The 102,982-nt window shown below is 37.0% G+C and overlaps 2 protein-coding genes and 1 long non-coding RNA gene across 4 annotated transcripts; all 3 read left to right on the forward strand.

Moving 5' to 3' along the window:
* The first annotated feature begins 8,077 nt into the window (after positions 1-8,077).
* On the forward strand, positions 8,078-52,028 carry CLCA4 (chloride channel accessory 4). Of its 2 annotated transcripts, none has more exons than XM_036026380.1 (14): positions 8,078-8,261; positions 29,583-29,723; positions 29,865-30,012; positions 33,318-33,426; positions 34,841-35,018; positions 35,355-35,573; positions 37,521-37,745; positions 42,007-42,184; positions 43,623-43,729; positions 46,145-46,360; positions 46,960-47,227; positions 49,321-49,491; positions 50,629-50,862; positions 51,233-52,028. In XM_036026380.1, the coding sequence occupies exons 1-14, from the start codon at positions 8,103-8,105 to the stop codon at positions 51,604-51,606; spliced, it is 2,727 nt and encodes a 908-aa protein (XP_035882273.1). In that variant the 5' UTR covers positions 8,078-8,102; the 3' UTR covers positions 51,607-52,028. The 2 variants fall into 2 exon arrangements, with proteins under 2 accessions (XP_035882273.1, XP_028368974.1); XM_028513173.2 differs by lacking the exon at positions 8,078-8,261 and adding an exon at positions 18,307-18,527.
* Positions 52,029-68,892: 16,864 nt separating this feature from the next.
* LOC118500440 lies at positions 68,893-72,928 on the forward strand. Its single transcript, XR_004903000.1, has 3 exons — positions 68,893-69,183; positions 71,524-71,702; positions 72,831-72,928. It is a non-coding gene; the product is annotated as an uncharacterized LOC118500440 (long non-coding RNA).
* A 971-nt stretch (positions 72,929-73,899) lies between these two features.
* On the forward strand, positions 73,900-75,648 carry LOC118500942 (calcium-activated chloride channel regulator 1-like). The gene is made up of 3 exons (XM_036027491.1): positions 73,900-74,046; positions 74,611-74,779; positions 75,389-75,648. Exons 1-3 carry the CDS (start codon positions 74,038-74,040, stop codon positions 75,646-75,648), a joined length of 438 nt encoding a protein of 145 aa, XP_035883384.1. The 5' UTR covers positions 73,900-74,037.
* Positions 75,649-102,982: the final 27,334 nt, after the last annotated feature.

A 102,982-nucleotide genomic window follows, 5' to 3' on the forward strand; every position in this document is an offset into this window, starting at 1 on the left:
TGGAATCAGCCAATGTGCATATCGATAAACAAGTAGATAAAGAAGTGGTGGTGCATATATAGGATGGGAAACCAAAAATATTTATTTACAAAAATTTCTGTATTTCTACTTACATGTTTACACTTTAGTCACCTTCCAGTATTCTCTCTGATGCAATACAACCACAGAGACTTTTTTTTCTACTGCTGAGAACAGCCTTTGAACTCACTAATTTTGATATCTTTTAGTGTTTCTGCCATTTTTTTCACCTCTTTCACATTGGCAAGACACTTCTTTTTGGGAATATTTTTTCATCCAGTGTGAAGGGTACAAGGCTCAGAGTGACAAAGGGTGAATAGGGAGGATGTGGCACAGAGGTCATGCTGTTTTTGGTCAAAAACTGCTGAACACTCAGCACAATGTGGGCAGGTGTGCTCATAAATCATCCATCATGAATTGGGCAAATGTATTGCAAGTCTTTAAAAAAATTCACTGAATTTGAGCAGCCTGTCACAATAATGCCAACCAGTACACTGACAGAGAAGGGTTCCTAGAATACTCACCTGTACAACAAGAGGCCTGCCCTCAAGAAGATAATTCTACTTTTTAGGGGTCACCCCTCCTACTATGGAATATTACTTGGCCATTAAAAAGAGTACACTCTCACCATTTGCAACAGCATAGATGGTCCTAGAGGATATTGGGCTAGGTGAAATAAGTCAGTTAAAAAAAGAAAAATACCACATGATTTCACTTATATATGGAATCTAAAGAACAAAATTAATGAACCAAACAGAAACAGACTCATAGATGCAGAGAACAGACTGATGGTTGTCAGAGGAGGGTTGGATGAAAAAGGCAAAGTATTAAAAGTTCAAATTGGAAGTTACAAATTGGTAAAGTAAACAATAGGGAAAATAGTCAATAATATTGTACAAACTATGTATGGTGCCAGGTGGGTGCTTGAAATATTGGGGGAATCACTTTGTAAATTATATGATTGTCTAACCACTATGTTGTATATCTGAAGCTAATATAAAATTGTATTGACTGTCAACTTTAATTAAAAAAATGAAATTTTTAAAAAGACAGAGAAAAATGCAAACCTAGCAAAAGACAATAAATGCACAAAAGATATACACAGAAAAAAATGAGCATTTATATTTTCCATTATGCTGTTCTTAAATCTATTCAATACTATGTCTAGAATTTTATATCATGAAACATATTATATATACTTTTAAAATAAATTTTCTAAATAAATAAAACTCCTGATATCATCTTGGGTTTCTAGGAGCTATATAGTTCCAGAAATAGTGGAATATCACAGGCAGGACTGTTTAAGGATTTACTGAGGGGGAGGGTTGGGTGGGTGGGCTGGAATGGGAGTAGGGGGGAGAAAACTGTACTTGAACAATGATTAAAATTAAAAAAAAAAAAAAGGATTTACTGAATATGGTCACGAAAGTGCCGTAATCAGAGTGAGGCTGTTGCTGCTCAGCTGGGTTGTAGAGACATTCTGTCATAGTAGAAGATGTCATTGATTCATTGGGATGAGTAAAAAATCTGTTCTGTTGCTACTTTTTACTGTGACCAAAGATCATTTCATGTCTCCCTAAGGAAATAAGAATTTGTTATTGTCAAGAAAGATAGAAAATTTCAACTGTGTTTAGGACATGTTATGTTTGAGGTACTTATTAGTCACCCCAATAAAGATGTCAAGAAAAATATTAGGCTACATCAATCTGGAATTTCCAGTGCCTACACAGCAAGTCTAAGAGTCATCAGCCCATAAATGGCATTTATACCTACAAGACTGTATGAGCTCATGTTAGGCAGGGAATATAGCTAGACAGGGAGACCTGGGTAGGCAGTGCTTTCCAAACTTCCAAGATCAGGCAGAGTAGGAGGAAACAATAAAAGCGTTTGGGAAACATTGACCACAAAGTCTGAATAGATATACTAAATATTCTATAAGGTATTTATAGAAAATATTCAAGTAGTTAAAAGGGTAGAATTGAAGCAACTTACTTTTAAAAATTCTAAGTATTCAATTGCAACCTTATCTCAAAGAAAATGTTTATAAAATGAAATTTAATGATATTGAGTGTCCACTCCACATCTGGCATTAGATAGGCAATGGTAGAGTGACATGAGTAAGTAAGTTTCTTTCACAATGAAATTTTGTGTTTATCCTTCGATTCATTTTATCAAGAAATACTTAGCAAATGCCTTTAGGCACCTGACATATGCTTAATTAATAGAGATATAACCGTGAACAAGACAGACATACTCATGAAGTCTGATGGAAAAGATAGCATTGAACACACCACTTTAGTGTATACAGTGTTTTGGGTATTTAAATCAGACAGAATTAACCTGATCCAAAGGTCACAGAAAGTCTCTGGAGAAACTATAATTTCACCTAAGAGTTAAGCATTGAGTAGAAATCCACCATGAGAGTAGAAAGTAGTCTCCAAGGCAAAGAGATCATGTGTGCAAAATATTTGAGAAAAGGGGCTCAGATCATTGAGAAATACACTAGTCCAGTCAGCATGGGAGATGAGAGTAAAGAACTAAGAACTGGGTTTTAGTGTGGTGGGGACCTTACAAGTCTCACTAAGGATTTTGGATTTGATCACAAAGTAACTGGGAATAACATAATCAGAACTTGTTTACAGAAGCTCACTATCGTAGGAGATTTAATAAATTTATTAAAATTGTGGTGGGATCACAGTAAAGGGAAAAGTCAACTGACCTGGTAGCCTTCCCAGAGAAGAAACATTTGAATTGGGCTTTGAAGATTAGAAGAGATTCTACCAGGGAGCAAAGGAGAAAGGGAATTCCTAAAAGTGGGAACAATGGCAAAGGCATCAGCATATAAAAAAAAGCTAGGCATTCTGAGGAACAGGAAAAAAACAAGAAAACTGTGGCAGAAAGTGAAGAGAAGACAGTGGAAAATATGGCTAAGAGGCACATCCCTAATATTTATGTACAAATGGTACAATATAGAAAAAATACCATATGTTTAAATATTTAAAAGTTATAACTCATGCCAACAAACTATTATATAAAATTTGTTCTCAAGAAGAAGCGAAGGCTATGCAAAGTGAAATAAAAGAAAAGGTACAGGGAACCAACAGTGATGGGAAGGAAACCAGGACTCAAATCAATGACTTGGACCAGAAGAGGGAAATAAACCTTCAACCAGAACATAACGAAGACACAAGAATTCAAAAAAATGAGAAGCTTAGGAACCTCTGGGACAACTTTAAACATTCCAATATCCAAAGCATAGGGGTTCCAGAAGGAGAAGAGAAAGGGCATGAAATGGAACTTATTTGAAAAAGTAATGGAGAATTTCCCCAAGCTGGTGAAGGAAATAGATTTCCAGGAAGTCCAGGAAGTTCAGAGGGTCCCAAACAAGTTGGACCCAAGGAAGCATACACCAAGGCACATCATAATTGTTACCCAATATTAAAGATAAAGAGAGAATCTTAAAAGCAGCCAGAGAAAAGTAGAGAGTTACCCTCAAAGGAGTGTCCATAAGACTATAAGCTGATTTCTCAAAAGAGATCTTACAGGCAAGAAAGGGCTGGAAAGAAGTAGACCAAGTCATGAAAGGCAAGGACCTACATTCAAGATTGCCCTATCCAGCAAAGTTATCATTTAGAATGGAAGGGCAGATAAAGTGCTTCCCAGATAAAATCAAGTTAAGGGAGTTCATCATCACCAAGCCTTTATTATATGAAATGTAAAAGGGACTCATCTAAGAAAAAGATTATCAAAAATATGAACCATAAAATGACAACAAACTCACAACTATCACCGACTGAACCTAAAAACAACCTAAGCAAACAACTAGAACAGGAACAGAATCACAGAAATGGGGATCACATGATGAAGGGTTATCAATGGGGAAGGGGAAGAGGGAGAATGGGGGAAAATGTACAGGAAATAGGTCACATAAACAGTCGCATAAATAGACAGGAGGAGGTTAAGAATAGTATAAGAAATGTAGAAGCCAAAGAACTTGTATGTATGACTCATGAACTAAAGGGGGGGTGGGAATGTGAATGGGTTAGGGTGTACAGGGTGGAGGGAAATAAAGGGAGGGGGAATGGGACAACTGTAATAGAATAATCAATAAAATATATTTAAAAATATAATAATTACTAGTGTCTGGGACTCCCACTAGATCAGAAGCAATTTGAAAAAGGTAGTGATCCAAACCTAATATTATATGTACTCCAGCCTAACAGTGTGCCTGATAAATCACAAGTATCCAGTCACTAAGTTTGTTAAATAAGTGAATAAATAAATGAACAGATTAATAAGTTAGAAAAATGAGGAGAATATTCACAAATTCAGAGCATGAATACAGAATGACACTCCAAAAGTGATAGTGTCAAGAAGCAAAGAAAGGAGAACTCTGAGAGAGCATCTACACAGAAATGAACCTACCAGTTCACTGTATCCTTGAATTTCAAGACTATGTAACAGTTGGTTAATTCCAGCATAATCTCTATAGGTATTAACTATGACACCTAAGAATGATTGCTCTGGAACTTCAGTGGGTGTGTGGGGTTGTAATTGTTCATAAATCTCTGAATCAATGCACCATATCCATAGGTGAGTTCCTAGCATCTCCTCCTTTATATCTCACATTGCAAAGAATGACATTTGTTTTTAGTTCATTTTAGTTCATTTTATGTAACTCTATGAAAGGCAGTGTAACTATATAGAAACTGATTTGCTATTACCTCATCACTTGTACACTTCCAATACCTTTTGCGAGGAAGAGGCAGCGGGAAAATAACCAAATCACTTTCAGTAAAGATTATTTAAAGAAAGTTGGTTAGAGATTAAGACTTTGGAATGATATGACTATCATTTTTACTCTTGTTGTCCATTTCAGTTTCAGATACAACTTAAGAATGGTTTATTGAAAGGTTTTCTGTCCTTATAATTATCAAAAATAAATTAATTAAATTCTGAAAGACCTGTTTGGTACTGAACTAATTTTTCACAGCAAAACAGCCACACGAAAATTTCATTATTCATAGTAATTTCTTATAATTATTTGTATTTCTGTGGTGTCAGTTGTAATTTCCCTTTCATTTCTGATTTTATTTATTTGGGTCCTCTCTCTTTTTTTCTTGATGAGTCTGGTTAAAGGTTGTCAATTTTGTTTATATTTGCAAAGAATCAGCTCCTGGAGTTATTCATCTTTTGAATTCTTCTTTTAGTCTCAATATCATGTAATTCTGTCCTAATCTTGATTATTTTCTTCCTTCTACTTGCTCTGGGCTTTGTTGTTGTTCCTCTCAGGGATAGGGTTAGGTTGTTTATTTGAATTTTTTTTTTTATCTTCTTTAGGTAGGCTTGTATTGCTATGAACTTCCCTCTCAAGACTGCCTTCACTATGTCCCATAGGTTTTGGGTTGTTTTGTGTTCATTTTCATTTGATTCCAGACACTTTTTGATTTCTTCCTTGATCTTGTTGTTGACCCATTCATTATTTAATGACATGTTATTCAGTCTCCATATATTTGAATGTTTTTGAGTTTTTTCCTTGAGGTTGGTTTCTCGTTTCAATCCATTGAAATCTGAGCACAGAATTGATATGATTTTAATTTTCCTGAATTTGTTGAGGTTTGTTTTGTGTCCTATCGTGTGGTCAATCTTCAAAAATGTTCCACATGCATTTGAAAAGAATGTGTATATTTTGCTGCTTTGGGGTGAAATGTTCTGTATATATATCAATTAAGTCCATTTGATTAGAGGGGAGAGTGAAGAGGGATAATGGTGGAAGGAAGAGGAGGGGACTATATGAAGAACATGTATGAATGACCTGTAGTCATGGGCAACAGTGTGGGAATTGACTGTGGAAGCAGAGGGTGGGATGGGTGAAGGAGGGCAAAGGGGGAAAGTTGGGACAACTGTAATAGAATAACAATAAAAAATGATTTTAAAAAAGAAAATGTCTTTATTCAATCTAAAATTGAAACAAGATTTAGAAATTACATTGATTCATACAAATTTATCATAGCAATCCACAGTCTTGGATATTCTGCCAACTAGTAGTCTAAAATAGGTACTAAAATAAACTACTTTCACAATAATTTTCAGGAATGACACTGATTACCTTTTAAGCAATAGTGTACATTGCATGTACTTTAAAAGATAGACTCTGAAACTGGATGACTTAAGCTCAAATCCTGAAAGTGTGATAGAACACAAATTAATTAATTTCATGCCTCAATTACCTGAAGAATGGTCTTCTTCTAAACCTCTTCTGGTTCCCTCCATCATATAGAATCTATTCCCCAGCTTTGGGCTCCCTAGCATTGTATTTGTCACTCTCTTTTAGAACTTTTCTTTACCTTGTATTTCTCTCTCTTTTTTATAATTCGTATCTAATTCATGCAATGAGTCTGCAAGTTCTTGAAAGGCAGTGGTTGTGTTTTACTCATTTCTATTCTTTAAAGAGCAGAACCTGGCACATAGAAACACTCATCTGTTTTTTCATATGAATTAAAATGCATAAGGAAAAGCAAGGAATAAACATTATCTGAGGGCCTACTTTGTACCAGGCACTTACAGTAAGTACTTCCACACATGTTAATTTATTTAACCTTCATAACATTCCTCCCAAATAGGTATTACTGTCTACATATGAGGAAACTAAGGTCAAAAAATTTAGACTCAGAAAAAATAATCTCTTCCTCTAAGATGTTTATGGTCTAGCAAGGAAGTTATATATTAATAACAAATAAGCTTATTACAAGTGCAATTAGTATGCACTCATTACAAGTAGCATATAATACGTGGTTCAAAAGAATTCAAAAGAAAGATTAATTCTGGCATGGAAATTTGAGATTTTTATGGGTGAGCCACACCTAAACTAGACTGGCAAGAAGAGGATACTGTCAATTGATGGAAATAATCAAAGAGCATTCAAAGAATTTATAGTTTCACTTCCTCCTCTAGTCTTTTCTGGGCAGGCTCATAGATCCCTCATTCCTTAATTGAACCCTGGAAGACTATATTTAAAGTTGCATAAAGGAAACTGATGAAAGTGTAGGATATAACAAGCAAAAATTACAATGAACTTTGTATTCATAATACATAATGCTTAATAATATTGGATATTTAGTGAGTGTTTATTAGGTGCCAGGAGTCTTGTATGAAGTGCTTTCCATCCATTATCTCGTTTAAACATCCTTTATTATCCCAATATCACAGAAGAAAAACTAGACCTAAAAACAGCCACACAGCTCTTACTAAGAATCACGTGACTGTGAAGAGACCAAGGCAAGGGTCAGGTTTAGATTCATCTGATTCCAAAGCCAGTTCACAATGCGATGTGTACTACTATTTCAAGTAAGAAATATTGGCAGATTTTGTTCAATCCAAAAGAGAATTTTTTTTTCTTTTTTTTTATTATATTTTAATCATTGTTCAAATACAGTTTTCCAAAAGAGAATTTTTAATTGCAGCATATTTTTCCAAGTTTCACAAGGACTTAAAACATCCAATGCTATTTGAAAACTAGAATACACAAGTAGTCCTCACAAAAGGTAACCAGAAAAGCCATTTTCCCCCTGACCCATAGCTGACCCTGAACACTGGGCTTGTACTGCTTCTCTCTAAAGGAAGACCAGAAACTGTATAATGCACTGCCACTCCCATTCCATTTCCTTTATTCATTTTGTTTTGTTTTTTCAACAGGCCCTTTTCATCTGCTCTTTCTTGGTGCTTTTCATTTCAATTCTTCATTCTCCCCTAGAGGGCTTTTCTGTAAACAGATTGAGGAGGAAGAGGAAGTTGAGGGGTCTCTGCAATGAGGATAATGACTACATAGTCTGAAAAGAGCTGCTCCATTCAATGAGTACTTGACACCTAAGTTGTTTTAGAAAGTATGACGTGTGTTCATCATAATCCCCATGGTTATTTAACAACTAAATCTTCAGAATGAGTAAGATAAGGAAGTTCATCAAGATATTTTAGTAATTTATTATATTTATGCAAATATTTTAATCTAGATTCAAATTCCCAAGTTAAGCCGATACATAAATACTCTCCTTACATTTCCAAAAGGTTTATTGTAATGTGCAAAAATGGTGCACAATCTGACTGTTATTCTGTTCCTAGCTTTATATCTCTTGCCTGGAGTGAAAAGTTCAAAGGTAACTTTGAATAATAATGGATATGATGGCATTGTCATCGCAATTAACCCCAGTGTATCAGAAGATGGAAAACTCATTCAAAACATAAAGGTAAGAAAGAAAATTTTATTATCTACTTATTTTTATTTCAATATGTATTTTCAACTCACATTGATTGTCTAGTCATTTATACACACTCACAGTTACAACTTTCCAAAATTGCTTTGACAGTATTTATAATTTACAGAGTATGTTTCTAAACTGTCAAGGTTAATAGTTGCTTAGTTTAAGCATGATTTATTATATATTAACAGTATTAGTCATTCCTCTAATTAATTATTTAAAGGCTGAATTACTAATAGTTTTTTCAACTTGCTAAACTAACAGAAAGACCTTAGAGCTAGTGGAGTATATTTTCAAATTTTATCTTGATAAAGTTACTTTCATAATGTTCAAATAACTTGTCTGCCATCATAAGTGTGGAATGTCTTTGCATTTATTTACGTCTTCTTCAATTTATTTCATAACTGACTTAACAGTTTTCAATGTACAGGTTTTTCACATCTTTGGTTAAATTTACTTCTAGGTATTTTATTCTTTTGATGCAATAATAGTAGTTTTTTCTATTTCTATTTTTTATAGTTTGTTATTAGTGTATAGCAACACCACAGATTTCTGCTTATTGATTTTTGTATCCTGCAACTTTATTGAATTCATTTATTGTTTATTAGTTCTAACAGTTTTTTGGGCTAATGTTTTTTGTGACTCTGACTCCAAATACAAAGAAAACAAAAGCAAAAATAAACAAATGGGACTATATTAAAACACTTCTGCTTAATGAAGGAAACCATCATCAAAGCAAAAAGGCAACCCAATGACCCTGGCCAGTGTGGCTCAGGTGGTTGGAATATTGTACCCTAAAGTGAAATGTTTGGGGTTTGATTCCCAGTCAGGACACATACCTGGGTTGTGGGTTCAGTCCCTCATCAGGGCACATTTGAGAGGCAATCTATCAATGTTTCTGTCTCACACAGATGTTGTTCCTTCTCCCTCTCTCACTTTCCCCCTGTCTCTCTGAAATCAATAAGCATGTCTTTGGTGAAGATTAAAAAAAAGGCAACTTACTGAATAGGAAAAGATATTTGCAAATCATACATTGGATAATGGGTTAATATCTAAAATATATTAAAAACTCATACAACTCAACAAGAGAAACTAAACAGACAACTCACTTAAAAATGGACAGAGAGACTAAATAGACATTTTTCCAAAGAAGACCTACAGATGACCAAGAGGCACATGGAAATATGTTCAATATCATAAATTATTAGGGAAATGCAAATGAAAACCACAATGAGATATCACTTCACACCTGTCAGAATGGCTATTATCAGAAAGACAAGAAATAAAGAGTGTTGGAGAGGATGTGGGAAAAAGGGAACACTTATAAACTGCTGGTGGGACTGTAAATTGTTTCAGCCACTATAGAAAACACTATGGGGATTCCTTAAAACATTGAGAATAGAACTGCCATATGATCCATCTATTCTACTTCTGGGTATTTATCAGAAAAAAAAAACACTAACTTGAAAAGACACTGGCATGCTTATGTTCACTGCAGCATATATACATTGGCCCAGTATGGAAGCAGCAGCCTAAGTGTGCACTGATGGGTGAGTGGATACAGAAGATACAATACAGGTATGGAACACTACTAAGCATTAGTAGGAATAAAAGCTTACCTTGACTGCTGTGGCTCAGCTGGGCAGCCTTTTAAAAGTGAAAAGCAACTGGTTCAATTCCTGGTCAGGCCACAGGCCTGGGTTGTAGATTCGTTCCCCGTTTGGGATGTGTGCAAAAAAGGCAGCCAATCAATGTTTCTCTCTCACATCGATGTTTTTCTCTCTATCTTTCTCCCTCCCTTCCCTTCTCTCTACAAATAAATCACAAAAATCATTTTAAAAACTTTTTAAAGGAATAAAATCTTGCCTTTTGTGGCAGCATGGATGGATCTTGAGAGAATAATGCTAAGTGAAATATGAAAGAGAAAGGAAAACACTATATATTTTTGCTCATATGTAAAATCTAAAAAAAACAAGAAATGAACAAAACAAAACAAAAATAAACTCATAAATATAGTGAATAGATACAGAGAATAGATCAGTGGATACTGGAGGGAAGGGATTGAAGGGTGGGCTAAGGGAGGAAGGGCCAATTGTCTGGTCATGTACAGTAATTAAGACTTTTGGGGTGGCCACTTTGTTGTGTACACATATGTTCAATTATAATGTAAACCTAAAACTTATATAATAATTTATGCATACATATATGTATATATCAGCTCTCCCTAATCATTATAGGCATATATCTATTCATACATATGTTTTTAATGTGTATATATATATATATGGATTATATATATTGGATAATATATATTATGCTATGGACAGGAAGATCAAAAAGAGAAAGAAGAAGAAATTAAGTCTCACAAAATGAGTTTCAACCTATTCATACCCCAGGTGTTGTGTTAATAATGGATTATAGAGATAACTGTGCAGAGATGAATCTGTAAGTCCTTGCTTACATCCAGGGAGAAGCAACAACCAGGGAGAGGAAAGGGGCTGGCTCAGTGTTCGTGAGGGAGAACCCATGAGAAGTAGTCAAACAGAACTACAAGTCAGATGTCTCTGGTTCAAGATTTGCCACTATCTCACTTACATTCCTAAGACACGTGTTCTCATCTAAAACCTCAGTGGTCGAACTAGATGGTCTCTCAGGTACCTTCTAGCACTAAAATTCTATTGTGTGGATATTTGAAACCTCAGCTCCTAAATCCTGAAGTCCGGAGGATTTCCTGTACAGAATTTCCTGTTATGGGACAAAGGGAACAGAATTTTAGACAAGAGAAATAACAGGCTAAGTTCATCAGAAAAACATTCATGAAGGAGTAAAATTTAAGTTGGTATTGAAGAATTAGCAGGAATTTGAAAAATGAGTATGGTCAAAGGCATAAGAGTCAAAAGTTAAAATACTTTTTCACAAAATATGGGTAGACTTCACTGATTAGAGGGGAAGATTTATTATAGGTAGTATTGGGAGAGAAAACTGGAAATGATAAATTGACTAGATTACGATGTATTCTGAAAAGTAAGTAAAGGATGATGTCAATCTGAATCTCTCAGAAAACTAGAAAAGGGAAAGGTGGTGTTGTGTATAAGATAACATGGTGATGTGCAAGATGAATTGGAGCCAGAACTGTTGCCTAACAAATCTGTAAGAGGATTGACAAATGGCCTGTTTATGGGATTTTTAAAAATGTAATCTTTACTGTATTTTTTCCAAAACCATTTAGTCCCCTTACACCCCCTCCCTCCAGCAATCCCCATCCTGTTGTCCATGTCCATGAGTTCTTTTTCTTTTTGTTCAATCCCTCCACTCCAAAACCTCACCCCCTTAGCTGTCATGCTGCTCCTTAAAAATTGAGGGTTTATAATGTACAGAGATTGAACAGGGCACAGTTCCTCCTTTGGGGTGAAAGAAACTGAATTGCCTTCACCTGCCCATCCCCATGTGGGAAACCTATAAAAAGGTAGCTTTCCTTTATTTATGTAAGACTATATAGCTCTTTCTAATCATAAATCCCTCTTCCTGATGGGTTTGAATGTGCAAGTTTAGAAGTAGAAGCAGGAGAGAGCTGAAGTACTTCATAGAATAAAGAGAACCTGTTTGGAGTTCCAGGAATTCAACCATCCTGGAAGAAAGGGGTGAGAAGCAGAGAATGAGGGTGGGGTGGGAAAGTGGGGCACTAAGTAGAAAGGAGTGCCAGTAAGAGCCCCTTAATGGTGGGATGTCCCATGAACATACAAAAATGTGATTTTACATTGTTCCCTACTTAATGTATTGAGTTTCCAAGTGACAAAACAACCATTTCCCTTTCAGACTTTGGATTGATTTGGAAATAGAGAGAAGGGTCAAACAGATCATCAAAATATTGGCTATGTCAGTAGTGAAGTTGGACTAATAAAATCACTTGACCTGAAGCCACAACTGGGATTTCTAATGCTTCTCTCCCAGTCTAGAACTCAAAAAGATACTCCCTCCACCACACCCCCCAAACATAGTCTGCAAAGCAGACACTTATCTGAGTAGGTACAGAGGGAATCACAACCTCATGCAAATTGGGAACTAGTCACTAGTAGTAAGGAAAGAGAAACTAGTTTCCAGATCTACCTCCATAAGGCAGGACAGGAGGAACCTTACACATGTGTGCTTAACACAAGGAATCTAGAACAGAATAAACATGCCATGGACAGGGAGATCAAAAAGAGAAAGAAGAAGAAACTAAGTCTCACACAATGAATTTCAACCCATTCATACCCCAGGTTCTGTGTTAATCATAAATAACTCATAATAGAAATCCAGTGTTCCTTTGCAATTTGAAAAGAAGCTCTTTTCATTTTTTTAAATGAAAATATTCCAGATATCATTCCTTCTGTAAAATCATAGACCATGTTCCCATCTCAATAATAATAACCCACATCTTCTTCTCATAAGAAAAGAAACCAGCTGTTATTCTTCTCTTAGCATGTTACTGATCCATGACTTAAAGGTCGCATGACTTAAAGGTCCCATGACAGAGGCCTGGCCAAGTGCCTTAGTTAGTTAGAGTGTCACCCCAACACACCAAGGTTGTGGCTTCAAGCCCTGGTCACAGCACTTACAAGAATCAACCAATGAATGCATAAGTAAGTGGAACAACAAATCCATGTCTCTCTCTTTTCCCCCTCACCCCACATCTCTACCTCTCTCTGTTTCTCTGTCTCTAAAATCAATTAATTTTTTAAAACTCTTTTTAAGCCCCATGACAAGGGACCACTGTGTTGTCATAGTAATCAGAAATCTGACTCTCCCTGGAGAAGTCAGTGTTGTTCAGTTACATTCTCAGAGAAGAGAAGAATTAGGGATGGAATCCTAAAAAGGAAAAAGAACATAAAATTAATATCCCATTTTATTGACTTGGTGTATTCATTCTCCCTGTGAAAAATACAAGGTACATCTCCTCTCATTGATAAATTAATGTGGGAAAGTGAGGCAGGACAGTGAGAAACAAGGAAATTCCTAGGCAAGTGGAATGAGGAAACTGGGAGAAAAAAAATTAAACATGGCCCAGTAATTGGAACAACTAACAGTGGATCACAAGGTCTTATCTCCCCTAACTAAGGACACTTGAGTGAAAATGATTTATACCTCTCCTCCCTAACCAGAGAATGAATAGCTTAAATCACCCTGGTTGGGGAAAATAGAGAACAGAGACCTAATTAATGCCATTTGTGCCAGCTAAACCCAAGGACAGATGACGTTAGAGGAACAAGTGACTAAAACCCCATTAGAGCCAGGCAGACCCAAGATTAAAGTAAAACAGTAAAGCTACCAAAGAATAATCCCAAGCTACCCCCATATGCCCATTTTAATGCATCAGCATATTAAAAATGCAGGTGGAAATCTGATGAACATTCTGCTGAAACCCTGCCCTAATATTCTCACCCACAGAAGAAAGACAAACCCTCAAAACAAAGGATATCTGTGCATGCCCATGCCCCTCATCAAGCATGAACTTTTTACTTCCTTCTCAACTCTAAGAGTCCTTGTGAGATTTGCAACCAGGGGAGCAGCAAGCACTGGCAGCTCATTCCAGGTTTACCTCAGATTCTGTCTCCAAGGCTCCCTTTCCTCTCACTTCCCAGTGAGCTAACAGCAGCCCCACCTCGGCTCACTTCCTTCCAATAACGTTTCTAGGGAGTCAAAGCAGAGTACTGCCTAGCCTCTCCCTGTTGCTTCTTCTACCCCAAGTCCTTCCTTTTTTTCACTGTCCCCAGCTTTAATAAATTTTCTCTCTTAATCACCTGGACTCATGTTGTGAAGCCTTTGCTCTACGAAGCCAAGAACCCACACACTTCAGGCTGGTCTGAGACAGACACAATCTGAGCTGGTCCCTGTCTGGTAACAATCAGAACAATCTGTTTCTTTTATGCCTCTTGGAAAAGAGTGTTGTTTGTTACTCATTCAGCTGTGTACACCACCATTCCTTATCACAGCAGTAAGATGCCTGTTTGAGACAGAAAGAGATTAGGATGGGAAATTATTAATACAGTAAAGGGAAATTCTCCTAAGATCCTAAATGCTCACCCTAACTATTAATACTCTCTAATGGAAACTGTCACCCACTAGAATCAATTATCAAATGAACTGTATCAACTATTTTCCTTTTGGGATTATGATCTGATAACTACACCTAGCAGAAACTGTATTTTAAAATTGAATAAAGAGTTTTATACATAATAAAAGTTTCATACAAAACCAATTCACAGTAATTATATTTATCAATTTAAATTATATTTATCAATTTATCAATATTGCATATATCAACCTAGACATTTTATTAAAAAGTAAAGTAAAAATTAATCCAACCAAACATGAAATTATTGTATGATATTTAAGGACACTGGGAGGACTGAACAAAATAGCCTTAGTATTAAATGTTCCAAATTTCCCCAATCTGATATACAATTAGAAAGGAAATCAAAATTAAAATTAAAATACTAAACTGTGTAGCAATAAATGTCAAGTACATCAGTGGAGCAAAATAAATTGTCTAAAGTGGAATGCAATGTATTTAAAACTCGTTGACACATGTTGAAGAATCTAATCAATGTACTTGTTTTAGTATTTATTCCTAAATAACAATAAAATAAATAACAATAAACTAGCTAGCAATCAATTTGAGAAGCTAGAAAAAAGAACTACATTATAAACCTAAAAGTAGTCAAAGCAATGACTGACAGAAGATCTTAATGAAATGAGTACTACTAACAATAGTAATCAAAAGCAGCAAAAACAATTTTAGATGCGTAATTTATGGGGCTAGTGAAGGTATCAGAAGAAAACTTTTTCCCACATTATAATCCCCAAACTGGAAACTAAATACTTATAAATGTTCAACAATAAGGAAATGCTTATGTTATAACTATTCTATATTATAAAAATTGTATTCACTATTTGAATAAATGAGATAATTTTATACAAACTACCCTATATTACATTTCCTAACCTCATGCCTTTATAAACCAGCTTAAGGGTTCTTGCTGTGTTCATGTACCCATTCTATGATTTTCTTAATCTTTAAATCAGTTCACATGAAAAAATGTGGTATTTTTATAACAGCAGTATCTTTCAAATCACAGGTTGGATATATTTTGTATAATGACCATGTTTTTTCAAAGGTCCTTCTTGTCCCAGTTCTAGATAAGGAAGCACAACCCTTTTAAGTACCTTGAGTGAGCCTCTTAGCCCAAGCAGAATTCAGTTCCGGCACTCTTAGCACAGCCCTTCCTAATTTGTGAGCAGCCAGCCTCCACCCAGAATGTCTACCTGAGGTTGGCTTGATGGAAATGGTGGCCCTTGTAGCTGAGCCAACCAACTGGGAATTGTCAAGAGACAAGCTAGTTACAGATGGCAATGGCTGAGGGCACCAGAGAGGCTGCCCACTCCCCTCTTTATAAAGTGGATTCAAAACACACCAAGAAAAAGAGATGAAATTGAGTCAAGGGCAGACATTTGTCTTTAATTCTGAGAAGGAACTTTCTCACACAAGTTCATGAAGCATCACTCCTTTCTGTGCCACCAGGACAAAGCACAGGACAAATGTGATAAATATTTGTCTTTTTTCAGGGAGCTGCATGTGCCCCCTGCTTGAAGGGAGCTTTCCCTAAGTCCTCTGGCAACATGGAAGGATCTCCCTTCCAACCTTAAAATCAAGAGTTTCCCAATAATATTGAAGGACTAATAGCATCCCCTCAAAATATTTTAGGCACTGCCCCAAATGCTAGAGAAGATCTAAGTCCCCCACTTCTCTCCAACATTTCAAAGGTCTTGGACAAGCTTGTTTCAGGATTGTGATATGTTGTTATTTTAGATTAAAATGATAATCACTCACTGATTCATCCATGTGTCAATAATAATTTCCTGAGCACCAACTCTATGGTATAGGAGCATGCCTAAAGCCCCACTCCAGAGCTCAGGGAGAGGAAGAGATAAATGGAAGAGAGGTCAGTGAGAGAACCAGAACAAGACTGCCCAGGAGGGGTTTCTTAAATACACAGTCCCCTCTCCCCTCCAGAAAATCATGGTTTCCCTGGGGTTGCTAGGGCCAACAGCTCCACCCTATATCTTGTACAACATATTAATTCTGTGCATGTACAATTGTTGCCAGTGGAAATCAGGGTCTTCCATGGATTGCGAGGAAAACATTCCAATTACCCATGCACAGGAGATCATGGTATGGCAAGGTTTTTTTGAGTAGAAATCTTCCCTTATTTCCAATGTATCATCTCCCTCCATCTTAACTTGGAGAAGCATCCAACTGTGTCTTGGCCAAAACAAGGCCAAAAGAAAAGCCAGTGTCCAGAGTTTCTGGTTCATATTAAAGCTTAATCCTTCAGAGCCCACATCATCTGCTGCGGGCCCACATGGCCATGTGCTCCCTGGTGACAGAGAACGTGTGCATGAACACAGTGAGTGCAGGTCACAAGAAAGAGAGAGAGTTTCTTTGTTCACCTGGTATTATGTTAGCTTGGATTTGGCACAGACCAGATCCTTTTGCAAAATAACCAATAAAATTCCCAAGTTTCTGCAAGCCTTTGATAGGTTCACAACCCCTGGTTACACTGACAGGCCTCCCTGGTCAAGCTCCTGCCATTGCACTGCCCCCAACAGTCTCAGACCAGAGGGGAGGTGGGAGGAGTGTAAATCCCCTTGGTGGAGAAATGCTGGAATCCCCTGGGATGTGAAGCTTTTGCTTTCTGGGGAAGCAAACAGGCTTATGCTTCCCAGTTTATTAAACTCAATGTGTAACTCCGTTTGTTCTTTTTTTTTTAATTAATAATTAGCTAACTATCCATGGTGATATAATTATCACATAATATCCCTGAAGCAATGGAAGGAGGGTGTGCGGGATGCTGCCTCAAAGGGCAGAGTCTGGGTACATATGACAAAGCCTCTATGTTGGGGATGTTCCTGGCTCAAAATGCAACACAACTCTCTTCCTATCTAAACTTTTAACTTAAAGACATTTTCTGCTATTATACTTTCAGTTCTCTTTGGAGTTTCTGATGAGTACTGGCTATTTTTGTTTTAGGACTAGACATGCTTAATTCATCATCACAACTCCTAAACTGACCCCTTTCCTCCTTTAAAAAAAAATCTTGTTATAGTATTTGCCTTGCAGAACAATATTACCTTGTTATAAAGTAATTAAATCCATGCATTCTGAGGTAGGAATGCTTGGCACAGACCCTGACTCTCATTTCCTATTTATGTGATCTTGGCCAGTTACTGAAAGTCTGTGTGTCTCAGTTCTGCATACTTGATTAAGATAATATTCACGTTTAACCTTGGAGAGCTGTGGTGAGGATTAAGTGAGAGAATCTCTGTGCTGGTTAGCACTAAATAAATATTAACTATTAATGTTATTCACTCTGCTTTAATAGGAACCAGCACACTATCAGCCTCTTTTCTTAAAAATTATAGTTATCATTCTACCAGACTCTTTTCATATGCTTATGTTAGAGCAGATTCTATTCATTCTTTACTGGGAAGGAGTTTTAAAAATTTTATTCTAAGAACTGCCAAGTTTTCCTTAATTTATCAAAGTATTTAAACTTTTTAGTTTATATTTCAAAGACATTTTACTTAATTTGATGTTATTTACATTTAATAATCTTATATTCTCTTCCATTATTTATACCCTTGATAATCTAAACAATCATTAAATTGCTTTGTAAAACTGAAAAAACAACATTAGCATTACTGTTTGTATTCATTGAATCATAAAATTTTATTAATTTTCACATTGCACTCTACAGAAAATACAAAGTATATGTCCATATTTAGGAAATTAACCAAAATTAGAAAGTACAGAAAAATCTTCCCAAGTCAAAAATGTGTATTTTATAACAAGTTCTGATCATTTTTATTTTTCTGATCACTTTTACAGTACAACAAAATGACTATGTAACTCTTAACCTTTATGCAATCTTATCCCATAAGCAGCCACACCTATTGAGTTAAGAGTGCGGATATATATACATAGAGAGAGAGAAGGTGATATACTAGCCTCTTGAACAAACCAGCACTGGGGCCAGGAACACCTTGAGAGGAACAATGGTGTTATTCAGAAGCTCTGTCCTCCTCTTAGTCCTATGCCTGCTGCAGGGGTCCAATGCTTCCCTTGTTCAGCTGAATAACAATGGCTATGAAGACATGGTTATTGCTATACACCCTGGTGTGCCAGAAAATGAAATACTGATTGAACAAATAAAGGTGAGAAAAATTGGGATTTTCTTCTCTTTGAATTATAGAGAAGGAGAAAGTTACTAGTTAATAATTACTATGGAAATTTCTGAATGCTCCAGAACATTTACAAGCAGACAGTGCAGTGAGGACAATGCTGGCATGGACAGTGAGACCTGGAGGCTTTATAGGAGATTCTCCCCTTTTTGATGTAAAATCAAATACAAGGCACAGGGGTTCCCTGATCCCAAGTTTGTTCGTCTATAAATGAGCAATTGAACTTGCCTTTCTTTTTTTTAAAATTTATTAACTTTGGGGATTGTGGGAGAGAGAGAAGTTTGTTGTTCCACTTATTTATGCATTCATTGGTTATTCTTGTATGCGCCCTGACAGGGGATCAAACCCACAATTTTGACATACTGGGACAATGCTCTAACCATCTGAGCTACCTGGCCAGGGCTTGGACTTACCTGTTGTTTGAACAACTGTTGACTGCTTATAGCAAGACAACAGGGAATGAAAAGATTCTTCCCTCATGCAATGTACATTCTTTTCAGATACAGATAATAAAAACATGTAAGTGTATAGCAGGACAGTGGGTAGTAAGTTGCTATGGAGTCAAATAAATCAGCAAAAGGGGGTACATAGTGTTGTTGGGCTGGGCTAGGAGTAGGGTGGTCAGTGAAAGCCTTACTGGTAATGTGTCCTCTAAGCAGAGACCTAAGATGAGTGAGGGAAGAGCCCACTGAAAATCTGGGGGAAGGAATAGAGGGTGCAGCAGCAGGAGGCGAAAGCTTTCTTGTTGGAACCAGGGTAATGGCTGTAAATGAGAAGGTGGAAGGATGGGAGAGCTGAAGTTGGAGAGGTAGCAGAAGCCCAGGTCAATGGAAAGGCTTAGGCTCGTACCCTGAGTCAGACAGGAATCTATGGAAGGATTCTCAGCAGAGGAGAGGTGTGCTCTCTCATGCCTGTTCTAGAATCACATTGACTGTAGAGGTGAGGAAACTCAGTAGAGGGCTTCCACTTGTCGCCCATCCTGTGTCAGTTCTGCACACCACACAGGTGTAGAGGGATACCTGCTAGGAAGCTGTTGTTGATGAGAAGTGATGGTAACTAGGAAGACGGATATTCCAGTAGAGATCATCCCCTGAGATTCTGAACATATTCTGAAGCTATCACAGACAAATTTGTTGATGGTTTAGATGTATGTGGAGTAGGTGAAAGTAGCAGGGAAAGATAGGCATCAAAGAAGACTCCAAGGGTTTTGGCCTCTCCACTTGGAAAGAGGGAATTATCATCAACTGGGAAGGGGAAGACTTAAGTGATTATTTGGCAGCTGAGATATCAGGAGTAAGGTTGGGACATTTTGAATTTGAGATACTTATTAGATATCCTTGCAAATGGAGATAGAAATCAGAATTCAGAAGGCAAATCTGGGTAGGGATAAACACTGGGGAGTCATCAGTGTGTAGATGAGATTTAACACCATGAGAACAAATGAGTTCTTCAGGTAGTGCAGACAGTGGAGAGAGAGGCTCCAGAACTGAACCAAGGACTGCATTTCTAAAGTTTCTTTCAACTGTAACATTCCTGGTAATAAAGATTGGTGTTACAATCTTTGTTTCCCCTGGCCCTGTCATCAACATCTATTATGTCCATACATTCAGTTCCTCCACTATTGTGTCCTTAGGCTCACTGTTTTAGCCTTCTGTATGGGCACTGTTATCTAGCAGAAGCAGATAGGCATGACCTGAATTGTGAGCAGTGATTATGGGGTTGCCATTTATCACTCATTCTGTGTAAACTCCTGCAGCATAGCGATGTTCACTTATTGATTCCTTTTGAATGCTAAAGGAAGGTAAAGATCCCTTTTCTAAAGAACAAATCTTGAACAGCAGCTAATATACCTGATTCTGAATGACAGTTTATCAGTGTCCAGGGACGGTTGATTAGTTTCAAATATGCTGAACTTCAGAAATGAATATTTGGAAGAATTAACCATAGAGGTAAAAAAATTGCTAAAATGGTCCTCTACTGAAAGTGTAACTACAAGTTCAATTGTTAGTAGACATTCCCAGCTTACACAAGATTCCCTGACATTCTCTCAGCCTGCTAGAAAGTCCTTCCATTTACAATATCAGACAACCATGTAAAATACTATCATCCACATTATCTAGAAAAGAAAACTGAGATTTGGAGAAATTAAATGAGTTTTCAAAGGTTCCCTAAGTAGCACAGTCAGAGTGGAGCTAGCACATGGGCTTTGAACACTTACTTACAGGCCAGAGTTTGAGTTATGACTTGTGCAAGGTGACAAAGATCACTCTCTTTTTTTGTAACTGGTGAACCGCCATGTGGACAAAACTTTACTCCTGGGATAATATCTGACCACAAAAATATTATTATGATAAATCGATTCATAATTTATGGTCTGAGATGTCAATTTTATTCTCTCTCTCTTTTTTTTAGTTTAACAGACATTTATTCCTTTAGTTGGACATCTTCTACACACAAATTAGATGGTTTAAGATTTTTGAGTGGAAAGGAATTTAGATCTTAAGAGGTTTTATGACTGCAGCCTGGAGCAAAGGAAGAACCTTTCTCCCACTGGCAACTGTCTTTATTTCTGTATTCATGTGTCTTTTTAATTTGAGAGTACTTACTTTTAGAAACATTCATATTTTAATCTTCTTTGCCCCAACTGGAATGTTATGGGAATTCTTAGAAATAATTTAGAATGAATATTATAGGACTTCTGCTTGAAAAACCTGCAGGAACAATTATTAGCCAAGTTAGTATGCCCCAAGAGATCACAGTCATCTGCTACAGGGTTGATGAAATAGCTCCATGACCAAGAACATACCACCACCCAAGACTGTCCAAAGGGACATGGAGACTCCAAAATAAATAAAGTACCTTGGAGTTATACAATGTATAACCCACACAACTGTATATGGCAACCCTACATTTCCAGTTGGTACCATAATTCAAGCCACCATATATACCTTTTGAAATTTTTTAGATATAATTGACATATTATATTAGTTTCATGTGTACAGTGTAATGATTCAACATTCGTGAATATTAGAAAACAATAAATAAAATAAGTCTAGTTAATGTCCATCACCATAATATAGTTTTTGTTGTTTTTTTTCTTTTTCTTTATTTTTGGTTCCATATATAAGTGAGATTGTACAGTATTTCTCCTTCTCCATTTCAGCTTTTTAACTTAGCAGAATGCCTTCAAGGTCCACCCATGTTGTTAGAAATGGCAGGATGTCCTTCTTTTTATGGCTCAATAACATTCCACTGTTTAAACATAACACTTCTCATCATCTAGTTATCCATCTATGGACTCTTAAGTTGCTTCCATATCTTGGTCATTGTAAATAATGCTGCAATGAACATGAGGGTACATGTATCTTTCCAAATTAGTGTTTTCATTTCCTTTGAATAAATACCTGGTACTGGAATTGCTATATCAAATGCTAGTTCTATTTTTAACTTTTCAGGAACCTCCGTACTGGTTTCCATAGTGACTGCACCAATTTACATTCCCACCAAATGTGTACAAGGGTTTCCTTTTCTCCATATCCTTGTCAACATTTATTATTTCTTGATAATAGTCATCCTAACGGGTGTGAAATGATAACTCTTTGTGGTCCTGTTTTCCATTTCCCTGAAGGCTAGTGATGTTATGCACCTTTTTATGTACCTGTTGGCCATTTCTATGTCTTCTTTGGAAAAAAAAGTCTTTTCAGATCCTCTGCCCACTTTTTAATCAGTTTGTTGTTGTTGTTGTTGTTGTTGTTGTTGTTTTGCTATCATCTTTGCTTTTGGTGTCAAATCTCCCCCAAAATCACTGCCAAGACCAAATCAGGGAACTTATGTTTTATTCCAGGAGTTTTATAGTTTCAGGTGTTACATTCAAGTCTGTAACACATTTGAGTTAGTTTTTGTATACAGTGTAAGAAAGCGTCCAGTATCGTTCTTCTGCATGGGTCCGTCTAGTTTTCCCAACACTGTTTATTGAAGAGATGGTTCTTGCCCAACTTTGTCATAAATTACTTGATGACATATGTGTAGGTTTATTTCTGGACTTTTATTTCTGTTCCATTGAACTATGTGGCTGTTTTTATGCCAGTACCATACTCCTTTGATTACTACTGATGTGTAGTATATTTTGAAATTAGGGAGCATAATGTCTCCTGTTTTGTTCTTCTTCCTTGAAATTGCTTTGACCACCCAGGATCATACAAATTTTAGGATTGTTTGTTTATTCTGTTTCTGTGCAAAAGGCGATTGACATTTTGATGGGAATTGAATTGAATCTGTAGATTATCTTGGCTAATATAAACATTTTTAAAAACTATTTTATTGATTATGCTATTACAGATGTCCCAGTTTTTTCCCTTTGCCCTCCTCTGCTCAGCACCCTCCTTCTCTCCAGCAACACACACCCACCTTTATTTCATGTCTATGGGTCATGCATACAAGTTTCCTGGCTTCCCCATTTCCTATTCTATTCTTAACATCCCTGTCTACTTTGTGCCGACCAATTATGCTTCTTAATCCCTGCATCTTTCCCCCCACTCTCCTCTTCCCCCTCCCAGCTGATAACCCTCCATGTGATATCCACATCTATGATTCTGTTCCTGTTCTTCTTGTTTGCTTTGTTTTTTAGGTACAGTTCTTGATAATTGTGAATTTGTTGCCATTTTAATGTTTATAGTTTTGATCTCCTTTTTCTTAAATAAGTCCCTTTAACATTTCATATAATAATGGCTCGATGAGGAACTCCTTTAACTTTATCTTGTCTGGGAAGCACTTTATCTGTCCATCTATTCTAAATGATAGCTTTGCTAGATAGAGTAATCTACATTGTAGTTCCTTGCTTTTCATCACTTTGAATACTTTTTGCCAGTCACTGCCCACCTGCAAAGTTTCTTTTCAGAAATCAGCTGATAAACTTGTGGGAACTCCTATTCAGGTAACTCTCTGTGTTTCTCTTGCTGCTTTTAAGATTCTCTTTATCTTTCTTTGGCATTTTTATTTTGATTTGGCATTTGTATTTTGGCATTTTTATTATGATTATCTTGGTGTGGTCCTCTTTGGATCCAACTTGTTTGGGACTCATTTTGTTTGTTCAACTTGTATAACTATTTCCTTTCCCAAATTAGGAAAGTTTTCTGTTGTTAGTTTTTCAAATAAGTTTTCAATTTCTTGCTCTTCTTCTTCTCCTTCTGGCATCCCTATGATTCAGATGTTGGCATGTTTGGAGATGTCCCTGAAGCCCTATATACTGTCCTTGGGTGTTTTTGAATTGTTGTTTCTTCTTGCTGTTCTGGTTGAATGTGTATTCCTTCCTTAGATTCCAAATCATTGATTTGAGTCCTGGCTTCATCCCCTCCACTCTTAGTTCCCTGTAGATTTTTCTTTATTTCACTTAGTGTAGCCTTCATTTCTTCCTGTGTTTTTCTTATGTTGTTGCCTTACTTAATGAGTTTCTGAGCATCCTGATCACCAGTGTTTTGAATCCTGCATCTGATAGGTTGGTTATCTCTATTTCATTTAGTCCTTTTTCTAGGGTTTTGTACTGTTCTTTCATTTGTGCCACATTTGTCTCCCCAATTTGGCAGCCTCCCTGTGTTTGTTTCTGTGTATTAGGTAGAGCTGCTTTGACTCCCTGTCTTAGTAGCATGGCCTACTGTGGAAAAGGCACTTATAAGTTGTGTGGGGCAGGGCCTTAGGTAGTCACCAGGATGGGGAAACCCACTTCACCACTTTGTGGCTCTGTGTGGGGGCAGGGCTTGAACAGGGGATGATGCCACTGCCTGGCTTCTGGACGTTTGCCCTCCACTTGCTCTATTTCTAGTCACTTCACTTACTCCCTGTATGCAACTAGTGCCCTCCCAGCTGTTGCCCTGGTGCTGAATCCTGGGGTAGGGTTGGGGGGACAACATAGCTTCTAAGTCCATGCAGGCCCTTTAGGCAGAATCTCCTGAAAACCTGCAGGTTCTTCTGCTGTCCCAACACCCCACCCTAGTTCTTATTCCCAGAAGTTATGGGGATTAATCTTCCTGGCACCAGACCCCTGGACTGTATGGTATCACCTAGGGCTAGGATTCCTCATTCCCGAGGTATCCCTCCCCATTTTTATCCACCACACATGAATGTGGGACCTCCTGTTCTGCTACCCCTGCCCCCTGTGCCACACGGCATCTCCATGCCTCTCCACCTATCTATGAATCTCCCCAACTCTTACCCATCTGGAAACATGTGGCTTCTTTAAATCCTTGGTTGTTGGACTTCCATACAGCTTGATTTTTTCATGGTTCTGGTTGTTATTTGTTTTGAGGTCTCATTGTAGTTCTTTATGTGGTTTGGTAAGGACACAAAATGTATTTATATACACCTCCTTCTTGACCAGAAGTCTGAACATTTCAACATTGATTCTTTAATCCATGAATACGAAATATCTTTCCATTCATTTCTATCTTCTTTAATTTCTTTCATTAATGTCCTATGTATTTTAAAAAATATATTTTATTGATTATGCTATTACAGTTGTCCCATTTCCCTCCTTCATTCCCCCCACTCTGCCCACCCCCTCCCACCCATATTCCCCTCCTTTAGTTCATGTCCATGTGTCATAAATTCTTTAGCTTCTACATTTCCCACACTATTCTTGCCCTCCCCCTGTCTATTTTCTACCTACCGTCTATGCTACTTATTCTCTGTACCTTTTCCCCCTCTCTCCTGCTCCCACTCCCCTGTTGCTAACCCTCCATGTAATCTTCATTTCTGTGGTTCTGTTCCTGTTCTAGTTGTTTGCTTAGTTTCTTTTAGTTTTGCTTTAGGTGTGGTTGTTAATAATTGTGAGTTTGCTGTCCTTTTACTATACATGTTTTTTTTAATCTTCTTTTCTTAGATAAGTCCCTTTAACATTTCATATAATAAGGGCTTGGTGATGATGAACTCCTTTAACTTGACCTTATCTGAGAAACACTTTATCTGCCCTTCCATTCTAAATGAAAGCTTTCCCGGATAGAGCAATCTTGGATGTAGGTCCTTGCCTTTCATGACTTGGAATATTTCTTTCCAGCCCCTTCTTGCCTGTAAGGTCTCTTTTGAGAAATCAGCTGACAGTCTGATGGGAACTCCTTTGTAGGTGACTGTCTCCTTATCTCTTGCTGCTTCTAGGATTCTCTCCTTCATTTTAATTTTGGGTAATGTAATTATAATGTGCCTTGGTGTGTTCCTTCTTGGGTCCAACTTCTTTGACACTCTCTGAGCTTCCTGGACTTCCTGGAAGTCTATTTCCTTTGCCAGAATGGGGAAGTTCTTCTTTTATTATTTGTTCAAATAAGTTTTCAATTTCTGACTCTTCCTCTTCTCCTTCTGGTACCCCTATAATTTGGATGTTGGAATGTTTAAAGATGTCCTGGAGGTTCCTAAGCTTCTCCTCATTTTTTCGAATTCTTATTTCCCCATTCTTTTCTGTTTGGTTGTTTCTTTCTTCCTTCTGGTCCACTCTCTTTTTTTGAGTCCCAGTTTCCTTCCCATCACTATTGGTTTCCTGTGCATTTTCCTTCATTTCTCTTATTATTGCCTGCATATGTTCATCTAATTTGCAACCAAAATCAACCAATTCTGTGAGCATCCTGATCACCAGTGTTTTGAACTGTGCATCTGATAGGTTATCTGTCTCTCAGTCCCTTAAAAGGATGGGTTTTGGGGCTTTATTTTGTTCTTCTGTTTGAGCCGTCTTTTTTTTTTTTTTTTTTTTGGTCTGGTCACACCTGTTACAGTAAGGGGCGGAGTCTTAGGTGTTTACCAGGACAGGGCACCCCAGCCACTGGGTTGTGACGTTGTATGTGGGGGCAGGGTTGAGAGGGAACAATGGTGCTTGCTCCATTCTCCATGGGACCTCAGTCCCCTCTGCTGCTTCCCCCAAGCAAACTGGGCCCCTCTGGTGCCAATTCCCATGTGGGTGGGCTGGTGCATGCTGTGGGACCCTCCAAGGACCTCCCTCGTGAGGATGGGTGTCTCTCCCTGCGCCTCATTTCCCACAGATGTCCTCAGTCAGTGTCCCGAGGCTCTATTTCCCAGCACTGTGATCCTGGGTTGTGCACCCTGCCTTGCTTTACTATCGTCACCTCACTGGGTCTGCCAGTTGCCAGTTGCCACCCCTGGGCCGGGTTCTGCCAGCTGCCACCTGCACATTCAGGGTCCTTCATACCCCGGAAGGCTGACTCATCCCCAGATATGTTATGCACCAGTCCCACTGCTCTCTGCTCTCTGCTCGCACTGTGACCGAGCCTGGCTGCTCGTCTCTGCCCCTCCTACTGGTCTGGATGCACGGGTCTAATTCAACTTCTTGGTTGTCTGACTTCCATTCAGATCAATTTTCTGTCATTTCTGGATGTTATTTTGTTTCTAAATTGTTGTTGTCCCTATCTTGGTTGTGTGTGGAGGTACACTGCATCCACCTATGCCTCCATCTTGGCCGGAAGTCCAATGTTCTATGTTTTAAGTGTACAGTAGTTTTACCTCCTTACTTAAAAATATTCCTAAATATTTTATTTGTTTTGAATTGTAAATGGGATTGTTGTCTGATTTCCTCTTTCTGACAGTTTGCTACTATCAGAAATATACCATATATAATACTGCTTTTGTACCCTGCAACTTCACTGAATTCCTTTATAAGCTCCAACAGTTTTGGGGGTGGGATTCTTTAGGGTTTTCATATATAATATCATGTCATCTTCCAATAGTGACAGTTTTACTTCTGCCTTTGTGATTTCAATGCCTTTTATTTTTATTCTGGACTAGTTGCTCTGGCTTGGACTTCCAATACTATGCTGAATAAAAGTGTCAAGAGTCGGCATCCTTGTCTTGATCCTGACCATAGAGAAAAAGTTTTCATGTTTTTATCACTGAGTATGATGAGTCAGGAAAAGGGTGTTGAGAGCTTGCTTGATATTAGCAGTGGGCTTTTCATAAATGGCCTTAAATTATTGAGGTATGATCCTTCTATATCCACTTTTGTTGAGAGTTTTATTATAAAAGAGTGCTGAATTTTATCAAATGCTTTTTCTGCTTCTAATGAGATGATCATATGATTTTTAGCCTTTATTTTGCTAATGCGATGTATCATGTTGTTTGATTTGCAAATGGTAAACTATTCTTGCACCTGTGCAATAAATCCCACTTGATCATGGTGTATCATCATTTTAAAGTATCATTGAATTCAATTTGCTAATAGTTTCTCTAGAATTTTTGCATCTATGTTCATTAGGGATTTTGGACTGTAATTTTATTTTCTTGGGGCATCCTTATCTGTTTGGTATCAAGATACTGTTGTCCTTCATAAAATGAGTTTAGAAGTGTTCCTTCCTCTTCTATTTTGGGAAAGTTTGAAAAGAACTGATATTAATTCTTCTTTGAATGTTTGGTATAATTCACCAGTGAAGCTACCTGGTCCTGGACTTTTTTTGCAGGGGAGGGGTTGATTACTGATTCAATCTCCTTACTAGTGATTGGTCACTTCAGATTTTCTATTACTTCATTATTCAGTCTTGGCATATTGTATGTTTTTAGGGATTGTTTCCATTTCTTCCAGGTTTTCCAATTTGTTGGCATATAATTCTTCACAATAGTCTCATAATCCTTTGTTTTCTCTGGTATCACTTGTAACATTTCCTGTTTCACTTCTGATTTTATTTCATTCCTCTCCCTTTTCTTCTTGGTGAGTTCAACCAGCACATACATTTTTAGCTCATAGGCACAGAGAGAGCCATCACTTCAGGCAGAAGGAAACAACTCATTAAGACTTGAACTTACCAAAACAAAAAGGAAAGGGAAAACATCCTTAGGGAACACATGAAAATTCTTTCATCTGCTTTAGGCCAGTGATGAAGTAATCTGCAACAAACCATGAATGCTCTCAAAGCCCATTTCCTGGCTCTCAGCTGGTCATCCGGGTCTTCAGTTCTCTGAATTAATGGCTCTGTTCTCTTCAGTACATATGAGTCAGCACACTGGCCTGCCTTCAGAAGAAAAGAAAAGAGAGTCCTGGAATTCCTGAAGAAGGAGAGTCCTATTCTGGGCTTATGCTAGGCCAGGAAGTATCATGGATGATAAGAGCCTGCCTTAAAGAAAACAGCAATATAGACTGGGATGTTGCCAGCAAGAGGAACAGGTTGACAACATCTTCTAGCTCCTAGGATGTCTCAATTATTCACTGGGTTTGATCATACAGATTAAATTACCATCAAACCCATTCCTCCATTTATTTCTCCCATTAGATAGTAAGACCTAGGGTGGAACTATTTCTCTTATTAATCATTGTATTTTGGAGTTCAGAATACAGAACAATATGGGATAACATTGTTTTCACCTTGAAAAGAAAGCAACAAGTTCTGTCCATGATCAAAAACCTCTACCTTTACTACAGATTTTTTCCTCATCCTACTCCCAGGCTCCAATCCGACACAGCTGCTTCCACTGGGGGAATGGGTATGTAATGACCCATGACTACAGAGTGTTCTAAGCGTGCATCACTTAAGACTATTCTCTACTAGATTTATGATTTATGAAGAGTAATGCTATCAATATGTTTTATGACTGTCTATGTATAGAGCACTTTATAACTCATTTCCAGTTCACATCAACTTTAAAGATAGGCAGCAATAGTTCGTTTAAGAGATGAGGAAACTAAGCTTCAGGGTGTTGTATAAATTGGCCAAGATCTATCGGCCAGAAAGTGCTAATGCCACCATTGGACCAACTAGGTGATTTTCAAGCCTGTGCTCTTTATCATATTATGCAATTTCTCTTGACATCAAATAGAAACATTTGCCTTTTGATGAAGAATTATATTCAAAACCTTTAAATGTGCAAGACTAAGCTATAATTTTGGATTGAAAGGTGGTAGAGTTAGAATTCTGAAGCAGAGACTTTGCTCACTAGTCAGTTACTTGTTCTGTCCACTCTCAATCTGGTAAATGGCTGTGATGAACCTCTGCACATTTAGCTCACTCTAACTTGACCATCCTCATGTATGTTTTCATTTTGAACCAGGACATGGTGACCACAGCTTCCACTTACCTGTTTGAAGCCACAGGGAAAAGACTTCATTTCAAACATGTATCAATATTAATTCCTGACACTTGGAAGGAAAACTCTCTGTACAAGATACCAAAATATGAAAGCTATGAACATGTAAGAGTCAAAAAAACTTTTCTTAAAATGTTATATTTTCTGGTTCTTCTCCACTGTGCTACAAATTGTTTCAGAGTTTTCCAATCTAAATGTTATCTTTTATACTCCTAATGTTTTAAACATCTTTTTAAACATTCTCAGGCTGATGTTTTAGTTGCACCACCTATCCTACCAGGTAGAGATGAACCATACACCAAGCAGTTCACAGCTTGTGGAGAAAAAGGAAAAAATATTCATCTCACCCCTGACTTTGTACTTGGGAAAAAACAAAGTGAATATGGACCAACAGGTAGGAATTTAGGTCAACATATAGTTTGCAATGATTCCAAAAAGCAGCTGTGTACCCAGGTTAAGTGTACAAGCCTTAGAGCTCCCCTGCTTACTGGCTTTGTGTGACCTTCAACAAGTGAGCTAGCCTCTTTGCCCTTATTTCCTGTGAAATGTTGAATAGAGGAGTTACCACTTATAGAATCATTGTCAATGTTAAATTAGATAATCCATGTAACTGTACTCAGTAGAGTATCTACAGAGATTTGAACACAGAACAACAATAATAAGTCTTTTTCTTACAAACCATACTTTTCAGATCTTAATTTTCCACTTCTCCACAGCTGGATGTTAATCAATCACATGCCACCTTGATGGAAGGTAAATGCATGAAAAGCTGAAAAAAGGCCTAGATGACAGTTGCCTGCCAAGAGAAAAGACTCCTGGGCTGTAGTTGCTGATATTATCATTTAACTTCTTTGGTTGAACCAGATGTGCTCATCTATTAGTGATCACTTGCACCTATAAAAAATGGCAATTTCATCTAGTTCAATCCAAAAGTTAAGATCATTGGTTCAAATGAACAAAAGCACATTATTTCACATGTTGCTAAACAGGAAAACATGCCTGAATCCACAAACCCCAAGATTATCTCTCCTTCTTCCATTGTCCATTCAATGAGCATTCACTAAGTCTCTCATTTCTGCCACTCAGTTAGCTCTGGCTCTCATCATTACCTGAACCTGTTCCCCGCCCCCCACCCCAGTCTTGAAAGCTCCATCATCTCATCCCATCCCAATCTTGATGCTCCCCCATATGTTAGTCTGACCATGTTTCTTCTCCTTGGCACCTCTAATCTTTTGCTCCCTTATAGCTTTAATTTTGTCCCTACCTAGCATGTCCAGCAAAGTATAAATAGCTCAAGTCCCTCACCATTTGTATCCTTATGTTTCACTCAACTTGCCATATCATCTCTGATGAATTTCCAGGTAGTTTCCATTTGTCCCTGTTAATGTTTCCAAGACTGTGAAAGAAAATTACAAAATTAATTGGTATCATTACAAAAGCACATTTTTAAAACTAGTGAAGCCCCCAAAGCTACTCAGCAAGGTTGTACTTGCCTCTTCCCAATTCCCTATCTCGTTCCTCAGCAACTGTTTTAAAACTTCTACCATATTTTTCAAGATCTCCAGTCACTTCATTCAATATCATCAATCAACAGACGCCTTCATTAAGAAAACAGAACCACTACCTTTTTCTTCTCTACTTCTAAACTCATGCCAGCCTTCACCTAATCTGGAGAAGGATTTTCTCCAGTTTTTAAAGATAACATCCCCACTTGAGCTCTTGCTCTTTGCTCATAACCCTCCCCTTAGCCCTATTCCATAACTGACGGTTTTCCCCTCACTCTTAGACAGAGGTTTCTCCTGTAATGTTAAACATGTGTTTGTGAAAAACTCACATTCTAAAAAAACAGTGTTTTAACAACAACATGGCTCTTGAAAAGTAAGATTGAGAACATAGTCCTCAAAATATATGCAAGAAGTAATAAAATGATAACAACAACAATAATTACTTGGAAGTATATTTGAACCATCCTGGCATTAGCTTGGTTTACTGGGGACTGCCATCATAGTGGATAGGAAAAATAGACACACAAAGAGTGGAATGTTGTCAGAATGAGCACAGGCTAGCTGGAACTGAGACAATGACATACCTCGTATTTCCAACTTCCCCTTCTCCATGTCTATTTCCTCGAAGCTTTGCTAATACTAATAAAACAAAATTCCACTTGGTTTTTCTTCCATCAAGCTGTGGATTTACCTTTATTTTTCCGTTTACCCTGAAATTTGTAGAAAAAAAATGTTTTCATTTTGACTCCCTGTAAGTTCATCCTAATAAAAGAATATATCCTATTCATTTTATATTTCCTAGTACCTAATATAGTGTTAAGTATATAATTTATAATTATTTTCATATAATTAATGCTTGTATATCCTAAGTGTTACAAATTAACCACTTCGTTTAGGTATCCTCAACATTATATATGATCTATACCAACGTTTCCTTTTTTTCATTATTTATTCCCCTAGGGAATATTAATAGACATTTTTAACATTTAGTTGAAATTTTAGTACTACAAATTTTACATATCTGTTCATGTTGTTAGTAGGAATTGTGGGTGGATGGCAGATGATCCTCAGGGAATCCCCATCCACCACAGATGAGATTAAGTCCACCAAGACATGATCTGCTTAAGGAGGAGAGAGGTGGCCAGTCTCTCAAAGGAGAAGGGCCAGGAGCCTGTTCCTCAATGGGCTTTTATTGGGTTCAATTTGCATAGGAATACAGGTAAAGCTCATAGATCATTGTCAGGCAGTAATGATCAAACAATAGGTAAGTACAAAGAACTATGAGGGTTTATTCTGAGTCAGGGTCAGTTAGCTAAAGGGCTATGACACTTTGGGAAACAAACTCATTTCATGCTTGAACCCTTATGAGAAAATTGAGGACATTTTAAACAAAGCAGGTTTCACAGGATTTTAGGCATTCTTTCTTAGGCCTGATTCCTACCAACTGCCTATTCCTGCCCAGGGCTACACCACCTTCCAGCATTGTTTCAGGCTTAAATCAGGCAGGGGAAGTAAGGCAGCCAAGAGATTAGGAGACTTCTTGCAGACAGAATGAAGACTCAGGCTGTGTCAAAGCTGAGGGGTGAGGGTCCATCACCCCCTTTTTCTATAGCCCCCCAAGTCCTTCCCTGAGGGCCCCTTCATGACCATACCTGTCTTAGGTCATCCCTCCTTTGAGGAATCTTACCCATCTTTGGCTAATCAGTCATCTGCCCAGGGCCAAGCAGGGTGAAGTAAAAGGGGGCAGAGGCAGCACCCCTGCCAAGGAGATAAGCTTTGTCTCCTTAGTGGCTTGAGTCCCAAGGTCTCTCACTCAACTTTAGCCACGGGGGGTTACAGCTTCTGAAACCAGGCAGGGTGGTTCCCAAACAGGAGTAAACTTTGTAGAACCAAAAACTATTGTAATATCTAAGACATTTTGTCCCCTGCCCCCAAGAACCAAGCCCAGTCTATTTCATCCATAGAACATACATACACACATAATAAATGTTTTGTTGATTTCACATGTTGAAGTAAAAGATGATATACTATATACAATATTATAATTTAAGATAATGCTATATGTTTTTACAAAAATAAATAAATATTGTCACTTACTTAAAACCCAAATATAACTAGGACATTTCTTAAAATATGTGAAGGATGAATTTTGTCACTTGAATTTTGATCATGTGTTTGGAATATTTTCCCACAGGTAGACTGTTTGTCCATGAGTGGGCCCATCTCCGCTGGGGAGTGTTTGATGAGTACAATGAAGAGAAACCTTACTACAGTGCTTCATCAAAAAAAATTGAAGCAACAAGGCACGACCATTTCAATTTTCTTAAATTACTTCAGCCTGTTAACTTCCTCTTTTCCTTACTTTGATTTATTTGAAATACCATTTATTTTGTCCCAATGTAGATAACAGATGCCATATTACAAAACAGTGCTTTTCTGTTTTGTTTTGTTTTGTTTTGTTTTGTTTTCAGAAAATGTATCTCCAAGGACTACTTGCCCATTTAAAATACAGATAACTCCAGGAACATTTGGAAGCCAAGGTGGCATACCTCTCCACTATGGCTGCCAGAACTCATTTACGCTGAAGTTGTAAATGAAATCAACCAGCTTCAAGGACTCAACAGGGATTTCTTAGGATTTATAAAATTTACTTTAAAATACCAATCCAACATCACAGTTAATAAAAGGCAATCCTTGCAGTTCTGAGGTCAAGAGAACTGAATGGGTGGAAGAAATCTATCTAAAATTGTGTGCCATCAATTTAATCAATCTTAGATGCCCCACTGGAGCTGGGGACTTATTAAAAATGCACAAGCTCAAAGATACAGGATTTCAATGAAGGCCTTTTATCAGCTCATAGCACCAGTTTCAGGACACAGATTCTAAAGAGTGTTACATTGATTACATTTGTTTACATCACATTCCCCCTAAATGTCTAGTTTCTACTGCAGAAAATTCATCATGATTGTTAATATAGATGACATAATATTCACTGAGTTTTGGGGTAGTAGGAGCATACATATATGTAGCAGACTCCCTAAATGACTGTATAAAAGCTAGTCACTGTTTCTTAAATATCAACTGGAAACACATGGAAAAGATGGGATATATTCACATCCCAGCATGTTTGTTATATCCATGCAACGTGGACATAATTTTAGTTCCATGCAATAAAACATATGTCTAAAATGCCTCCACCATTCTGTCCTGTCCTAGGCAGTACCTCAGTCTTTCCCTCAGGCCGTATTTCACTTTGGATAAAAATGCTTCTTGACTAATCAAAACACTTGTAGTGATGTCACATCACATTCTTTTGGAGATATCTTCTATGACAACAACCTATGAAGAAGAAGCTAAGGTGGTACCAAGAGTAAATGGTTTCACAAGTTGCCTTGCCTAGATGCCTGTGAGGCATTTACTACCACAAGGCCACCAGGAAAGCTGTTGGGAAAAGGGGAGCCTCCAGCCATTTGTGTAAGCAGGGCAGCAGCAACTTTAATCTCAGCAGATAACTCAGCCATTGGGTATGCTGGAGATACCACTTAAAATTTCCCTCTGAAACTTCTTGGAAAACAACTCTGGTAGAAATCCTTAAATTTTGCGGGCAAATAAAAATAAAAATCCTCATGTAAGGATCCTTGTGAATAGAGAAACACAAGATTTTCAAAAATGTTAATGGTTAGATTGCCTCAAAGACTAACTGTTACCTATTTGCAGGTGTTCCACAGGTATTACTGGTATGAATAGAGTTGATAAGTGTCAAGGAAACAGTTGTACACTTAATAGATGCAGAATTGATTCTAAGACAAAACTGTTTGAAAAAGATTGTCAATTCTTCCCTGATAAATATCAGACTGAAAAGACATCCATAATGTTTATGCAAGGTATTGATTCTGTAAGTATGTCATCCTTCATATTGTATATTTATAATCCAAGTACATGTTACCCTGTTTGCAAAATATCTGTGCAGGTGACCTGAACAATTAGATGTATTGATACAGAATTCTTTGAACATTGACTGGCACATAGTAAGCACTCATTTAGTGTTACTTATTATTACTATTATTGAAAATCCACCTCACTATTTATTATGTGATTCCTCAATGAATTATATTGCATTAAATAAAAAGCATATTTGCAGATCAGATGTTTTTATTTTCATCAAATTTTTAGTCAAATTTTAAATGCATTCTATATAAAACTTATTATTCTCATTTTATTAACCTTCAAGGTTGTTGAATTCTGTAATGAAAAAAACCACAACCGAGAAGCTCCAAGCCTACAAAATGAAAAGTGTGATTACAGAAGCACCTGGGAGGTAATCAGCAATTCTGAGGACATAAAGAACTCCACACCTATGGCAGGATCACCCTCTCCACCTGTCTTCTCACTGCTGCGGGCCAGAGAAAGAATTGTATGCCTAGTTCTTGATAAATCTGGAAGCATGGGGGTAGGTTCATGCAGTAAGTCATGGGCCCATTTTTCCTAGATATAGTAACTAGTGGGTGGGGGGTGGGGGAGTGAATGCCTAAGAACACCCAGAACAGCGCCTTCACCTGGGTTGTTAAACTGCATGGTGGCATAAGTCCCATCATGTCCTGGGACCAGGACCTCAGAATGGCCAGTGACTATTGTAATGAAAAAAGGATGGCAATGGAGTTTAAAAGTCCAAACCTGAGGGTCTTTTTCTTTTTCCAGAAAATGGAGAGTTTACACAGGACGACTTTTAGGTCCATTAGTAAAGATTTAGTTAGAAGCTTGGAACATAGATTGAAATATTGAAGTGTTTTCTCCTCTGCCCCCTTTACCTGCTGGAAATACTTGACAGACATGAGGACAAAGTGGATTGCTGAACTCCTTTCAGAGTCAGTCTGCTTCATCATCTATTAAAGGACCTCTTAATGATCAGAGATACAACAAAAAGCATCACCATAAGGAAAACATGGTCAGATTTAGCCACTCATTCCTTCCACTATCATTTAGTAAATGGCACGGTTCTAGGCTCTAGCAATAGAGATCCATACCCTTGAAGTGTTCACAGTTGCATTGCGAAAACTTTCCCTTCCACATTACTTGGTTCACTCACACTCCTCCCTCAAGATTTGGTACAGGCACCCAGCTCCTCCAGGAGAGGGACTGGCCTTCCAGGCTGGGCTGAAGGCCCTCTGCTGGTCTCCCACAATGAACTGTGCAAACCTCTATTACTGTACATATAGTGAAATTACACATTTGTCTGCCACTAGATGAGGCACCCCTCTAGGACTTGGAACCATATCCTCTACGAACCAGTCCTCTACTACCTGAAACCATGCCTTTCTCATCATTGTCTCCCTTTGCCTCAAGTGAGATCTACCACATATACATAATATATAATTATTGAAATAAATGGCCTACAAAAGAGCAGACATAATGTGATAAGGCATCCAGAAGGATGGCACATTTGAGATAGAACTGAGCATGCTGAAGATCAGAAACAATATATGCGACAAACGGGGGACTGTGTGGTTACTGAAAAGGGCAGAGAATAATCCACAATAGCACAGGGTTTCAGAAGAGCATAAGTGCTAAACACCAGCACATAGAAATATCGTTGGGGAGAGATGACAAGGGCACATTCAAAGGTAAAACAAAGTGACAGGGAGCCCTCAAAGATGGGGATGTAGAAGTCTCTCACTATGATCTGGGTCTAGGGAGTTCAGAAGGGAATTTGGGCATGTGTTAAGGGGAGGTACTACAGATAAATTGGTGCTGAGGGACTGGAAAAAGACAAATGTATGAAGAGACTTACATCTGGGCATTCACCTAGGTAAGAGGGATGTGAGTCTTAGTGGGTTATCAGAGAACCAATTCCAATTAATCCATTAGAGGAGAAATGGCAGGGAGAGGTTAGGAGCAGAAGAGGTAGGAAGGGGGCCTCTCAGAATTTAGCTGCAGCTCAAGAAGGTTTTAACTTTCAAATTGTTTAGTCTCCAATGGATGGGAAATTTCAGTCTCTAGCTGGAATCCTGATAGTCTGGTTTGATACCTGGGACCTAGGAAGTGGTTTCATCTTCATACTGCAGCAGTACTTAGGAAGTCTCCAAGGTGTGAATTATCACCCTGAAATTCCAACCCAGCCCCTGAACCTGCACCTGCAGTTTGGGAGCCAAGTAGCCAAGAATCACTGCTAATTAAAAGCCTGTGTTCCTTAATATACTATATGTGTTCATAATGCACATAACTATATTTTTTTAAGTTGTCAATTTAAAAATTGTTTTATTTAATAATACCAATTACTAATAAGAGAAATTGCTAATAACATGAAATTCTTAACAGCTTCTGTTTACTCACTTTATGTAAACTGCTACCATTTTTCTGTCAAAACCACTTGATTGTTTTTCTTGCCTTGTTTATTCAGGGTTCTGATCGCCTAAATCGAATGAATCAAGCTGCAAAGTTCCTGCTGCAGATTATTGGAAATGGAACCTGGGTGGGGATGGTGCACTTTGATAGTAGTGCCTACATTGAAAGTGAGCTAATCCAAATAATAAGCACCAAGGAAAGAGAAATGCTCTCAAATCTCTTGCCTACAGCAGCTGATGGGGGAACTTCCATCTGCTCTGGAATTCAATCAGCATTTCAGGTGAAATTCATACTGCTTCTATAGTTTGTTTGGATTTTTAAAAAGATTTTATTTATTTTTAATGAGGTGGAATGAAGGGAGAAAGAAAGGAAGAGAAACATCGATGTGAGAGAAAACATCACTTGCCTCTCCTATGCATCCCAACCTATCTCTGACCCACATCCCAGGCCTGTGTGCTGACCAGGAATTGGAACAGCCACCTTTCATTTTGCAGTGCAACACCCCACAAACTAAGTGACATCAGCCCCAGCTGGGTTTTTTTTAATTATTGGGACATTTTTCTATTAGTGCTACTGCACATACTTGCTCACTAATTTTAGCATAACTAATTTACTTGATTTTCTTAATGGGTCAGTGACTCAGTGAATAAACTGATGGGTAAATATAGTACTATAAAAATGCCACTGAGTGTAAGTCCAATGAAGTCAAGGACATTGTTTTTTTGTTTCTTTCTTTCTTTGTTTTTGTGTGGGGGGGTTGTTTGTTTGCTTTGCTTTTTTTTTTTTTTTACCTTGCAAAAGTCAGTACTCAATAAATCTTAGTTAAATAAGTAATTGTGATTGGGCAGCAAAAGTCATCAACTTTTAAGGCAATGAAACAAGTTATATGGTATAATTCCAGCTGGGGCCAATCCCCATTTTACTTTCTGTGACATTCAGTTAGGACAATAGATGCTTACCTATTAAAGCAGATGTAGCAGGGACTGTTAGTCATGGAGTAAGGAACAGGGGTGAGAACATGAGTTCTGACGTCACACTACTGACTGCTATTTCCCAGCTATGTGATCTTAGGCAACGTTTTTAGCACCTCGATGCCTTATCTATAGAATATGGTCACATAAGAATGTGTACCTCATAGGAAATTATGGGAATTAAATGGAATATATTCAGATATGAAAACAATTTTATTATATAGTAAATATATAATTGACATCTATTATCATAAATCTTATTTTTTCCAAATTTTCATCTTGAGCTTATAATTAATGTTAATGTGTCATTTTCCTGCTCAGAAATCTTCACTCTCCCCTCACAGTCAATAAAGTTAAGTCTGAATTCTTCAGTCTGATGTTACTCAAAAGTCTCTTACCCCCTCAGTAAAACTGCTCTCATCTCTCTTTCCAGCCTTTTTTCTCATTGCTCCCTTTCTGGTGCTCTATGCTGTAACCAATTTGCCATGCACATTGTTGTCCGAGCCCACCACGTACTAACAGCCTCCATGCCCTTAACCAGGCAATTCCTCTGTCTAAGATGTTTCTTCTTTCCATCTTCACAAGCTAAGATTCTACCAATTCTTCAAATTCCTCGCTGCTTCTTGTAGCATTTCCTGCTGTTCCCGAAACTTTTAAATCTCTCTCACTTATAAATTGTATAACATTTTAGTGTAGCTTTCTAGCATGAAGTCCTAGGTGAAAATTCCAATGATCACTTCCTAGCCTTGCGGCACTAACCATGACTCGTCATCTCTGAAGTCATCAATTACCTCATTGGTCAAATGGAGTAATAAAAGCTAGCACATAGGGTTTTTCATGTTTTAATTTTTTCAAGATATATTTATTGTAGGAAGTAAGGGGCAAACATATAATTTATTCAACATATACTTATGTGCCAAGCAAAGCCTCTCTGTTCTTGTGGTGCATGTGATTTCAGTAAGGATCTGAAAATACATAAATAAATAAGCGACTAAACACAATAATGGTAGGTTGTGAAGACAGTGTTGTAAGGAAACCAAAGAGAATGATGAGACAGAGTAACTGGGGAAGCAGGGGCACTGCCTCCTTTAGGTGGAGAGGCCACTGAGACCTTCTCTGAAGGGTAACCGTTAGCTATGATTTGAAGGGTGAGAAAGGGCAGTCAGTTCAGGCAGAGAGGCAAGTGCAAAGTCCCTTAAGAAAAGAACTGGATTATTCTAGAAATTTATAAAGCTAATGGCACTGGAGTTTGACAAATGAGGGGGTGCAAAATGTAGTTGGCAGGTAGATAATGGCTAGATATTTCAAAGCTTAAAAAATATAAGAGGTTTTTATTTTATTTTAAGCACAACAGAAAGTTACTGAAGGGTTTTAAGTATCAGAGACTGATCATCAATTCATGTTTTAAGAAGATGACTCTGGTTGCCCAGTATAAAATAAACTGTAGGGAGTAAGAACAGTAGTAGGATAGTGGTCTAGGGACAGACTGGGAGCTTGAACTTGAATTACACATTGTATAAAATACATTTAACACTTAGCAAGTACTTCAGAATAGCAGTATAGCACTATATAGCACTATAACACTGTGTTGTTACTCTTAAATGACAGAATATATTCTCTTTGCCACTAATCTTTTCTCTCCTCAGTCTGTCACCTCTATCTCCATAAATATTTTAATGTAATCTTTACTGTATTTTTTATATTACCCTTTAGTCCTCTTACATTCCACTTCCCTCAGCAATCACCCCACTGTTGTCCATGTCCATGATTCCTTTTTCTTTTTTGCTCCCTCCCTCCACCCTCTAACCTCCCCCTCCCCACTAGCTGTCATCCTGCTCTCCATCTATGAGTCTGTCGCTATTTCGCTGGTTAGTTCAGTTTGTTCATTAGATTCCACATATGAGTGAAATCATATGGTATTTGTCTTTCTCTGACTTTCTCTATTTCACTTAGCATACGTTCTCCAGGTTCATCCATACTGTCACAAAAGGTAAAATTTTCTTCTCTTTTATGGTGGACTGGTATTCCCTTGTGCAAATGTCCTATAGTTATTTTGTCCAGTCATCTATTGATGGACACTTGGGCTGTTTCCATGTCTTGACAATTGTAAATAATGCTGCAATGAACACAGGGGTACTTATATTTTTTGAATCAGCATTTTGGGTTCCTTTGGATATATTTCTATAAGTGGGACTGCTGGGTCAAAAGGCAAATCCATTTTTAGTTTTTTGGGGTATCTCCATACTGCTTTCCACAGTGGCTGCATCAGTCTGCATTCCCCGCAATAGCACAAAAGGGTTCCCCTTTGTCCACATCCTCACCATCGCTTGTTGTTTGATTTATTAATGATAGCCATTCTGACAGGTGTGAGATGGTATCTCATTGTGGCTTTAATTTTCATTTCTCTGATGATTCAGAAAATATTTTTAAATTTCATTCCATCCTTGCCAGGAATGCAGGAACCATGTAGTCCTGTTGAATCCCCAGCAGCCAAAACAGTGACTAACACACATTAAGTGCTTAATGAATAACTAATACAAGAAAGGCAAAGGTGAAGAAAAGAGAAATCTGCTTAATCTTTGGGTCTTCATTTTGCAATGAAATGTGTAGGGAGAATGTGATGGTGATGCAGAAAATATATAAAAGCATTTCCCATTTCTCAGTTGCAGTTTGTTAGGGATTTTCACACAGCAAACCCTTTTTTGCAAATCCACACACCTCCATTTCAACCCCATGGAAGTTACTGATAAATCCATCAGTTTTTCCACTTGGCCTGCACTGAATTTCTCCAACTGGTATGCCAAGAAGCCACTACCAATTAAACCTGTCAGAGAAGATAAAATGTAATTGCTATCCTGTGACAAATTCTCTTTATCCTTTTTTCACAGGAGCCTAGATTCAGAAATATGAGTGTAAACTGTTTGGCTTTGTAGGAAAGTGGTTCAAGCCACAAATAGAATTCCATCTCAATAACATAATCCACGTATCCTCTGAGTACCACCAATATACCTAGTTTTGTGCTTGTTACTTTTAGATATAAAATAAAAGTTACATAACAAGATCCCTAATCTTGACCTGTTTAGAACTTTCTATATCCTTTTTCTATAAGCATACTGAGATCCCTAATTTGAAATCTTTAAGATATTTTTAATATTCAAGTGGTTTCATAATACATTTAGCTATCTGTGCAACAGATTTTATATACTGAAGGCTTGTCACACGAGGTCTGGTCAAAGAAATGAGAAATATTTAACGCTACTCTGCAATCAATTAGTGCCTGGTGACCTGACTTCCCCAGACTGAGATGTCATTGTTATTTAACCCAAGTAGGATGTTCCAAAGCCCTGCTCCCATGTAACTTCACTTGAGCAAATATTCTCTATAGCAGATGGACAGAAAATACAGTCATGTTTAACTTCCCGTAGGGGTTATTGATTGCAGATTCCATAATTTGAAAATAGAAGCTATCTCTTTTTCTGCACATTTTTATTTATTTTCTCTGTACATCTTTTTCTAATTTCCTGTAAGTCTACTTCACCTAGGAATATTTTGTTTTTATACTCTGATTAGGTAATTGAAAAAAAGTACTCCCAAACAGATGGATCTGAAATAGTGCTGCTGACCGACGGGGAGGATAACACTGCAAAAAGTTGTGTTGACGAAGTGTCAAAAAGTGGAGCCATCATTCATTTGATTGCTTTGGGACCAGATGCTGATCCAGCAGTCACACAGATGAGCGGCATAACAGGTAAAATATGGCCTGTATATGCCAGTCCTTTAATAGCAATGTGTAAGTGTAGAGACTGACAACTTAACTTCTTTTGAGCTCTGAAGGCACTGTGCCAGGAGCTACGGACCAGAATTAAACCAGACCTGATCTCTGTTTGCAAGGTGCTCAGAGTCCAGCTGACTAGAGTGACAAATAAATCTGCTAATCAGATAGCATAATCAGATAACATTCCTGCATAACAGGGGGACTATCTATGAGACAAGCCCTATGTGAGCAGAGGAAGCCATTAATTCTCCCAGGGTTGTATAAGTCAGGGAAAGATGGCATGAGAGGCCAGGTGACCTCTGAGCTGGGCCTTGAACAAGACGTTGAATTCCTCTGGAGAAAAGGGGTAGAACAGATGATCAGGTCATGAGCAGAAAAGTCATGTTGCAATGACGATGCAGGGCACATGAAGGGGTAGTAAGAAATTCAGGAGACCAAAGTTTACTTAGGCTGCAGGTGTAGGGGGGAAATAAGATTAACAGAGGCTTAGGCTGAACAGATCTAAATAACAAAGAAGATTCTAGATAAACATTTACTCTGGCAGCTATTATCTTAGATACAGAGACTAATGATAAAAATGGATTACATGTTTTCAGTGCCTTCTTAAATATAGTAGAGAATACACAATATAAAACTTTAGGATATCAATTATTACAGGATGGGGCAAAAGTAGTTTACAATTGGGAGTATGTGAAACACAGAATTTATTTCTATATTATTATTAATTACTGTATTATTTTCCATATGGACAACTGTAAACCTACATTTGCCCCACCCTGTATATTGAGTTGGTTTCTAATGTTACCAAACACACACTTGCTTTTTAAATGCTTAGTTGTACAAACTCCCATAGATTCAAAGTGCTTTCATGGCCTTTGTAAACTTTACTTCTATCCCAATTAGCCCTCCAAAGTACTACTTTTGGAGACTTGTCTCCATTGCTTACTGTGTTTCTCTCCCCTCATTACCAGTTGTTGTCAGGCTACCTCGAATAGCAGCTCTTTAACCATCCAAGTTTTCAGATTCTGACCCACTGTGGCTGGAAAATCTCAAAGCCAGCACTGTTTAGAACTGTATCATAAAGTAAAAATGAGGAATTCTTCAAAGGGACTGTGTGAAGTCTGAGAGCTTTAATATATGGAATTATAACACCTTTTCTTTAGATTCTATGATTATTTAATGCATTTCAACCAGCTGAGATTTCTATAAGTGAAGTATAAAGGTAGCTTACACTTGCTGGTTATCATACTTTCAAGTTAATATTTTAGAGTTATTCTTTACCTCTATCTGGTTTGGTTATATTTTAATAATATATACTAAAACTATTGTTTTATTTACCGTTACCTTAAACTTACTAAGTTGTGGTAAGTACTTATTAGAAAGCAGCCTAGTTAATGTATTTACATTTTAGGAGGAAGACATTTTCTTGCCTCAGATAATGATGTGAACAATGGCCTCATTGATGCTTTTGGGACCCTTGCATCTGGAAACACCGCCACTTCCCAGAAGTCTATTCAGGTCTGAGTTCCTATTCCTCAGGTTTTTTGTTTGCATTTAGTCATAAACAAGAAAATTACCTTGGTTGTTACAAGTTTTGAGTTCTGTATATTTTACAAAGTAAATTGTTAATTAAATCAAAACTTAAGTATGAAATAGAAATTATTCTTTAGATATGGCCAAACTAAATAGTAAAATAGTGAAGTAAGTAGTAATATAACAGACATTTTTCTTTTTCCTTTCACATAGTGTTGGGTTGCAGGATAACATCAAAATGTTAATTTTTTCCACTAAAAAAATAGACTGGCCCATAATATAGTACCCACTTTTCTGTGAATGCTTAAAAAATACCATACTTCTAAGATTTCTCACACCCTACATTGCTGTGAAATAAATTTAAACTGAATGAATTAATTCAAGAACTTGGTTTGCAATTGGAAGAAAAATACCTTGGAAAGAGATTTACCTGAAGAAATAGAATGAATAATCATTACATATCTAAAAATTTAGGGTTTCCTTAAATGTCTTTGACCACTCTTTTCACTGGCTTTCTATTTTATTCACCTCTCCTCTGAACTCAACTTCTGTTTTCCTCCATATTTAAATAAACCCTCATTTTCTGTTACTTAGACTCAAAATTTTTTACTAAACTTCAATTCTTTATTCATGGCCCATGTGAAATGTCAACACAGTCTATTTCCTTGACAGTGTTTTTTTCCAAAATTCTGTTTTTACCCATATCAATTCCCACCAAGTCTGTCATGTCACCATATGTGAAGACTCACCTTCCATCTTCACATTTATTAGATCACTGCCTACATTAAAACTTGACATGATCACCTAAAAAAACCTATTTTCCACTAGTCTCCAACAATGAAGAGCACATAGATTATAGGATGCAGGATTAGGATTCTATGAGAAGATTGATATAGAGCTCTGGTTTGTAGCTTTACATGGCAAACAGAGTAAAGAGTGGTCTGGGATCCAGCTTGGCAGTGTATGGAGAATAAACTGAAGGAGAATAAAACTAATTTCCGAGGGTTTCAATCTGGTTGTCTTATAAAACAATGCTACTACTGTCTAAAATTGACAAGTAAAGAGGAAAAATTGATTTTGAAGGTATTATTTTGTGTTCTGTTTAGAATTTAGTCATTTTTAGTGGATAGTGGGACATTAAAATGGAATATTCCAAAGAAATTTTAAATATAAGAGCAGGATGTGGAAACGCAGCCATAAAAGAGACATTTGCAAAGAGGAAGTGCCCAAAGCTTTATAGATATGCTTCATAAGCTGTAGGGAAGGGGCAGAAAGGTTTTGTTTCCCTCACTTAAAATGGCAGCCAGAATACACAGGAGAGGGTGCGTCTCACTCTTTACTCAGCTATTTTCCCTACTACTATGTAGCCAAAGGCTTCTAACGTTCCTACACTTTCCTGATGGAGAGTCTAAAAAAGTCACTCACTTTCAGATTTAACTGGACAATAACACTTTGTCCACTCAAAGACATGTCTACCTAACACAGGACTGGGATTTTTGTCACTGCAATGATGTTTCAATGGTAGAATTCACTCTCTTCTCTCAGCACTGATATGGAGGTATATTTGATTGAAGACTGGGTTGGAGCAGAACTGGAATTCCCCATCATTTTCTGAAATGACATATCTATGGAAAGCACCTTCTTGGTCAGTAGATAAAGTCTGCTGTGCTTGACTAAGAGCCATCCACAAAGACATGAGAAACTTTCTTTGAGGCTCCTCTCAGAGAAAGGTTCTAACGTTTGCTTCTCAAGATTCCAACCTTCATAAACATCATTTTGCCCTCTTTGCACTCCTCTTGGACTTGTTTACTGTCAAGGGTTACTCACTCTTAAATGTATGAAAAATTATTTGAAGATTTCACACCAGAAAAAATATCCTTGAGCGCTGGACCAAGGATTTGCTAGTCCTGGCCTTCCTGGGTCTCTACTCAAATATTGTAGCCACCATCAATAAGTCTTTTCCTTTAGGTCATCAAGAAGTTGGGTAAACTGAGGGCAATTCATACACACACACACACACACACACACACACACATTCACATCCTACAGCTAATACTTCTTTGACTTTTAGCACCCTTTAATTCTAAAGGCTCAGGTGGGTGTTTACAAAACATTTGAGAAAAAATAATATGGCCATGTCTCCAACTGCAAAACACATTCTCCTGTCCTAATGCTTTTATTATCCTCTGTCCTTTCCTCAGACCCTATGTTTCCATACCTTCTACCTAACAACTGTCATAGCCCAGTCAGCTTTCAGACAGATCACAAGCCTAAGGAGGTATGGCCTATATAAGCTTGTTCTCACACCAGGCCAAAAATTAAAAACTATGTTCTAAAAACAATAAAGAATAAAATTACTCTTCTCTCCAGTCATTAATTTTTAAATATATATTTATACAGCTTGAAAGTAAGGGATTAACACTCAGCAATGATATTTGGATGAATGGAACTGTAATAATTGATAGCACTGTGGGAAAGGACACGTTTTTCCTCATCACGTGGAAAGGACAGTATCCCATTATTTCTCTCTGGGATCCCACTGGAACATCAATAGGAAATTTCACAGTGGACCAAGGCTCCAAAATGGCCTATCTCACTATTCCAGGAACTGCAAAGGTAAGCAATGAGCTTTTTGATTCCCACACAAATCTGTTTCATAGCTTAAAATATATTGTTTAATATCATACATATGAATAGCAATACTTGTGTCATCTTCAAAAATAAGAGAAAATATAATGTACTTTCTATGCTGGTATGGTCCTGAAAATTATGGGGCAAGAAGAGGAGGAAAGCAACTTATACATTAGAAGGAAGGAACAAGGGAAAAATGTAGGTAGACTAATAATAACCTTGAGGAGGCAATGCAGGGAGTCTGTGAAACTTGGTGTGCACATAGTCATTCCTTATTAGCCCTATCATAGAATCTGTGAACTCTGAGGTTAAAGAATAAAACCAAAACCACCGCAAACTTTCTGAAACTTACTTTCCCCACCTAAGATTTCACAAGGTTTGGACACCATGCATGACAATAGCCAGGATGCCCTGTCCATATCACCTCAACTCTCATCTTTTTACCTCAAAAAAACCTCAAAAAAAAATCTCAAAACCCTGTTTATTCTGTATCACATTTCTAACATTTATTTTAGAGTTGAATCATGGAAAAGCAGAAAATAGTTTGATCTTGGATACTTACTATATTTCCATTGAATTTTTAGGTGGGTGTTTGGACTTACAGCATTCAAGCCAAAACAAACCCAGAAACATTAACTATAACAGTTAATTCTCGGGCAGCAAATTCTTCTGTGCCTCCAATCACAGTGAATGCTAAAATGAATAAAGACTCAAACAGCTTCCCCAGCCCAATGATTGTTTATGCGGAAATTCTACAAGGGAATATACCCATTCTTGGAGCCAATGTGACGGCATTCATCGAATCAAATAGTGGAAAAACAGAAGTTTTAGAACTTTTGGATAATGGTGCAGGTAACTTACAGGGTTTTTTTTAAAGAATAAGCTTATATTTTCATAACTCAAAATATGCTATGGGTCCAGTGGCAGTGTGGGGGAGTGAGAGACACCAAGAGAAATGATGCAGGTTATAGATGAACAGCAGAACCAGCAGGAAATTCTACCTGGGTAAAACCTACAAAGTGATTAGCAAATTTCTTGTACATAATAACACTCAATAAATGTTATTTGTCAGCATTATTGTTTATCATCGAGACTATCAATGTCTATCACCAAATAGAAAGGTTTCATTCAAGCAACTGAGGACAGCATCAAGAATTCTGAACAAGTGTTTCTTTTTTTTTCTTTTTATTTTTTATTTTAATCATTGTTCAAGTACAGTTTTCTCCCCCCTACTCCCATTCCAGCCCACCCACCCAACCCTCCCCCCTTTCCCCCATTACCCCCCACCCCTAGTTTTTGTCCATGTGTCCTCCAAATTTGTTCCTGTAAACCCTACCCATTTCCCCCTGAAATTCCCTCTGAACAAGTGTTTCTTAGGGGCACATCATCAAGTCTGGCCAGAGAGAGTGAAACTCAGCAGCCATAAGTGGTTAAGTGGTAGAACCTGGGTCCCCAGCAAAGAAGGAAGGACAGGCAAGAGTAATTCCAAACTGCACATATAATCCTGGAAACTGAGGCCCAAGGGCAGGGAGAACTGCCACAAAGGAAGAGGGGACACCACAAGGGCATCAGATACCCTTTCCTGCCAGGTATGACTGGCAAGAAACAAGACACAGCACTGGCCATGCTGTCTCCATGGTCTCTATGGATGAGTGGTGCTTGAACACCTTTTCCATAGACTCTGGTTTATTCTGGCAACTGAACCATCTTTTGAGAGGTCAGTGAGTAAGGGAAAAACCAGTCTGATAGACATCTAAATTATCACAGAATTTCTATCAGTGTCATGCACAATGTAATTAATTCAGTCAATTAATAATCCTATCATCAGCAAGAGTTGGCCCTTTGAAAAACTTAGAAGGTAAAATTATTCTTTGGTTCACCTCAGTGACTTCACCTGATATGACAGTATTTTCCTCAACTCTCCTCTAATTCCTCCTTTTCCCCCACCCCTTCCATGCTACTTAAAACTTACAGGTATCTTGTGATTTCTCAAGGTTTTACCAGGTGGTTACTCAGCCTATTTGGAATGCCTTTACCTAAGGATATATTGGTCATCGTCAATGACTTAAAGCAGGGCTTTTAAACTTCAGCTAACAAAGGAACCACCTGGAGAATTGTTATAACACATCATGCTGGGCCTTTTTCTAGAAAGTCTAACAAATTTGCATTTCTAATACAATCCATGGAGATGCAGATGCTGTGGGTCCAGAGCTTTTTAAGAACCTCTGTCTTAGAATGTTAAATGCCCTGAGGACTGTGTTTGCAATTTAATGAATAAATTCAGTACTTGTAATACCAAAGAAATATACTTGTGATACATACAGTTCTCCTAAAGTCCCCCATAGTTTTTTCTAATAAAAGATGGGTCTTTCCACTATCAGGAACCAGGAAGTTCATGGATCAAAGAGCAAGAAGCGAGGATTAAAAAAAAGGAGTAGTAGAAGATTATGTCAAAACAAGTCATTTATAGGTGATTATAGTGAGAATTAAGTCTTATGCTAATATACTTTCTCTCTAGTGGAGAGCCTTCTGATTTGAACAGAGATGGCATAATTGTGTTTAGATAAAGTAAGAGCTGCAAACCAACCACTTGGCTGAGAAACCCTAAGAGTACTACAATAATCTGCATATAAGTTGATAAAGTGAAGGTATTTATTATGCACACATCAGTATCAGTGTGTATATTTGTATAGTATGTATATTACAAAATAATATATAATATTATGCATGTGTTATATGTAAATCTATAGATCATAACTCAAGGATATCAATTTAACAATATACTGGTTGATAGAGCATAATGGAAATATTCCCCAAGGGGTCAATCACAAAATGGGGAGCCCAGTCTAGGCAATAGGCTTACAAAGGCTGTGTGCTTAACTCTAAAAATGAATACATATCTCTTTCTTTACACTAATAATTTACTCCTTAATTTCTATAACAAGGTGCTGATACTTTCAAGAATGATGGCGTCTACTCCAGATATTTTACAGCTTATTCAGTAAATGGCAGATATAGCTTAAAAGTACGGGCTCATGGAGGAGCAAACGCCGTCACACGAAGCTTAAGGCATCCGCCAAACAGAGCTGCATATATACCAGGCTGGGTAGTGGATGGTGAGTAACTCATGATCTCTGAAGCCCAGTGCTGGCTGGAATATCGTGATATGATTAAGACTTCAAACATTTTACAACTCAAAGTATAGCTTTTCCCATTTCTGGAATGAAGGTCTCAGTCATACTGAGATTTGCCTTCAAATTAACCTATGCTATGGTACAATGTCTGTCATCTAGTAAGCTTTCAATAAATGTCAGCCATTGTATTCATTTGGAGCTCCTGACCTCTAGCAATAATAACATGCCAGATTTCCAACTAAGGGTAAAGAAGATAGGCTAATTTGTTATGTACCTAAGCATATACCAGTGGTGGAATTTATCCTTCAGATTACATAAAAAATACATAAATGGGTAAACATTTATTTTGAATATTTTTACTAAGTCAAAAGAAAATACGTATTGAGCAAAGTGGTGATAACAATTAAGAAAGGAATTCTTGTTAATTTTCCCTTGTCTTTTCTCTTATCTTGTGACTTTTAGGGGTTTTCTATTAACAATTGGAATATAACCTGAAGTATTTGTTCCTTAGCACTTGCAATAGGGAGGAAGGAAGAACCTGGCACATGTGTTTAGAAGCGAGTGGGTAGTAATTTCCCCAGGCTTATTCCCAGCTTAAAGAGAAGTTGAGAAATAAAGAAACTCCTCTTAAAAAAAAAAAGCACATATTGAATTGTATAACATTGTTCCCATTCAGGGAAGCCTGGTCCTTATCCATTTATATTCTATAATATCCTAGGCAGGATGCTAAAGAAAACAAATTCTCCAACCAAAGGGATGCTTATAACTTTGTTACCAGGCTTAGTAAAATGTTATGTGAATATATATATGGAAGGACTAAAGTAGGGTTACAGTTCTTCATATGGGAAATAATATAATAATTAATACTGCAAGAATAAATTTGTTTCACATACTCATAACTGTAAACTTACATTTGCCCCATTCTTTATATATATTATATATACTATATTTAATATATATAATACCATATATATATATAGTATACACCATACACTACATATTATATGTAGTATATATACTATACACACATATATAAAAGCAGAGGACAAGTGGGATGAGAATTAATTTGAAAATACTAATAGGTTGTGCTCGTTGTAACCAAGGAAACTTTTAATGCAGGGGAAATTGAAAAGAATCCACCAAGACCTGAAATTAATGAGGATACTCAAACAAACTTGGAGAGTTTCACCAGAACAGCATCTGGAGGTGCATTTGTGGTTTCAAATGTTTCAGCAACTCCTGTGCCTGACATATACCCACCAAGTCAAATCACAGACCTGGAGGCCACACTTGATGGGGCTGTGATCAGGCTGACATGGACAGCACCAGGAGACGATTTCGATGTTGGAAAAGGTAAGGATGAAGTGTTTGTTATGTGGCATTGACTAAGTGGAAGATGCCCATGCAAAAGCAGCGGTAAAAGGGTGGATGGGAGGAGAACAATTTTTGATTGATAATTCAGTCATCTATTAATTTTATAATCATATATTTTTCAATCAATCAAATATGACACATTTTAACTGGTCCCACTTTCAAACAAAGAAGGTAGCAATGGCAAAGTTTAAAAATGATAATTCTGCTTATATTGAAACATTAGTAAGCCTTTGGATATGAGTACAGACTTGGCCTCACTAAACAATATTTTGAGGAAAGTGAATAAAAAAGGAATTTATCATGGTGTGCTCTAGTTTCTAAACTTCATTTACACGTTTTTTTTTCTCAGTTCAACAGTATATCATAAGAATAAGTGGAGATATCCTGGAACTAAGAGACAATTTTGATGATGCCCTGCAAGTAAACACTACTGAGCTGTCACCAAATGAGGCCAACTCCCAGGAAAACTTTGCATTTAAACCAGGAAATATCTCAGAAGAAAATGCAACCCACATATTCATTGCCATTCAAAGTGTGGATAAGAGCAATTTGACATCAAAAGTATCCAACATTGCACAAGTAGCTTTGTTTATTCCTCAGGCAAACCCTGATGACATTCCTCCAAATCCAGGCCCCGATGGAAATCATCCTAATTCTGGAATTAACATTTCTTCTTTGGTGTTGTTAGTGGTTGGGTCTGTAGTAATTGTTAGTATTATTTGAAGTGTCACCATTTGTATCTCAAACAAGAAAAAAAATTCAAGCAGACCTAGAACAAGGTTTTACAACACATCAACAACAGAAGTGAAGAATATTTCTGAAATGTTAAATTTATCCTGTGTGATCATGAAGTCATACAAATAATTGTAGGAGTTCTAGAAGGGATACTGTAAGTACAAACATCCAGGGGTATTTGAAAAATTGTAAGTCAGTACTAAAATTTAATCAGCTTATTTACTCATTGTTTTGTTTATCAGAAAAAGTGATGAATAAAAACCTTTTTTACATTAATATCAGGTTGTGTATTATCTGGTAGAACAGGTGTCTACAGTAGTACTTCAAATTTCATAAAAATGTTAAAAATTATCTACGTGAATAGTCAAATACAAGTGTAAGAAAGCAAATAAACTCTACTTGAATAAAAATGAATTTGGTCTTAGAAGTTTTAGGTGTAATTTAATGTTACTGTATTCATCCAAAGTTTCCAGTTATGCACTACTATGTGTAATATAAACAAGGTCAAGTTCACTGCAATTCATTGACATGGAACTACTAGCAAAAAAATCAGCTACCACCTGTCAAACCTATCTCTCTTACTCCAGTTCAGTATAATCACATATATGTCAGATAAAAAAGAAAACTAAAATTTTAAAAATATTTAATTATCACTGAGTCATAGTCTACAAGTCACAACCATAGTTATGAATGAGATCAATTAAAGAGAGAAAGTAGGTTGGGAAGAGCAGGTTCACATGGTCAGCCAGGGCCAGGCCTACAGAGACCCTAAAGATGCAAACAAAATGAAACACAGAGCATGGCGCCCAGAGAATTTTGATTCATGCAGTGGGTGGACTTAGGAGTCCAAGATTACCAGCATATGGTTACCTGCTCTTCCAATTAGTGGTCATCTCACTTTGCACAGAGAGTTTCACCACCATAATTCAAATCCCTGAGGAACCTGAGAGGCACAAGATCAGCATCCATCATTTGCTTCCTTATCTATTATAACCTTAGCAGGAATTATTTAAAGGTTTGAAAGCCATATAAACCAAGTCCTGGGGTCACTTTTACCACCTAAACACACAACAGACTTTTTGACCTGACATAATTAATTTTGTATGATTAGCAGGATTGACAAAAAGGGCCCTGTGTTTGAAATTGGAAGTAGTAAAGAAGCAAGGGAAGAGGAAATAAGTAGGAGACCCCCAACTACTGGTGTGGTTGAGTATTCTCATAGCACTCTTTGGAAAACAAGCTGTGCAGTAGGGCATTTGGACACAGTGCTGTAGAAGGTCTCTTTGCACATGAGTTCCTTTAGTGGGCTGGCACCTTCTCAGCCACTGCTAGTAGCTATGAATGTACAGATGAACATGGGGAAAATGTAGAAAAGGGGTAAGTGCAGGACACCTGGCCTTTTACTGAGAGGGAAATAAATGCCTGAAATTGGGTGTTGGCAATAGAAATAATTCACAACGACTAGATTTTCCTTGTGTCCTTCCCACCCCACCCCCAACCCCAGCTCTACTGAAGCCTACCAGCCTGGTTATAATTACCCTCCCAGATACTTTACTGCAATGCTCAGGTGGGTCTCAGTAATGGGCTCTCCCCTCCAGGTCAGGCATTGGTTTAGATCTATTTCTAGGACTGCATCTAGTAGTTAATAGTGAATTAGTAAGATTCAGAAAAATTACTGAATGATTATCATTGTTATAGTCAGTGTTGAAATGACACTCCATGTTCAAAATTAATAAGAATTTCAAGATGGCAACAGCCAAGTATTAATCCAAGTATAGGGACCCTCTAAGCATGGGGTTCTGTACAAACCCATAGATCTCATGCCCACTAAGCCAGCCTCTCTCACTATGACACAGGATGTCTCATTCTTAGGCTGTGAGGTGCTCTTCATTTCCAGGAAAGCCTCTTGCCACCAACCCTCCACTTTCAAGTCCTGCAGTCACATGGATGATTCATGCTCATCCCTCAGCTCTTAGAAGAGGTGTCATTTCCCTGAGAAGTATTTCTTAACTCTCCCAGTCGCCCTCTGACGGGATTAAATTCCTTGCACTATGCTGCTGGTGGAAAAGGGGTGCTTTAAGGGGGTAACAGGGAATGCATTTTGGGAGACTAACATGTGGGAGGTTGAGGTTATATGGTAAGACTCATTGTAGAAGCAAAATCAAAGGACTGCCCACGGGTTCCCACTATTCCATCTCCATCCACCCCACCATGGAAAAAGTTCAGACCTGTCTTCATCAGTCTGAGAAATAGGGCCTCTGTCTATGTCTCTGTCCTCATGCAGGTAGCTGTCTGTGCTCCCAGCTATACTCTGGCTGGCTGTGTGCCCAAGGTAGTCGGACCTGGGCTCCAGGGCCACATGGCTGCTATGGAGAGAAAACACAGAAGCAAATGGGAGGAGTGTGGTAAGCGTGTGTAAGACAGAGAAAGACAGAAGAGAGCTTTGTTAAGCTTGGGTTGTATTATCTTGGGATTGGGAAGAAGCAAGTGTCATTTCAAGCTAACCAGTCAACTTCCCAATCTTTCATGGGCTTCTGACATAGTCACCCTTAACCAATCTATTTCCCTGACCTTCTGGGGTTCTGTGTCCCTTATCCAATCCAATCCTTTCCCCAGGCTAGATGGACAGGCTTCTGTAGTTGCCATCTTAGTTCCTACTGCTCATGCCTGAAAGTAAAATTACCTCCCCCGGCACTGTCTTGACTTCCACTTGGCATGTGCCCAGCAGAGGAGTGTCCCCTGCTGTTTTTATTCCTCCCTGGAATGATCCTTCCTGCCTGCCTTGGGTAATTAGGTCCTAAGGATGGAGGATGCCCTGGGAAATGTGCGAAGCTGTAACTTTCTAGTGAAGCAAGCTTACTATCTAATTCAGGCCCCAAGTTTATTATGTTTAATAATGTCTGACCCCCTTTGCTCCCTTCCTTTATTAATATCCAGCTACCTATACTAACAACATCACCTCATTCTTACCTCTGGGGTAACACAAACTTCTGCATTTCAATTGACAACTTATTCTACTTATCTCCCTCCAGATAGTGAGCTTCCTGAGGGCAGGAGACAATCTCCTACCATCATATTACCAATGCCTATCATATTGCTCAGTGAATATTTGTTAAATGAAAGCATGAATTGTGTCTTCCCCAGAGTATCAGTCCTAAGGTATCAACCCCAGAGCTGACAAAAGGACCACCAAAAAAGTACCAGTAACAACCTTACTTTATGAGTTTAAATCACAGGAATATAATAATATACCTCTTGATAAGAATGCTGAGTTATCCCATCTAGTGAGGAAAAAGCATCTTGAACTATATCCTCATTTTTATTGCAATAACAAAGTTTGGCTTAACATGTCCTCTTAATTAGACTCCCAATTAGCCTTCAGCCTCTATTTAGGTTGATTCAAATTTTATATGAATTTACTTCCACCTAGCATACTTCTCCAATCCCATTTTCCTCTATGACCCTGTTTACACCTGCACAGGCTTTACTTTTATCCTTCAAATCAGTTTCAAAACTATCAAGGCCTGACTCATTCAAAAGCAGCTAAAAACTTATTTCCCACTTGAGAAATGCAGCCCCTCCCTGCCCTGCTCTGTCAGCCTGCCACTCTTCCTGCTCTCCTACACAAACAGCAACACTGACCCACCCAGCTGCCTGCTTTCAAAGCCAGAAGTCATTTTTTTTTATTTGGCATTTCTGTCTCCTCTACCTGATTTTTCATGGCTGACTCTTTTTCAGATCTGTTTAAATATCACTTCAGCTATCCCTGTCAACCCAGCCTTAAGCAGCAACTCACTCTCACCATATCTTTCTTTACAAAATTCTCTTATAGCTTTTAACACTACCTGATACATTTTAATTTTTAATGGACAGTTAGGATGTTTGTTGTTTATTTTCCCTGTGGAATATAAGTTCCGTGACAGCAGTGACCTGCTGGTTTTCTCACTTTATGAACTAAAACTCGTCCTGCTACATAGTAAATTCTCAATTATTGACTGTTGAATGAAGAGATAAGGGATAATAAACTGGTTATTTTATGTATTTTCTCTAGTATGAGAACATAAAATCAGGCCAAGGAGAGTTATTTAAAGTATTTATATTATGTAACACCTTATTTATATCTTTTCCTGTCCCTCCCTAGAGCATAGCACAGGGAAACCTTGGCTCTGTCATGTGCTAGATGTTTTCACCAATATATTCATGTAATCAGAACCATTATCAGGACAAACACATTACCAGCCTCCCAGATATCCCCTTTCTGCTCTCTCAGTCACTATCTCCGCAAAAGATAAACATTATATTGACTTCTCACAGAATAGATTGTTTTAGCTATTTAGGTACTCTATATGAATACAATCATATATGACATATTTTTGTAACTGACTGCATTTACTCAGATATGTATGTGAGATTCATCCATATTGGGGGTAGTTGTATTTTGTTGATTCCATGACATACAAGCTATTTGAATTTAACATTCTATCATTAACATTGAAATGTGAATGGATATATACATGCATCATACATGAATGTAACAGAACTTACATAAAGAAATGTAGAATCTTTCCAATTTTGCACCCTTTTAAAAAATGTTCTCTGAGATGGACATTCTTATAGCTAAGTCTTAATTTATATTTTTAACTAATTCATTACTCTAAAAATAAATTCTCAGAGCTTCTGGTCAATATGGTAATGTAAGCAGACATGGCTCACCTCTTCACACAGTGACATCAAAATTCAACTAAAATATAGAACCACCATCACTCAGGAACATCAGAAATCTAGTTGAATGGAAGTCTGACAACTACAAACTCCAGTAGAATGAAAGTCTGACAACTTTGGAATTGAAGAAACCACATCCATCCAGACTGGTAAGAGGGGTGCTGACACAAAATGGGCTGACCCCACATCACATGGATAAAAATTTAGGAGGGATATCCCAGGAGCAAGGAGTCCCAGACCCACAGCAGCCCCCACAGACCAGGATTCTAGTGCCAGGAAGATAAGTCCCCACAACTTCTGGCTGCAAAAATAAGCAGGGATTTAGTGGGTGGAGGAAGCTGCTGCAGTCCTAAAGAGTTCCTCTATTAGGAAATGCGCACATGGATTTACCTACTCAGACTGGCTCCCGCTGAGCTCCAGCACCAGAATGGTAGCTTGAAGGGCACCAGTGGTATACAGGGAGAGACTGAAGTGTCTGGCATCAAGGTGAGCAGAGGCCATTGTCCCTTTGCTGACCCTTACATACCAGAGAGCTAGTAGGCTGGTGCCATATCTGAGACTCCATCAACCTGCCTAACATTGTGTGACCCACCTTGGACATCCAAGGAGACTCCACCCCACCCAATTTACAGGCCCAACTCAAGCTGGCTTCTCTTAGCTCCTAAATCCTATCAAGCAAGCAACAGCTGGCTTCACTAAGCCCTAGTGGCCGCCAAATTAGAGTCACAGCTTAGCTTCACCTGGGAATCTCTAAACCCAGCACAAGTAGCAGCCATTCCAGATTGCTTTATAGCTCAGGCAGTGTGCCCCAGGCAAAACACAGGTGGGGGCTGAACTTGACCTGTACCATCCTGGAAACCCCAGGGCCAGCACACCCAGTGGACAGCTACAGACCATGTCAGAGCACCACCACAATGCCCCTGCACAGCTGATCTTCCACAGAGGGCAGAGGTTTGTGATGAGTGGTCACAGTCAGTCCTTGCAGCTGACTGGCCTGGGTAAATCCCTCCCATTGATCTGCCAACAGCAACCAAGGCTCAATACAAAAGGAGGCTATACTCAGCTCACAAGAAGGACACACCTCATGTACCCAGCTTGGGTGATAGGGGAAGCATGCCACTGGACCCTACAAGACACCTACTACATTAGCCCACACTTCTAACATGCAGAGTCAAAGTAGCTCTGTGTAATACATAGAAACAAACACAGGGAAGCTGCCAAAATGAGGAAACAACGAAACATGGCCCAAATGAAAGAACAGGTCAAAACTCCAGAAAAAGGGCTAAATGATGTGGAGATAAGCAATCTATCAGATGTAGAGTTCAAACCACTGGTTATAAGTATGCTCAAGGAACATAGTGAGGACCTCAGTAGCATAAAAAACAAAAAACCCAGTCAGAAATGAAAGACACACTAGATGAAATAAAGAGGAATTTACAGGGAAACAACAGTAGTTTGGTTGAAGCCAAGAATCAAATCAATGGTTTGGAACATAAGGAAGAAAAAAACAACCATGCAGAACAACAAGAAGAAACAAGAATCCAAAAAAAAATGAGGATAGTCTAAACAGCCTCTGTGACAACTTTAAGTCGTCCAACATTCACCTCTTTCTTTTCTTCACAAGAAAAGAGCAAGATATTGGAAATCTATCTGGAAGAATAATGAAAGAAAACTTCCCTAATTTGGTGAAGGAAATACACATGCAAGTCCAGGAAGCACAAAGAGTCCCAGACAAAATGGATGCAAAGAGACCCACTCCAAGACACATCATAATTAAAATGCCAATGGTTAAAGATAAAGAGAGATTCTTAAAAGCATCTAGAGAAAAGAAGTTAGTTACCAGATGGTTGCCAGATGGGAGGCGGCAGGGGGAGAATGGGTGAAGAGGTGAGGGGATTAAGAAGTACAAACAGGTAGTTACAGAATAGCCATGGGGATGTAAAGTACAGTATAGGAAATGGAGTAGCCAAAGACCTTATATGCATGACCCATGGACATGAACAATGGTGGGGGACTGCCTGAGGAAGTGGGAGAAGGGTGGAGTTGGGCAAAGAGGGGAAAATCAGGACAATTGTAATAGCATAATCAATAAAATATATACATTTTGAAATGGAACTGCCTCATGACCCAGCAATTCTACTTCTGTGTATATATGCAAAGAAACCCAAAACACTAATTCAAAAGAATATATGCACCCCTATGTTCACTGCAGCATTATTTATAAGTCAATATATGGAATCAGCCAATGTGCATATCGATAAACAAGTGGATAAAGAAGTGGTGGTGCATATATAGGATGCGGAACCAAAAAAATTTATTTACAAAAATTTCTGTATTTCTACTTACATGTTTACACTTTAGTCACCTTCTAGTACTGTCTTTGATGCAATACAACTATAGAGACTTTTTTTTCTACTCCTGAGAACAGTCTTTGAACTCACCAATTTTGATATCTTTTAGTGTTTCTGCCATTTTTTTTCACCTCTTCCACACTGGCAAAACACTTCTTTTTGGGAATTTTTTTCATCAAGTGTGGGGAGTGAAAGACTCAGGGCAACAAAAGGTGAATAGGGAGGATGGGACAGAGGAGTCATGCTGTTTTGTGTCAAAAACTGCTGAACACTCAGCACAATGTGGGCAGGTGTGCTCCTAAATCACCCATCATGAATTGGGCAAATATATTGCAAGTCTTTAAAAAAATTCACTGAATAGGGGCTAAGATGGTGTCGGAGTAGGAAGGAGCAGATCCGGCGTCCCTCTGCTCAGGGGAGAAAATCCTGGCTGATCTATGGAATGGAGAAGCAAACAACCAACATATTTCAGCATATGTGAAAATAGGGGACCAAGGATTGTGGTGGAACCGAAAAACCAGACCCTAAGAAGAATGCTGCAACACGGTAGGGTCTCAGGAACCAGCATGGGGTCGGGAGGCTGCAGCCCCAGGCCCAGTGCCCACTGCTGGGTTTGCCACAGACTCCTTGGGAGAGAGCCGGGACAACTGTTCCCTCCCCAGCCAAACAAGGTCTGAGCAGCACTGGGAGGAATCCAGGTGCTAGCAAACACACAAGGGCTGTGAGCACCTTTGGAAGCTGTGGACACCAGAGGGGCTGGGTTGCGCAGCAGGCCCTGATCCCCACAGTCACCAGTCTGGCTGGAGAGTTTGGCTGCAGGAGAAGCCAGGCCATTGTGTACAGCCATTGTGTGCAGGCTTGAACTGGAGGAATTTCTCAAGAGGAAGGAGGGAAAAGACAGACACTGTTTGGGGAATTCTCCTAAAGCGATCAATCGCTCCAGCCTCCCTGCCACCCAGTTGAGGGCACACTCAGAGGGGTGGGGGAGAGCATCCCCACACCCCAGTCCACAGCAGTAACCCTGGGGAAAGGCCTAATTCCCACACCCAGGGCACAAGGCTGAAGAGCCACATTAGCTTCCCAGACAGTGCGGGAGCCAGTGCACACACTGCTGACCAAGGAAGAAAAGTCATACCAATCACCCCTCAACCTGGCACAGCCAGCAAGAGCAGAAAAACTGGTTTGGCCACTTTGAATCCAAGAGACTTTTAAATTTTATTCTATTTTTTAACAATTCTTACTTTTTTAATTTTTATTGTTTTTATTCTCTTTTAATTTCTTTTTCTTCTCATTCCTGCTTTCTTGTTTTATTCCTTCCTCCTTCCTTTCCTCCAATTTTATGTTTTCTTCCTTCCTTCATCTGCCTTTTTTATTTTTTAAAATTTTTTCTAAATACCTACAAGTGAGACAAAATCCTGGATCTGTGAAAAGACCAATGTTGAACCCAAAGAAGGGGCATCACAACAGCTGGGACAGTGAGACAAATTTTACTCCACTAGTACAGAGAACCTGCAAGTTATTGCATATTTGTATTATTATTATTTTCCCAGTATTCTTACATCTTTTTTTAATAGTATTTTTGTATCCCTCTTCTTTTTGTATAGTCTGCTTTGCTAGGCTGGTTATATTCTATGACCTGACAGCTTTCCCCTGGTATCTCTTTCATAGTGTATTGCTAATTTACTGTCCTTTAATTCACCTGTGTCCCATTAGCACACTACTCGAGGTTCTGTACTCCCTATTCTTGTTACCTAGATCTCATAGATTCTGTCATATGATTGTTGCCCTAATATTACTATAAATAATTGCTGTTCCATACAATTATAATTACTTCACAACACACCTCCCAGATCTTAGCCCATTTCAAAGTTTCCTGAACTCTATTACTGTAGTGATTATTCTCTCACACGCTACACCTATTTACTATCCTTTACTCTTACCTTACCTCAGAATCTGAACTCCCACAACCTCACTTCTTTATAGATCCAACTCACAATCCTTCCTTCCCCAACAAGAGTCTTATCTTCTTTGCATCCTTTCTAAAAATCAGCTAGCTGGGTGGAAGATCACAGTTAACATTATACATAGTCAAAGGATCTCCTATCTCCTCTCTACTAGCTGCTACTGTAAATATCATAGAATACTCTCTTGCTGTCTTAAACCATTTTGCCTTCCCCCTCCAACCAATCACAAAAAAAAAGTAGGTGGAGGTGGTGAACACCAGGATACCCACTGGAAGAGGAAACCCAACAACAAAGGAACCACTAACAGATAACAACAGAAGAAGGTGAAGGAGGGAGTGGTAACCACACAAACCTCAATCCAGGACCTATCTGGAAATACAACTAAACAGTAGAGACAGTATCCAGTACAAACAACTGAACAAGAGCAAGAGAGAATTCTTAAAACCTTATACACACAGAAGAACCAGCTTCAACACAACCTGCCCTCACCAGCACAACAAAATTTAAGAGGTGGTGGAGAGAGTGACCCTCATTTAACCAGCTGGTGGGAAGGAACCACCAAAGAAAGACCCAACAACAATCAAAACCCAAAGGCAAACACAAAGCCAACTTAAATAACAGCCCAAGACCAGTGAGCTTGGGAGATCAAGGAAACTGCACCACTGAAACTCACTGCTATTCTACTACAGAAGTTCACACCACAAACCCAGGGAGCCAGAACTGATCAATTTAAGAAGCTGATGCTAACAAGAAGAGTCTCACAAACAATGGGAAGACAAAGAAACAATCCCCAAGTGAAAGGAAAGAAGGAAACCTCAGAAAGAATGCTAAATGAAATAGAGGCAATTCAACTATCAGATATTGAGTTCAAAGCAATGATCATCAGGAAGCTCAATGAGCTCACAATGAGCTACCAGAAACTACAGGGAAGCTACAATGAACTCACTGAAAACTACATCAACATGAAAAAGGAAATAGAGACTCTCAACAAGGGCCAAGAGGAAATGAAGAATACAATTTCTGAACTGAAGAACACAGTAGAAGGAATGAAAATCAGGATTGATGAAGCAAAAGATCGGGATCAGCGAGTTAGAGGACAAAGTAGAAGAAAACACCCAGAAAGAGCAAGAAAAGGAAAAGAGGCTCAGAAACAATGAAGAGAGATTAAGAGAAATGCAAGACAATATGAAATATGTATATGTAATAATATCCTTAAAATAGAGATACCAGAAGGAGAAGAAGAGCAAGGGATAGAACACCTATTTGAGAAAGTAATGATGGAAAACTTCCCTAATTTGAGAGAAAAAGTCACACAAATCCAGGAAACACAGAGAGTTCCAATCAAGAGGAACCCAAAGAGGGTCGTGTCAAGACATATCATAATTAAAATGGCAAAATACCAAGACAAAGAGAGAATCTTAAAAGCAGCAAGGGAGAAACAGGAAGTAACATACAAGGGAGCCCCAATAAGGTTAGCAGCTGACTTCTCAATGGAAATACTCCAAGCCAGAAGAGATTGGCAAGAAATATTCCAAGTAATGAGAACCAGAAGTCTGCAACCAAGGCTACTTTACCCAGCAAGGCTCTCAATCAAGATAGAAGGTCAAATAAGAAGCTTCTCAGACAAAAGAAGTCTAAAAGAATACACCTCCACTAAACCAGCTCTGCAAGAGATGCTAAAGGGAGTGCTTTAAGGAAAGAAAGGAAAAGAGAGAGTGAGAGAGGAACACATGTACATAAAAGGCTATGAATAAGTACCTATCAGTAATAACCTTAAATGTAAATGGATTAAATGCTCCAATCAAAAGACATAGAATAGCTGAATGGATAAGAAAGCATGACCCACACATATATTGCCTACAAGAGACCCACCTCAGGACAAAAGATCTACACAGACTAAAAGTGAAGAGCTGAAAACAAATTTTCCAAGCAAATGGACAGGAAAAAGAAGCTGGGGTAGCAATACTCATATCAGACAAAACAGACTTCCAAAAAAAGGGCCATAGAAAGAGACCCAGAAGGTCACTTCGTAATACTCAAGGGAAGAATCCACCAAAAAGACATAAACATTGTAAATATATATGCACCCAATATAGGAGCATCCAAATACATAAAGAAAATCTTAGAGGAATTTAAGAAGGATATTGACAGCAACACAATTATAGTAGGGGATTTTAACACCCCACTGTCAAAAGTGGACAGATCTTCCAAACAAAACATCAACAAAGATATTGTGACATTGAACAATGCCCTAAAGGAAATGGACTTAACTGATTTATATAAAGCCCTTCATCCCAAAGAAGCAAAATACACATTATTTTCAAACGCACATGAAACATTTTCAATGATAGACCACATGATAGGACACAAAGCAAGCCTCAACAAATTTAAGAAAATTGAAATTATACCAAGCATTTTCTCTGACAAGTGACTGAAACTAGAAAACAACCCCAAAGGAAGAAACCCGAAACACTCAAAATCATGGAGATTGAACAGTGTGCTATTAAACCATGAATGGGTCAGGAATGAAATAAGGAAAGAAATCAAAAAGTTTCTGGAAACAAACAAAAATGAACTCACAACAACCCAAAATTTATGGGACACAGCCAAGGCAGTCCTGAGAGGGAAGTTCATAGCGATACAGCCCTACCTAAAAAAGATAGAAATATTTCAATCAAACAACCTAACCCTACATCTACAAGAACTTGAAGAAAAGGAACAAAGACAGCCCAGAGCAAGCAGAAGGAAGGAAATAACAAAGATCAGAGCAGAATTAAATGACATAGAGACCAAAAGCACAATTCTAAGGTTCAATGAATCCAGGAGCTGGTTCTTTAAAAAGATAAACAAAATTCACAAGCCTTTAAGCAGACTCATCAAGAAAAAAAGAGAAAGGATCCAAATAAACACAATCAGAAATGAAAGAGGAAAGATTACAACTGACACCACAGAAATACAAAGGATTGTAAGAAATTACTATGAAGAACTGTATGCCAAGAAATTTGAAAACCTAGGTGAAATGGACAAATTTCTAGAAAAATATAATCTCCCAAAACTCAATAAAAAAGCAGAAAACCTGAACAGACCAATAACAGCAGATGAAATTGAAGCAGTAATCAAAAAACTCCCAACACACAAAAGCCCTGGACCAGATGGTTTCACAGGTGAATTCTACAAAGCATTTAAGGAAGAGCTAATTCCTATCCTTCACAGACTATTCCAAAAAATCCAGAATGATGGAAGACTCCCAAACTCTTTTTATGAAACCAGCATCATCCTAATCCCAAAGCCAGATAAAGACACAACAAAGAAAGAAAACTTCAGGCCAATATTGCTGATCAACATTGATGCTAAAATCCTCAACAAAATATTGGCAAACTGCATCCAACAATACATTAAAAAGATCATGCACGATGACCAAGTGGGATTCATCCCAGGGATGCAAGGACAGTTCAATATTCACAAATCAATAAATGTAATACATCACATAAACAAAAGCAAAGACAAAAATCACATGATCATATCAATAGATGCAGAAAAAGCATTTGATAAGCTACAGCACCCATTTTTGATAAAAACACTCAGCAAAGTGGGAATAGAGGGAGCATTCCTCAACTTAATAAAGGCCATATGTGAGAGACCTACAGCCAACATCATACTCAACAGGCAAAAACTAAAACCTTTTCCACTGAGATCAGGAACAGGACAAGGTTGTCCACTTTCACCACTTCTATTCAATATAGTATTGGAAGTTTTAGCCGCAGTGATCAGACAAGAAAAGGAAATAAAAGGCATCCAAATTGGAAAGGCGGAAACAAAACTGTCACTGTTTGCAGATGACATGATAGTGTACATAGAAAATCCTATAGACTCTGCTAAAAAACTGCTTCACCTAATAAACAAATTTGGAAAACTGCAGGATACAAAGTCAATATCCAGAAATCAAAGGCATTTTCGTATACCAACAATGAAACAGCAGAAACAGAAATCAGGAAAAAAAATCCCATTTGACATAGCAAAAAGAAAAATAAAATACCTAGGAATAAATCTAACCAAGGAAGTAAAAAACCTGTATAAAGAAAACTACACAACATTGAAGAAAGAAATTAAGGAAGACACAAACAAATGGAAACATATACCATGTTTATGGATTGGAAGAATTAACATCATCAAAATGTCCATACTACCCAAAGCAATTTACAGATTCAATGCAATACCTATTAAAGTACCAATGGCATATTTCACAGACATAGAACAAACACTTCAAAAATTTATATGGAACCATAAATGACCCTGAATAGCTGCTGCAATTTTGAGAAAGAAAAGCAAAGTAGGAGGGATCACAATAGCTGATACCAAACTGTATTACAAGGCCACTGTAATCAAAACAGCCTGGTACTGGCATAAAAACAGGCACATGGACCAATGGAACAGAACAGAGAGCCCAGAAATAAGCCCAAATCTCTACAGTTAATTGATCTTTGACAAAGGGGGCAGCAACATAAAATGGAGTAAAAACAGTCTCTTCAACAAATGGTGTTGGGAAAACTGGACAGCTACATGCAAAAAACAAATGAAACTCAAGCACCAACTTACACCATACACAAAAATAAATTCAAGGTGGATAAAAGACTTAAATATAAGCCATGCCACCATTAAAGTCCTAGAGGAAAACATAGGCAGGAAAATCTCAGATATTTCACGCAGCAACATTTTTACTGATACATCCCCCAGAGCAAGGAACAAAAAGGAAAGAATAAACAAATGGGATCTCATCAAAATAAAAAGCTTCTGCACAGCTAAAGAAAACAGTATTAAAATAAAAAAAGAACCAACTGTATGGGAAAACATATTTGCCAATGATACTTCAGACAAGGGTTTAACCTCCAAAATATATAAAGAACTTACATGACTCCACTCTAAGAAGACAAGCAACCCAATTAAAAAATGGGCAAAGGACTTGAACAGACACTTCTCCAAGGAGGACATACAGAGGATCCAGACACACATGAAAAGATGCTCAATATCACTAGCTATCAGAAAGATTCAAATTAAAACCATAATGAGATACCACTTTACACCAGTCAGAATGGCCATCATAAACAAAGCAACAAACAACAAGTGTTGGAGAGGTTGTGGTAAAAAGGGGACCCTTGTACACTGTTGGTGGGATTGCAGGCTGGTACAACCACTGTGGAAAACAGTATGGAATTTACTCAGAAAACTAAAAATGGATCTGCCTTTTGACCCAGCAATTCCACTTCTGGGACTATACCCCAATAATCCTGAGACACCAATTCAAAAGAACCTAGGCACCCCAATGTTCATAGCAGCACAATTTACAATAGCCAAGTGTTGGAAGCAACATAGATTCCCATCAGTAAATGAATGGATCAAAAAACTATGGTACATTTACACAATGGAATTCTATGCAGCAGAGAGAAAGAAGGAGCTCCTACCCTTTGCAACAGCATGGATGCAACTGGAAAGTATTATGCTAAGCGAAATAAGTCAGGCAGTGAAAGACAAATACCATATGATCTCACCTCTGACAGGAACCTAAACAACAAAAAAAAGAAACAAGCAAAATATAACCAAAGACACTGAAATAAAGAACAGACTGACAGTTCAGAGGGGAGAAAAGAGGGAATTTCGGGGGAATTTCAGGGGAAAAGGGGAAGGGTTTACAGGAACGAGTATAAGAACACATGGATAAAAACTAGGGGCGGGTGGAAATGGGAGGGAGGAGAGGTGGGTTGGGTGGATGGGTTGGGATGGGAGTAAAAGATAGAAAATTGTACTGCAACAATTTAAATGAAATTTTAAAAAATATATGATTTCATTTAATATACTGTTTTATAATATGAAATTTTTATTTACTATACCTTAAACACTTTCTATGGGAAAAAATACTCCATGACATAATTTTTAATGATTATATCATATGCACATACCACAATTTAGTCAAATAACTCCTTGTTATGGAACATTTTGGAAATTTTCAAATTATTACTGAATATTATGTTGCAGTGAACAGTTTTGTATATATTTTTTAAATATTTCCTTAGCAGAAATTCCTGAATATAAAACTGTCACATAAAAAGGTATAGATTTTGACTTCTGGCCAAGATGGAGGCATAGGTAGACACACTGTGCCTCCTCACAGAACCAAAAGTAAGGACAACAAAAATTTAGAAAAAAAAAACCTACCAGAACAGAGAGAAATGAACTGTACGGGAATCTGACAACCATTCATCCAGACTGGTAAGAGGGGCAGAGTTGGAGGCCTACGAAGAGAGGTCAAGGGGTCCCAGCAGGGAAAAAGTGGTGGCTGGCAGACGTGGGTGTACAGGGCGCAGGCGGCAGTTGGCAGACCCCAAACACGCAGGGGAAGCTGATGGACCAGTGGCAGACCCTGTGCACGGAAGGCAATGAGCAGACCAAGTGAGGGGGCTGGCTGTCCACAGTCACACATTTGCACTCAGATAAACTAGGCAAAACCAGGCAGCTACATGGACTGCACAACCCAGGGACCCAGCCCCAGGAAATAAAGCCTAAAAGCACCAATTGAAAACACCTGTGGGGGTTGAGGTGCCAGGACAATCTCCCAGCCTCACAGGAGAGCTCCTTGGGGAGATGGACAGGGCCCTAGAATGTCCACAAGCCCGCCCGCCCAGGAGCAAGCACCAGAAGGGCCCAATCTGCTTGTGGCAGAGGGGACTGAAGTCCTAGAGAGAGTGGAGCAGGAGCCATTGTTCCCTCTCCGAACCCTTCCCGACATACACCATCACAACCCAGTGACTGGGTTGCCCCGCCCTGGTGAACACCTAAGGCTCTGCCCCTCAATATGTAACAGGCATGACCAGACAAAAAAAATAACTTAAACAGTACAAATCAAAGCCCCACAGCCAATACTTTTAAGCAACCAAGAAATAGCCAACATATCAGATGCACAGTTCAAAGCACTGGTGATCAGGGTGCTCACAGAATTGGCTGAATTTGGTTGCAAATTAGATGAACGAATGAAGGCTACAATAAGTGAAATGAAGAAAATGCACAGGGAACCAATAGTGATGGAAAGAAAACTGGGTTCCAAATCAATGGAATGGACCAGAAGGAAGAAAGAAACATCCAATCAGAGAAGAATGAAGAAATAAGAATTTAAAAAAATGAGGAGAGGCTTAGGAACCTCCAGGACATCTTTAAACATCCCAACATCCGACTTATAGGGGTACCAGAAGGAGAAGAGGAAAAGCAACAAGTGGGAAACTTATTTGAACAAATAATAAAGGAGAACTTCCCCAATCTGGCAAAGGAAATAGACTTCCAGGAAGTCCAGGAAGCTCAGAGAATCCCAAAGAAGTTGGACCCAAGGAGGAACACTCCAAGCACATCATAATTACATTATCCAAGGTAAAAATGAAGGAGGGAATTCTAGAAGCAGCAAGAGATAAGGAGACAGTCACCTACAAAGGAATTCCCATCAGACTGTCAGCTGATTTCTCAACAGAGACCTTGCCAGCAAAAAGGGGCTGGAAAGAAGTATTCCAAGTCATGAAAGGCACGGACCTACATTTAAGATTGCTGTATCCAGCTAAGCTTTCATTTGGAATGGAAGGGCAGATCAAGTGCTTCTCAGATAAGGCCAAGTTAAAGGAGTTCATCATCACCAAGCCCTTATTTTATGAAATGTTAAAGGGACTTATCTAAGAAAAAGAAGATTAAAAATATGGACAGTAAAAAAAGACATCAAACTCACAGTTATTAACAACCACATCTAAAACAAAAGCAAACTAAGCAAACAACTAGAACAGGAACAGAACCACAGAAATGGAGATCACATGGAGGGTTAGCAACAGGGGAGTAGGAGGAGGAGAGAAGGGGAAAAGGTATGGAGAATAAGTAGCATAGACGGTAGGTAGAAAATAGACAGGGGGAGGGCAAGAATAATATGGGAAATGTAGAAGCTAAAGAACTTATGACACATGGACATAAACTAAAGGGGGGGAATGTGGGTGGAAGGGGGTGGGCAGAGCGGAGGGGAGTGAAGGGAGAAAATGGGACAACTGTAATAGCATAATCAATAAAATGTTTTTTAAAAAGGTGTATATTTTTAAGGCTTTTCCAAGTAGAACATGCCTGACTTCTAAATTTTTTTTACTGTTACTCATTTCTAGTAAAATGAAAACATTAAAGTCTAAAGTACAGTAATCAATTATTATCATGATCTCTGGCCCATAAACAATATTCTTTCACCAATATGTCAAGGTTTGAGAAGACTCAGGAATTGTTCAAACATCTTTTTCTTACAGAGAGACTGTCTCTTACTAATGAATCAAGCAGGAGAACTATACCTGATTCAATTCATTGAAATGGGATCATTGGTTAGGATGGTCACATTTGATAGTTTGGCTACAATCCAAAATAATCTTATAAAAATAGCTGATAAGAATGCTTACCAAAATATCACTGCAAATTTGCCTCAAGCAGCTGATGGTGGAACTTCAGTTTGCAAAGGACTCAACCAGGTAAAATTTTAAAAATGTTTTTCTAAATGTCATTTGTCATGTAACATTACTTTTAAGTTTGTCCAACCACCTTTGAACAAGGGTCACCAGCTTACAGGTCTTTCATTTAAATAACTTTTTAAAAATTTATCTTAATTGTTGTTCAAGTATAGTTTTCTACCTTTTACTCCCATCCCAGCCCACCCACCCATCCCTCCCCACCTCCCTCCCATTTCTACCCCCCCCCTTTTTTAGATTGTAAATAATATTTTTTAAAAAGACTCTCCTACATCTGTTGTTTAAAGCTGGAGCCTCTCTGTGTTGCATTGGGAAGTGGTTGAGTAAGGGAGGAAAAATCCAGTATCTGTATAATCATCATGATTTTATTGAGGAGCTCCCTATTTCTTTACCTCTCCCACAGTCTGAATTTCTATGAGTAGAAATAATGCTATTCAGGGGATTAGTAAAGAAAAATTAGTAATATTTATTTATTATGGGATAAAGAAAACCCAGTTCATCAAGTTGTATTGATATTTAACAATCTCAAAGACAGAGGTATTTCCTCAAGCAGTACAGTATCAAACCCAAAACACACAGGTGGAAGTTTAACAAAATAAAATTGTGAAATCAAAAACAGGGAGAGACTTTAGAGCCTCTGGTCTCATCTAATGACTCTTCCAATCTAAAATTAGCTTATATTTAAGCCTACTTATTGTTAATCTTTAAGTCATAAAAATAGTAAACTGCTTTCCTTTACTGATCACTTCATTGCCTCAGCTAAACTACAGAGATTGTTACTCTTATCCAGAACACTAATTAATACCATTTCTTAGCTTTCTCCATGATGTCTTTTTGTTGTAAAGCATATTAATTCAAGCAGGCACACAAGCTCTGGACTTGGGCAAACCTGGGATTCTGGCTCTGTTATTTATTAGCTACATAACCTTGTGTAAATTGCTCAACACAGAAACTCTCAGCTTCTTAACCAAGGAAATATGGAAAATAATAGTACTTATCTCATTTAATTGTGAGAATTACAGCTGAGGAAGTGGAGATGGTGGAGGGATTGAGCAAAAAAGGAAAAAATTTTTTAAAATGATGAGAATTGTGTAAGGTAAGTGCTCAAGAAAGAATTGCTATTATAATAACTATAATTCTTATTACATATATACTATGTTTATTCACTTCTAAAATATGATAATACTGTATATTGGAAATGTGTCATGATTTTTGCACATCTTGGTTCACACATGTTTTTCCTCATATATTTTGATATATATCTAATATTTTGACCACAGAGTCTATTGCTGAATAGATTTTGTCAAATCATATTCAAAGCTATAAATATCTCTCAATTACTTATATAATGAAATCATATAAATATATAAGCACTTTACTTATATAGTCATTATAATAATAACTAAAATTTATTGAGCATACACATTATTAACTATGTTAAATGACTTACATGCATGATCTTATCCTTCCCATTCCTTTTTTAGTTGGGTACCATTACTATGCTCACTTTGCACATATGGAAATTAAGGTTCAGGGTAGTTAAACATCATTCTCAAGATCATATAGTCAGTAATTGGCAAGCCTAGGATTCAAAACCTGGTCTTTCTCACTCCAAAGTCCAAAAAGTTAATCACTACACAGAGCTATTTCTAGAACTCAATTATGTATCAGACAGAGAAAGACTGACTAAATACTAGCTATATTCCATTCAGCAAATGGCCAAGCTGGAATTTACCCTCAATTTGTTTGACTAAAGATCTTAGTTAATACTGTTTGTAGAAGTCAGGAAAAGACAATAAAAAAGCAATACTTGAAAAATTTATGAACTTCCTTCTTTCTAGCAGGTCAATGTTTTTTCCAGCAAATAAAGAGATTCCTCAATGGTCAACTAAAATGCTTAAAAGGAACACTTCACATCACTTAACCTTGCACATCTTGCACATTTGCAAATGCCATCGAGTTGGCAGCCTTCTTATACTGCCTGGGGCATACACCTCTGCTCCAAGAATCTCCTGGGATGATAATAGCTAACATCCACTGAATACTTACTACATGCTAGCCATTTTTCTAAGCATTTTATTCTCCCTTGCTTCAGTAGTTTGAGTATACTTGAGAGGAATAGAACTGTTAATACCCTATCTTTGAAAGTCTACAAGACTGTTGTACATTACACTCATTTCCATGCCAACTCAACCTGGAATGACAATGCAAAAAAGTTTCTCATTGCCTACTCTGATGCATTGGTCTAAAGACTTCTCTAAGACTAAAGAACAAGCTTATTCTTAGTTTGAATTTATTTAGATGTGATAATCTATAATAAATAATTTGGTTTTTCAGTATCAGGCAATTATCCAAAGTAACCAGAGCACTTCTGGTTCTGAAAATCATATTACTAACAGATGGGGAAGATAATGAAATAAGCTCATGCTTTGAAGAGGTGAAGTAAAGTGGGACGATCATCCACACCATTGCTCTGGTACCTTCTGCTGCCAAAGAACTGGAGACCCTGTCAAGAATGACAGGTATGCCTTTGGAACATAGTTTGAATAGACAAGACAATACATTTCAGTCTCTTCCATTCCACAGGCTCTTTCTCCTTAAACAATACAACTATTCGAATTTTTCCTATCCCACAATTTAACCTTTATTACTTCCTTGTCCTTGTTTTTCAAATTAATATCTTTCCTTTTCAACCCCTCACTTCTCTCTGTTTCTACCTATACTGACTTCTAATATTAGTCAACGTTTGTTATCTTTATTCACTTCTCACCACTTTCTACCAATACTTCCAAACTGAAACTTCTTTCCAAATGGTTCCTGATGACTTACTCAACTGCAGTTCCCAAATTCTTCCTCAATATCTATCCTGCTCCATCCTACAGCAAAGATTCAGATAGCCCTATTTCATAGAGGAAGAAATGGAAACTTAGAGGATACAAGGTTATGGTTCGAGTCCTGATTACCAGTTCTTGCCCTCTGCAGCCCATTCTTTTCCATCTCCTCACACCTGAGTAATGTCCCTCTGCATTAACTCCTATATTATTTATGTTCTGTACTTAATTATTACTTGAGTTTAATTTGTCATTCTCTAATGGTTTTGGTATATCTTAGACACAACTGAAAAATAAGCTACTGGTTCAAAAAATTGTCATAAATTTCATCCTTACAATATTTTTCAGTGATTAGATCGGCTTTACCAATGTGGAAGGCACTTTTATCTAATGATTGATTAAAAACAATATTTTTCCAGCAAAAGAGAAAAAGAACTCACAGACATGGACAACAGTGTGGTGATTGCGGGAGGGAAGAGGGTGGTGGAGGTGGAAGAAGGTAAAGGGGGAGAAATGGAATAGAAAAAAGTATAATAAAAAATAAACTATTGAAATAAATAAATAAATAAATAAATAAATAAAATTTGGCCCATCCCTTAAATTTTCTTCATTCTAACTTATTTTAAGCAAGGTTTTATTTCTTATAGGATTATATCATGGTCACTGATATGCTAAAAGTTCCTAATGTTCTGGGAAATTAATTTTTTATGTTTAGAATGAAATTTTAAAATATATTTAAAGTATATTAATAAGAGCACAATAAGAATATGATTTGCCATTTTTGATTAGCATACAAAATTAAATACAATTTCATTTTAGGAGGACTTCAGTTGCTTGCCCATGAAAAAGACATAAATGGCCTTATTGATGTTTTTAGTAGAATTTCATCAAGAACTGGCAACATCACTCATCAGGCTATTTAGGGTGGTATGTCAGAAATATTTCTTGCCTTTTCACTTTGTAATAAATGCCTATTGTACTAAAAGGTAATTTCTTCCTCTGATAAGTAACTCTTTTGCCTGAAAACATTTTAGGTATGAAGAAGGAACACATCCTTAATGAATTTACTTTTCTGCAAATTCAGCCACTTTTTCTTTTGATTCTTCCACTCTTTATAATTATAAATGCCTTTTATTTGCAAACTTTTTAAAAATAATCCTTAGTTATTTTCATTGAAACCTTCAAAATTAATTTAGAATTCCTCTGAACTGACCAAACTTTGAAATTCTATTAACTATAATAACAAATCAGTTTTGTGTGTTGTTTCTATGTAACAGTTGGAAAGCAAAGCCTTGACTGTTATAGGAAAGGAATGGATAAATGGTACAGTGCCTGTGGATAGTACAATTGGAAATGACACTTTCTTTGTTGTCACTTGGACAATACAAAACCCAAACATTGTTCTCTGAGACCCAAAAGGAAAGAAATATAAAACCCCAGTTTTCAAAGAAGATAAACTAAATATTCGATCTGCCCATCTTTGAATACCAGGTATTGCAGAGGTAAGAATATTCTTTCATTTTTTTCATGATTTTTCAATCATTTTTGAGAAAAATACAGATAACATTTTATACATTGTCAATATTAAAACAGTGACAGATCATCTGTCATAAAAAGGAAGCCAATAAAATAATTAGGGATTCATATTCATACTATTTACTACCTTATAAAATCATGTATTAAAATGATTACTATTACTTTGCTAAATTTCTAAAGAATTTTGTATTTCAAATTGAGTAGGAAAATATTACAAAATCTCTCAAATAGAGGGTTTTTTTTGGACAGGTACTTGGATGTACAACCTTCTAAACAATCGTGTCACTCTCTGTGACTACTCAAGCAAGAAGCCCTACCACACTCCCAGTAATTGCAACTGCTTGTGTGAGTAGAACAACATCACAGCAGCCTCGTGCAATAATTGTTTATGCATGAGTCAGTCAAGGGTTTCTGCCTGTTCGGGGAGCCAATGTAACAGCCATTATAGAATCTGAAGGTGGGCATCAGGTAATTTTGGAACTCTGAGACAATGGTGCAGGTAATAAGAATCTGCATCAACTTCCACTGAGCTTAAAATTCTACTTGAGTCACATGCCTTAGAACTCAATGTTTCCTGTGTATGCTAATGAATTGTATGTTCAAGTGAATTAAATTTAATTTTAATGATTTTAAGATGTTTTACTCAGTTACTATGACTAGGCATAGATATAAGCACATTTATCTTCTTTAAATTTTATGTATCGTTTTACTTTTCCAGTGGAATTTAATAGTAGAATTTTTCTCTATTTTAATTAGTGTCATTGTTTTGCATATTCTTTCTCCAGTTTAGTTATATTTTCCTTATTTTGTTAAGATTTCTTTATGAAATAGTAATAGCTAATATTAATTGAATACTTACTATGAATTGTTCTTTTACAAAGTCAAGGGTCAGCAAGTGGCCAAACCAGGCTTTAAACCCAAGCAGTGTGATTCCAAGGTTCAGGTACTTTGAACACTGCTCTGTACTTACTCCTAAACTGGTTGCTACCACTAATACTCGTGAACAGTTGGGATTGTCATTTTTACTCTTTTGAATGGCTAATTATTGCATTTCAATATCAAGGTACTGATACTATCAAAAATGATGGCATCTACTCAAGATATTTTACAGAATACCATGAAAATGGTAGATACAGCTTATAAGTATGTGTGCCGAGCAAGAAAAAACACAGCGAGGATAAGTTTAAGACAACAGAACCAAGCTCTGTATATACCAGGCTACACAGAAAATGGTAAGTGACCTTAAAATAGAAATGTATCCTTTGTTAAGGTAAATTATATGTGTCAAATATTGAAAATATAATGTACTATGGGAAACCTAAGTAATAGTTATAAAGTCATCTGTATGTTTTAAAACCATATTTGTATAGTAGACCTAGCATTGGGATATGCTTCCAACATGTTCTGTTTACATAACCCTCAGTTCCTTTCATTTACATTGAAAAAAATTTGCTGAGCACCTCCTATGTGGGAAGCATTATGCCAGATGCTAGGGCTACAAAAGTAGTACATAAGGCACTGTCCTTGTCCTCAAAGAATTTACTCCCAAGTAGTAAAGACAAGTTTAAAGATAGTCCTCATTGCTTAATGTCTCTCACCAACTTTAACATGACATCAGTAAAACAAGCTTTTTCTCACTGAAAGCTATTACTTTTTCAATGTCTGCTATCAATCAATATTAATCCTCTACAACTCCAAGGGAGATTACAAGATAAAAATATATATGGCAGTATGACAATTCTGTGACCATCTTATACATTGTCAATATTAAAACAGCAACAGATCATATGGCAGTATGACACAGAATATGGCAGTATGTCACAGAATTTCTTTTTTGTTAGGTCAAATCATACTGAACCCACCCAGACCTGAAGTCAAAGAGGACACAGCAGAAGCTGAAGTAGAAGACTTCAGCAGACAAACCTCTGGAGAGTCATTTACTATATCAGGAGTTCCTCCTGCTGATAATCACACTCAGGTGTTCCCACCCAGTAAAATTATAGACCTCGAGGCTAACCTGGAAGAAGATCATATTCAACTCTCATGGACTGCCCCTGGCAATGTCCTTGATAAAAGAAGGAAGTTTGATATTACATTTTAAAAATATTAAAAGAGATTCTCAAAGCGCAGTCCTCAGATTGGCAGCATTAGTACCTCCTGGGAAATTCTTACAAATGAAAATTCCTGGGCTCCATCTTAGATTTTCTTAGACACCCTGGGACAGGCCCCATAAATTGTGATCTGAAAAACCTCTGAGTGATACTGATGCACACTCAAGTTTAACTTGACCCCAGCTGTAGGACAATTTACCTACACAAAAAATAAAGCATATAATTATTAAAAAATAAAATAAAATAAAAATACTAAAAGAAATTCCTTTGGCTTTCATTAGCTAAGAATTTTCTAATGTCCTATTTATAAATAACATGTGTGGAGGGTCTACTAAGGACCATTATTCATCTATTTTTCAGGTAAAAACTGAAGCTCTAAGAGATTATTAATTGTTCCAAATTATTTCTATATTTAATAATTTATAAGTCTAACCCACTCTTGTCAGATTCTATTGGGTCCAACTGCTTCTCAGTATATGAAACATCCTAGAAATTACTTTGAGAAGATTGTCAATAGCTTTCTGTTGTATTCTTTTTTCCCTAACAAGGAAACTTTTTTCTAAGTATTTCTGTACTTGCACAATTTCATTCATTCATTGACTTTGAATTTTCAAACATAGTAGGTTACTAAGAAACAATCCCTACTTCCAGCATTAAGTTGAGTACAGAAGACAATTTATGCAAGTAAACAGATGATTTTACAGAATGTGATAAGAGATATGCTATTATAAGCACAGGATGAAATGGTAACACATTGGAAGGCCACAAATTCCTGTTTGTGAGTGAGAACCACAGGCTTCCCTGGCTAATAAAATGTAAGTTAAGCTATTAATATAGTAATGGAGTGATTTTTTTCTGAGAGAGACCAAGACAGAAGAACAGAGGATGACAGTCATATTAGAGGAAAATCCTTTGTTTATAAGCAGCAAGATTTCAGAAACTCTTTGAATGTCTGAAAGGAGGACCCTATATATCTGGAAAAATCAGAAACAAAATCATACAACATTAGCAAATTAAATCCAGAATATATAAAAATATACTATATTTTGTCAAGTTGTATTTATCCCAGAAATCCAAAGATGGTTTAATATTAGAAAATCAATGTAATTCACATTAATAGATTAAAAAGAAAAATTATATTACCACCTCAATACATGTGTGAAAGTATATAATAATTTAACCACCATTCTTCATTGAAAATGAAACCTTTGAAAACTACCTGATATTATTAACCTTAGTGACCTAACACTATCATTTAAAATGAAAAGAGGCATTAAATCTTCAGGTAGGGATGAGAAATTAGACACCAGAGAAGGAAAATCCTAAATTCCTAAGAAGATAAATCACTTAAGAGTCTATAAATGATTTTTAAACTATTGATTTTGAACATCTCAAAAGGTGAGAAGATAACTTATTCTCATCTATATCACCACTATACTGAGAAGTGAGTTATAGAACTTGAGCAGTCCTAAAGAAAGATTCTTATGCAATAAGAAAAAAAAGGAATAGAAGATACAATAATTAGAAAAAATGAAACGAAACTGCAACTATTTGCAGGTAACATAGAAAATGCCATAGAATTAACAAATAATTAAAACTTAAATAAAAAGGTTTATGACAAAGTTACCAGACAAAAGATCAATTTATAAAAATCAACAGTGCCAGTCTGATACGTAAAGAGCTTCAAAATCATCACTCCTTTCCTCACAACAAAGAAAAAAGCTGAATAATTGAAAATTGACAGTTCTTTTTAGATGCATCAGAGACTTAAGGTCACATCACAACCTGCTGCCCCAAATTAGAGGAACAGGCAAATACAAAGAATCACAACTTACCAGGAGCTGAACTCTGCCAGTGAAGCTCAAGCTGTAAATAATGATTTGCCAGAGGCTCAGTGTGGTTAAGCTTGAGAGTTTAAAACTCCAGGAATGAGAAGAATTTCAGCAAATCTCAGAAACCATACAAGCAAGAAGAGGGTGGAGTAACATATTTAAAGTGTTGAGAGAAGAACCACCAATTCCTCTGGACTTACATAGATCGAAATTAAGAACTTCTGTTCACATAGAAAATCACAGGCAAATTAACAGTAACAGATCAATGGAGATATTTGCAATGTTTAAAACATGCTAAGAAATTAATATATGGCATGTATAAAGAACGGCTGCAGATGAATGAGAAAAAGACAGGAAACCTCAATAGAAAAATAGGCAAAGGATATAAGCAGGCAGGTCATTTAAAGGGAAACCCACTGACATGTAAATGTAGAAATCAGAGAAGTGCACCAGAATCAGAGAAATGACCATTGCAACAACATTGAGATACATCTTAACATCAATCAGATTAATAAAAATTAAATATCAGATAACATCAATTATAGATAAGAAAATAGAGAAATAGCATTTCTACCCTCTAGTGACAGGAGTATAACTGAAGCAGTATTATGGAAAATAATTTGAGGGTACATAATTAATTCAATATACTCATTATCCCATACTCCAACAATTACCTGTGGATAAACATCAAGGAAACCAGCACACAACTCAAAAGCAACTTATAAGAAGATATTCATCACAGTGTTATTTTTTAGTTGCAGAAAGCTAAAATGTACTTTAAGTCTCCATAGCTACAGAAATAGATGAGTAAATGAAAGGCTGTACCATCTGAAATACTATACTACACTTAGAAACAATAAGGGCCATCAAGGAACATGTATAAAGGACACATGGACAAAGCCAAAGGGGGTAGGTTTGCGGGTGGGAGGCAGGGATGTGGGGCTGGGGGATGTGGTAGGGGGAAAATGGAGACAACTGTACTTGAACAAGAATTTTAAAAATTATAAAAAAATAAATGTTTTATACCAAAAAAGAGAAATAATACAATAGATACATATATAGCAATAAACTAGATCTTAAACATGTATGGTTGAGTGGAAAAGGTTGAAACAAAGTAAGATCTGTAAGACAACAACATTTATATAAATTAATACATAGTCACAAAAAGTAATACTTTATTTTACCAAGATACATAACAAACACATTAAAGTAAGAGCCTTTGAGGGCAGGAGAAGTGGAACAGGGTTCTGGGTAATGAAAATTAAAATGATACAATAGAGGAGCCATGGATCAATGACAATAGTGTACAATCAATTGAGGAAAATTATTAATAGAATTCTATACCTTAGTTTCAAAAGAAATGAACAAACTACTAATAATAAAAACCTAAAACTAACAAAAAAGAAACCCTATCAATACAACTCACTGTGTTAACAAATTAAAGGAGAAAAATAAGTATCCCAACAGATGCAGAAAAGGCACTTGATACATTCAAGTATGTATTCATGATTTTTTTAAAAAAAGAAACATGTAGGGAACTGGGATTTGAACAGAACTTTCAGGAGCACCTGGACAATTCTATACCAAGCATCATATTTTATAGGAAATATTAGAAACATTTCCATTAAAGTCAGGAATGCATCAAGATACCTGCTAGCATTGATAATAACCAATATCATGCTGGAGGCCCTAACCAGTGCAAAGAGACAAAATAATGAGTAAGTATGAGTGATATAAAGTGACAAAACTGTCATTATTTGAAAACCATAATTATCTTCATAGAAAATCCTGAGACATGTGAACAAAATAATGCAAATATGAAAATCAATGTATGAAATTCAATAATGTTTCTATTTATAAGCAAATGAATTAGAAATAGTAATTTTTAAAATATTCACTCACAACAAAAATAAAACTACAAAATACCTAAACAATGTGGTGATTACTGAGGAAAGGGGGTATAAGGGGACTAAATGGTAATGGAAAAAAATTAAGATTTTAAAAATAAAATGAAATACCTAACCAAAAATGCAGGAAACTATAAAATATTATGAAAGAACATTTTAAGAGATTGAACTAAATGAAGAAATTCATCACATTCATATATTTAAATACTCAATATCAAGACTTCAATTCTTTGAATTTTGATAGCATGTAAATCAAGATAGCTTAATGAAAAAACTATTTAAAGACACTAAAAGTTCATGACAAATAGAAAGCAGATATTTTCAGATTCAATAAAAACAAGGGAGGGAGAAATAAAAATACCAACAACTCAACCTCCAATGTACAGAGAAAAAAAAATTGAAAGGCCAATCACATTAAGAGACGATTCTTAATCTTGAAAGTAGCCAGAAAAAAATAATTTTATATAAATATATATAAAATTGTATGTATAGATACACATGCATACTGTTTTTACCCAATAATAATATCTATCAAGTTTGGGTGAAATGGAGGGAAATAGGGACTTTCTGTTGAAAGTAATTTGGTTGTATTTAGTAAAATAAAAAATATGCATGCAGTTTTAGGTAGATCCCTTAGAGAAATTCTTATATTTGTATTCTGGGATATATGAAGACATTCACCACAACATGGTTATTAAGAGTGAAAACAGGAAATAATGTAAGTGTCCAGACGTAGGGGACTTGATAAATAAAATGAGGCATACTCATGAGATGGGCCTCTACAATAGCTAAAAGAAACAGATTATATCCACCAATCTATAATCTATAATAAACAGATTTCTATAATATTAAGGAAAACTGCAGTTGCTAGGTACAGTATAATATCACATACATAAATTAAACCCACATAAAATACACAACATTTTTTGTAAACATAGTTAGGGAAAACTATTTTAAAAATTGTTTGGGCAGGACACACATTAAACTCTTCAGGCAGGAAAATTCAGAAGGGGTAGAAAGGTGACTAGGTCAAGGGGCATGCTGGTTTAGTTCCCTACAGCTTAAACATAAACCAGCAATGTTTCAGGCCTTTAAAAAAATTCAAGATATGATCAAAATTAACAATGTGTAATTCTATGTCAGAGGAATGAAAGTATTTTCATAATATTCTATTTTTCTGAATTTTAAAAATTTCTCAAAGTACAAAAAATTCACTCTGAATTTTAAAAATTACTATTTCTAATTTATTTGCTTATAAATAGGAACATTATTGAATTTCACACATTGAATTTCATATTTGCATTATTTTGCTTACATCTCTCGGCAAATAAATTTGTAAACATTTTTAAAATATACACTTCATTCAGGGACATTAGTTTGTGTGCTCACACATCTTAATCCAGCTCTAGATATATATAAGGGCATACAATGCTGAAAAGGGGATAGTCTACAACATGACTCTAACCAAGATTGGTTTATACTTAGGCCAGCAGGCAATGGAAACTACAGATACTTAAGCAAGTCATGAAATGGTCTGAGCTGTATGCTTAGGAGTATTCATCTCTCAAACTTGTGTAAAGGCGACTGAAATAGACAGATGGTCTTGGAGGCTATTAAAGGGATCTAAGCAAGAAGTGATTAGTATTAGTATTAGTATTAATAAATGGTTAGTAGTAATAAACACAGAAAGAAGAGTGAATCTCATCTCTCTCTATTTCCTTTATCATATCCAAGTACCAAAGATACTTGAAAAATGTTAAGTACAAAATATATGGTCTTAATTCTTAGCTCCTCAATGAAAATATTCTCCAAAATTTTGAAAGTTAAATAATTAACCTTTATGTGTAAACTGTCTATAGAGAAATTTTAAGTCATTGAGGTATGAACTTGACATTGCTATTTTGCATATTCATCTACCATGGTCAAAATATGAGGGGTTTTTTTTACCCATAGTATTCACAAAATTAGTATCTGTTTTCCTTAGATCAAGACATTTCTAACAAAAATAATAGAAACAATGGTTTACTGAACCATAACTTATTACATGCCAGTCACTGTAGTGGGCACTTTCCATATACTGCCTATTTCACCTTTACTTGAACACTGTAAGGCAGGAGTTTTATTACATCTCCATTTAACTAATAAGGGAGCCGAGGTGCACAGATATGAAATAACTTGCCCTTAATTAGACTGAAGTTAGAAAAGATGACACTGAGTTGCAAATCAAGGTCTGCCTAATTCCAAGTCTATGCTCCTTCCACCACCGTCCCAATCTCTTCCACTAAAAGTCATCATTTATTTAGCTGTCACATAAACAAAATCCAGAGTTCCCAGTAGCAGTGAATGTTGACAAGTTCCCCATTATTAAAATATCTTTAATTTAATTTTATAAATGAAGAATTATATGTTATATTTCTTTTAGGTTTTTTTAGTAATACCTACTTACCCTCATTAAACTCAGGATCATTTTATTAATTGAGATATTTTTAGTTACTGTCCTAACTTATTGAGATTAAATTAGATCAAACACTTAAGCACTTAAAGTGTCTAGCATGCAGTTAGTGCTAAATAAATATTAGCAGCTATTATTTTCTTATTATTATATTTCACAAGTAATTTATTACTGATAGAATTCCATTCTTTGACAGAGAACTCAAAATCTATTATCTTTTACAGTACAAGAGAATTATATCCTCGGTATTCAATATACAATCATGAAGCACCCACAGTCTTAATCTCAAAGTATCTAAAAACATTATTTCCATTAAATTAGAAATATGGAAATCATCTAACAGCTCAACTGAACACTGGAATCACAAAGTACTCTAATTTTATAGCATTTAATTTTTTAGGTTAGCCTGACATCTAGTGGAATGACTGTAGCCAACCCAAAGATTTAAAATACATACTTTTCCTAAAACCTAATAACTGAAATGAATGAAAGAGCAGTGTCTTAAGTAAATGTTTAAAATTAAAATGTAAACTCAACTTGAGTATTGTCTATGTCAGGCACTGTACTGAATGCTTCCATATACCTTATCTCATGCATTTATTTGTTTAAAATAAGTGTTTAGCACATAGCAGGCTAGACACTTATATAAAATTTTAATTTTAAAAAATATATTTTATTGATTATACTATTATAGTTGTCCCATTTTCTCCCCTTTTTATACCCCTTTGCCCTGCATCCTCCTCCCACCACCATTCCATCCCTGCCCCCACCCCTGCTTAGTTCATGTCCATGGGTCATACATACAAGTTCTTTGGCTTCTCCATTTCCTATACTATTCTTAACTCTCCTTTGTCTATTTTGTACCTACTATTTATACTTCTTATTCCCTGTACTTTTTTCCCCATTCTCCCCACTCTCCTGTCCTCTGCTGATAACCCTCCATGTGATCTCCATTCCTATGGTTCTGTTCCTGTTCTAGTTGTTTGCTTAGTTCATTTTTGTTTTTGCTTTTTAGGTTCAGTTGTTGATACTTGTGAATTTGTTGTCATTCTACAGTTCTTAGTTTTGATCTTCTTTTTCTTAGATAAGCACCTTTAACATTTCATATAATAAGGGCTTGGTGATGATGAACTCCTTTAACTTGACCTTACCTGGGAAGTACTTAATCTGCCCTTCCATCCTAAATGATAGTTTTGCTGGATAGAGTAATCTTGGATATAGGTCCTTGCATTTCATGAATTTAAATACTTCTTTCCAGTCCCTTCTTGTCTACAATGCTTCTTTTGAGAAATCAGTTGTCAGTCTTATGGGCACTCCTTTATAGGTAATTCTCCTTTCCTCTTGCTGCATTTAAGATTCTCTCCTTATCTTTAATCTTGGGTAACTTAATTATGATGTGCCTTCATGTGTGCTTCCTTGGGTCCAATTTCTTTGGGACTCTCTGAGCTTCTTGGACTTCCTGGAAGTCTATTTCCTTTGCCAGATTGAGGAAGTTCTCCATTATTTTTTCAAATAAGTTTTACACTTCTTACTCTTCCTCTTCTTTTCCTGGCACCCCTATGATTTGGATGTTGGGATGTTTAACGTTGTCCCAAAAGTTCCTAAGCTTGTTTGAATTCTTGTTTCTTCATTCTGTTCCAGTTGAATGTTTCTTCCTTCTGCTCTAATCATTGTTTTGAGTCTCAGTTTCCTTCCCTTCACTATTGGTTCCCTCTATATTTTTCTTTATTTCACTTTGCATAGCTTCACTTTTCCTCTATTATGTGACCATACACAACTGTTTCTGTGAGCACCCTGATTACCAGTGTTTTGAAATCTGCATCTGATAGCTTGGCTATCTCTTCATCACTTAATTCTATTTTTGGAGTATTGATTTGTTCTTGCATTTGGGTCATATTTTTTTTGGTCTGGGCACACCTGTTCCTGCTGCTATTGCAACATCCACAGGTTTTTATGGCAAGAGGTTTCAAGTCTCTAATTCCCCACACTGGAATCCTGGGTTGCATTGTCTGTCTCACTCCCCAGTTGTTTCTCCTGGTTTATCCACACACAAATGTGAAACCACCTAGCCCAGCTGCCCATCTCTGCCCCACCTACCAGTCTGAATGAATATTTCTTCTTTAATTCTTTGGTTGTTGGACATCCACACAGTATGATTTTCTGGGAGTTCTGATTATTTTTTGTTTTTAAATTTGTTGTTGTCCTTCTTTTTGTTGTACAAGGAGACAAAGTGTATCTACCTACACCTCCATCTTGTCTGGAAGTCTTTCCACAGAATTTTTTAAAAGCAGATATGTTCCTGTTCTTTTGGAGTTTATAGACTCTGGAGGAATAAGTTATTAAACTAAGCATTATATAAGTTAATAAAATTATAAACTGTGTTATGAAGGATTTTAGAAGAGAATCTTAAAGTTAGTAGGGAATTTAAGAGGGGCCTTTCTGAGGAAGTGATGTGTAAGCCAATGTCTAAAAAATTTAAAAAGAACAGGAATTTAAGGCAGAGGGAATAGCATGTCTGGAAGTCCTGAGATGGAAAAAGGCTTTTTGCCCAAATAATTGAAAGGACAGTGGGGCAATAGTTGTAAGGCAGACAGTAGTATCAGATAAGCTTAGGGAGATATAAGTAGGGCCTTTAAAAAGTAAGTTGATATCAAGAATTCAAGATTTATCACTTTATCATAGGTATAATGGAAGCCATTCAAAGTATTTAAACAGGAGAAATATACAATGAAATACATGGTTTTAAAAGAACACTCTGGCCCCCATGGTGAAATTCATTGAAAGGAGACAAATGTGAATGGAGGAAGAACAACTGGGGCACGTGGGAAAATATTTCAGTAGTCGAAACTACAGATGGTTTGGGCTCAGACTGTAGTGGTAGCTGTCAAGATTTATATATATACAGAGTGGAGCAAAAGTAGGGTTACACTTGCGAGTATGTGAAACACATCATTTATTCTTTTATTATTATTTATTAATTATTGTAGTATTTTCCATATGAACAACTGTAAATGAACTTTTGCCCCAGCCTGTATTTATGGATAGTAATAATCAGCACTTTTGAGTGTGTGCTAGGCATTTACATGCACTATCTCATTTCAATCTCACAGCAACCACTTAAAGTAAGCATTGTTAATATCTTGGCTTTACAGATTAAAAAATGAAGCTCAGAAAAATAAAGTTATAAGTCCATGGCCACGCAACTAGCAAGTAACAAAGCTGGGTCTCTTTCTGGTCTTAAGGGAACCCATTTCCTCAAAACAGTTGTAATTATCAGTGATCCAGTCTGTTTCGCTACAATGCAATTTTTTTCTTGTTGCAAAATAGAATAATATCAATATACAGAGAAAATCATTTTTGTTTATAATCAGTATGTTTATACTTTGTGCAGTTAGGGGAAGGCTTTTTCATAATTAAAGAGAAAGCATTAATTACATGTGACTTAAGAAAAAAATTGTTTAAGATAGTTTAATTTAGTAAAAAGTGAAGTTGTTATAAAATCCACTAAGTCTGTTGCATGGAAGGCACCTCTGCAGGTTTGTGAAGATACTGAAAGTAGATTCGAAAACAGGTGATGAATTGGATCTTGGAAGGAATCTAGGGATGAGAGACAAATAAGTACTGAAAATATTCCCAGATTTCTATCTTGAACAACTGAGCAGGCAAGAGTATTAATATGAGAAAGAGTAGAAAGAACTGATGTGAGAGTAACACCCAGCCTTTGTTATCAAAGAATAACTAAGAAGAGTTTAGTTATTTATCTGCAAACAAACTTTTTCACAGATAGAGACATGGTCATTAGACTACTCTTAAGGGACAAGGGCAAAAACTGTACTTACGAGGACAATCTAGGGAGACTGTGTCTTCCTTTGGGCATCTACAGAGGTAAACTGATTAGCCGACAGCACAGATGTCAGTTTAGGCAGTCTATCCTCCTGAAGGTCATCCAGGGTAACAAAGAAAACCATGTTCATTGCATTGAATTTTTTCCAAACCCCAAGAGTTTGCTATGGAGCATGGGTAGCAGGCTGGCCAACAATAACAGTGCTGATCGAGGCTCTTCCACTAGTGTCTACACCTTAATTGAGCCAGGCCTGCATCATTTCCCTCATTAGTATTATCTCAACTCCCTCCTTTTGGCTAAAACAAACCTCAAGAGATTCAAATTTTACCATAATGGTTCAGTTCCCTGCTTGACTTAATGTTATATCAGTTGAATATCAACTTGAGATAATAAATGTGAAACAATTTATATCTCTAGATTTGATTCTAGCCTATGTACGCTAGCTTAATTAATACAAATGAAGCTCCAAAACCATTCTCTTCCCTTCTCCCAAAGATAATCACTGTTTTGAATTATGTGTTTCTCCTTTTCATTCCTGTTTTTGTCATTTTTCCAATTATGTGTATTGTATAGGTATCACAGGAATACACACATAATATGTATGAACACATCTTTAAACAACATATACTATGATGTGAATATTTTAGGCTTTCAATAACAGTCTATGAGAGGTAAATTTTTTCAGTCTGTCCAAAAATTACCATTTTTGAAACTTTTAATGGATAGTTTAGTTGCATATTAAACTCTAAATTTATTGGAGTTTTTTCCTCAGCCCCCTTTGAAAATACTGTTTAATTAACTTCTGGCTTCTACTATTCTTGAGAGCTCTGATACTGTTCCATTTAATAGTAATTTATTTGCAGGTAGTCTGTCTTATATTTTATTCCTTTCTAGATTTTATCTGTCTTTGTAGCACTACAGTTTCACTCTGCAATGTTCCTAGTATGTGTTCCTTTTTATTTACTCTGCCTCAGACTCCTAATTTCATCAATTCTGGAAAATTATCAACCATTACTTTTTCCCTCTTCTTCTTTCATATCTTGCTTTCTGAAAATCTTATTGGATAATTTATTGAACTTTCTCTATCTTCATTTTTTTAATTTGTGCTTTCATTTCCTACTTCTCCATATGGCCTTCTGTATAATTTCTTCAGAATGATCTCCCATTTACTAGTACCTTTTCATCTGTATCTAATACACTAGTAATCAATCCATAAGATTTTTATTTAATGATTATATTTTAATTTTTTAAGTGTCTGCTGTTATTTTCACAGTGTCTAACTATTTTCCTTAGGCTTTAAACTTCCTTTCCATCTCCCTCTTTATATCTTCTAATGGAAATCTTATCTATTACACCTATGCAAATGACTCCAAAGTCTGTACTTTCAAACCAGTATCCTCTCCCAAGCTTTAATTTCATATTTCCAGTTGCCTTCTAGACATTATCAAACATCTCAGGTCTCATGCTGTAAGGTTTACCTGACTACTGCGTGAGTAGTGGAGTCAATAATGTGTCCTTTCTGTGGCTTTCTATAGCACTTATCTGTTCTACTCACTTAATACTTAACAATACAGAGTGTTTTCTTTACAGGTGAATAAAACTAGATTACATCTCTCACAAAACAAGGACCATTTTTTGTGCTTCTCAGCAAGACTTCAAATATCCTTAACTCTACCACAACCACTTCAGTGCCTTCAAAGGTAGGCTTTCTTAGATTTGACTTTCTATAATATCTTATGTGTGCCAGTGCTTTAACAGAGGAGACAGTCTTTTTTTAATTATATTTTATTTATTATGCTATTAGTTGTCCTGATTTATCCCTTCTGCCCCCTTCCACCCAGCACTCCCCACTCCCCCAGGCAATCCTCACACCATTGTTCGTGTCCATGGGACATGCATATAAGTTCTTTGGCTACTCCACTTCCTATACTGTACTTTACATCCCCATGGCTCTTCTGTAACTACTTATTTATATTCTTAATCCTCTCACTCCTTCACTCAGTCCCCCACATTCCCCTCCAATCTGGCAACCATCAAAATGATCTCCATATCCATAATTATCTCTGTTCTTTTTGTTTGCTTAGCTTGTTTTTTAGATTCAAATGTTGATAGATATGTGTTTTTTGCCATTTTATTATTCATAGTTTTGATCTTCTTTTTCTTAAGTAAGTCCCTTTAACATTGGATATAATAATGGCTTGGTGATGATGAACTCCTTTAGTTTTTTCATGTCTGAGAAACTCTTTATCAGCCCTGCAATTCTAAATGATACCTTTCTGGGTACAGCAATCTTGCCTGGAGATCCCTGCTTTTCATGACTATGAATATTTCTTGTCAATCCCATCTAGCCTGCAAAGTTTCTTTTGAGAAATCAGCTGACAGTCTTTTGGGAACTCCCCTGTAGGTAACTGACTGCTTTTCTCTTGCTGCTTTTAAGATTCTCTCTTACAGATTTTATTTATTTGTTTTTAGAGAGAAAGGAAGGGAAGGACAAAGAGAATGATAGAAACATCAATGTGTGCTTGCCTCTCATGCACCCCCTACTGGGGACCTGGCCCACAACCCAGGTATGTGCCTTGACTGGGAATCTAACTGGCAACCCTTTGGTTTATAGGCAAGTACTCAATCCACTGAGCCACACTAGCCAGGCTTAAGATTCTCTCTTTATCTTTAACCTTTGACATTTTAATTATGATGTGTCTTGGAGTTGGTCTCTTTGCATCCATCATAATTGGGCCTCTCTGTGCTTCCTGGACTTACATATCTATTCCCTTCACCAAATGATTTTTTCAAATAGATTTCCAATTTCTTGCTCTTTCTCTTCTCCTTCTGGCACCCCCTATGGCATGAACATTGGAACACTTGAATTGTCCCAAAAGCTGCTTACACTATCCTTTTTTTGGATTCTTTTTTCTCCTTGCTGTTCCAATTGGTTGTTTTTTGCTTCCTTATGTTCCAAATCATTGATTTCATTCTCAGCTTCATCTACTGTTGTTTTCCTGTAGATTGTTCTTTATTTCAGTTAGTGTATCCTTCATTTCTGACTGAATCTTTTCTATGCTGGTGAGGTCCTCACTAAATTACTTGAGCATCTTTATACCAGTGTTTTGTACTCTACTTCTGATAGATTGCTTATCTCCACTTCATATAGCTCTTTTTCAGGAGTTTTGATCTATTCTTTCATTTGGGCCATGTTTCTTTGTCTCCTCATTTTGGCAGCCTCCCTATATTTGTTTCTGTGTATTAGGTATAGCTGTTTTGACTATGTGTCTTGGTAGTGTGGTCTAGGTGAAGTAAGTGTCATCTGCAAGCATTAGCTGTGACAACCAACCTCCACCCTCCATGGAGCAGCACCTATGCAGGTACAGAGTGGTGGTATTCTGATGTGGTCTATAGCTGTCCACTAGGTGCATAGGCCCTGGGGTTTCCTGGGTGGTGCAGGCCAAGGTCAGCCTTCATCTGTGTTTGTCCAGGGCCACCCTGCCTGAGCTATAATGCAATCTGAGATGGCTGCTAGCCATGCTGGGCTTGGAGATTTCCAAGAGAAGCTAAGCTATAAATCTAGGCTAGCAGCAGCTAGTGCTGGGCCGGGCACTCACTGAGACCAGCTACTGTTTGTTTGATAGGATTCAGGAAGTTGTACAGCATGAGCCAAGACCAGCCATTCATATGGAAAAACAGCTTGGGCAGTCTCTGGGGATATTTAGAGCAGGTCAAACAATGTTAGCCAGGTTGATGGAGTCTCAGATATGGCACCAGCCTACCAACTCTGGTACGTGGGTGGTGAGTTTAGCAAAGGGACAATGGCCTCTGCTCTCCTTGATGCCAGAGGCTTCAGTTCCTCCCTGTATACCACTGGTCCTTTCAAGCTCCTACCCCAGTGCTAGAGCTCCAACAGAGTGAGTCTGAGTAGGTGAGACTGTGTGTGGGTTCTTTAAGAGGAACTGCTTGAGGCTCCAAAATTTTCTTCCACCAACCCAATCCCCTCTGGTTTTTGCAGCCAGAAGTTATGGAGACTTATCTTCCTGGCACTGGCACCCTGGGCTGGGGAGATTGGTATGGGGCTGGGACTCCTTGCTCCTGGGGTATCCCTCTTGCATTTTTATCCACCACATGTGGGTGAGGGACCAGCCTGTTCCACATCTGCACCCCTTCTACCAGTCTGGATGGATGTGGTTTCTTTAATTCCATAGATATCGGACTTCCATTCAACTTAATTTCTCATGTTTCTGAGTGGTGATTGTTCTATATTTTAATTGTAATTTTGATGTGGTTGTGTGAAGAGGTGAGTCATGTCTGCCTGTACCACCATCTTGACCAGAAGTCTCCAACAGTCTTATAAAGGTTGATGTCCCCATCAATTTTACTACAGGGCTTGTTCATAACAGGTATTTGATTGTTGATCTAATTGGTAGGTAACACATAAGTAGATCCTTAAGGGTTTAAACTTACACTGCTTCATTTGGTGATTTGTTTCCTTACCCCCATACCTCAAAGCATCAGTGAATAGCTGATATATATGTATCTTTCCTTACAGAAAGTTTATTGCTAGTATAAGTTACATTAACCTAAAGTACATCAATGTAGGCTAACCTATATGGCTAAAATATAAAGTAAAATTAAAATCAAGCTTTATTTTATAGTGGATTCAGTACTTCCAGTGAAAATGTGGGTATAAAGGGCAAGATATTTTTAGAAATACTTTGAAAGAGAATAATATTGCCAGAAACCTTGCACTTTTACTCAGGATCAAAGGGTATGGTGAACTAAATTATTTCAAAATTCTAAGCATAATAAGAAAGAAATTATGTCATTTTGAGGTAAGGGAAATTTTCAGCTTGTTGGTTGATATCTACATACAGCAAGCAATGTAGATTGTGCCAAAAGCTGATTTGTCTGTTTTTTTTAATTTGAAATGCAATGCAGATTTAATCATTATATTAATCTTTAAACATGAAATACTAGACAAAATTAATTAAATTCCTCACTCTAGCATAATAAATATTTGAGAAGACAGTGAAGTTATTTTTTTCTTTTTTCCCTCCTCTCTTTATACTGTATAATGTATGCAGTCCTTTTGTAAAACACAAGAGCATTTTTTAAGTATACTGTGTAAGTTCCTTTTCATCCCCCCAGTCCTTTTCCTCCCTCTGTCTCCTCTGTGTGTACCATTCTGTACCAATGTGGGTGTAGGAATATGTATACATATATATTCTTTTAAAGTAAGGAAGTGATATCATAATGTGCATATGTTACATGACTTGCTTTATTTCTCTTAATATAATTTAGAGATTTTTTTCCATTTTAGCTCATATTTGTCTCCATAATTCTTTTAACAATTATATAGTATTCTACATTATAAATGTACTATATGTCATAAAACCACTTTCTTACTGATTAACACTCATTTCCAGCTTTTTAGTATTAAAATTAATGTTGCAAAAATATCTTTGTATAATTATCTTGCACCCACAGAACTGCAGGACTGAAAAACATATATTTAGAATGTTTATAAATATTCAGATTCCCACTCCATATGTGTTTATTATTGTATATTTTCCCCAAAAGTATATGAGAGTGTTTGTTTTCCTACATTATCCATTAATACTGGGCATTAATGCTGACACTTTGTTTAACTCCCTACTGAAAATATTTTCATTTTAAAAAGTAAAAATAAGAAAAGCAATATAAGTTCATAGGAAGAAAAAGAAAAGGGAAAATGTGTCACTATCTCATCTTTAATATAAGAAGTTAATAGACAATGTCTAAGATTGAAACAGGCAGTTTAAAAAAGGAGGGGGGGAACCTCGTCTAATAACTCCAAGAGGGATCTTTTACGCTCAGTACCTCTTGTGGAGAAGAAATAATATGAGGTTTAGCTATTCATCTTTCACTCCAGTATTTTGTTTTTGTTAAATTCAAGTAAATTTAATTTAGTACCTTTTATAACTTTCTCTTTCTTTGATTTTTCTCTTTATGTCTGTATCTCTTTCTTACTCATTCTTCATCTGCATTTACACAGAAGAGATCCCCACCAAATGTTAACACTGGCTATTTCTGGGTGGTGGTATGTGGGTTGCTGGTTGCTTTCTGCTTTGTTCATGTCCATGATGTTTGAATACAGATTGAAAATCCAAGCAATAAAAAAAGATACAAAATGAAAACCTCCAACCCTTCCCTTGCCTCACTACACTGAACTTTTTCGTCAAAGAATGCTATAGTTTCTAAAAATTCTTTTTCTGTGCAAAGTTATGCATATTCAATGTACTTATATATACATAACAAACACATTCCTTTTCTATTTATACAAAAGGACTCACACGTTATTCTGCATGGTACATTTTTATTAATATATCTTGGAGATCTTTCCATATCAGCACTTTCAGATATGTGTGCTGACTGCTACTCCTTGGCGACCCACTCACATAGTGTTCGCAATACCCCATGCATAGGAATTCCAGCGCACCAATAAGATCACGAGGTAAGTGGTATGGAAGCTGCCAAACACTTTACTAAAAGTGATGACAGAAGGAAAGGACAAACCATAGTTCCTCTTCCTTTCAGTCTTCATTACTCATTAGGAAGCCAAAGGTAGAGAAAATTGGTGGAATGTACATATATCAAAAAATGAAATTTTAAAACTCGAGTTAGACTTGTGCAGTATTTTCACTATTTTAGTAAGAACAAAATACAGTACACACTATGAATGTAAATTATGTAATTTCAATGATTATGCATACATGTTCAGTGTTCTTATATTTGCATTTTAAAACCAGTATTGCAAAATATGAAGATATATGGTAAAATTCAGTCTGATAACTTAAATTTTTAATTTTTTTGCTTAAAATGATATTAAGTAGCAAATAAAAAATACTAGAGAAGCTGGAAGAACACAAAAGTAAGGAAAAAGCTTTTTTTTTAATTTCAGTACTTTCCCATGGCACTTTTCTCCTGCTTCTTCAACAAGGCACTCCATACACTCATTTTGTACTGAGCCCTGCAAGTTATGTTTTCAGCCCCGTTTATCAGCCTAGAAACCCCGTTTATCAGCCTGAAAGGAAGTTGTAGCGTAGTAGAAAGAAGACAGAAACTTTCAGTTCCTGCATGGCAAATACTAATAATTACTTGTTTTCTAACTATTCTCCCCTTCTTCCTTGTTAACAGTACACTTGTTTTGTTCAGGATGACAAAGTGCCTTGTTGAAAAATATGAGTGTTTTTTAGCAGGGCAAAGTACATTTACCAAACTCTGTTGTGTCTACAAGGAACAAAATGATCCAGGTCTGGCCAATGAGATATAAATAAAAGTTGCTCAGTGGGGCTTATAAAAAGGAAGGAAGGAAGGAAAAAAGGAAGGAAGGAAGGAAGGAGGGAAGGGGGACTCAGGTGGAAAATAATCTTTTGCCTTTACCTTTCAGCTTTTTCTGCTGTAAAAATATATGTGATGCCTAGAAGTACAGGAAACAGCTTAAGATATGAAAATGAAAGCTATATGCTAAGAATAGAAAAGTAGGGACACATAAATCTGCTTACCTCTGAACTTGTTAGTAAGTGAGAAAATAAGTTCCAACTTGGGTAGGTCATCGTACTCAGGTCTCTGTTACTTGAGGTGGACACAATCAATCCCTAACTATTACAATCAGACTAGATATCATGAAAACTCTTCCACTACAAACACCTAGTTATGCTGGGTGCAAAATATGTATTTTAATGCATCTTAAGCTTACAAAAAACACAAGGAAATACATAGGTGGCCAGAATAAAGAAAGAACTGCACCTCAGAGCTGAAAGAAAATAATATGACCCTGTCTTGGGTGAGGAGGGGCGGGGATGAAGAAGGTGCCTGAATGTTTAAATCCATATGGTAGCTAGAAATAAGACTTTGGGTCCTCCGTACAAGCAGAAATTAAAAATGATGAGTCCCTCCCCATGCCCTCACCTCACATAAAAATTGATTAATATAATATAATATAATATAATATAATATAATATATAACATAATACCAGCCCCCTGTGATAAAAACCGAGTTCTGCAGCCTCAGTGAAAGGGTGAACTAGATAAAGTCCATCCGCTAGCACAGCAGGGTGATCAGGAGGCTTTTCTGTCCTAGCATGGGATTGAAAAGAGGAAAGAAAAGGTCTCCAAGAGAATATGTAATCATGATTTGTGCTCCTGCTGATTGTGGTTTCAACTTTACAATATCTGAATGACTTTGGAACTTTCAAGCCCAGAAATTGGTCACTGATCAGTAGTAACTTTAGGTTTCCTGACAGAAACATTTTTTAAAAATCACTAAAAATGATCTTGGCTTGGATGCTTTTGCTATAAAGACAGTAGAATAGTCTGCAAAGCTTGAATGAGGTTTCTAGGCAAAAAAAAATACAGAAATTTTGTACCATCCTTGCAGAATTTGTTAGTTTGAAATTGTATCAACATAAAAAACTGTTTTTAAAAGGAAAAGGGTGGGTTCCAGCTCAAGACGGCAACTTAGGAAAATCCTTAACTCACATCCCCCTATGGACATAGCAAGTCTACAGCTACAGAAGGAGCAATTTCCTCTTGAAAAAAAAAAAAAACATTGCTGGCTGAACAACAGCTACCCATCATTTAAGAAGAAAACCACATTGAATGGGGCGGGAGAAGCTGGACCACTATCTTACCATAAACCCCTAGTGCAACAACCCACAATCCAGAGGGAAAGCAAACACTGAGAAGCAGAGTTGAACTCCACATCAGGCACCTCAGCTTTTAAAAACCGTACTTGAGAGGTGAGCCCTCAAAACATCTAGCTTTGAAAACCGACAGAGCTCGTATCCACAATACCCACAAGACTATAGTGATCTGAGAAATGGCTCTTAAAGTGCTCACTGCCTTGGACTCACCCACCCCAGGGCCCAGATCAGAGGCAGCAAATAGTGCTCTGACTTTAAGTGAAAGAGGCTCACCTGCTTATATTAAAGCACTGGGCTGAAGGGTAGGCATCCAACTTAACACACACATCTAAGAGACTGCTGGAACACTCTCCAGGGGCAGAGACTGGTAAGCACCATCTTCATGTTCTCTTTCTGCCTGGCTTTAGCCTGAAGATACCATCTTTTCTTTTTTTTCCTGTGGATCCCATCTAATGCACCCCCTCTGCCTCATTCTAGCCAGCAGATGCCATCCAAGGGCTCTCCCTTGGCCTCACTGTAGCCAATATGCACATTTTTTTTTTCTTTTTCCAGCTAGTGCCATCTTTACACTCTCCTTTTGCCTTGCTACAGCCAGCAAGCACCATCTTTGTGCTGTCCCTCTGCTGAACTGCAGAGCACAGTATTATCCAGAATGGAGTTTTTAAATGTCTCTCGTGCCCTGATTTGTGTAGCTCTCACCCAGGAAATGCTGCCTTGATTGCCTGTGATAACCACAGAGGGCTCGCATTCCTGGGTCCCATGGGACTAGAACAATCACAGAAACAGTTCCTGGCAAGCCACCACCCTGCGCATTGCACAGACAACAGACTAAAACACACTCCTGTTCTTTCTGTGAATAGACTTCTTTGCTGGTCCAGGAGCTTGGACTAAAGGGTCATCTGGCTTCTGGTTTGACGTATATGTAGAGGCCCAAGGAAGTGCTCTCAGGGAACAGAGGTCTTTGTGCTCTCCTCTGCCTCACTCCAGCTTCTCAGAGTAAACAGCTCATACCTTTATCTGATGCCCCAATTTTTGCTATTAGTGCCAAAAGACACCTCTACATGGCCTGGCTCTGGTGGCCAGTGGGGCTTATGCTCATGGGTTCCACAGGACTATATAACCAATAAAAAAAAGAATTCTTAAACAGCTGTCATCTGCAGAGCATAACAAGAAAAAAGAGGCTCAGAAGCTCAATTTCTCTGTGAAAGAGCCCTCTTAACTAATCATCACAGGTGCAGTCTCAAAGGCAGGCTTATAATGAAACACAAATCTGAGGGCTGACTGTAACCCTTTCCATAGACCTCAGAGAGCAAACATTGTCTTCGTGCTCTCCCTCTGCCATCTCTAGAGCCCCTGTATTTCCTGGAGGGGAATGCTTATGCACATCTGGTGCTCTGATTTTTGTGTCTGGTGCCCTGACAATCTGAAAGAAGGTTCTTAACAGGCTTCTACCCCTAGGGCACTGCAAAGACAACAGATTGAAATATATCCCCAATATTTTTATGAAAAAGGACTCTTTGCTTGTCCTGAAGCTTCAGTCTGAGGGGAAGGCTTCAGGATTGGCACACATGGGGATCATGGGAGCTATTCGCAGGGAACAGGCCAATGGACAATATCTTTGCATTTTCCCTCTGCCTCACTACAGCTCACCAGTAACTCGGAGAAAAAAGCTTATATACTTGTCTGGAGCCCCTATTTCTGTGACTACCACCCAGGGGACACCTCCAGATTACCCAGCTCTGGTGGCCAGCAGGACTTATGTTTGCAGTCCCACAGGACTGCGTATGTGTGTGTGTATATATATAAAATTATATATATAATTTTTTAAATGCTACTTGAGTGTCTGGTTTCCAATCAGCTTCAATCTAGATGCTTATTGAGGTCATTCCCTTTGTGACACTAACAGATCTTGGCATAACCTCAACTACTAGGAGCTATTAAAAGTAAAATACGTTGCTAGGACAATCACAAAAGTTTGAGAGACAACAAAGAGTTAGGGAGGGCTGAACAGCAAGATGCTTCTGCTACACCAGGACAACTCTTCAACAGTGGGAGAGGTGATTGTTTCATCAAAAGCATACCAACCAACACAGGGTCATTGAAAATGAAGGAACAAAGGACTATGTGCCAAACAAAAGAACAAGGTAAAATCTCAGAAAAATTATTTGAAAAATGATGGCTAAAAACTTCCCTAACTTGGAGAAGGAAACCGACATCCAGGTCCAGGTAGCCCAAAGAGTTTCAAAATAAAGAACCCAGTGAGAGTTCCAAAATAAAGTCATACACCAAGACACATTATAATCAAAATATCTAAAATTAAAGACAAGGAGAAAATCTTAAAAACAGCAAGAGAAATAGAACGTTTTATAAGAAAACCCCAATGAGCTACTCAACAAATTTTTAAGCAGAAACTTTGCAGGCCAGAGGGGATTGGCATGATATATTCAAAATGCTGGGAAATATAAGCTTCCAACCAAGCATACTATACCTGTCAAAACTGCCATTCAGAATTGAAAAAGAGAAAAATTGCTTTCTACACAAACAATTAAAGGAGTTCATCAACACCAAACCAGCCTTACACAAAATGTTAAAAAGACTTCTTTAAGGTAGAAAGCATACTATTAGTAATAGGAAAACATATGAAAGAATAAATCTGATTGAAAAAGTAAATGTATAATAAAGGTAGTGAACTAATCTCTTATAGAGCTAATATAAAGTTTAAAAAAACAAAGGTAGTAAAAATAACTATGACTACAACAATTAACAGCTAAAGGATACACAAGATAAATAGTTGTAAAATGTGACATCAAAAACATAAAACGGGGTGAGGGTTGATGTAAAGCTTTAGAATGCAATCAAACTTAAGTTGCTATAAACTTTAAATAGACTATTATAAACATTCATTATTGGATATAAACCTCATAATAACCATAAAGCAAAATCCTACAGCACATACACAAAAAAGAAAGTGAAAGGAATCCAAGTATTCAACTAAAGGAAAACATCAAACGACAGCAAGAGAAGAAACATAGAGAAACTACAAAACAGTCAGACAACAATTACTAAAATGTCAATAAACACATATCTAATAATAATAACTTTAAATGTAAATGCACTAAATTCTCCAATAAAAAGAGTGGTCGAATGGATTTTAAAAAACAAGACCCTTCTATTTGCTGCCTGCAAGAGACTCAGGTCATATGTAGAGACACACAAAGACTAAAAATCAAGGGATGAAAAGTGATGTTCCAAGTATACAAATGGAAACAAAAAAAAAAGTTGGGATAGCTATACTTATATCAGACTAAATAGACTTTAAAACAAACACTATAATGAGAGGCAAAGAAGTGCATTACATAATGATAAAGGGATCGTTTCAACAAGATATAATATCTGTAAATATTTATGCACCCAATATAGTGGTACCTGAATATATAAAGCAAATATTAATATGCATAAATTGATAACTAGACAGAAATAAAGTAATAGTAGGGGACTTCAATACCTTACTTAAATAAATGGATAGATCATCCAGACAGACAATCAGTAAGGAAGCATCAGCTCCAAATGACACATTAAACAAGATGAGCTTAATGTATATATACAGAACATTCTTTCTTCTTATTATTTTTTAAATCCTTACCCAATGATATATTTACCCATTTAAGAGAAAGAAACATCAATGTGAGAGTGAAACAGATTGGTTGCCTCCTATACACAGCCTGACCAGGGATCAAACCCACAACCTAGGTGTGTGCCCTGACCAGGAATTAAACCTACCACTTTTTGGTGTGTGGGACAATGCTGCAATCAACTGAGCCACTCAGCCAGGGCTACATATACAGAACATTCTATATAAAAGGAACTGAATGTACTTTCTTCTTAAATGTAACTGGAATATTCTTAAGTACAGATAGTATATTAGGCTGCAAAATAACTCTTTATAAATTTAAGAGGGCTGAAATTATATGAAACATTTTTCCAACCACAATGGTATAACACTAGATATCAAGTACAAGAAGAAAACTGGAAAATTCACAAATATTTGGAGATTAAACATGCTACTGAACAACCAATGGATCAAAGAAGAAATCAAAGGAGAAATTTTTTAAACACCTTGAAACAAATAAAATGGAACTATTAACACACCAAATTTATGAGATGAAGCAAAAGTTGTTTTAAGAAGAAAGTTCATAGCAATAAATGCCTACCTCAAGAAACAAAAAAGTTTGAAATAAACATTTAAGTTTACTCCTCTATGAACTAGGAAAAAACACACAAACAAAGCCCAACTTAGTAGCAGAAAAGAAATAACAAAGATCAAAGCAAAAATAAGTAAAAAGAGATCAAAAAGAAAAGAGTAATGAAACTAAGTTCTGGGTCTTGAAAAGATAAACAAAAATGGCAAACCAGTAGCTAGACTCGCCAAGAAAAAGGAAAGGATGCAAAAAATAAAATCAGAAATGTAAAAAGAATATTAAACCTGATACCACAGAGATACAAAGGATCAAAACAGACTTCTATGGAATAATTATATGACAACAAATTGGACAACCTGGAAGAAATGATAAATTCCTAGAATCATACAAACTACCAAGGCTGAATCATAAAGAAGTAGAAAATCTGAACACATAGGTCACTAGTGAGGAGTCTGAATCAGTAATCAAAAATTTCCCAACAAGGCAAACTAAGGAAAAAAATAAACAAATGGGACTGTATCAAACTACAAAGCTTTTGCACAGCAAAACAAACCATCATTCAAATGAAAAGGGAACCCACTGAAAGGGTAAACATATTTGCCAACAATACATCTGATAAGGGGTTAGTTTCCAAAATATATAAAGAATTTATACAACTCAACACCAAGAAGACAAACAACCCAATTAAAAATGGGCAAAGGCTGGCTGGTATGGCTCAGTGGATTGAGTGCCAGCCCGTGAAACAAAGGGTTGCCAGTTCAATTCCCAGTCAGGGCACATGCCTGGGTTGCAGGCCAGGTCCCCAGTAGGGGGCACATGAGAGTCAACCACACATTGATGTTTCTTTCCCTCTCTTTCTCCCTCCCTTCCCCTCTCTATAAAAGTAAATAAATAAAATCTTTTTTTAATTTAAAAAGATTTTTTTAAATGGGCAAAGGACTTGAATTGACACTTCTCCATAGAGGACATACTGGTGGACAATAGACATATGAAAAAATGCTCAACATCACTAATCATCAGAGAGATGCAAATTAAATCCACAATGAGATATTATCGCCTCATGCCTATCAGAAATAAATCAAAAGCTATCATCAATAAATCAAAAACAAGTGCTGGTAAGGATGTGAGAAAAGGGAACCCTCATGTGCTGTTGGTGGGAATGTAGATCAGTGCAGCCACTGTGGAAAGCAGTATGGAGTTTCTTCAAAAAATTAAAAATGGATCTGCCTTTTTACCCAGCTCTCCCACATCTGGGGATATATCTGAAGAAACCCAAAATATTAATTCAAAAAAATATATGCACTCCTGTGTTCATTGCAACATTATTCACAATAGCCAAAATCTGGAAACAGCCCAAGTACCCATCAGTCGATGAGTGGATGAAAAGCTGTGGTACATTTACACAATGGAATGCTACTCAGCCATAAAAAGAAGGAAATCTTACCCTTTGTGATAGCATGGATGGACCTGGAGATTACTATTCTAAGGGGGGATAAATTAAGATGGAAGGAGACTTTGATTTGGGACATGGACATACAATGCAGTGTGAAAATGATGTTTTGTTGACTTGTACACTTGACACCTGTATGGTTTTATTAACCAATGTCACCCCAGTGAATTAAATTTTTTTAAAAAACCTCCCAAAAAACAAAAGTCCAGGACCAGATTGCTTCATTGGTGAATGCTACCAAACATTTGAAAAAGATTTAATACCAACCCTTCTCAAACTCCTCCACAAAAAAAAAAGGAGAAGAAGAGGAAGTACTTTCAAATTTATTTTATATGGCCAGCATTATCCTAATATCAAAATCAGGGAAGGATGCAATAGAAAAGAAAACTACAGACCTATATCCCAAATGAACATAGATACAAAGATCGTCAACAGAATATTAGCAAACTCAATTCAACAGCACATTAAAAGGATAATAGACTATGAGCAAGTGAAATTTATTGCAGAGATGAAAGAATGTTTCAACATCCACAAATCAATCCATAGGATATATCATGTTAATAAAATAAAATATAAAAATCATATGATCTTCTCAACATATGCAGGAAAAGCATTTGACAAAACTCAGTACCCATTTATGATAACTCTCACAAAGTGGGTATCGAGGAAATGTACCTCAATATAATAAAAGCCATATACAACAAGCCTGGAAAGGACATCATACTCAATGGTGAAAATCTGTAAGATTTTCCTCTAAGATCAGGAATAAAGCAAGGATGTTTGTGCTTGCCACTTTTATTTAATATGATATTGAAAATCCTAGCCACATAAATTAAGCAAGAAAAATACATTTTAAAAATCCCAATTAGAAAGGAAAAATAAAACTGTCACTTTTTAGATAATATAACATATATAAAATGCTTTAAAGAGACCACCAAAAAAGAAAGTTAGAGCTAATTTCAAAATTAAGTAAAGTTTCAGATATAAAATTAATATAGGAAATCCATTGCATTTCTATACTCATAACAAACTATTAGAAAGAGGAATCAAGAAAAACAATCCCATTTAAAATTACACGAAAATGAATACCTAGGAACAAATTTAACCAAGGAGGAGAAATACTGTATAATGAAAACTGTAAAACACTAATGAAAGAAACTAAACTAGGCACAAATAAATATAAAGACATTCTGTGCTCATGGATTAAAAAAATTAGTATTGTTAAAATGTCCATACTATCTAAAGCAATACACAGATAAGATGTAAATCCCTTTCAAAATTCCAATGGCCTTTTTCATAGAAATAGAACAAACAATTCTAAAATTTGTATGAAGCCACTCAAGACACCAAATAACCAAAACAAACTAAAAAAGGAAGAACAAAGCCAGAGGCATCACATGTTCTGATTTTAAACTATATTAAAAAGCTATAATAATGTAGTGTGGTTTAGGAATTTAAAAAAATACATAAACTGATGGAACAGAATTGAGAGTCCAGAAAAAAATCCGTGGATATATGGTCAACTGACTTATGACAAAGGAGCCAAGAATATACAATGGGAAAAGGACAGTTTCTCCAATAAATGGCGTTGGGATCATTGGACAGCCACATGCTAAGGAATGAATCTAGACCACTATTTTATACCATTAACAACATTAACTCAAAATGAATTAAGGGCTTGAATAAAAGACCTCAAACCATAAAACCCCTATAAAGTTTTCCCACATAGGTGGTAAAAGCTTTACATAAATCTTGGCAATGATTTTTTTTTAATCTGACACCAAAAACAAGATCAACAAAAGCAGAAATAAACAAGTGGAACTATATCAAACTAAAAAGTTTCTGCACTGCAGAGGAAACCATCAACAAAGTGAAAAGTTAGCCTAATTAATGTGAGAACATATTTGCAAGTTATAAATCTGATAAAAGATATATATATATAAGGGGGGACCCAAAAAGACTGAAATTTATTAAAAATTGTGTATTTATTCTTACATGTTTAAACTTCAGTCACCTTCAAGGTATTCTTCATTTGATGCAATACACCTATTGAGATGTTTTTTCCACATCTCAAAACAGTTTTTAAACTTGTCAGTTTTGATGTCTTATAGTGCTTCTGCTGTTTTTTGTTTCACCTCTGCCACCTCAGCAAAACATTTCCCTCTGAGGAATTTTTTCATCCAGGGAGGGAAACAAAAAAAAGGTCACTTGGGATGAGACTGGGTAAACAGGGAGGGTAAGGTACAGAGGTCCTACCATTTTTGGTCAAAAACTGCTGATCACTCAGTGCAGTGTAGGTAGTTGTGCTTATAAATCATCCATCATGAAATGGGCAAATGTATTGAGTCTTCAAAAAAAAAAAATTCATTGAACCCAAACTCAACCTGTCACACCACCACCAGCTGGTTGGTACACTGATACAGCTGGGTTCCTAGAACACTCACCTAGAAGGGGAAGCCTGTACTACAAGGGGCCCACCCTCCAGAAGATAATTTTGGTTTCCTTTTTGGGTCCCTCCTTGTATACATAATTCATACAACTCAACAGCAAAAATAAAAATCCAACTTCTAAAAGTGAGCAGAAATCTTAATAGACATTTCCCCCCAGAAGACAGATAAATAGCCAACATGGACCTTGAAAGCATTATCCTAAGCGAAATAAGTCAGCAGAGAAAGACAAACACTGTATGATCTCATTTATATGTGTAATCCAAAAACAAAACAAAAAGCAAAAAAACAAACCATATAGACACAAAGAACTGATTGGTGGTTGCGAGAGGTGCAAGTGGGATGTAGGGATCCAAGGAATGGGTGAAGGGAATCATATGAACAAATGTCCATTTATTTTAAAAAGTCACGAGACTATAATGTATAGCATTGTGACTACAGTAAATAATACTATATTGTGTATTTGAAAGTTTCTAAGAGAGTAAATCTTAAAAGTTCTCAACACAAGAAAAAATAATTTT

The sequence above is a fragment of the Phyllostomus discolor genome, chromosome 5 (assembly GCF_004126475.2).
Source record: "Phyllostomus discolor isolate MPI-MPIP mPhyDis1 chromosome 5, mPhyDis1.pri.v3, whole genome shotgun sequence".
NCBI lineage: Eukaryota > Metazoa > Chordata > Mammalia > Chiroptera > Phyllostomidae > Phyllostomus > Phyllostomus discolor.

What these genes read in the sequence shown, in the direction of transcription:
- CLCA4 (XM_036026380.1), top strand. Translation starts at nt 8,103, where the DNA reads ATGGTGCACAATCTGACTGTTATTCTGTTCCTAGCTTTATATCTCTTG. An exon ending in AAAAAAATTGAAGCAACAAG is followed by an intron (nt 33,427 to 34,840) that starts GCACGACCATTT and finishes ACCTATTTGCAG; the next exon opens with GTGTTCCACAGGTATTACTG. An exon ending in TTATGCAAGGTATTGATTCT is followed by an intron (nt 35,019 to 35,354) that starts GTAAGTATGTCA and finishes TTAACCTTCAAG; the next exon opens with GTTGTTGAATTCTGTAATGA.
- LOC118500942 (XM_036027491.1), top strand. An exon ending in ACCAGGCTACACAGAAAATG is followed by an intron (nt 74,780 to 75,388) that starts GTAAGTGACCTT and finishes CTTTTTTGTTAG; the next exon opens with GTCAAATCATACTGAACCCA.